The 126,709-nt window shown below is 37.7% G+C and overlaps 2 protein-coding genes and 2 non-coding genes across 4 annotated transcripts; 3 read left to right on the top strand and 1 right to left on the bottom strand.

The window, feature by feature from the left end:
* Window positions 1-16,469: 16,469 nt before the first annotated feature.
* On the bottom strand, window positions 16,470-33,667 carry COMMD6 (COMM domain containing 6). Its single transcript, XM_053564155.1, has 4 exons — window positions 33,611-33,667; window positions 33,510-33,521; window positions 19,533-19,685; window positions 16,470-16,733 (listed from the first exon to the last, which is right to left on the bottom strand). The coding sequence occupies exons 1-4, from the start codon at window positions 33,650-33,652 to the stop codon at window positions 16,683-16,685; spliced, it is 258 nt and encodes an 85-aa protein (XP_053420130.1). The 5' UTR covers window positions 33,653-33,667; the 3' UTR covers window positions 16,470-16,682.
* A 15,487-nt stretch (window positions 33,668-49,154) lies between these two features.
* UCHL3 (ubiquitin C-terminal hydrolase L3) lies at window positions 49,155-115,286 on the top strand. Its single transcript, XM_053564154.1, has 9 exons — window positions 49,155-49,309; window positions 49,425-49,546; window positions 59,555-59,683; window positions 66,148-66,304; window positions 66,780-66,865; window positions 68,939-68,986; window positions 104,244-104,319; window positions 114,384-114,442; window positions 115,077-115,286. Exons 3-9 carry the CDS (start codon window positions 59,609-59,611, stop codon window positions 115,158-115,160), a joined length of 585 nt encoding a protein of 194 aa, XP_053420129.1. The 5' UTR covers window positions 49,155-49,309; window positions 49,425-49,546; window positions 59,555-59,608; the 3' UTR covers window positions 115,161-115,286.
* Window positions 81,594-81,696, top strand: LOC128567059 (U6 spliceosomal RNA). The gene has a single exon (XR_008374733.1). It is a non-coding gene; the product is annotated as a U6 spliceosomal RNA (small nuclear RNA).
* A 9,702-nt stretch (window positions 115,287-124,988) lies between the features above and the next one.
* LOC128567121 (U4atac minor spliceosomal RNA) lies at window positions 124,989-125,114 on the top strand. Its single transcript, XR_008374781.1, has one exon. It is a non-coding gene; the product is annotated as a U4atac minor spliceosomal RNA (small nuclear RNA).
* The last annotated feature ends 1,595 nt before the right edge of the window (window positions 125,115-126,709 follow it).

Here is a 126,709-nt window from a genome sequence, read left to right as displayed (position 1 = left end):
AACTGCAACAAAAAAATAGCCGGGCGTTGTGGCGGGCGCCTGTAGTCCCAGCTGCTCGGGAGGCTGAGGCAGGAGAATCGCGTAAGCCCAAGAGTTAGAGGTTGCTGTGAGCCGTGTGACGCCAGGGCACTCTACCCGAGGGCGGTACAGTGAGACTCTGTCTCTACAAAAAAAAAAAAAAAAAAGAATAGCAAATAACTAATACTCTCTTCATGTTTATTGAATTTCTTCTTGAAAGATTCAATGTTCTAATCTTCTGCCTATTTTAAAAACTGTGGTCAAATGATAGAATCTCCTTTTATATAGTAGCCTTTTTTTCAGCCTATGCTTTACATATTTTCCCCACTATGTCATTATGGTTCTTGGACATAAAAAAGAGAAAACACAGATTTTTTTTCCCAAACATGAAATAGAGAAATTAACCAACATTGTCTTTTGACATTAAGATGTCTTGACATCTTAATTAAATAAATAAACATATTTATTTAATTTGTCCGGTACCTCAAACATAGGTGCTACTTCCAAATGCAATGACAACTCCTATAAGTAGCCTATGTTTGAGGTACCGGACAAATTAAATAAATACGTTTATTTATATACGTATCCTGATAGATACCTGGATGGCAAGAATTCTAAACATGCCATTTCTTTTTAGGTGAGTATACCAATAACTGGGCAAAGATAATGACATTGCAGAGAATGAATGGAACATGGAGCAACTGATTGCTAATCAGACGCACAATGCTGGGCACACAGAGGGAGATTAATAAATGTCTGGTTAGTGAATTAATTGAAAGTTCTCTTGAATGTCAAAGAACAAAATCAGTTGGTTTCAGATGTTAAAAATTTCTGTAGAGGAAGCAGACTTTTCTTCTACCAGAGGCTGGAATAATTTCACCAATACCCATTTTCTTACTGCATAATTCAGAAGTGTTTGGTTGACATTTGAGGCTTCAGATGGTCTGAAAACTCTGTATTCATAAAACCTATCTGAGGGTGGTGCCTGTGGCTCAGAGAGTAAGGCGCCAGCCCCATATACCGAGGGTGGTGGGTTCAAACCCAGCCCCGGCTGAACTGCAACCAAAAAATAGCCGGGCGTTGTGGCAGGTGCCTGTAATCACAGCTGCTCGGGAGGCTGAGGCAGGAGAATCGCGGAAGCCCAAGAGCTGGAGGTTGCTGTGAGTCCTGTGTACATCATGGCACTCTACTGAAGGCGGTAAAGTGAGACTCTGTCTCTACAAAAAAAAAAAAAAAAACCTATTTGAGGGCGCTGCCTGTTGCTCAAAGAAGTAGGGTGCCGGCCCCATATACCGGAGGTGGAGGGTTCAAACCCAGCCCTGGCCAAAAACTGCAAAAAAAAAAGAAAGAAAAAGAAAAACTTATTTGAGGGCCAAAAGGAAACATAAAATGAACATTTACTTAATGCATGTCTCCAGGCTAGATAACGCTATATCTGCCAAGCATGTGAGATAAACTACAAGTTGTAAAATACTATACATTTGAATGAGAATATTAGTGTGCCAAGATTAAACACTTCCCAGCTATATACTCCTTTATCATTAAGAGAAACCTCAAGTAATATTTATTGAATACCTACTAACATCCAAGCATTGGAAATACTCTTGCCGTCCTTATATAGTTTGTCCAGTAAGGGATGCAAACAAGTAAAAAGCAACTACTACATTACACAGTTTATAAAATTGGGATGGTGCTGTAACATACTCTAACGGGGTGTCCAACCTATGGGCCACAAGCTGCATGCTAATTTTGTGAAGACTTTTTGCTTCTCTGTAGCATTGAATATCACACATAAAAAAATGTTTTTAACAAAGAGCTTTCCTTAGTGTTTGTGTATTTAATGTGTGGACCAAAACAACTCTTATTCTTCCAATGTGTAAAAGAAGGAAACAAACAAACAAAAGGTTGGACACCCCTGGCATTGATTCTAAGCCCATGTAGCAGAAGAAAAGGTTATTGTTAGTTGAGGACATAAAAAGAGTAAGAAAACTATTGCAAGAGACAAGAAAAACAGTGAAGAAACTGTTATGGAAGCTGAAAAAATAGTGAACAATGTCATGTACTGGTAAAAGTATCACCTGCAGGAACTTGAAAAACAATCTGTATAGTAACTTGATGGACTTTTAGATTTGAGCAAAGAGAATTTCAAGAAGATTTGGAGTGTCAGCTGTGTCTAATAAGGCACTTCAAGGAAAAAAAAAAAAAAAACCCTCCGAAAAAACCTGGCCAATTTACAAGTAGAATTTAAGGAATCGTGGAGGCTCTAGAATTTGCCAGACTGGAAACTATCACTTTTTTCTACCTTCTCAAGCAAATAAATAATCTCAAATTAACAAATGGCCTAAGGATAAACATCAAATCAAAGGGATGTCTATAAGATACTTTTTAGCAGGTTGTAGGGATTTAACTTGGTACTAAACAAAATGATTTCTTACAAGATTAGAGGTATAGTCCCATGGAAACCTAATCCCAAGCTAGCAGTAAGTAAGCCCAAGAAAGGGAAGCTTGTCGTGAACCTAATTGTGTGTTTGATTTCTGAAGCATGAAATGAACTCTAATCTGATATATAGAAAGCCTCAACGTTCTTAAGGGAACTGTATCAGCAAAGGTACTGTCATCTAGGTCTAACAGTGACAATGATGATTTAGATTGTAAAGAAGTTGCTAGGCCCCTAAATTTGCACAGACAGGAAGCAGATCAAGAAAGTTGTTCAAAGAACATACAAGGAGATAAATTGGAATTGGGAATTCTAAATATCTGTGGAATACCAGAGGAGAGAAATCAGGAGAGTTCAACATATAGTTATGAAACTTAGAAGACTATTCTGGGATAGAGTCATAAACTTGAGAGCCATTAGCACCTAATGAAAGTACATAATTAAAAATCCAAACTTTCAGCCTAGGTTGAAATATAGGTGAAGTCTTGGGCCCCCACATCATGCTGAGAACCCTTAAGAGAAGCAGAAAATTATTGGCAGGAGTGCCTTGGAGAAGGCAAATCACCATGCTAAGTTTTACAAAACTGTCATATCAGGTTCCTAAAAAAAAAAAAGAAGAAAAAATCATAGGTGGGTTCAAGTTGAAATTTTAAAGACAGAACTATTGTCAAAGATGTGGGTAGAACTGATGAAACAAACAGGGAAAATGGTACTGAGCACTGAGAAGCTTGTACCAGTGAGAAATCATTATTTCCACAGGACTAAATGTTGAGAGTAGGACACAGTGTTTCTAGAATCCAGTAGGAAACACTGCCCAGCATAACTCGTCCTGGAAAGGGACACAACTAATGTCAGAGATACAGCACTGGGCAGAGGAGAAATGGCCTGACCTCGTTCTATTCTCCATCTCCTGCTGGTGTAGCTTCCTTTGGACAAATGAAGAGAACACAGGTGGCAGTTCACAGAGGATGACATCCCAAGGCATAAGGCAAGGGAAAGAAGGGCAGAGAAAATATCTAGGTGAGCAAATGGACAATAACTAATATAGGTTTTAAAGAGAAGGTTTAATATTTAATAAAAGAAGGCTAATATTTGTGGCCAGGCATGGTGACTCACATCGATCGATCTCTAAAAAACAATTTTTTAAAGTTAGCTAGCAGTGGTGCTATGGGCTTGTAGTCCTAGGTACTTGGGAGGCTGAGGCAGGAAGATTGCTTGAACCCAGGAGTTTGAAGCTTCAGTAAGCTATAATCATACCACTATAATATAGCCTGGGTGACAGAGAAAGACCCTGTCTCCAAAAAAAAAATAGTATTTTTAAATCAGATACTATAAATGCATATAGAATATTTGGCACTAGCTGGGTGTGAAAAAGGCTATGTTCAATATTTATATATCCCAGTTCTCTGTCTTGTTAATTTAAATGTGAAACTTTGGACAGTCTGCTGAGAAGTGAAAACACTTGTCTGGTGATATTCCACACATAACTGCCAGAGGATTACCATCATCACCATCACCATCATCACTACTACCATCACCATCACCACCATCACCACCACCATCATCACCATCACCACTACCATCACCATATCATCACCATCACCACCACCATCACCACCATCACCATCACCACTATCACCATTACCATCACCACCATCACCATCACCACCATCATCACCATCACCACCACCACCATCATCACCATCATCACCACCACTATCACCATCACCATCATCACCACCACTATCACCATCACCATAATCATCATCACTACCATCATCACCATCACCACCACCATCACCATCATCACCACCACCATCATCACCATCACCACCACCATCACCACCATCATCACCACCACCATGACCCTCATCATCAGCACCAACACCATCACCATCACCACCACCATCACCACCACCATCACCATCACCACCACAACCATCATCACCATCACCACCACCACCATGACCTTCATCATCAGCACCAACACCACCATCATCACCATCACCACCACCACCACCACCAATATCATCAGCCACCACCACCATCATCATCACCATCGTCACCACCACCATAACCATCATCACCACCAACAACATCATCAGCCACCACCACCATCATCATCACCATCACCACCATCATCACCATCACCACCACCATCATCACCATTACCACCATGAGCAGCGCCACCTCCTTTGGAATGTAACCTTTACTCAAGGCAGAAATAGTGTGAAGTTTGTTTATCATGTTTTTTATGACAGTGTATCTATGCACTATATCAGTGTTACACGAAATTGTTTCTGTTAGAATCTTTGCTGTGGGAATTACCTCTACATATCTAAGTTGTATACCTAACATGGTGATGACTAAGACGCTAACTATAAACTTAATAACTTTGTTCTGTCACTATACCATTTATTTAATAAATACTTGTTTTATTTTTTTAGACCTCAACTACTCCTCAAATCATCATTAGTAATCTTTTTTTTTTTTTTTGAGACAGAGTCTCACTTTGTCGCTCTTGGTAGAGTGCTGTGGTATCACAGCTCACAGCAACCTCCAACTCAAGCCATTCTCTTGCTTTGGCCTCCCGAGTAGCTGGGACTACATGCACCTACTACAACGCCCAGCTATTTTTAGTGACAAGGTCTCACGCTGGCTCAGGCTGGTCTCAAACCTGTGAGCTCACGCAATCCACCCACCTCGGCTTCCAAGAGTGCTGGGATTACAGGCATGAGCTACCATGCTGGGCCCATTTGTAATATTAATCATCAAGAAGATTGGTTTCCAAGGCTGGGGCTGGTGGCTCACGCCTGTAATCCTAGCATTCTGGGAGGCCAACGCTGGTGGATTGGTTTAAATCAGGAGTTCATTACCAGCCTAAGCAAGTACAAGACTCTATCTCTAAAAAAAATAGCCAGGAATTATGACAGGCGCCTGTAATCCCAGCTACTAGGGAGGCTGAGGCAAGTAGATTGCTTGAGCCCAAGAATTTGAGGTTGCTGTGAGCTGTCACACCACAGCATTCTACTAAGGGCAGTGACAAAGTGACTCTCTCTCTCTCAAAAAAAAAAGATTGGTTTCCAATTTAACTTTTTAATTTTTAACTATTATAGGTACATAATATTTGTGTATATTTACAGAGTTTATGTGATGCTTTCATGCAAATGAGTGTATCTATCACTTCAAGCATTTATCATTTCCCACTATTCTTCTTGTAGACCTATTTAAACAAGACAACATACAATTCCAACAACTTTATTTGTTTGTTTATTTAAAACAGGGTTTTGCTCTGTTACCTGCAGTACAACCTCAAGCTCCTGGGATCAAGCAATTCTCCTGCCTCAAGGTCTGGGACTATAGATATGCATCACCACATCTGTCTAATTTTTATAATTTTTGTGGGGAAGGGGTCTTGCTCTTGCTCAGGCTGGTCTCAAACTGATGGCTTCAAGAAATCCTCCGTCCTAGAGCTCCCAGAGTGCTAGTATTACTGGTGCAAGCCACCATGCCCAACCTATAACAACTTTATTTTCTAACACAATGCCAAGCATGTTTCTTACGTGATCTGGATGCTAATTACTGTGTTAGGACCTGATGACATTGACCACAGAAAGTGCTAGGAGTGAGGGAAAACCTGAGGAGCATCAGTGTTGAAGTAGGATGTCCAACTTTTTTTTTTTTTTTCACTGCCTCATATTGGAAGAATAAAAGTTTTCTTGGGGGCGGTGCCTGTGGCTCAGTGAGTAGGGCACCGGCTGCATATACTGAGGGTGGCGGGTTTAAACCCAGCCCTGGCCAATCTGCAACAAAAAATAGCTGTGCATTGTGGCAGGTGCCTATAGTCCCAGCTACTCAGGAGGCTGAGGCAAGAGAATCACCTAAGCTCAAGAGCTGGAAGTTGCTGTGAGCTGTGACATCACAGCACTCTACAGAGAGCGACAAAGTGAGACTCTGTCTCTAAAAAAAAAAAAAACCCAGCTACTTGGGAGGCTGAGGCAAGAGAATCGCTTAAGCCCAGGAGTTGGAGGTTGCTGTGAGCTGTATGAGGGCATGGCACTCTACCGAGGGCCATAAAGTAAGATTCTGTCTCTACAAAAAAAAAAAAAAAAAAAGAGTTTTCTTGGGCTACACATCAAATACACAAACACTAAGGAAAACTGATTAACCAAAAAAATAAAAATATGTGCATGCTTTTTATGATACGTGACACGACAAATAAGTAAAAAAATGTCCTCACAAAATCAGCATGTGGCCCACAGGCCACACCCCAGATTTAAGAGAAAATTTAGCTTGCAAAAAAATGGGAAAGATGAAGCAGAGACAAGGAGTACTCTGGTGTCATGAAAACCAAGGGAACAAAAGAAATGGTCCATATTTAAGTGCTGCAGCCGGATCACATAAGACGAGGAGTGAACCGGTTCCATTCAATTTAGCCACAGGCGCGTTGTTTGACCCAGTGAGGACACTTAAGTGGGAACCACAGAAGCAAAAGCTGGAAGTGCTGTGGGCTGTAGAGGGAGAGAGAGGAGGAGTATGGACAGTGTTTCAGGGATGCTTTGCTTTGAAGAGAGCAAAGGTAGGCTGGTAGCTGAAGAAGGGAGCAGGGTAGGAGACATTTTTTTCAGCTTGGTTTAGTTCATTTTTAAGTGGAAGAGACATTATGTATGGCTAAATCCTAGGGGACCAGTGGGGGGAAAAATTAAATCTACCCAAGAGAGAGGAGTTAATCACTCAATGGAGCATGGTCCGCATTACAAAGGAGACGCTCAGCAAGTATTTCCAGCAGTCCCCAGGTTACAAACATAGGCTATGTAGGTTCCTTCTTAGGTTGAATTTATATGTAAATTGGAACAGTTACATTTACCTATTATAATAGGTAAACAGTTACATTTACCTATTACCTACCTGTAATAGCCTCTGTTTACAAGTGCAAGTCGTATGTCAGTCGGGTGTTTGTAACTCTGGGACTTACTGTAATAGCCTCTGTTCCTAAGTGTGACTTGTACATAAGTCAGATGTTTGTAACTCAGGGACTGCCTGCATTGAACAAATGAGTGGATTCCCTGAGAATGCAGGAAAGTATTTAATTCAGAATCCAGGCAGGTGAAGGAATGATCGGTAGACAAGAGGGAGGATATCTCTTCTATCAAAAAGGCAAAAAGAAAATAAAGGTGATTTGGTCAACATGGTGTCAAAAACTTGAGAAATTTCTATCAGATGACTTCTATTTTCTCTGTGAAGTGAGAGATGAGGTCAATCTGAGGGAAATAAGTGAGGGATGGCAGGTTGGGAGAGCTGAGAAGAATAATAAATGTTTCTGAAATAATTTCTTGCATTCTGAAAGGAGGCTTCAGAGGAAAGCTCCTTGCAGCAGCTGGCAGCCTCTGCAGTGTGTGACAGCAGGTACAAGGTTGCCTGGCGGATTCTCCCGCTGCTGGACCTCAGCTCTGAGTCAGATGACTCATCATTTCCTGGCACCTTTTCCTGTCCCTATAGGTGACAAACTTCAATATTTGTTCTTCTCCTTTGTTTTGTTTGCATTGTTCCACCAGAGAGGATGCATGCTGATGGCCTTCTGGGAGTTCATGACCTTGGACAGTAGTGCCCTTCACCTAGGCAATGTTTCACTGTGCTACCTTGAACATTTCTTATAGCTCATGATACTTCTAAGACCTGCCTCCTCATGCACTGACCTTATCAAGGCAGTCACCTACTTTCCATAGAGCAAACTGTATGTAAGTTATAAATAGTGGCGTGGGTATGGACTGCAAGTTTGCGTACCCTCCCAAATTCATATGTCAAAGCCCCTAGTCCCCAATGTGACGGCATTTGGAAGTGGGACTTTAGGTGGTAGGTTAGTCCATTTTTGGTTGCTATAAATGAAATACCTAACACAGTAATTTATAAAGAAAAGAGTTTTATGGGGGTCTCGGTTATGCAGCCTGTATAAGAAGCACTGCGCCAGCATCTGCTTCTGGTGATGGCTTCAGGGAGGTGAAGGTGAAGGGGCAGCAGGAATGTCATCCAGGAGAGAAGCAGCAAGAGAGGAAGGAGGTCATGCCAAGTGCCTTTAAGTAACCAGTGAGAACTCACTCATTGTCATGGAAAAAGCACCGAGCAAGTCACGAGGGATCCCCCCTGTGACATAAACACCTTCCACCAGGCCCCACCTCTAACACTGGGGAACAAATTTCAACATGAGATTTGGAGGGGAAAAACACCCAAACCGTATCAGAAGGGAACTAGGGCAGGGTGATGGAGACTTGACCAAACCATATCAGAAGGGAACTAGGGCAGGGTGATGGAGACTTGACCAAACCATATCAGAAGGGAACTAGGGCAGGGTGATGGAGACTTGGGGTGGGATTAGTGCCCTTTTAAGAGACACCACAGAGCTTGCATCCTCTCTCTCGGCCGCGTGATGATCCGGGAAGAAGGCAGGTGTTTACAAGCAGGGAAACGCACCCTCACTTTACTTCCCAGCTCCCAGAACTGTGAAAAATAAATATTTGTTGTTGAAGGGGACCCAGCTTATGGTATTTTTGTTATCACAGCCCAAGCTGACAAAGACGTGGGATTAGTTTACTTCACTGCCTACTCAGTCCCTCCCCGTAGAGCTCGGTCAGCTTTGGGGAGACAAGCAGGGGCTGCCCTTCACTCCCTGTTCTACCCGGCCCGAGGACTTAGGTTCCTCCACTTTCCCCAGCGGCTGACAATGCAAAGGAGTATCTATCTGAGTAAATAGCTGGCACTATTGAGACTGATTATGGAGATCATGAAATAAAGGTTTCCAAGACCCTAAAAAAGCCAGCTGGATTTCATAGTGTAGGAGTGAGGCCAGAAGCGTGGTGAATCTTGTTTGGCGTGAACGCCAACCGACAGTTTTTGGAGTGCGCCTTTGGGAGGCGGAGCTTATTCTACTGCTGTACAGCTATAATATAAGAGCAGCGGATACGTGAAAAACAAAATTTTTTGTCACCGCCACTTTAATGACGCTGTTCCGTTTTACCAATAGAATACCTCTCTTCTATTGCCTGTTCTAAACATTTAACTTAGAAAACTTTAAACAATTGGAACGTGCCTCTAATTCTAGAAGTAACACAATTCTCGGTTAGTTATACAGCACGAGGAGAAAGGGATCTGAATATGGTTCTTTGACTCCAGGTATCTAGTTGGGAGAGTTTTAGGTACCTTTCCGTATCTGCTTTTTTTTAAAATGTATGGGTGGTGCCTGTGGCTCAGCGGGTAGGGCGCCGGTCCCATATGCCGGAGGTGGCGGGTTCAAACCCAGCCACGGCCAAAAAAAAAAAAAAATTTAATTTGCATGTGGCAAGTGTTCATTGTAATAGCGTTAGCTTGATTATTACCTATATATGGTCCTAGAAGTTTTCCTCATACATTGTGTTTTACTTATTAAAACGTTTTTATGGGAAAAACTGAGAAAATTCAGGATGTAATTTTCAAAAAATTTAAGGAAGCCTAAACAAGAAGGAATACAAGAGCAAATAAAAACAACAAATATCTCAACAGAAATAGATTAAAAGGAGGTAAATGCTAAAAATAAAAAAGAAATGAAGAAAGAAGTGAAAATGATTTGAAAAAAAGTCAGAAATAAAAGATCATCAAAGCAAAACTTTTATTTTCTTTTGTGTATGTACAGGTTTGCCAACTCATTCTAGAAAAAGTGCTACATATCTTATTGTTGACCATTATTACGGTTGCCTTCTAAGTACTCCCCTTGGAGAGATGTGCACCAATGTCGTGTCTAGTCCATCTTTCAAAGAAATTTTGGAACTCTTTTCTAGAATGGCCATCAGAGCTGTTGTCCTACAAGGTTGGACGGTTCAGTTCACGAACTTGCCACCATGTACTTACATGGACAGCAGTGTACAAGCAACTGGGTAAGGTTCCATAAGCTTGGAATAGCGGCATCTCACAGCTGTGTTTGTGTCAACATATGGCAGTGTCTTGTTAAGTGGCATCATTATTGTTGTTGAATGTTTTGTGTGTTGTAGAATTCAAACCCCATCAAAAGGAGTACTTACTGCTCAGCTCTGGCCCACTGTCAGCACTGGAGAATTTCAGCCCAGTCTTTCTGTTCCAATTTTTTGATGGGCTCTCCAATAATTAAAACATTGTGGAGACTTAGTAAAATATTTCTTCTAAATCAATGTGTGACCACTTAAGCTGAGGTCAAAGAAAATCACTTATTTATTTATTTATGCATTATTCAGTGACATTGTATGAAGACACTGGAAAAAGATGACCACTTCACTTTATTATTTTACAGCTTAATTTGTGTTTCACATATAGTCAAAGCCATAATTCCTGCCTTCAAATTAACACCATGAATTGAGAGGGCTTTTTTCCTCATGTGTAGATCATTATGTTCATTGTCACACATACCTCTGTCTTATCTTTTACTCAAATTAGTATTTCCAAATGGTTTGGGTGTAAGACTACTTTTAGAAATGTATTAGAGTCAAACAAGCATCTTTTACTTGCTAGTATAATTATGTGGAAAGCTGCTTACCAATTTGTGTATCACTAATCAAAATATAAAAAGCACATCATCTGGACCAAAATATACTTTAATTATGGTAATGTGTATGATTTAGCACAGCTGCATGATGAAAACTGCTCCATGATATATCTTCATTTCCCACATGGGACTATGAACAAATATATTTGTAAACTAAAAATGTTAATATCTTTTGACTTTTGAAATGACATGGTAAATTACCAGTTTTTTTTTTTAATTATGGAAATTTCTACACAAATAAAAAAGACAAAAATAGCAGGTGCCCGTGCTCAATGGTCAGGGCGCCGGACACTTACTCCGGGGCTGGTGGGTTCGAACCTGGCCCAGGCCTGCTAAACAACAACAAAAAATCGCCGGGCGTTGTGGTGGGCACCTGTAGTCCCAGCTACTAGGGAGGCTGAGGCAAGAGAATTGCTTGAGCCCAAGAGTTTGAGGTTGCTGTGAGCTATCATGCTAAGGCACTCTACAGAGGGTGATAAAGTAAGACTCTGTCTCAGTAAAAAATAAATAAATAAAATAAGACAAGAATATAAGTTCATTACCCAACTCTAACAATTAACAAACGGCTGATCTTTTACCTCTATCTACAACCACTTTCGCCTCTCCCAAATTGTATTTTTAAGCAAATCTCCTTCATCATAACTTTTCAGCTGCAATTATTCTAGTATTTTTTTAAAAACATAATACAATTGTCACAGCTAAAAATAACAATTTAGTATAATAAACATCCAGCTAGTATTCATGTTTCTCTGTCACATAATTTCTTTATAGTATGCTTGAATCAGAATTAAAATAAAGTCCAGGCATTGCAATGGGTGGGTATTTCTCTTAATTATCTTTTATTGATTCCTCTTCTACATATTTTCTTGCCTTTTTTAAAATTTTAGAAACTGGATTGTTGCGGTGTTTCTTACAGTCTGGATTTTAGCATTTGCCTCCCTGTGATGTCACTAAACAGGCTTCTCTATCCTTACACTTCCTGTAAATTGCTCAGCACTAGTTCACTAAAATGTTTTGCTATGATGGACATGTTTCATACACTGTCCGACACAGTAGCTGCTGTCTACCTGTGGTGATGAACACGTAGTAATTGGAAATGATACTTTTACAGCTGAGGAACTGAATTTTTAATTTTATTTAATTGCAAGTCTTTTTTTACATTTAAGTAGCCACATAGTGGCTACAGTATTAGACAGCAAAGATCTGGAATCTTGATCAGATTCAGGGTAGAGTTTTTTGGACTTTTTTTGTATTTGTTTTTTGCTTTGCTTGTTTTTGTTTTTTTGACAAGATCACTCCATATGCAATGCTGTGTACTTTTCAGGAGGAAAATACTCTTTCTCTGAACTTTGAAGATCATTTCCTTGATCCATTAATTCATTAGGACTTACAAAATTTTATTATCATTACAGAAAATTTAAAGATACTTAAAAGTACACAGAATCATATGCTGAACTGTTTTCAACAAGCAGCTTTTGAACAACTGCCTAGGTTACACCACTTTCTTTCCCTCCTGTATTATATAAATCAAATTCCATATATCATATACTTTATCCATAAATATTTCAATATCTCTGAATACTGAAGTTAAAGATACTTTTTAGCACAATCATCATTCTCACATCCGAAAAAAGTTAACAATAGTTTCTTTTTCTTTGAGACAAGAGTCTCACTATGTAGCCCTGGGTAGAGTGCCGTGGTGTCACAGCTCACAGCAACCTCAAACTCTTGGGCTTGAGCGATTCTCTTGCCTTAGCCTCCCAAGTAGTTGGGACTACAGGCACCCGCCTCAACACCTGGCTATTTTTTGGTTGCAGTTGTCATAGTTGTTTAGCCGGCCGGGGCTGGGCTCAAACCAACCTGCCTCAGTGTATGTGGTGCCCTACTCACTGAGCTACGGTGCCGAGCTAACAATAGTTTCTTAATATCATCCAATATACAGTCAGTGTTATTACTGTGAACTTCACATTTAAATATAATTTGTTTCAATTCATTGAAGTTGTTATCCTTACTGGTACTCAAATTGTCCCATCTTTGCACAATTGGATCTCTTATCTGATAATTGGTCTAACACAAATGTTCATCTTTATAATCCTCCCTACACAAACACACACACACACATGCACACTGTAAGTCCACCATTTCTCAAGAGTCCTGGTTTCTTTTCATTACATAGTATCAGGGGATATATCATATCCACATGACTTGAGACTGGTAATGTTAACCTTGTTCATTTGGTTAAAGCACTGTTTGCCAGGTCTCTACAATTTATTGTTTTTTCCCTTTGTATATTTAATTCTTCAGAATCTAGTCGCTAAGTCCAGCTCACACTCAGAGGTGAGAGATGGAGAAAAAACTCCACCACCAAGAGGGGAAAAAGTATCTGCATGTGTTATCTGGACATCTTCTGTAAGGAAGGTTTATCCCTCTCCCCAGATGATTCGTTCATTTATTCATTTATTTATATCATTTAGGACATTTGTTTTATACCAGGGTTGTAACCCAATGCCATGTTTTTTGTTTTTTTTTTTTTGTTCAAATTGTTTCAGGTTTGGCATTGGGAGCTCTTTCAGGGTGACCCCTGTGCCTTTTCGCATGTTATCACTCTTTCTCTTCTTCTTAGCACTTCCTTGCTTTCTGGCATTATAAGATGTTCTAGGTTCATCTTAAATTTTGCCTATCATAGTACTAGAATCAATCATTTCTCCAAAGAGCTTGTAATAGGACTTTAGCATATCAAGTTACGTGTGAAGGGCAATGGTTTTGCTAACGAAACGTCAGATCCATGTGATGAATCCTAATAGCATTTTAGTGTTTTATAGCCCAATAATCCTATGCTGACCAATTGGCACACTTTCTCATCCTAAAAAGTTTGTTATTCTGGTCACATTAGGAAATTGGAAGTCTCAAAAGAGATTTTATTTCTCATCTGTCTGAAATATCTGATCTATAGAAATTAATAGCAGCTGTATCTCTCCTTCAAGGTATCTTAGTGTCATCTCTTTACCACAATATAAAATCTGCATAGTATAGAATGACTACTGATTTTGGCCATCTATTCAGGATGAATTAACTGAGATTTATTGTGGCAAATGGTAAAGTGATTTCTAGTAATGAGTCGATGTTCTCAGTAATTGCCGAAGATTGAACCATACTTGTGGACCTATAAATTTTCCCTTGACAGCAGAATAACACCATAAAAATCACCTCTGGATTAAGATTGTTTCAATGTAAGATGGCATTTCAACCTGAACATACTGTTAGGCTGACAAGCTTTTTATATGTAAAAGGTTAGGTTTGGAGCAAACAAAAAACTAGCCTTCATAACATTCACCCCAGAAAAGCAATCTGAGGCATTTAACTATTGCGCTATCTCATTCATTCTTAATGACTGCTGCCAAAGTCACTGATTTTATAGATATTCTTTTCACTCTGCAGATGCTTCTAAATTTTTAAGTTCCAGATTTCCTTTTAAGAAACTGGATCACTTTGTCAAAATAAATATTACAATTTTCCAGGGGATGCATAATTAGCCAGTTTCCTCGTTAAATCTGTAATTGTTAGCTTCAGCAGGGTCTTTAGTGCTGCTATCCATCTTTCTGCACATACCTGTTAATTACCTTTCCCATTCTCCTAAGCAGCAATTCAAAACCTTTTTATCACTCTCTACAAGCTCCCAATCCCACCTTGCTTCTTCTCTTATACTCAGAATGTTGTTCGTGTTCTGTTAATTATGGACAAGAGACCACCAAGCCTCACTTTCTGTGTCAGACACTCTTCTAAGTTGTAAGCAACACAAACTCTGGTCTATTTAAATGGAAAAGGAATTAATAGTTATCAGATAGCTTATAAGTTCGGAAGTTGGAGGGTCTTCTTGTGTTGCCCAAGCTGGTCTTGAATTCCTGGTCTCAGGCTGTCCTCCTGCCTCAGTCTGTAAGAATGTTAGAATTACAGACATGAGCCACTGCTCCCAGCCATTTTATATTTTTAAATTGAAGGAAGAGTGACTTGTTTTGAAAACAGTCTTTAAAAAAAAAAAAAAACAAGGCCCCAGGATGTTGGAGGTTTTGGTTTCAATCCCTTTTTAAAAATGTGATTATTGTGCCTTTTTTCTACATAAAGCTGATGCTTATATTAACCTGTTTAGGTTATAAAATATATGAGAATACTTGGATTTTGCTTGATGTGCTCAGTGGCAATTTATTTCCTCAGGAAAACTAAGAGCTTCTTCATACATTTTCCAATTTGAGAATGAGTTGTTTTCCAAAAGTTTACATTTAAGTCAAGTGTTTGAAACTTGAAACACATTTTTCCCACAGACATGTTATAAATAGTGGTTAATCCCAGGCCAGGCCAGTGAAGCTGATTAAGCTCCTAACAAGCAAAAATAGACATTTGTCCTGAAAATATTACTAGTATAAAACTGGGTATTATGAAAAAACTTTGCTTTTTAAAGTCAGAAAATAAATATGAACATGCAATTTATTTCAAATCTATCACTCAGTGTTTGAGCCACAGGCTACTTTGGGGCTCTTCTCCTACAACCTTAACCCTACAAATGCTACACTGTCAGTGTGGAGGAGAGAGTGGGAGGGATTAAACTGGGGTGGTGGGAGATAAAGAGACCTTATAACAGTTTTGAGAAGGCAAGTATGCAATTTAAACCCAGATGGAGGGGTTTCTGCTCTTACTTCTAGGAAAATAAAGCTAGTACTCCAGAGGATAGATGAAGGGATAGAGAATTAGACTCTGGCTTCTCATCCTTGGGAGAGTCATCAATGCCCTAGTGTCCGGAAGGTGGGGAACAGAAATGCCTGTGGGCAGCTGGAATGCACAAATGGTCAGTCAGCTAACCCAAAAGGCTACTGGGAACCTGAGTGCACATCTGGCAGCAGATCTGGGCTCCTTACCTATTATATTTGCTTATTCCTCGATGGATGCTGCACAGAGCTACTGCTTTATAAAATATTGTAACAACAGGTATATGAATTTAAATTCAACAGAGATTATGTAAGAGAAGAACTTGGGCTAACAGGTTAACTCAAAGTATAGAACTCAGAATAAAACTTACTTTTCCAACTCTGTGCAACTATTAATAACAGAAAAACTGAATGGCAGGCTAATACTAATGGAACAACAGTCAGTCTTAACCTTGATTCCAAATGTTTGAGAAAAGCAATATCATTTGTCAGCCTTTATAAGTGAATACCAACAGCCTTTATAAATGAATGTTATAAAACTGAATTTGTAAAGCTATCCCAATCAAATACTACTTTTCTGATTTATATATTTTATATATAGGACTCCGTGTAAGATTTGTTTACACAATGGGGTCCACCTATCAGCAAGTTTTAAAACTATTATTACAATACATAAACTTGAGTTACCTTCAACATGAATCACTCAACTGCTTAGTTACTTTTCACTGAGATATAACTCACATACCACAAACCATACCCTTGAAAGTGCTCTATTCAGTCGTGTTTAATACATTCAAAAAGTTGTGCACTGATCACTGCTATCCAATTCCAGTTTGTCTGGTTTTTTACTTAAAAAAAAAAAAAATGGAAAAACAGAAATGTAATTTTCGTTGAATAAAAATCACTTGATCCTCATGAAGTTTTGTTGCAGAAAGTGAAGTCCATGAGTTTAGAATGATGACATCAATTTAAACATCAGTTTTCACACAGTTTCAATAACTGCAGCAATTTCCTTGAATTGTCTGCAAAAGTTCTGGAAAGGAGAAAAATAATATTAATTTTGCTTTTAGAAGATACTTAAGTAGTTTTAATTATATCCAACCACCAGAGGCTATACAACATACTAAGTTTGCATTTTAATGTTACTTCTTCAACTTTTGAAGGCTGCTATAAGAAATAAACAGGTACAGTTGCAGAGTTGGATAATCAGCTCATGACTAAACTTTTTAAAAAGCCCATGGGAAATTTCTTTCAGAAACACACGGAAAAGGTATTTACTAAATACCCAGCACTGCCCCTGGACACTGAAGATGCACACCAAAAAGACAGGTTGGTTGTAGGCTTCAAAACGCTTTAAATCTAGGGCAAGACTGATTTAGAGTGGTAGGGGCTGCTAGGGGCTGTCTTGTTTAAGATTATGAGTTCAATTACAGTAAAAGAGACTCAACATTGACAAAGGCTTGTATCGTGGAAGTTTATTTCTCTATCATTGAAAAATTAAGCTGGTATGGTGGTTCTCTTGAAGTCATCTTTTTTTTTTTTTTTCTCTATTTTTTTTTTTGGCCGGGGCTAAGTTTGAACCTGCCCCCTCTGGCATATGGGACCAGCGCCCTACTCCTTGAGCCACAGGCGCCACCCAGTCATCTTCCTTTTTTAAACCTTGGGTAATACATTGATCAAACAAACTCCATTTTCCTTTCTTCTCCTATACTTGCCAGAAAGCTAAGAGATTAATTTGAAACTTAATCCCAGCAATCATGATACCTCCTAATCATTTAGATTATTTCTATTTTCCTTCTTATTTGGCTGTAATTTTTTATTTTGCTACTTGATAATTTTCTTTTAATTTATATGTAAATTTGCCATGGCATGAAGCAAGGTATAACTATTTCATTAACAATTTATATTCGTGGTCAAAATTTTAGCTATCAAAAAGATCTGCTGGACACAGAGGCCCAGGCCTCTCCATACTTTAGGAGGCAAAAGTGGGAGGATCATTTAAGGCCAGGAGTTTGAGAAACTGGACAAGAGAGCAAGGTCTAGTCTCTACAAAAAGTAAAAAAAAAAAAAAAAAAAAAATAGCTGGGTGCGGTAGTGAGTGCCTATGTCCTAGTTAATTGAGAGTAGGATCACTTGAGCCCAGGAGTTCAAGGTTAGAGTGATCTACAATAGCACCACTCACTCCAGTCTGCGCAACAGAGGGTGATCTTGTCTCTTATTAAAAAGAAAGAAAGAAATAAAACTTTGGTTATAAAATGAGTCTCCCAGCTACTTAGGAGACTGAGGCAAGAGGATTACTTAAGCCCAAGAGTATGAGGTTGCTGTGAGCTATGATACCACAGCACTTTACCCATGGCGACAGAGTGAGACTCTAGCTCCAAAAAAAAAAGAAAAAAAGAAGAAGGAAACAAAAAAAAGAAAAAAGGGAACTATGTGATAGATATGTTAATTAGCTTGATTTTGGTAATTGTTACAAAGTATATATATATATATTCATCAAATCATCAAGTTGTATACTTTGAAAATACACAATTTTTATTTATCAATTATATCTCAATAGAGCTGGTGGGGGGAGCTGTGTCATTTGTAATTTTTTCCTAAGGAAAAACAATTTCTAGAGGTGGAATCTGAGTGCATGAACATTACACAGAGAAATAAGAATTAGTCCAGCACGTAAATTACAAAAGGGATTAGAACCTATATTCTCTTTGGAAATTGATTTGGCCTTTATATTCAGTTGAAGGTTACTCCCATACCATGATATACTACATTTATTTCCTTTTCATCAAGTCTCAATTCTTTCCAAGACATTAATCAACAATAATGGTTTTTTGTTGTTGTTGTTTGTTTGTTTGCAGTTTTTGGCTGGAGCTGAGTTTGAACCCACCACCTCCGGCATCTAGGGCCAGTGTAATCAACAATAATGTTAAATTTGTGACCATTATTTTTGTTTTAAAGCAGTGATATCTGCTTTAAAAAAAGAAATCAAAGGGGAAGAAATTCCTTAAAATGTACCTTATAAAAGAAATTAAAAATATCATTAATATGAGAGGCTTTTCTTAAAAAGGAAGCCTTTCCTTTTAGTATGTATTTTTAGTTAGTGTTACAAAGAATTTACTCTTGTTTCCATTTCATTCACTAGGATTGCTTTTCTTTGACTTTGAGTGTTAATGCTATGAAGATTCTCACCTATTCATTCACCAAAGAGAGCAAAACAAACAAAACCAAAACTGTACAGGACAGTTACATGAAGGACAAAACATCTCCTGGTACTTCTAAAAGAAAATCTGACATATTGCTTGCCCCTTTGTTTTCTTCCTTGGTTAGAATATTTGATAATAGGAACAACATAACTCTGAATACACTACTGAGCTACTTAAAACTCTAGCTGAGAGAACGCATTAACAAGTCCAGTTGCTCTGATGTTCGTGCTCTGAACATTATTAGTCAGAAAATTCAGGGTCAGTACTACTCAACAATATGTTTACCTTAAAATTCATTAATATTAAGCCTAAAAAAATAAGAATAAACAGTTAAGTGGAATGTAAACAACCTGCCAGAGAAGATGGAAATTTTCTAAATATCCTCACAAAAGAATAATGTCAAAGCCATCAAATGGCATGGTAAACAAATTCTGCATCTCACATAGAAAATAATTTATTACATTTCCAAAGAAGACAAACTCTTTTTGTGTGTATGACCAATAAATGTAAAGCATGTCAATTTACAAATAAGAGCAATTAAAAATTTCCCTTAAGCAAGATTTTATATATCCATTTTAAGCAGCAATTATGGAAGGATGAGCTAAAATTGAATGAGTTAATTAACAAACCTGAAACTGTGGGATTGTCATTTCAAAGGACTTGTTCTTTACTTGGCCTGAATTGTCTGCCACTTTTAACATCACTGCAACGTAAGGATACTTAAGAGATCTACAAGTGTCCGAGCTCACAGCCATACCCAGCTTCCACTGAAGATCTATAAGCTTTAACAAAAGAGCACAAACAACACATTAGTAGTAATATTGCTTTGGATGCAGATATTTATTCATCTTCATTTTAATATTGCTAAAGGCATAATAATCAAATGAAATGGCATTATGGGATATAAACAGAGTTAAAAAACAACACCATTGGCTCAGCGCCCATAGCTCAGTGTTTAGGGCACCAGCCACATACACGGAGGCAGGCAGGTTTTAACCCCACCTGCACCTGCTAAACAACGACAACTGCAACAAAAAAATAGCCAGGCATTGTGGTGGGCGCCTGTAGTCCCAGCTACTTGGGAGGCTGAGGCAAGAGAATTGCTTAAGACCAAGAGTTTGAGATTGCTGTGAGCTGTGATACCATAATACCCTATTGAGGGCGACATAGTGAGACTCTGTCTCCAAAGGAAAAAAAAAAGAAAGAAAGAAAACACCATCATAGTTACAAAAGGAAAAAAAAACCAAAAGTGAAAAAAAAAAAAAAAAGAAAGAAAACTCTGCCCCATTGGAAGGAAGATTTGGCAGTACCGGTTTTCCCTAATAGGCTTCAATTTTGCTCCTGCACTTCAGGAATGTGCTTTAGAAGATCTCTTTTTACCTCACTTTCCTGTTCCATGTATGCCTTTTCCCTTTCCATATCCCCAAAAAGTCCTAAAATGGAAGATGGGTAAAATAATCTTCATAGATGATTGAAGCATAGATGGTAACCAAACCTTTCTTTCCTTAAGCTAAAACCCGACATTAGCATAAACAGTGATAAATTCACTGAACCCAGTAGTTCTGGGTTTCATTGCTATTCACAACAGATATGTGACCTAAGAGATGTGCTCTGCTGTTTACATGTATTAAATGCCTAAGTGAATCACTGTAACATCATAGGTTATTTCCATTTTGCAGATGACAAAACCTGACTTCAGAGAGATTAGGTAATATGCAAGCACAAAGTCACATGTTTTGGGAATAAAAACTGAAACCAAAGTCTATTTGACTTCAAAGATTATAAAGTATATTGATTACTGGCTGCCTTAATACTTTTTATGTAATTTCTGTCAGTGACTGTTCAGTGATGCCATGTCATAAAACAGTATTGGGTAAATGCTGTTCTGAAATCTGACTCTAAAACATAACACTGTGGGTGGAGGAATCTCATCTGTCTTGCTTCCAGAATTGAGCTTGGTACAGAGCAGACATGGAAAAAATACTTGCTCACTATACCTAATGCTACCAAATTAATGCTGACTTGGCAAGAGCTTTGCTCGTTAATACATTTCTTTTTATAAAAAATGGGATTGATATGGGGACCAAAGTTTCCTCCTGTCTCAGACTGGCTTTGGACAAATCTGCTACAACATTAAAGACAAGCTGGTCCTGATAAAAGGTTAACATCTTTCATAAGGAAAAGATTATATAAATAATCTTTTATATAATAAAAGATATAATATATCTTTATATTATATTATAATATTAACATATATTATATTATTATATTAATATTAATTAATTATTATATTAATATATAATCTTTTATAAGTTACTCATCGTAACTAAAAGTTCTTCATACAAAAACAGAGAAAGGCTAGTACACATCAAGAACTACAAATGGCTCATGAACATGAAAAAGTGCTTACCTTCATTAGGGAAGGGGGAGATACAAATTAAAACCACCATGAGATACTATTACACATCTATTAAAATGGAAAAATTTAAGTCTGACAATTCCCAACACTGACAAAGAAGGGTGTGAGGTAAGGAAGAAAGTGTTACATGCTGTTGACAGAAATCTAAATTGAGGCACTCTTTTGGAAAACTAGATTTCCCACATAAAAATAGTTATGTGTCCAGCAATTCTAGTAGGGATATAACCTAGAAAAACCTGTGCGTATGTACATATTGAAGAATATTCCCAGTAGCTTTATTTGTAATAGCCATAAACTGGAACACAATAATCCAAGTATCAGGTTATAAATGCCTAAACCAAGGTGGTGGGAAATAGGATTAAACAGATCCTATGATGGATTCATCACTATGTCTTGATGATTATCTATGTAGTTATGGGACTATGTAGTATATATATATACACACACACATAAATATACAGGATTAAAATGTTATAGCCATCTATACATATATATACACACACATATGTGTGTATACATTGAATATGTATTATATATAATACATATATATAGACATACATACATATATAGATGGCTATAAAAAATTAATCCTGTATAACTGGGAGAATGCTGATCCATGTATCAATCAGGACTTCATATATTTTAAATTCAAAGGTATCATTAAGAGGTGATGTTAGAGATAACGCAATAGGAATATTCAATAAGTGGCTAATAATCCAAGAACAGAATTTAGAGGAGATAATTTTTATTTCAGTTCAATAATGATATCCAAAAATTGAACCAGGAACTTCTTAATCTTACTGAGCCCATACAATTCCCTGATAGAAGTTCCATTTTTACCATTCACAGTAAAAGGTCTGAGCAAAAACACTGCCTATTTGATTCTCAAGCTCTGAAATAAAACTGGTTTATCTAGAACACTTCAAGGAGAAAAGCAATAAAAGAGCACACAGTTGGAATCCACTGACCATTAAAACAGTGAAACTGTTAGGTGAGGAAATAAGGGTAAGTGCCATCATGGTACTTATTGTGCAAAATCGGTATTATCGAATAAAGCCAGTATTGGGTATATGAGATGAGAATTTCCAAACTTCTAAACTCATCATTGAAATGTGAATTAAAAGCAAATCTTCTACTAAATGTGTTTTAGTCTTAAAGAGAAATTAAGTTTCCAGAAGACTGTAAAAAGAAAGGAGTACAAAAGAACAAAATTAGAACAGACAGCACACTTACCACCATGGAGAATATTAACAATGAAACAGTGTACATGGTAGCCCCAACGTTCTTATAAGGAAAATGATTAAATATTAAAAATATGCAAAGAAATAAATCTAGTAGCAAAAATGAAATATAAAAATATCCAGGATTGCTTGAGCTCAGGAGTTGGTGATCAGCCTGAGCAATAGCAAGAGGATTGCTTGAGTCCAGGGGCTGCTGTGGGCTATAATGCCATGGCACTTTAGTCAGAGACTCGGTCTCAAAAACAACAAAACTAAACAAAAAAAAACAGTGTGAGAAATGCAGGGTAATGTGAATGATCAGGAAGGCCATTTAGATAAAGCCTAGGAAAAATCTCTTTGAGGAGGTAGTTTTTGAGTAGAAACCCCAATAAAGTGAAGGAAAAAGCGACTGGATATCTGCAGAAAAGAGCACTTTGGACAGAGATAGTAGTATGCCTGGCGTGTTCAGAGAACATGTGGCTGCAGGAGCATGATAGGAAGAGTGCTAAGACATGAGGAATCCGGTTTTGAAAAGCCCCGTAGGCCAAGGTAAATATTTAAGACTTTTCCCTAGTGTGAGAGGAATCCCTCAGATTGTGAAAAGCTCACCTAGGCTGTTGGGTGAGGTGTTAAGTTTAACAGAGAACACCGGGAGACCCATTTGGGAGGCTACTTACGGCCCATTAAGGAAAGAGTATGGTGGGTTGGGCCCAGGGCCCATGGGGAGATAAATTAAGGATATATTTTTTAAAGTAGAGAAAACAGTATGCTCGCAATTGTACACAAAATGTCGGGAAAATGAGTTGTTCTAAGTTCCAACATTAACTCTAAGGTTAGGGGCCTCAGCACCTAGATAAATGGCAGGACCATTTACTGAGATGAGGAACATTGGGAAAATAGGTATGTATGTGTGATTGTTGTGGGGGATGGGTGGGAATCAAGCCTGTGGTTTTAAACATTTTAAGTTTGAAATACCTGACTCCTAAGACAAGATGGCAAATAAGCAATTGGATAATAAGCCAAGTCTCTCAGGGGAGACATTGGGGCGGGATATATACATTTTGGATCATGAGCATATAGATGGTATTTAGAGCCATTAAAGTGGATGAAAACACTTAGGAAGTGACAAGGAAAAAGAGCTCTGAGGAATGTACCCCGGAATTCTCTAACAGATCCTATGAAGATGATCTAGCAGAGCAGCCTCCAGGAAGAATCAGGGAGGTGGGAGGAAAACCATGAGCAACTCCTAGAGAAGTGAAGAAAGGGTTTGGAGGAGAAAGTAATCAAGTGTGAGAGGTCAAATGTGATGAGGAATGAAAACTGCCCACTAGACGTGGTAACACAGGGATTAATGGCGACCTTAACGAGTGGGTGTAAAACCTTGGCAGAATGGGCTTGAGAGAATCTGGGAGGTGGAGAAGTAGAAACTGTCAGTACAGATGTCTCTGTAAAGTTCTGCTATAAAGAAAAACAGATATAGCAGAGTAACTGAAGGTAGATGAGAACAAAAAAAAAATATTTTTTTTTCCCAAATGTCTAGCACATATTTGGTAGTGATTTAGCATACAGAGAAATGTAAATTATGGAGGAGAAAAGTAGCAATTATAGTTTTTCTGTTGGTGAGAATGGGATTTTACAAGTAGAAGGGTTGGCCTTACGTGGACCTGCCAACGATGCATCATAAACACAGAAGGTAAGGCACAGTGTGAAGGCAGGCACAACGTTGCCTGGGAATGGGAACCCTATGTGGTAATGGGAAGATGAGCAACTTCTCTTCTGGTTGATTTTACTTTCGCAGTTATATAAGCAGGGTCATTAGCAGAAGGCAAGGAAGGAATATTCAAGATTTGATAAGAGAAGGAAAAAAAGGTGAAGAGAAGTGAGGCTAACTGTATTTATCCCATGGAGTTATGACATTATGTTAGTGCAAGGACCCCTTAGAAAAAGTTTAGTACTCAAATATTACTATTGACTAAAATGAAAAAATGTAAACTATAACTATATTTAGAGAACTGTTAATGGCCATCACCTACTAACATCAATAACCGTAAGAGAGCAGAGCTGAGTTTGAGCAGATCAACTTTGACAAAAAATTTTTGAAAAAAAGCCTTATTTCCAAAATTATGACTGGCTCTTCCTTATAAATATAACACAACTTAGTTAATTCCTCAACACAATGTCAGCCTCCAAATTTCTCAAAGACTTTACTCTCATTAACATTTCCCCAACCCCTTCTTCTTTTTTTTTCTGAGACAGAGCCTCAAGTTGTAGCCCTGTGTGGAGTACAATGGCATCATAGCTCACAGCAACCTCCAATTCCTGGGCTCAAGTGAGTCTCCTGCCTCAGCCTCCCAAGTAGCTGGGACTACAGGCGCCTGCCACAACGCCCGGCTATTTTTTGGTTGCAGCCATCGTTGTTTGGCGGGCCTGGGCTGGATTCTAACCCACCAGCACAGGTGTATGTGGCTGGTGCCTTAGCTGCTTGAGCCACAGGCCCCGAGCCTCCCTGACCCCTTCTTATACATGTATTAACACTTAGTGCCAAAAAAAAAAAAAAAAAAGCAAGTACACTTACCTTCCATTAAAGTTTTAATTTTTAATTTCAGGACCTATTTTTACTACTGAAATTCTGTGTTCTTTTCAAGGACAGATAACGTAGCACATGTAAGGTGCCTGGGGTGGTGACCAGCACATAGTAAATAATCAACAAATTGTGGCCGCGATATTAGCAGTATTGTTATTAGTAACAGTATTAGTAAAAACACTGCTTTTAATTACAGGCTTGCCATTTTTCTGAACTCTTCCTGGAGGCGTGGTCCCAATTAACCTTGCAAATTCACCTATTAGTGAGAAATAAATGTTTAAAGAAAGAGAGCCCTAAATCTTAGGGTATGTCTGGTACATTCAAAAAGCCTATACAAATGCTCTTCAACATATGATAGGGTTACATCTCAGTAAACACATTGACTGTAAGGTGAAAATGCCATTAAGTTGAAAACGCAATATACCTACCCTACCACAAACATGCTTAACTTGCATTAGCCTACAGTCAGACAAAATCATCTGGCAACACAGTACACTGAGGAGTATTGTTCACCCTCATGACTGCATGACTGACCTGGAGTTGTGGCCTGTTGCTGCCGCCGCCAACATCATTACTACTTTCCACTGAACGCGTATTGCTTTTGTACCATTGTAAGGTTGAAAATCATTAAGTTGAACCATCATAAATCAGGGACTATGTATGTATAACAAACATAAATGACTTTAAGCTCAGTTTTAGATTTTCTCCCTCTAGAATATTCTTAAGTACACATTTTGTACACCAGTATACTATTTTAAAAATGTATCATGAATTATGAATATAAATGTTCAAGTAATAAGTTCTGGGAGTGGAGGTCCTAGAGTTTTTAACTCTGAGGCTTATTCACATGAAGCCTCCAGCAATTTTTCTTTTTCTTTCTTTTTTTGAGACACTCACACTCTGTCACCCTGGATAGAGGGCTGTGGCATCATCATAACCCACGGCAACTTTAAACTCTTTGGGTTCAAGAGATCTTCTTGCTTCAGCCTCCTGAGTAGCTGGGACTAAAGATGCCTGCCACTATGACTGGCTAGTTTTGGTTTTTTGTTTTTCTATTTAGTAGACATGAGGGTCTCAAACTCCTGAGTTCAAGCAATCCACCTGCCTTGGCCTCCCAGAGTGCTTAAGATAACAGGCCTGAGCCAACATGCCTGGCCTCAGCAATTTGTCAATTATAGTTTAGGCATACTATTTGTGGGTTTTCTGCTCTGCTAGGTTATGATTCTCTGTAATTGCCAAGTCTGTCTCACCAATTTTTGGGACAGTAGTTTGCCCTGTGACCTTAACACTCTAATAGATCCAAGAAGAATTTTTGGTTTTTCGGTTTGTTCAGTTTTTACTCGTTAGGACAGAGCTGATTTCTAAGATCCTTACATGTTGGACTACAATCTAGATGTCTACCACTTTTTTATAAATTTTCTTCATAAAGACTTTCAACACTGGGGTAAAAAAAAAAAAAAAAAAAAAGATGGCGGCCAAGTAACAGCTTCCCTGCAACTGGTGAGTCTGGGCAGATAAGACTCCAGGCATCTCTGGATGATGGGATCTGCCTATAATCATCCCTCTGATGGTACAGGGAGTCAGCAAAGGACTTCTGGACCCCAAGAGGAGGACAAAAACAGTGGAAAACTGGCAAGTGGTTGCGTGTGTTCGATCAACCTAATCCCGCCGGCAGCTGTTGAGTACGAACAGCAGTGAGACTGCAAACCAGAAAGGCCTTACCTGTGAACTGTTTCGGTGTTTTTTGGACCTAGCACTCAGTTGAACTGCCTTGGGGAGAGCTTGAGCAGGAGTGCAGAGAACTTTGGGCATTGTCTAGGGCCCCGGACTGTGCCACTGAGCTGAACGGAGCTAATAGTGTTCGGCTGTGGGCCATGGGGAGCCATTGTGAGAGAACTGCCCGGGCAAGCTCCGCCCTCAGGGTCGCAGAGCAAGGATTGGGCGGGAGCTAGTAACCTGGTGACTGAGCAGCCTAAAGGCGGGGACTGAGCTGCCTTACAGCCTTAACCCTCAGGGGCAGAGTGAGACCGGTTTTGGCACACTGGAGCCTTGGGCTATTGCCCTTGGTAGAGTGCCGTAGCGTCACAGCTCATAGCAACCTCAAACTCCTGGGCTTGGCGCTGCCCGGACTTCCATAAGAGCTGCGCCGTGACCCCCGACCCACGACCCGCGCCCAATGGGCCTCCGCATGCCCTGACCAGGAACTGCGGGAGCCCCGCAACCATGCACCCTCCCTCCTGTAGCCTCCCTGCCTGCTTGTCTGGACAGGGACTATGGTAGACACATGTCCTCTGGAGCCGTCCCTGCCTCTGCACAGAGCCCTTCTCCTGGCCAGAGACTGCTGCAGCCCTGGGCTCTCTGTGCCAAAGTCACTGGGTGCCAGGCACTCCCAGAACCGTGCGCACCACCTCCCACCCTGTTGCTGGATCTGGGTGTGTCACACTCCGGAGCTGTTTCCACAATCAGAACTCCCCGGCTGGGGCAGCCCCAGAAGAACTACATAGGGTCACTCCCTACAAAGATCCAGCAAGAATAGAGCGATCCCGCTGGGGTCTAATCTTGGAGAGACACTGCCCCAACTCTGAGATGGCCAGAGGCAATGGTGAAAAACAATCATGAGGTGTAATCAACAGAAAAACTCTGGCAATATGAATAATCAGAGTAGATCAAGTCCCCCAAGGATGAATGGGGCAGACACAGCACAAGATCCCATGCACAAACAAATAGCTGAGATGTCAGAAATCGAGTTCAGAATCTGGATAACAAATGAGATCGAATTAGAATTCAAAGCAGTAACCCAAAAGATATCTCAAGAATTCAATGAATTCAAAGACCAAATGACCAAAGATTTTGACACATTGAGACAAGAAGTTGCAGCCCTCAAAGATTTGAGAAACACAGTAGAATCTCTCAGTAACAGAATGGAGCAAGCAGAAGAAAGGATTTCTTACATTGAAGACAAAGCTTTCCAACGCTCCCCAACTCTCAAAGAGAAAGAGAAATGGAGGGCAAAAACAGATCACTCTCTCAGAGAGCTCTGGGATAATTCGAAGAAAACAAATATTTGTCTTATAGGGATCCTCAAAAGCGACAAAGTGGCTTTATAAGGCACAGAGTCTCTTCTCCATGAGATTATGAAGGAGAACTTCCCAGACACGCCAAGAGATTCTGAAATTCAGATAGGAGACAGTTTCAGAACTCCAGCACAACTCAACCCAAATAAGACATCCCCCAGACACATCATAATCAATGTCTCTAAAGTTAATATGAAAGAGAAAATTCTGAAAGCTGCCAGACGAAAGAAAACCATCACCTACAAGGGGAAGAATATTAGAATAACTGCAGATCTCTGCTGAAACCTTTCAAGATAGAACAGGATGGTCATCGACTTTTAATCTCCTAAAACAAAATAACTTTCAACCCCGATCCTGTACCCAGCTAAACTGAGTTTCATTTATGACAGAGAAATTAAATACTTCAATGACATTCACATGTTGAAGAAATTTGCCATAACTAAACCAGCTCTCCAGGATATTCTCAGACCTATCCTCCATAAAGACCAGAGTAATCCTCCAGCACAAAAGTAAACCCATCCAGAAAATTTTGATCAAATTCCAACTTCCACAGTCACAAAAGGATTAAAAATGTCCACTGGACTCTCTAAAGGCTTATCAATATTCTCAATTAATGTGAATGGTTTAAATTGTCCTCTAAAGAGGCACAGGTTGGCTGACTGGATACAAAAAACTCAAGCCAGATATCTGCTGACTACAAGAATCGCATCTTACATTAAAAGACAAATATAAACTCAAGGTGAAGGGATGGTCATCTGTATTCCAGGCAAATGGAAAGCAGAAAGAAGCAGGCATTGCAAACCTATTCACAGACGCAATAGGCTTTAAACCAACCAAAATAAGGAAGGATAAAAATGGACACTTTATATTTATTAAAGGTAATACTCAATGTGATGAGATTTCAATTATTAATATTTATGCACCCAACCAGAACACACCTCAATTTATAAGAGAAACTCTAACAGACATAAGCAACTTGATTTCCTCCAGTTCCATGGTAGTTAGAGATTTTAACACCCCTTTAGCAGTGCTGGATAGATCCTCCAAAAAGAAGCTAAGCAAAGAAATTTTAGATTTAAACTTAACCATTCAACATCTGGACTTAACAGACATCTACAGAACATTTCATTCCAACAAAACTGCATACACATTATTCTCATCAGCCCACAGAACATACTCCAAAATCAACCACATCCTAGGCCACAAATCCAACCTCGGCAAAAATAGAAATTATCCCTTGCATCTTCTCAGACAATCCTGGAATAAAAGTTGAACTCAATAACAATATCTGCATACCCATACATAAACATGGAAGTTAAATAACCCTATGCTGAAGGATAGATGGGTTATAGACAAGATTAAGAGGAAATTGCCAAATTTTTGGAATAAAACAACAATGAAGACACAAATTATCAGAACCTCTTGGATACTATAAAGGCAGTCCTAAGATGGAAATTTATAGCACTGCAAGCCTTCCTTCAGAAAATGGAAAGAGAGGAAGTTAATAACTTAATGGGACATCTCAAGCAACTGGAGAAGGAAGAACACTTCAACCCCAAACCCAGCAGAAGAAAAGAAATAACCAAAATCAGAGCAGAATTAAATGAAATTGAAAACAAAAGAATTACACAACAGATCAATAAATCCAAAAGTTGGTTTTTTGAAAAGAGCAATAAAATAGATAAACCTGAAAATGTTCACAAATGGAAAAACATACCATGCTCATGGCTGGGAAGAATCAACATTGTTAAAATGTCCATACTACCAAAAGCAATATATAATTTTAATGCAATTCCTATTAAAACTCCATTGTCATATTTTAAAGATCTTGAAAAAATAATACTTCGTTTTATATGGAATCAGAAAAAACCTCGAATAGCCAAAACATTACTCAGAAATAAAAACACAGCAGGAGGAATCACGCTATCTGACCTGAGACAGTACTATAAATCGATAGTGATCAAAACAGCATGGTATTGCCACAAAAACAGAGAAGTAGATGTCTGGAACAGAACAGAAAACAAAGAGATGGATCCAGCTACTTACTGTTATTTGAGCTTTGACAAGCCAATTAAAAACATTCAGTGAGGAAAGGATTCCCTATTTAACAAATGGTGCTGGGTGAACTGGCTGGCAACCTGTAGAAGATTGAAACTGGACCCACACCTTTCACCATTAACTAAGATAGACTCTCACTGGATAAAAGATTTAAACTTAAGACATGAAACTACAAAAATACTTGAAGAAAGTACAGGGAAAACTCTTGAAGGAATCGGCCTGGGTGCATATTTTATGAGGACTCCCCAGGCAATTGAAGCAGTATCAAAAATATACTACTGGGACCTGATCAAACTAAAAAGGTTCTGCACAGCCAAGAACATAGTAAGTAAAGCAAGCAGACAGCCCTCAGAATGGGAGAAAATATTTGCAGGTTATACCTCCAATAAAGGTCTAATAACCAGAATCCACACAGAACTCAAACGTATTTGCAAGAAAAGAACACATGACCCCATCTCAGGGTGGGCAAGGGACTTGAAGAGAAACTTCTCAAAAGAAGACAGATGCACGATCCACAAACACATGAAAAAAAGCTCATCATCCTTAATCATCAGAGAAATGCAAATCAAAACTACTTGGAGATATCACCTAACCCCAGTAAGAGTAGCCCACATAACAAAATCCCAAAACCAGAGATGTTGGCGTGGATGTGAAGAAAAGGGCACACTTCTACACTGCTGGTTGGAATGCACACTAATACGTTCCTTCTGGAAGGATGTTTGGACAATACTTAGAGACCTAAAAATAGACCTGCCATTCGATCCTATAATTCCTTTACTAGGTTTATACCCAGAAGACCAAAAATCACAATATGACAAAGACATCTGTACCAGAATGTTTATTGCAGCCCAATTCATAATTGCTAAGTCATGGAAGAATCCCAAGTGCCCATCGACCCACGAATGGACTAGCAAATTGTGGTACATGTATACCATGGAATATTATGCAGCCTTAAAGAAGGATGGAGACTTTACCTCTTTCATGTTTATGTGGATGGAGCTGGAACATATTCTTCTTAGCAAAGTATCTCAGGAATGGAAGAAAAAGTATCCAATGTCCTCAGCCCTACTATGAAGCCAAATTATAGCTTTCACATGAAGGCTATAACCCAACTACAGCACAAGACTATGAGGAAAGGGCCAAGGAAAGAGTAGGGAGGGGGGAGGTTAGGGTGGAGTGAGGGTAATGAGTGGGGCCACACCTACGGTGCATCTTAGAATGAGTACAGGCAGAACTTACTAAATACAGAATACAAATGTCTACATACAATAACTAAGAAAATGCCATGAAGGCTACGTTGAACAGTTTGATGAGAATATTTCAGATTGTATATGAAACCAGCACATTGTACCCCTTGATTGCACTCATGTACACAGCTATGATTTAACAATAAAAAAAATAATAAAAATAAAAAATCTATAGAAAAAAAGACTTTAAACATCTTTTGTTAAATTTATTACAAAGTGTATTTTTTAATGTTATAAATGACATTTCCCCTTACAATTGTATTTCCAACTCTATGCATCTTAACTATAGAAAAAGAACTGAATCGCTGGACCAAACTCTCATATTAACTCTTGGCTTTTCCTATGATTGTTAGGTAAACAATCCTATGACTTATAAATGATTGCATGGAGGGAATGTGTAACAAGCTGAATAATGTTCCCACAAATACATCCAAGCCCTAATTCTCAAAACCTACGACTATGTTGCTGTGGTCCTCAACCTCCAGGAACTGCAGTTTCAGTCCCTGGCCTGTTAGGCACTGGGCAACATCACTGCCTGAGCTCCACTTCATGTTCCAGTCTATTCCCCTGCCCTCTGGAAAAATTTTTTTCCTTGAAACTGACCCCTAATGCCATAAAGGTTCAGTCTGCTGCCAGTTAGGAATCAGGTGGAACAGCAGGAGGTTGCAGGGGTTGGCCAGCAAGCAAAGCTTCCTATCTATAGCCACTCATCTTTGAAACCAGTGTCTGGTGCCAAAAGAGTTGCGGACCGCTGATGAGTTACCTTCAGAATTTTGTAGGTGTGAACAAAATTAATGATTTTGAAATAGGGAGATTTGCCTGGATTATCCAGGTGGGGCAAATGTAATCACAGGGTCCTTGTAAGAGGGAGATAGGAGTGTCAGAGTCAGAGACAACAATGTGAAAATATAGGCAGAGGTTGAAATGTGCTTTGAACGTGGAAGTAGAAGCCACAGCAATACAGGCAGTCTCCGGGAGCAGGAAAAGATTTGCTATTACAGCCTCCAGAAGGAATACAGCCCTGCCCACACCCTGATTTTAGCCCCATAAGACCAATTTTGGACTTCTGACCTCCAAAACAGTAAAAGATAAATTTGTGTTGTTTTAAGCTTTAAAAAAAAAAGTTCAATTTTAAAACTCATATTATTCAGTTTCTGGCTGTCTTACTAAAACACATGATTTTATGTAGGTGAATGGATAAAATGATTTATGAGATAGTGAATCAAACAGCACTGATTCATGTAACTCTGAGGGAAGTCAGGCAGAGGGTTGATTACCATCTGAGTTCTCTTACATCCCAGGAATCCTCAAAAGCAACAGCAGAATCATTTGCACGGAAATGACAAGTCAATGACTGCATCTCTCAGCCCTTGTATGCTCATTCTTTCTTTCCTCGGTTCTATCTTATATTTTGTAGGGCTTTCTCACCTAAAACATTCTAGTTTTAGTACTCTTCTTCTGAGAAATGTGTTGTAAGTTATTTGTCTAAAAATAACTTGTTAACAAATAGCTTATTAACTAAAACAGCACAGAACACTGGAAACAAAGAGGACTAAGACAAACTTTAAAAAGTCAAATTCTTATTTCTAGAAGATACTCTAAAAAGTTATACTCCAGCTTCAAAATAACTTTTTTGAAGACTAAGAAAATGTGGTACTACCTTTGTAAACATTGATTTCTTTTACATCCGTCATACTCTAAAATATTGTGTTCCCAGCTTCGAATAAATGTTGGCTAATCAAAAAAGAACAATACTTGGTCTCTTTGGGCTGGGGTGAGGAAGCATTAATTACAAAGGCAGTGGCTACCAGCTCAAGTGCAAAAAGGAAGGAGCATGCACAGAGGATGGCTGAAGATCAGGGGCTCATGGACACAGGCCTTAGGACGGGGGGTTGGGCGGGGGTGAGCCGGCGAAGGCTGCGGGAGGCGGGCCCCGTGCGTTCGCCCATTCTTTGCCCCCCCCGGAGGCCGGCTGAGAACAGGGCGGGGCGGCCGCTCACTCACCTGGTTGGTCACCTGAAACCGAAACAGAAAACACCATTTAGGGAAAGACTTTTCTTGCCCCTGAGCACCACTACACGCTCTTCTAACAAGCTGGGACCTACCTGAGACTTAGCATCCAGCAGTGGCTCGCCAGACCCCTCCATGGCAAATGTCCAGAGCGGGCGCCACGGACTCCGGCGGCCACGCCCCCTGGCCAACACTTCCGCTTCCGCTTCCAGCGCCCGGCGGCCTGGCGCACTCGGCGGACGTTCGGGGAGAGGCAGAAACGAGCGTCTCGCGTAACCCACCTTTTGACTCAGTTAAGCATCAGTTTGAAGCAGTTTCTGAGCAACGTGAAAGGCAGTGTAGGAGAAAGGCAGAAGACTTGGGAGATACTTTGTGAAGGGACGTACTATTTAAATTTCTAAATTTCGGAGGCCTCCTCCTGCGTGTACAGCAGTAGACTTGCGCTCTTCCATTCTGGAGCCCACAGCCTCGCGAGCGCAAGCTTGGTTCTGCGCGAGTGGCTGACGCTAAATAAATTTGAAAGCCCCTTAGCTCCCCGTGGAAGTTTGTCCTGCGAGGGAGATTTCTGTGGCAACAGAGTTATAGGATGAGATTCCGTCACTTGGTTTTACTTCACTGGCCTAGCTGTGAGCGGGAAGATTGCGTTTCTGGATTCCCGCTGTCACTGTCCTACACCAGCACCTCAGCCTAACTGCAGCAATACCTTCCCATCTGGTTTTCCCACCTCGCTTCTGTTCACGTTACAACCATTCTACACAATATCTAGGGTGATTTTTTTGCAGCTCACTTTTGATTTTGAAAAACTAGAAAAATTTTTTAGAAACATTGTAAAAGTTAAATTATTTGACATCCGTATACCCTTCATCTAGATTCACCGTTTATATATTTGTATTACATATTTATATATATTAAATGTATATATTTGCTTTATTTGTGTTTACATACATACTACTGATACTTCATCCCCAAATACTGAATATGTATCTTCTAAGAACAAGGCATTCTCTTAAATAACCCAGTACAACTTCATACTCAGGAAATTTGACTTTGGCAAGATACTATTACCTAACTAGTAGGCTAAATTAAAATTTCCCCAATTTCAAAAGTATTTTTAAAATTATTCTTTACCCTGTCTGCAACCAGAATCTAATCAAGGATCTTAGTGGTCATAATTCTTTAGTCTCCTCTAACCTGGAACTGCACTGGTGAAGTGTTGGCAGAGCTGTGTTCCTCACTGAAAGTTCTAGGGAGAGAATCTGCTTTCAGGTTCATTCAGGTTGTTGTCAGAATTAAGTTCTGTGTAGTCTTCGTTTTCTTTCTGGCTCTGGGGGAGTCTCATCTTCTAAAGGCCATCAGCTCTTCTTGGCTGTAGCTCCCTCCCCTCCATCTTCAAAGCCATCAATGACAGGTTAAGTCCTCACACTTTGAATTATTCTAAACCCTCCTGCTCATCTCTCTTTTGTCTTCTTGTGCCATATCTCTCTGACTCTAGCCTGGGAAAGTTCTCTGTTTATAAGGACTCAAATGATCATTAGATCAAGGCATATGCAAATAATCCAGGATAACCTTCCTGTCTTCAGGTACATAGTTTTAATCACATTTGCAAAGTCCCTTCAGAGGGGTACCTAAATGAGTGTTTCCTTGAATAATCAGCGGATGAAAATCTTTGGAGAGAGTCAACTTTAGAATTACATTAGTTAATATATGTTAAGCACTTAAAATTATCTCTGACACATAGAACTCAGAATCTAGGCAAAGAAAAAAAATTCCAAAAAAGAAAAATCCTCTGACTCAAGGTTATTAGACCTGGTTAAATGTACTAATTAGCTTGGGAACATAGTCCCTGAATGAATCAGATAATTTATTTCCCGTGGATGTCTGAGAAAAGATAGAACTGCTGTGCATAGTTGGTCAGGGCGTCAGTTCAATTTGTCAGGTAATCTTTTTCTTTAGCTCCTTTTTTTTTTAGACAGAATCTCACTTTGTTTCCCTCAGTAGAGTGCTGTGTTATCATAGCTCACAGCAACCTCAAACTTCTGGGCTTAAGTGATTCTCTTGCCTCAGCCTCCCAAGTAGCTGGGACTACAGGCTCCTGCCACAACATCCAGCTATTTTTAGAGACGAAGTCTCATTCTGGCTCAGGCTGGTCTTGAACCTGTGAACTCAGGCAATCCACCCACCTCGGCATCCTGAGTGCTGGGATTACAGGCATGAGCCACTGCACCAGGCCTGTCTTTAGCTCTTGGTACCAGCAGATTTATGCCTGATGGAGGCTGGGAGTAAATACACACACACACACACACACACACACACACACCCCTAACCTTGTAAAAATGCTTTAAAAGGTAAACCGAACATATATTTTTAAAAGTTTATTTTTGTTATTTAGTTGTATTTTTCATGCATTCCTTTAAAAACTTCCTATTATTCAACATGAGTGCCCCTTTCCAAAAATCTACCAATCTAATTTGGGAAAAGTAGAATGTTAGGGGTGGTTAGGGAAATCTCTACCAATTGTTACGTGTGTTACTGTGCTCCTGATGCTCCAGCAGCACATATTTTTAAGACCTCCATCTTACAGGAGATGAGAACATCCACAAGGTTCACACTTAGAAAATCTACATTTTTATGAACAGAACCAGGAAAAATGATTTTATATATATATATAGCCAACCAAGGTGGCTCATGCCTGTAATCTGAGCAATCTGGGAGGCCAAAGTGGGTGCATTGCTTGAGCTCAGGAGTTGAAGACCAGCTTGAGCAAGAGCGAGACCCCATTTCTACTAACAATAGAAAAACTGAGGGTGGCGCCTGTGGCTCAAGGAGTAGGGCGCCGGTCCCATATGTCAGAGGTGGCGGGTTCAAACCTAGCCCAGGCCAAAAACTACAAAAAAAAAAAAAGAAAGAAAAAAGAAAAACTGAGAGAACAGGATTGCTTAAGTCCAAGAGTTTGAGGTCGCTGTGAGCTATGACACCATGACACTCTATCTGGGCAAGGCAGTGAGACTCTGCCTCAAAAACAAAAACATATGGATAAACTTTTGGTTGATTTATATTTATTTTTATATTATGACATATAAGTAGAACATAGAACAGACTTCTGGCTAGGCAAAGTGGCTCATGCCTGTAATCCTAGCACTCTGGGAGGCTGAGGCTGGTGGATTGCTTGAGCTCAGGAGAGTTCAAAAACAGCCTGAGCAAGAGTGAGACTGTCTCTAAAAAATGTCCGGGCATTGTGGCAGGCTCCTGTAATCTCAGCTACTCAAGAGGCTAAGGCAAGAGAATCACTTGAGCCCAAGAGTTTGGGGTTGCTGTGAGCTGTGATGCCACAGCACTCTACCAAGGGCAACAAAGTGAGACTGTATCTCCAAAAACAAAGAAAAGAAAAGAAAATACTTCTGGAGCCCTTACAATAAACCTAGTACTGTCATATGCATAGGAAGACGACCATGGAACTATGGCATGAACTCTAATCTCATGATGGTTATTAAAGTGTAATGGAGAACACAAACTTGACATACATGAAGCAAGTAAAACTTTGATTTGAGCATTTATTTTTGGGCTTGTTTTTTGTGTGAAGTGATATGCAGTCATCCCTTGATATACTCCAGGATCTCCATGTGTACCCAAATCAGCATATAACCCAAGTCCTGTGGTCAGTCCTGTCAATCAAAGTATAGGAGAAGTTCGCCCTCTTTATACATAGGTTTTGCATCCTGGGATACTGTGTCTCAGATGTGCATTTGGTTGAAAAAATTCCCACCTGTTGGACAGTGCCTGTGGCTCAGTGGGTAAGGTGCTGGCCCCATATACCGAGGGTGGTGGGTTCAAACCCAGCCCTGGCCAAACTGCAACAAAAAAATAGCTGGGCATTGTAGCGGGCACCTGTAGTCCCAGCTACTCAGGAGGCTGAGGCAACAGAATCGCCTAAGCCCAAGGATTTGAAGGTAACGAGCTGTAACGGCACGGCACTCTACCGAGGGTCAATAAGTGAGACTCTGTCTCAAAAAAAAAAAAAAAAAAAAGAAAGAAAGAAAAAGAAAAATTTCCACCTGTTTAGCCCAAACCTGAGTTATTCAAGGGACGACTGTAATCCCAATACAAGCTAGCCTAAGAAAACAAACACAAATTATTGTCTTATGGGGGCAGCCTCTAAAATGTAGGGGTGTAGCCAGATGCAGAAATTGTGAGATATGAACAGCAAAACTGCCCAATCACTTGTGGTATAGTTAGGTCCAGCTGGGATGCAGATATTCCCTAGTTCTTAACTCTGGTGTGGAAGAAATGAGCACTGGGGCCAAGATGACAATGATGGCTGTGTGATTATACCACAAAATAATAACATATATATATATTTATTGTGGAGCAAAAGTGAAGTACAGCAAGATCATATCTCAAAGAGGGACACAGGTCTCCCTCTGGGCCTGGACTGCCCCCCACCCCAGGATTACCTGTCATTTCCCACCTTTGAGGTGATTGACAGTAATAGTTATATAACCAATTCCTTATTGCACAGGCCTCTTCCCCAAATCTTCTCAAAGAATCCATGGGGAGCCAAATCTGCAATGTTAACTGTGTGGTAATGAGCTCCAAGTCAGTTTGCGGTCACCAGGGACTCCTCACTATGTGTTCTGACCAGGGAACAGTCCCTAACCACAATTCAGTCCCTGCTCTCTGCCCTTAGCTGCTTCCCTGCCACCTGTTTACCTTTCCTCAGACCTAACAGTAGGGCCCCATGCTTGTGTGTTGTCTCCTTTCTCTTCAGCTTCTCCATGTGTTGTTGGAGAGGGATATGTGTGTATGGACATATCACCACTAGCATCTCCAGGGTCATTGCCTTATACTTCATGATCCAAGGGGAAAGAGGAAAGTCCTCTTCTATTTCAATTCTTAGAGAAAAGTGAGTTGACCTGCTTGGGTCATATTCCCACTCCTTGGACCAATACTGAGTCTAGGGTGAAACATTATTATTTTTGTCTCATTATTACTGGACAAAGAGGGTCCAACTGCCTGTCCCTGTCAGCCAAAATGCAGAGACAGGGATAGGTCCACCGAACTTTGTCAGAAGGCCAGCAATTCTGGAGAAGAGTCTCTCCAAGACTGTTCTTCATTTTGTTGTTCTTATATTTCCAAAATCACAGGGTTTTTTTGTTTTGTTTTGTTTGTTTGTTTGTTTTTGCAGTTTTTGGCCAGGGCTGTGTTTGAACCCACCACCTCCGGTACATGGGGCTGGCACCCTACCCCTTTGAGCCACAGGCACTGCCCCCAAATCACAGTTTTATACATGAAAGTTCAAAGTAAAATGGTGTTAACCCTTATCTTAAACAACAATAATCAGCATAACTCATGATGTATAATAAATAGTAATTGACATAATCCATGCCCCCAAACAACATTCCAATTCAAAAGTTAATCTCCTAAATCAATTTCCATAAACTACTCAAGATATACACTTCTAGGTTAAAGCTGCATTTACAAAACAGCAAGAATGGGGGACATGAGGTGAAGGTCACATAGGGGCTAAACTGACAAGACCAGGTGTGTTGTCTCAGCCATAGCCTGAATGACTCCATCTTACTCTCACTACATGTGCTTTCACCATGTACCCTGTTGTGTCCATAGTAGGTAGAATTGTGTGATTGCTAGGGTCACTAGCAGCAAAAGAGGTGAAAAGATGTATCTTATAGGAGATAGAGGTGAGAATAATGCAACAAAACTTGGAGGAAAAGGTGTTAGGGAAACAGAAGTAATAAATGTCCATTGACCATATATACTCCATTATACTGTATTGGCCTATCCTATATAAATCAACGGATGATGTAGGCAGAATAATGGCTCTCCAAAGATGTCCACTTCCCATAGACATTCTGAGAATCTATGAATGTGCCATGTTACTTGTCAAAGTAACAGAGAGAGATACCCTAAAAGAAAGTGGTATTTATATAAGCATAGGGCATTGCAATGGGAATACTTGCCATAGTAAACTGTGTGTGTATTCAGGGAGGTACTGCAAGAAAAAGGTTTTTAAAGAAAAAAATAGGAGGATTACATAATTGTTTTTCGATAATTATCCTTGCCTGCAAGGTTGATGCCAGTCTGAATTTGGAAAGGCAGTTTCTGGGCAGATGTTCTTGGAGAAGTTTTTTGGTGTGTGTCAGGTTGTGATGGCCTTTATGCACACGTGGTTTTGGCAACGTCTTTTGTGATAGCTTTTGTTATCAGGCATTTATGCATAAAAGTTTCTCTTCGTGGCCTTTTCTTCTTGTCAAGGGTTATTTTGTTTTTGTTTCTTAACACAAGTGACTCTGTTTTGACTCTGACAACTTTCACAGTTCCATGACAAGGAGGAATTAAGTTTGCTTATTGATTGACCTTTAAAAAAGATTTTGTTTGTATCACTCAGGGTGAGTTTAATGTAATTACAAAGGTCCTTAAATGTGGAAGATGGAGGCAGAGGAGTGAAGATTCAGAGTATGTGTATATCAGAATGATAAATAACATGTGGGGAAGAGTCAACAAGCCTTGCAGGGTTTGAAGAGAGAAAAGAACCAAGGGTTGAAGAAGTGGGGCTTTCTCTTGAAGCTGGATGAGGAAAGGAAATGAACTCTCCATAGATCTCTTGGATAGGTCCCAGCTAGAGCACAGCCCTGTCCATACTTGGATTTTAGCCCAGTGAAACCCATTTCAGACTTCTGACCTTCAAACTGTCAGATAATGAGTTTATGTCATTTTAAGCCACTCAATTTATAGTAATTTGTGATAGCTGCAGTAGTTAACTAATATAGTGGAGGATAGCAGTGAAGTGCTGGGGTTTCTAGACTCACACAGGCCTGAAACTAAATCCCTCTTCCACCACTCAGCTGTGTGACTTCAGTAAAGTTAGCCTTTCTGAACATTAGCTTTCCTATCTGAAAAAAATAGGCCAATCTATATTTGTCTCACAAGGGTTTTTTTCTTTTGTTTCTTTGGAGATGTATTCTTGCTCTGTCACCTGAGCTAGAGTGCAATTGTATCATTATAGCTCACTGCAACCTTGAACTCCAAGTGATCCTCTTGCCTCAGTGTCCGAAGTTGCTAGGAGTACAGGCATGCATCATACCACCTGGCTAATTTTTCTAATTTTTTTTGCAGTTTTATGGTTTTATTTAAAAACAAAATGTGCACATAGGCTGACTATTCATTTTCTTCACTACACAGACTGGTATTGGGATTGGTGACTCTGATGGCCAGTTGGGCTGCTCTTTCCACAATGGTTTTGTGGTTCTTGGAGGAAATGCTGGGAGCAATCTCCCCACAGTTATATTTTTTTGTTCATCAGCAGCACTTCCAGCTCCTTGATGTTGTGGACAAGGAACTTCTGGAAACCACTTGGCAGCATATGCTTTGTTTTTTTGTTTCTCCCATAACCAATGTCGGGCATCAAGCTCTCCAAACCCCAAATCTTCTCTGAACCCTGTTGTCAATACCTCTGGGTTTCTGCCAGTTATGCTTACTTTTGACATATCAATCTGACTGGTGTCTAGCAAACTTCTTGGTCCTCTTTTTGACAATATTCAGCTTCACAAGGGTTCTGCTGGCTGCCACCTCTGTAGGTAGCACTGAGGAAGAGAGAGTTATTTTTCTATTTTTTATAGAGACACAGTCTCACTCTTGCTCAGGCTGGTCTGGAACACCTGACCTCAAGCTATCCTCCTACCTCAGTCTCCCAAAGTGCTAGGATTACAGGAGTGGGCCACCGCAGTAGGCCATGAGATTTTATTCAAGGATAAATGTATGTAAAGCATGTAGCTGAACATAGTTAAGTATTGAATAAATAATGCCATTGTCATCATCATGATCTTCAGTCTTCCAAAGAAGCCTATCAGTTATCTAGATTATGCGTTATTTCCATTTTAAAGTAAGAAAATTGAAGTATAGGAATGTTAAGCAATATCACCTAGCTAATAGGTAAAACTTCAAACCATCTGGTTTTTATGTACAATCTGTGATCTAATTTCAGAGCTAAATTTCTGCTGAAATGCTTCTTGGCTACTATCTGCTAATTAAATGTTCTATTTGCACTCCAGACTGTTCACAAAGATGAGTGTGTGTGTGTGTGTGTGTGTGTGTGTGTTTTCTGGTGGTGGGGTGGTGATAATCAATGGACAGCAATAAGCAAAAATGCAGAACTGGGAATACAAATGACTGATGATCCTAGAATCACTGAGGTTTTAAAGCTTAAAGTAGGGCTTCAAATTCTTAGCCTTTGGGCCTACCCACATATTAAATAAATAAATAAAAAAGCTGTGTAAGAAACTCAGAATGAGAATGTATTTAGAAAGGTTTTATACTTTCCAGCTGTTTCAGGCCCCACATTGCCTTTCATTTCACTTGGCCGATTCACACATTTACCTGAAATCTACAAGACATCGTTTTTTAAACTTTGGCTTAAAGGGACCTTCCAGAGTCTCTTCTTTAAAAAATGAAACTTTATGGGAGGCTGAGGCAAGAGAATCGCGTAAGCCCAAGAGTTAGAGGTTGCTGTGAGCCGTGTGACGCCACAGCACTCTACCGAGGGTGGTACAGTGAGACTCTGTCTCTACAAAAAAAAAAAAAAAAAAAAAAAAATGAAACTTTAGTAGGTTAAGTGCCTGGCTTGTAGAAACACAGCTAGATTATGGTAGTCAAGATTTCATATCAAAGGGGGAGAATTATTTCATGCCAAGGACAGATGAGGACAAATTAAGGCTTTGGTATGCTTAGCACTTTTGCAGCCTATATTTAGGGATATTAGTTTAATAATGCAAAACTGGCTCAGGCAGATTACAGGGTGTGTAACACATGCAGCAGGAAGACAGTTGGGACACATTCCTATTAAGATAAATAATATAAGATAGTGAGCAGTCAGGGTAGTGTGTCATGAATGGTTAACAGGTGTACAGAAGGATTGTTCCCTACAGCCCTAGGGGGAGCTTACTGGGACCTGAACCTGAACGATTCCTTGAGCTGGTTATAACTGTGATGACAAACTTCAGTCGTGGTGTTGTACAAATACTGGATTTCATTAATTCCTATACAAGATTATTTTTTCACATTTAAAATCTGGAATTATAATGCTCATTGCATCAGATGGCTTCTTATAGTGATGGTAAGCCAGGAAGCAGTTGTGACTCAGTTGTTTTTGCACATGCATGCCTGAACTCTTCCACACTTCCTTTAAGTTATAGGTATTGTTGGCTCTATACCTACTATATTTAATTGCCATTTAAAATGTCTTCTAAAGATAACACTGTGATCTGGCATAACAAAAAGTTTCTGAGTGTCGGCATGAAAACAGAACAGTGCAGTATGTAAACTCGTATGGGTGAGACAAATATAGATTATTGGAAGAATGACCACAATTCCATTTTTTTCTTGCAAAGTGACTAAATAAGTAGCAATTTCTAAAAATGGTGGATAGCTTTGAGTAGGTAAAGTTCAAAGGATGTTTATCTCAATTTAAGGTTGGCAAAATCACCAAATTCCCTCAGAATGTAAGAAAGAAATTTATAAGAATGTGAGAACAGTTTTTGAGTCAAAGGTATTTTGTTGGTAAGCAATCAACATTAATTTGTCAAAAACTTCCTCTGTCTTTGCTGAAAAACTGAAATTATATGTTTAGTCAAGTAGGAAATTATAGTAAGCCACTATTTTGGACAACTATCAAAATTATACTCTCAAAGTCAAAGATATTAAAGGCACACAGATTTATGTAAATTAATGGCATGTCACTTTGATCCGAGGTATAAGCATGCCACTATCTTTAATTTAAAACTGTCAAATAATACATTTTTAATAAAATCTTAAGAGGATATTAAGCATAATCACAAGAATGGGATGTATGATGTTCGAATTGATTGTCTATAAAGTTGCCATGAGCACTGAATTAGCATAAGCCTAGCTATTGTTCCCAGGGGAAGTACAGATTAGGTTCCTGTGAGCCTGTACTCAGTAGGTTTTCATTAGCTGATCAATACATAACCTTGTTTTCTGTGCATTTCTGTTTAAAGACACCTTATTTAATATACACAGGCAATCCCCTGGGTGTAGATGACCCAAATTAAGGAAATCTGAATTTAGGCATGGGCTCTCAAGACTTCTCATAAGGATAATTTGTTATTAAATAAATCGTTTGAGAACTAGTTTCTTCTGTGCATGTAACCAATCCGCATGGTATAAGTGGTTCGCTGGAGCCGTTACCGTTATGCTAGTAGCTGGTCTCATAGGTAGGTTGAGAAGCAGCTGACAGAAACACAAGAATGTGAAGAATCAGAAGATCCAGAGCCAAGAACGTTTACAACAAAAGAATCAGCTGAAGGCTCTGTTTTATCGAAGCAGAATTTGTGAAGCTTAAGGAGAAAGACCCTAACATTCAGTAGTTTACAAAGATTTGCTGTGCAGCCAGTGAGAAGATCAGCTACTACAAGACCATTTATGATGCAGAAAATAAAAATGCTGTGCAAACAACCTTTTGTTTGCACCTCTTTGAAGAAGCTGACTTCAATAGTAGGCTTCTCTCATCCACCAACAGAATCAAATCCTGATTCTCCAGCACCCACCCCATCTTCTCCAGTACTGTCTCCATCCTCATCTTTCAATTAGTTAGTCCATCTTCTTGCATTAAAAATGTCCCTTCCAGAAAGCAATGTTTTGGGGTTTTTTTTTGTTTGTTTGTTTTTTGAGACAGAGCCTCAAGCTGTCGCCCTGGGTAGCGTGCTGTGGCATCACCGCTCACAGCAACCTCCCACTCCTGGGCTCAAGTGATTCTCCTGCCTCCGCCTCCCAAGTAGCTGGGACTACAGGCGCCTGCTACAATGCCTGGCTATTTTTTTGTTGCAGCCGTCATTGTTATTTGGCGGGCCTGGGCTAGATTTGAACCTGCCAGCTCAGGTGTATGTGGCCGGTGCCTTAGCCACTTGAGCCACAGGCGCCGAGCCCAGAAAGCAATGTTGATGCAACATTAGGTGAGTGTTAACTTTTAATATTCTTTTTTGAAATGTATCCTATCTTAACTTTCTGTATGAGTTTGTTTTTCTGTTTCTATTTGTTTGACTTAAAAGAGCACAATCATTTCTGTAACTTAATATTAAAGCACAGGGGTATTATTATTATTATAGTATTGCACTGTATTATAATTATCCCATTTGAGCCATTATAGTGTTATTACTATTATTATTGTTAACATATGTGCACTGTTCATCAGAGATCCTCATTACATACAAATCTGACCTAAAGGCAGTCTCAGGAATGTATCTTGTGTGTAAACCAGATATGGCCTGTATTGTTGATTCATTAACATTGAACTGTACCCAACAGAAGACTCTTAAGCCTGGCTCGGCGCCTGTGGTTCAAGCGGCTAAGGTGCTGGCCATATACACCTGAACTGGTGGGTTAGAATCCAGCCTGGGCCGCCGAACAACAATGACCACTGCAACCAAAAAATAGCCAGGCTTTGTGGCGGGCGCCTGTAGTCCCAGATACTTGGGAGGCAGAGGCAGGAGACTCGCTTGAGCCCAAGAGTTGGAGGTTGCTATGAGCTGTGACACCAGAGCACTCTACCCAGGGCTTGAAGTTCTGTTTCAAAAGAAAACTCTAAGCCTAAACAAAGCTTATCTAATGTACATATTTTCTCTGTAAGGCACTCTTCTGTGGCGTAGGAACACTATGCTTGGGGGCCATTTTAAACAGTGACACTGTCATTGGATGGCTCTGACAAAGCAAATGGAAAACTTTAACAATTTTTCCCCTTTCCTTTTCTTTCTTTTTTTAACAACTTTTCTTCAGTATCTTTATCTAGAGGCACAGATGCTCAAGGACACCAGATGGTTTGAATGCTACCACTAGCCATGTGAAGGTACAAGTCCAGACCTGTATGAAGCTGGTGCAGACCTCAGCAGGCAATCTCCAGTTACCTTTAACTCATTAGCATATCATTGTAATACTAAAAGTCACTCCCGCAATGAGAATTGTCAGCATTTTCTATACATGCACTATATGAAAGAAGTACGTGAACTTATGAACTATGTCTGTGCATCTGCAACTCCACACTGTATGTGCTTATATGCTTCCTCTGCCCCATATCTGACTCTGAAACTCCCACATCAGCCTTTGTTCAGGGTTCTCCATTCTTTGGCTACTGAATTTAAAAACCCTGTTAGATTAGGCAGTTAGACGTGAGCAGGGTGGGTGGCAGATGTGGTCAGGCTGTTTTAAACTGGCTTGGGTCAGGCTGACCTGGGATGTTGTGGGAATAGGGATAATTGCTAATCATGACCTCACAGGTGCAAGACCTTGCAGGTGGGCTATTCTGAGGCGCTGGTTGTTTGGGGGACTGATTAATGTCCCTGAGACTTTCTGATGTGCATAGATAGTACGAGTTGTTATGGGAACGTGTTATGGTAATGGTGTTGATCAAGACCCCGGGAATTTCAAAGAAGTAGTTGACACCCCTCAAAAGTTGTGAATAAACTCCAAGCACAGCTCACTCCATGATGCCCTCAGTCTCCAGGAGGCAGCCTGGCTTATTATCCAAGCCGTTAAAATAAACTTTTCCTTTCTTGTTAAACCTTTACTTGTTCTTGTTCTCTTTGATTATTTTGGCAACTACCTTGAGCCATCACCACACTGCCCTAACAAAACTGAATGCCTCATCAACTGGATGTTCTTTCTTTGTGGTCGAAATACAGTAGGGAAAGAATGCTGTTTTTTAATGACAAAATCACCAACACCAATCACAAAAGCTCAAAAATGGGAAGAACTAGCACTAAATAGACCACTGAACACTTGGAAACACTATAAGAGCTGAAAGAAAAAGAACTTGATCTTAGCTGGGAACTCAAATTCTTTGCCACTCTGTGCATGCTTATGAATGACCATGCAAGTGCTATGAATATTGATTTGGGAATTACAGACAAATTTTAACAAGTAGGCAAACTAAAAAATGCAGAACCTGTGAATAATGAGGACCGACAGAACTCTGTCTCTTGGCAAAAATAACTTCAAAGTCATATGGCAAAGGATATGGATAAAGAGAAGATTAAAAAATGGAGAGGCCAGATCTAGGACCCCTTCTTAGACTTATTGAATCAAAATCTACATTTCAAATTTCCCAGATGTTTGCATGAACATTCAAGTCTGAGAAATACTACCCTCAAACCATGGTAGATAAATCCACGCCAGAGGGTGGAAATTAAACAGTACAAAGATTAGAGGTCTGCTACATTTGTAAAGTTTTTTTTCTTTTGCAGTTTTTGGCTGGGGCTGGGTTTGAACCTGCCACCTCCGGCATATGGGGCCAGCACCCTACTCCTTTGAGCCACAGGTACTGCCCCATTTGTGAAGTTTTTATGGATCCAGAGGTGTAGAATGTGCTAGGACAATCTCTTAAAGCCAAAGGCAAGTTATTGTACCTTGCAATCCCTATCAACAGGAAAGAATTAGAGCACTTGGTGGGCTTCTTTGGCTTTTGAAGGCTGTCTATACCACACTCAGGAATACAGCTTCAGCACATTTTATTGGGTGGCATAGAAGCCTTCTGGTCTGAATGGATCCCTGAGCAAGAGAGTGTTCTACAGCAAGTCCATGCTGGGATTCAAATTATCTTGCTGTTTGGCCCTACACCTCAGCAGATCTATGCTAGAGTCTCGGGTGGATGAGGAACCACCAGACCATTAGGTACTGTGTGGAGTCTTAAGTGAGCCCTAACGGGAGAGTCACAATGCAGAACCTCAGGGTTCTGGAGCAAGGTCATTCAATTGACAGCAAGCAATTTTTAAAGTAGCCCCTGGCATGCCACTGGTATTTACAAAGACTGAGATCCTGGTGATGTGATTCTACTGATAATGCAACTAAGCCCCTTATAAGCTGGACATTGTCAGTTTTACCAAGTCAAATTGTTGTGGGGCAGTGGGATAGTAGCAATCCATCAGATAGATAAGAAAACAGAATTATGCGATTGGAAATGCCTTTGCGGTCAAAGAACAGTGGTGAGAAGTTAGGAGAGTTAGAAGTTCTCAGAGAAAGACACTGAGAACCCCACCACTCCCTAAGAGCTCTCTCCTTGAATTTCCTCTATTAGGTATAGACTAGGTTAAATTTCTGGAGTTATCATTGATAACTCCTGCTAACCAAAAGGATAGTCCCTTCCAACAGTATCTCTTTAATCTGTACCTTCCTCTCTTTCTCCATGGCTATTGCTTTATTTTTTATGTTTACTTTTATTTTTTGAGATAGGGTCTTGCCCAGTCTCCCAAGCTGGAGTGTAGTGGGGTGGCCATAGCTCACTGCAACATTAAAGTCCTGGGCTCAAACAATATCCTCCTGCACCAGCCTGTAGTTGGGTCTACAGGCATGCCACAACTGGCTAATTTTTTGTTTTGTTTCTTGCAGAGAGGGGTTCTAACTATTTTCCGGGCTGGTCTTGAACTTCTGGGCTCAAGCAATCCTCTCTGTCTTGACCTCCCAAAGGGCTAGGATTACAAGTGTTAGCCACTGCCTCCAGTCTGCTGTCTTATTTTTTTCCAGAATCTATCTCTTTCTTGCAAATTTCTACATTGACAAATGGTGTTTTTGTATGTCTGATCATCTCATTTATTCTTCAGATATTTATTGAGAATTTACTACATATTAGGCACTGTGTTGGGCTCTGGATACACAATGTGAAGAAGGAAAAAGACACTGCTGCTGGCCTCCTGGAATTTACAGGAAGAGATATGAAACATCTTGCTTAAAATCCTTCATGGCTCCCTATTGTTTTTAGGATGAAGCCCAGGTGTCTTGACCAGGTTGCCTGTGTTTACCTCTCCAGCCTCATCTCTAACCAATGCTCTTTACCCTAACAAGCTCTGCAGCCACAATGCATTTCCCCCTTTTCAGAACATCCTCTTTAGCCCTCCCTGGCTAAAGCCTAAAGTCTTTTAAGAGATCAGCCCAGGAACCCACTTTCTCAGGCAGCCTGCTGGACACTCTCTTCCCCCTTTAGGGGCACTTCTCTGTAATTTCAGCACACCTAATGTTATCACGACCACATACGCATCATGCTTTATCGTGATTTTCCTTTCTCTCGTCCATTGCCACTACTCTCAAATGGGTTCAGGTTTTGTGTCTCCAATACCTAGTACAGTGAATGATTCACAGCAGGTGCCCGACATGTTTTGTCTGATAGAACTGAATAGATATATGGAAATGCCTCTCACTCTGCAACATCAGACAAGACCATCGCATCACTTCTGTACCCGAGCAAAGGAGCAACAGGGCGGAGACTCCAAGGAGTCTTACAGCTTTGCTGCCTTCTGGGTACCGGCCTGGTGTCTTCGACTCAGATTAGGATCCTGCGGTGCGCCCCCTGGCGCCTTCAACAGACACTGCACGAAGGGGAGGGCGCCGGCGAGCACGCGGTCCAAAAGTAGCTCTTGGCGCATGCGTAGGACGCGAGAGCTTGGCTCGGCTAGGGAGAGTCCAAGCATGAGGGATGAGAGTTGTAGAAGTCAGATTCTGCTTTGCTCTGGAAGTAGGAAAGTGGCTTCTGTTTTTCTTCTGTGACTTAAGCTAAAGTATATAACTTTACTTATGGATCTTCCTGTAGGCATTAAGGTGGGTGAAGGTTGCCAAAATCGTCCTTGTCTTTAGGCACCCCTCCTACGGGGAGTGCGTTGGACTATCCCAGATCAAGGCGCGCGGGGGCGGAAGCGGCGGCGGTGGCTGTCAGAGCTGGACAGGGTCGGGGCAGAGCGGCCATGGAGGGTCAACGCTGGCTGCCCTTGGAGGCCAATCCCGAGGTGAGCGCGACTCGGGTCCGGCCCTGGGGCGGCGGGCAGGGGCGGTGGGAGCCGGGCTGCTGCAACTAATCCACAGCAGTTTGTCTCTAAGCCGTGTTCTCTGTTTTGTTTTCAGGTCACCAACCAGGTGAGTCAGGTGTACGTCGTTTAGGACCCCTGGAATCCCTTCTGCCCTGCTCAGTGTACTTCTCTGACGGCCTCCATCTCGCGTTCCCGAGGATTCTACGATTTCATTCCGTGAGGGCCCCTCTTGTTCTCGTTTAGGCGGGTCCGCCCCCTTTGCGGCCACCTCCCTGCCACCTGGCTCCTGGTGAAGCTCTCGGCTGCCTTAGCCACTCTTCTGGTCTCATTCCCCGTCAGCACTTCCCATGGGGTGTGAGGTAACGTCTCTAGGTGTGAGGTTTGAAGCACTTTTACTCTGTACTCCTCTTCCCTCTTCGTTTTGCCTCTTGCTAGAGACGATTCCATAATTTTCCTACCCCTATACCTTCTGGATGACTAATTTGCCTACACTTCCTGACTCCAAGCTTTGTAAACTCGCCCACCCAGTCATTGTAATTTCATCCACCTCCTGCACGATGAAATCATCTTCCAATCATCTTCTCTTGCCACATCAAGTTGCTTCTCTTCCCTGCCACGCCCCCTTTCTTCCCCTGAATCTTCTTTCTCATCATCGAGGAATAAAGATTCATTGTGTACTCCAAAAATTGATTTTTGGTTTTCAAGGCTTGTAGCTAATTGTTTGGAGAGAGGGACACCTTTGTTTTTACTTTATTATTTTTTTAAGACAGAGTCACTCTTTTTTTTTTTTTTTTTTTTTTATTTATTTATTTATTTTTTTTTTGGCCGGGGCTGGGTTTGAACCCGCCATCTCCGGCATATGGGACCGGCGCCCTACCCGCTGAGCCACAGGCGCCGCCCAGACAGAGTCACTCTTGTGCCCTAGACCAGAATACCATGGAGTCAGCCCAGCTCACAAAAACCTCAAAATTCTGCGTTCAAGCAATCCTCTTGTCTCACCTTGTCCGATAGCTGGGAGTATAGCAGTCTGCCCCAACCCAGGCTATTTTTTTCTACTATTAGAACAGGGTGTCTGTTCTTGCTCAGGCAGATCTCCAACTCTGAGTTTAAGGGATCCTCCCACCTCGGCCTCCCAGAGTGCTAGTATTACAGGCTTGAGTCATGACACCTGGCTGGCTGGGACATCCTTGTCTTATTTTCTGTCTTTGGGAAACATATCTTTCATCATTAAGTTTGTGAGCTACAGGTTTTTCAAAGATGCCTTTTATCAGTCTGAGGATGATTCCTTTGTTCTTTAGTTTTTGTTGGGAATCAATGTTGAATTCTCTCAAATGATTTTTCTGCATCTCTTGAGATGATCATTTAAGAAAGAAATATCAATTCTACATAAACAGAAAAGAGGAGAAGACTCTTCCCAACTCATTTTATGGACAGCATTACCCTGACACCAAAACCAAAAAAGCCGTAATGAGAAAAACTGCAGACTTGTGTCCTTTATAAACATGAATATAAAAATCAATAAAACATTAGCAAATAGACTGCTGCAATAAATATATAAAAGGATAATATGTCATGACCAAGAGCAGTTTATTCTGACATTGCAGAGCTGGTTCACTATTCAAAAATCAATCATCATAATTAGCCATTATTAATAAAGTAAAAATCAAAACATTTTAGGTGACATTGTTAATTGTTTTAATGACCTATAAGTTTGTATAACTGGAAAGTCCAACTGCTAGTAGAGTTTGTTCTTAGGTAGTCTTGATAAAGTATGAATCACATTCACTCACTAGGATTAATAATATTTAGGGGGCCTTTTATAATATGCTGAATAGGAACTAGTTCTTTGATGATGAAAATATTCATGTTTTTTGGCTTTTCAATCCAGTAGGAAGACAGATAGTAAACAAATCTTTAACAATTGTAAGTGCAATGAAAAAAATTAGTAGTGTTATGATGGAGACCATAAGGACAAATTTAATAGGTTGGATAGTGACAAGAGACCTTTCTGAGGTGACATAAACAGAAAATATGTATTTTAGTAAAAGAGTGTACATTATGTATGGCGTGCCTTGGCATGGTTTAGTTTGTTTTGAATTTATTAAGGAAATAATGTGCTTTTAGTGGGAGAAGGGACAAATACCTGAGAAGTGGTTTTAACCAAAATTTTTTTGGTGGTTTCTTTATTGTTTATGTGTTAGAGGCAGAATCAAGATTAGAAAATGAATAGAAATTTAATTAGCTGACTTAGAATGTGGAGAATTAGTAAACACCAACACTAATGTCTATACCGTCTCTTATTTCCTCAAGCAAATGGAGTCATAGGATCTTGATCTCACTGTATTATTATCTGGTAATTGCATGTGTTATTGTTGTACTTTTAGTTTTAGCAAATACTACTTTATGGCCTAATGATGCCTGGTATTTTTATTAGACTATTCATCACAGGTCTACTCTATCAAGATTAGTATCAATTGTTAGACATTAGCTAGAAAGTAGGTGTCTCAGTAAATGTAGTAAGCAATGATTTATGTTGTTGGTTTGTATGCTCTCAACTCCTTTTAAGGATATTTGGTTATGTTGTGGGTAGGAATTACTTAGAATAAAATAAGTTAAGGGATAGAAAAAATTATTAAAAAATTTTAAGATCTGCTTTATTTACATATGCATTTAAAGAGGTAAAGGCAGTTTATAGCTGATGGAAAGTTACAGATTATTGAGCATGTTATGATTTAACATTTTTTGAACATTTAACCTCGTAAATGTTAAATTATAACATTTAAGCATTCTATATTGTATATCAAATCATCACATTGTACCCCATAAATGTATACAGTTATGATTTAATAAAAAAATTAAATATATAGAATGTGATATGGGCAATTATTATCATTTACGACTATACTAGATTTTCACTGTGATTAGCTTTTATGGTTTGAATATAGCACAGCCACATTATATGTATTTTAAATATTGTGTTTTAGAACTGATGATTATTTTACGTGGAATCCCACTAGGATTATTCCTAATTGTGATTTCATTAAGGAGATAAAATATTTTTCTAGCATAACATCCAAAGGTAAATAAATTTACTGTAGCATAATTGTTCTATTTAGCCTAGATGCTTAGAGTTAGAAAAAAATTTAGAAGTTATTTGCTGGATTATTGCCATAAATATACAAGAATTCTCTAATCATTGGTTCCCATTTTAGGGAAAAAAAAAAAAGCAACTTATTAATCTGTCTTCCTTGAGCTACTGCCTATTTCCCTGTTCTGTTTCCCTCCTTCGTAAACTTTGCACAAAGAATTGTCCAGAGCCACTGCCATGATCACTACTGCCCCACCTCCCTTCTCAAGTCTGTATCACACCTGTCTAGCTTGCTTCTATTCTCACTATTTCATAAAAACTACTTGTGTCACGTTTATTAATCACCACTTTGCCAGACCCCATGCTCACTTTTCTGTCGCCATATTTCTAGTCACTTAGCAGCATTTGGTAGACTATTCCTTTCTGTCCTTCTTGAAACATTATCTTCTCCTGGTTTTTGTTTTTTTAGGATTTTCTTGGTTTTTTTAGGATTTTCTTCCTATTTTCCTAACTGCTTCCTGAAGTCTTCTTTGCTTGGTCAGGTCTAAGAAGTCCTCCGGACTTCATCCTAGACCTAATCTTTTCTGTCTGTATTCTCTCACTAGCGATGTTTTCTGTTGTGTAGCTTTGGTGCTATTGCTTGTCACATAGTTCATCCTACTTTCCTCTAAGCTCTGACTTCTTTACCAAATTGGAAATCTATATACTTTGATATCTCCGTCTGGATGTTTTATAGATCCTTCATACTTAATATGGCCAAAAATAAAATATGGATCTTCATTCTCCCATCTTTTCTCTAAACCCATTTCTTTCTCGTCTGTCCAATGGTCAGGTTGTTATCAGTGATTTTTCTCCCTGATTGTGCTATTTTGAAGAGCCCATAGTGCATTGGTTTGATTTCTGTGGTTGGAACCCCTACTTTGCTGTTGACTAGCTCTGAGACCACAGGCAATTATCTTACTCTTTATACCTTAGTTCCTCAATTTCTTACAATCTCTCCCAATTTTGTAAGATTGTTGTAAGAATTAAATAATTACATGTAAAATTGCATGTAATGAAGAATCAAGCATGCTTTCCATGAATGTTAGCTATTTTTAATATTCTTTTTCTCATTGCACAGATCCAATTGATCTGCAAATCTTACAGACTAGTTTTTCAAAATCCATCCCAATTCTGGGCATTTTCTCCATTTTAATAACCACAAGTCAATCTGTCACCATCCTTAGCTTGCACAGCTGCAGTAGCTTCCTAACTAGTTTTGCTGATTTTTCTTTTGCTTCCCTAAAGTCTTATTTCCATATACATCCAAGGAGGTCTTATAAAAATGCAAACTCAATCTTGCGACTCCCTTCTTACGGTACTCTGATGGTCTTGCACTGCCTGTCCTTAGAGTACACTTCAAGGTTCTTGTGAGTGGATGAGGAGGTATTGCCGTCTCTGTTCCACTCACGCCCTGCTTCAGTCCAAGTAAGTCTGTTCCTGCTTCAGGGTCTTTGTACTTGTCTGTCCTTTGCTGGAATCATCAAATCTGGGTTATTTCATGGCTGCTTCTTTCCTTATTTTTTTTTGAGACAGAGTCTCATTATGTTGCCCTTGTTATAGTGCTGTGGCATCACAGCTCACAGCACCCTCAAACTCTTGGGCTTAAGAGATTCTCTTGCCTCAGCCTCCCAAGTAGCTGGGACTACAGGCAGCTGCCACAATGCTCAGCTAGTTTTTCTATTTTTAGTAGAGATGAGGTCTGCAGGCACCCACCACAACGCTCAGCTATTTTTCGTTGCTGTTGTCATTCTTGTTTAGCTGGCCCAGGCTGGGTTCGAACCAGCCAGCTTCAGTGCATGTGGCCAGCACTGTAACCACTGTGCTACAGGCGCTGAGCCGTGGGTGCTTCTTACCACTTGTGGCTCAACATCAGGTCACCTCCTCAGTGAGTCTTTCCTTGGGAGGAAAAATCACCCTTCCCAAATCTGTACTTTTGTTTTGTTTTATTTTCTTTATAATACTTCTCATTTTGTGAAATTATCTTACTACTTTACATGTTTGCTTGTTTATCATGTGCATTTTACCACGAGAATGTAAATTCTATGAGAGCAGGAACATGTCTGAAGTACTAAGAATGGTACTTGGCCCATTGGGAGCGCTCAACACATTTGTAGTTATGGATTGGAAGAATGAATAGATATTTTTGGAGGGGGAGACAGAGTCTAATTCTGTCGTCCCACGTTAGTGTGCCATGGAATCACCCTAGCTCACACCAAACTCCTGGGTTCAAGAGATCCTCCTCTCTCAGCCTCCCAAGTGGCAGGGACTGCAGGCACCAACTCCATGGCTGACTAATTTTTCTTTTTTTATTAGAGATGAGGTCTCACTCTTGCTCAGGGTGGTCTTGAACTGTTGAACTCAAGGGAGTTCATCTCATCCTCCTGGAGTGCTAGGATTACAGGTGTAAACCACCACACTACCCCAAGAATGAATAGATTTTAAAAAGCTGCGCTCCTATTTCAGAAAATCTTTCTCAAAATTATCTTTAATTTCGCTTAATTATTTTAACTCTTTTGCCTAATTATTTTCATGAGCATTATTCTATCTCACAAGGTGGTTTGTTTTCATTATGATTGCGAAGAAAAATATATAGGGATGGCGCCTGTGGCTCAAGGAGTAGGGCACCGGTCCCATATGCCGGAGGTGGCGGGTTCAAACCCAGCCCTGGCCAAAAACCACAAAAAAAAAAAAAAAAAAAAAAAAAAAAAAAAAAATATATATATATATATATATATATATATAAATAGAAGAATTGTATTTTTTTATTGAAATGAAATCTGCTTTTCTGTAACTTCCTCCAGTTGTCCATCAGTCTTCCCATGACACCATACAGAGGAAACCTAATTGCTGTTCTTAGAAACTTAAAACAAGATATCTTTCTTTTTTTAAAGTTAGAGAATATTGGGCGTACACGTGTTTTATTTACATACTTTGTTTTTATACATGTTGAGTCAAAGTTATATACATATGTGACATGTGTCCTTCACCCAAACAAGCAATGGTTTGTTTCTCCATTCTTGTTATGAGAAACAAGATTTTTTGAGACAAGATCTCACTATGTTTCCAGGCTGGCATTGAATTCTTGGGTTCAAGTGATCTGCCTCAGTCTCCCAAGTAGCTGGGACAATATAGGCATATGCCACCGAGACTAGCTCCTAATCGTTTCTTTATGAGATTACTAAAAGTATCTGGGGACAAGGACCATTATAATTTAAGTCTTTGAATATGCCTGGAAACTTTACTTGTGATGTGTTCTAATATCATTCCTGGTCACCTTCCTTCAGTCTCTTTTTAGTTAGACATTGACCTTAATAAAATATGATATATTCCATGATGAATAATGTATGTTGATTAGAATGGGCTGTTACATTATCTTTCTTTTAAAGCCAACTAACCATTGTAACATTTTTGTTGACAATTCTGTATTGAGCTTGCTGTAAAATAAAACTCAGGCCCTACATAAAACATTTTCAATGTTTCCCGCTTCTGTACCTAACAGTTTTATTTTTTATTCAATCTCTATTAAAATTCTTTTTTTTGCAGTTTTTGGCCGGGGCTGGGTTTGAACCTGCCACCTCCAGCATATGGGGCGGGTGCCCTACCACTTGAGCCACAGGTGCCGCCCTATTAAAATTCATTTTTGCTAGTTTCTGAGCTGCCTTCTCATTTTGAATAGCGAACCAGCTCTGCAATGTCAGAGTAAACTGTTCATTTAACTATTAGCTATTCTTCTAGTTCTCTATCTAGCAGTTAGTACTGGTATGCTCCTATGGATAATAATATCAATCACTTACTAGATTAGTAATTTATATCATCATACAAATCATTAGGAATAAGGCAGAATCTATGGCTTCCCTGAGCAGGCTATTAAAAGACCAGAGGAAATGCATGTAGGATAAATTTGAAAGGAAAGTGAATTTTATTCTTCTATTTTGAAAAATTCGTAGAATCATAGTTTTTTGTAGTTTGGTTGTCACCTAAAGAATGAGGAGGAATTAATTATAAGTTAGGGGCAGGGACTAACAGGTTTTTAGATAGAGCAGTCTGGTTTGAGCCAAATGTATCTTTTCTACCTCTTTAACTTGACATAAATGAAAACAAACATTGTAAGTAGGCTTAACCAAAGTATGTAAGCATGCAGATGACTAGGCTGAAGGCAGTCTCCAGGTTACAAACATTTGACAAGTATGAGACATGTACTTATGAACAGAGGCAATTACAGGTAAAAGGTAAATGCACCTGTTCCAACTTACATGTAAATTCAACTTAAGAACAAACCTGCAGACCTCATCTCTACTAACAATAGAAAAACTGAGCATTGTGGTAGCTGCCTATAGTCCCAGCTACTTGGGAGGCTGAGGCAAGAGGATCGCTTGAGCCCAAGAGTTTGAGGTTGCTGTGAGCTATGTCACCATGGCACTCTACCAAGGACGATAGGATGAAACTCTGTCAAAAAAGAAACAAAAAAGAACAAAGCTACAAAACCTATATCATTTGTAACCCAGGGAGTACCTGTCTGTTAAAGTTACAATCCATAGTTAGTTCAACAAATATAACTTGGGTGTCTGTGGTTCAGCCAAGTACAGTGTTAGGTGATGGGATTTAAAAAGTTGAATAAGACAGTCTTTTTCCTTGACTTTGCGGTCAGTTTTTATCCTTTTTGATTTTCTGGCTAGAACTGCATATTGAAAAGGGCATGGACTAGGAAGATTGGAGGAAGTGGAGAAGGGAGAGGGAAGTAGTGTGGAGTGCTTCAGTGAACTTTATTGAAGTCTGGAATCATGAATCAAAATCTGGTGAAGAATGGATATAATGTAGAGAAGTCCATTGATCTCCACACTCCAGACTATTGTAGGGAATGTGACTCCCTCTACTACTAGCTCTCTCCCGTCAAGAAAAGTTTTTTAAATCAGTATATTTCTTGTTAAACATGTCTATGTTTGTTTAATGACAAAATTATTTTTGACCAATGACAATATCTTTAAGATTCTCTTTTACAAGCAGAGAAATAGTTGCCCTTTAAACAGGAAGGTCTAGTCCTGGAGAACTCACATACAAATGAGATAAAAACATTGTCTACATTACATTGCATGGCTTCCATTGGTTTTGCAAGACTCATTTGGTGATCTAAGTACATGGGGTCATTTTTCAGGGAGAGACACTTAGGGCACCCTATTTCTGTTTTTAATTTTAAAATTTCAGATAATGTTAAACCAGTAGATGCTATAATGTATTCTTGTGGTAAGATGTAATAATGCATTTTTAATAGGATTTTTGTTTCCTCTGTTCCTTTTTTCTGTCATCTAAAACTTATTTTCTGATGGCATACAAAATTTTTTTTCAGTTTTTTTCTACAGCTATTATACATAATACAAATTTATTGTGAAATCAACATTATCATTATATTTTTCCTGATGTGATAGATTAATATCTGACATTTCAGTTTTCTATGAAACTTTAAGAGGTGTTAAAATAACTCATCTGTGTGTGTGTGTGCACGTGTGTGCGCGTGCGCGTGCTTTGAGAGAAGTCTTGCTCTGTTGTCCCCAGGTAAGAGTGCTGTGGCATCATCATAGCCCAGTGCAACCTCAGCTCCTGAGCTAAACTATTCTTCTTGCCTTGGCCTCCCAAGTAGCTGGGACTGCAGGTGTGTGCCACCTCACATGGCTAATTTTTCTATTTTTAGTAGAGATGGAGTCTCACTTTTGTTCTGGCTGGTCTAAAACTCCTGAGCTCAAGCAGGGCCTCCCAGATTGCTAGGATTACAGGTCTGAGCCACCCCACCTGTTCTATAAACTAATCTTTCCTTACATTTGTTTTGCCAGATAGAAGAGAGGCAGTGAACTTGAGTCTGTTTCACTGTGTACTAGGTGTAGTGATGCCAGTAGTTTACTTCTTAATATCAAGCATTTTCACATGAGTCGCTTAGATTTTTTGGCTTATATACTCTTTGCTTATTTTTCTAATTCTTAGCCATCAATCTGTCTTTAAACCTCAGACATAATTTTTGGTGAATAGGATAAACTATATTGATCTGCTAAAATAATTTTTTTTTTTTTTTGTAGAGACAGAGTTTCACTTTATGGCCCTCAGTAGAGTGCCATGGCATCACACAGCTCACAGCAACCTCCAACTCCTCGGCTTAAGCAATTCTCTTGCCTCAGCCTCCTGAGTAGCTGGGACTACAGGCGCCCGCCACAACACCCGGCTATTTTTTTTTGTTGTTGTTGCAGTTCGGCCCGGGCTGGGTTTGAACCCGCCACCCTCAGTATATGGGGCCGGCGCCTTACCGACTGAGCCACAGGTGCCGTCCATAATTTTTTATTTACTAAAACTGGAATGCCTCTCCTTAAAAATCAAGTGCTGGAGGTGGGGTGAGATGGCTCATGCCTGTAATTCTAGCACTCTTGGAGGCTAAGACGGGTGGATTGTCTGAGCTTAGGAGTTCGAAGTCAGCCTGAACAAGAGCGAGACCCTGTCTCTGTTAACAACAGAAAAACTAGCTGGGCGTTGTAGCGGGTGCCTGTGGTCCCAGCTATTTGCAGCTGGGAGGCCAAGGCAAAAGGATTGCATGAGCCTAAGAGTTTGAGGCTGATGTGAGCTATGATGCCATGACACTTTACCCAGGGCAACAGAGTGAGACTGTGTCTCAGAACAAAAAATGAAGTGCTGGAAATGAGTTAAGATATCAACCATTTGGTGAAATTGATTTATCAATTCCAAAGTAATGGATTTTGAAAAAAGTGGTTTTGTTTCACGTCATGAATTTTAAATGTTTGTTACATGCTGTAAATAAATGGCTATCTCTTTCTACTCTATTCATGGAAAACCTGCTTTACTGCATTCTTCCCTCTCAGCTTTAGAAATGTATATATACTTGACAAATAAAAACTGCATGTATCTGTGGTGTGCAATGTGATGTTTTGATATATGTTGTTCTACTGTATTCTTAATGAACATTTGTATTTTATGTCCTTGATACGTATTAGTTATATAGCTCAAAGTAATTATTTCCCTCTTAGTACTAGGTATATTTGTTTTTTGTTAACAAACTAACATTCTACTGTTTTTTTTTTTTTTTTTTCTTTTACCAGTTTCTCAAACAATTAGGTTTACATCCTAACTGGCAGTTTGTTGATGTCTATGGAATGGATCCTGAACTCCTGAGCATGGTACCAAGGCCAGTGTGTGCAGTGCTGCTTCTCTTCCCTATTACAGAAAAGGCAAGTGCTTAGTAAGATACCAAGTTTCTTATATATACAATTAAAAAGTATTTTTTACAAACTTCTTACAAGATTTTTAGTAAATCAAATCTTTAAGAACAAATGATCCCCTTCTTGCAAAAAATCAGTTAATCTGGGCAGTAAGGAAATCTTAAAAATGTCTTATTAAGGAGATGATATTTAGATTTTGATTTATAGATTAATGGTAAAGCTGTAGGTTAGTCTATTGCTAACCTCAGATACAGTTTAGTTGGCAGATATGGGATGTGTTGGGGAGTACAAATAACTTATTTTTAAAACTTTGTATTTAAACGTAAATCTCCATATTTTAAACCTTTTTCTAGAATGACATACTAAAAACGATGTGTATATGTATATATATGTATGTAAGTGTATACACTGTATGTATGTATACGTGTGTGTATGTGTAAATACATGCAGAGTAGCCATAATGTTTGTGTGCAGATTGCACACACACGCATACATACGGTGTATATACCTACATACATACATAACATCTCATTAATTTTAAATTGCACACAAACTTTTCATGGCCACCTTGTATAATGGACCAGAACTTAGAACTTTTAAGTACATTTTTAAATAGCTTTTTTTTTTATTTTTTTTTTTTGTTTTCTTTGAGACAAAGTCTTACTTTTTTGTCCTCGGAAGAGTGTCGTGGTATCAAAGCTCACAGCAACCTCAGACTCCAGCTCAAGCCTTCCTTTTGCTCAGCCTCCCAAGTAGCTGGGACTACAGGTGTCTGCCACAACACCTGGCTATTTTTTTTTTTTTTTAAGAGTCCGGGTTTCACTTTTGCTCAGGCTGATCTCGAACTCCTAAGCTCAGGCTATCCACCCACCTTGGCCTCCCAAAGTGCTAGGATTATAGGCCTGAGCCACCACGCTCGGCTTAAATTAGCATCTGAGTTTATATCCTTCTGCATTTTATCTATTTTACTTTATTTATTTTTTAGGGATAGCATCTCACTCTGTTGCCCAGGCTGCAGTGGCATAACCAAAGCTCACTGTAGCCTCAAACTCCTGGGCTTGACTGATCCTCCCGCTTCAGCCTCCCAGGTAGCTAAGATTACAGGCATCACCATGTCCAGATAGTTTAAAATTTTTTTTATTTTTTGTAGATATAAGGTCTCACTATGTTGCTCAGGCTGGTCTTGAGCTCCTGGTGTCAGAGAGCAGTCCTCCTTGCCTTCTCAAAGTACTGATTTTTATTTTTAAACCTAGAACAATAGGATGAATTCAGTAGTTATAAAAAATGGAGAAGTCAGTGTTTGGGAAGACATGGGAGAAATGTGGTATTTATGATTTGGTGTATACACGCCCAGGTCATCCTATTCTTCAGGAGTGAATGGAGCCAAAGGTCACAAAAGTTAAGAATTAGGCTTTGCTTAATCCTAGAAATTCCTGGTTCATTTTCTTTATGCCATAACTAGTTAGCCTCAGTTTAAGATAAATAACATTGAAAATATTCCCTCTTCTACATAAGGATTCTACAAAAGCTTTTTAATATTACAAAAGAAATTATATTTCTTCATATTTGCTATTTGTAATATGTAGTATTCATAGAAATTTAGAGTTAGGAATTTCTTAGTGATTATCCAGTAGTGGACTAAACCGCTACTTTTAGTAGTATGATTGTGATTATTCTGAATTTGTAGCAGATTAAGACCAAAATTTAAGTTTACTCTTAGTCCAGTGTTATTTTCACCTTCTTTGAGTACTAAAATAAGCCAATAGATAACTATCTTAGGACCCTAATTATAAAGAGCAGCAAAGAACTGATAAAAATAATTGTTGCTTAAAGCTTAGGCTTCTTAGCTGATGTGATACAAGTATGAGTTTACTGTCTGAATTATAAATTTCCCAAACCACTGATTTTTATTACCTATCTTTTTTTGGGTATAGAATAAATTAGATTTGCTATTTTTTGTTTAGTGAGTAATCATAGTACTAAAAAAGCATATTGTCCTTATTCATTGGACTTCTTCATTTAGTAGATTATCAGAACTGAAAAAACTTAGGTCTATTGCTAGGAAAAACACAATTCTAGAGATGTAGAGAATTTATTTGAATATATATTTGTATAGGTATTTATACTTATTTATAAAGCAGAGAATATATGTAGCACGTAGTACTTTCTGATGCCGCTTAAAAAACTTAGTAGATCCGACTTTAGCTCACTCAGTCTTCTAAGTTTTAATTTAGAAGTTGAATATGTAGTTGTTCCTGAATGACTTAAGTATACTAATAGCAAATAAACTGTTGTGAATACCTCATTACCCTTTAGATAATTTAACGTCAATTAGTAGTGGGTTTTTTTTATTGTTTGGGATTCATTGAGGGTACAAAGATTTATGTTACACTGATTACGTTCATTAGTAGTGTTTTTTAAAAGGTAAATTTTACTGTGCATATTTAAGATTTACAACACGATGTTACTGGATTTATGTATGTGGTAAAATGGTCACAGTGGTGAAGCAGATTGACATCTGTCATCTCACATCATTACTTTTTTGGGATGAGAGCAGCTAAAATCCACTTACTTAGCAAAAATCCCTAATACAAATAATTTTATTAATTTTAGTCTTCATCTTATACATTAGATCTCTAGAGGAATTACATAACTGCTGTTTTGTATCTTGACCTATATACATCTCATTTTCTCTTCCCCTAGCTCTGTGGTAACCGTTCGTTTCATATTCTCTCTCTGTTTTTGAGCTCTTTTATCCCCCAGTTCCACATACTACATATAAATGATATCTTACAATATTTTCTTCCTGTATCTGATTTATTTCACTTAGCATAATGTTTTTCAGGTCCATGCATATTGTAGCAAATGGCAGGTCTCCTTTTTTGAGGCTAAGTAATAATCAGGTGTGTGTTTGTGTATTTCACATTGTCTTTATCCGTTCAGCCATCCATGGGCATTTAGGTTGTTTCCATATCTTGGCTATTGTGAATTTTTCAGCAGTGAACATAGGAGTGCCGATATCTTTAAAAGGTGGTGATTTCAGGCCAGGCAAGGTGGCTTAGACCTGTAATCTCAGCACTCTGGGAGGCCAAGGCAGGTGGATTGTTTGAGCTCAGGAGTTGGAGACCACCCTGAGCAAGAGCAAGATCCCATCTCTAAAAATAGGAGGGGGGGGGTGCTGTGGTGGGCGCCTACAGTTCCATCTACTTGGGAGGCCAAAGCAAGAGGATCACTAGAGTTCAGGAGTTTCAAGTTACTGTGAGCTATGATGCCACAGCACTCTACCCAGTGGGATGAAGTGAGACTCTGTCTAAAAAAAAAAAAAAAGGTGGTGATGCATGTATCCAGAAAAGGAATTACTGGGTCATATGATAGTTATATTTTTTTCCTTTTTTTTTTTTTTGAGATAGTCTCACTCTGTTGCCCTAGATAGAGTACCATGGTGTCATAGCTCACAGCAACCTCAAACTCTTGGGCTCAAGTGATCCTTTTACCGCAGCCTCCCGAGGAGCTGCGACTGCAGGGGCCTGCCACAACACCCAGCTAGTTTTTCTATTTTAGTAGAGACTAGAGACAAGGTCTCGCTCTTGCTCAGGTCTCAAATTCCTGAGCTTAAGCAATCTACCTGCCTTGGCCTCCCAGAATGCTAGGATTACTGGCATAAGCCACCAGGCGGGCCCTATTTTTAATTTCTTTAGGGAAGTCCAATTCTTTTCTATAGTGACCGTACTGATCTACATTCCCAACAGTAGTGTGTGAAGGTTCTGTTTTTCCACACCCTCACTAACATTTGTTATTGCTTGTCTTTTTTGTAATAGCCATTAATGATGGTGTTTTGAATATGTCTTTTATAATAGTGCATGCCAGCCAGTGAATCATAGGTAATTAGGTGATAAATTTATTTCTTTCTGATATTTATGTCACTTGACCTTGTGTTTTTTTTCTTTGGGCTATAATTACTTTTCCTTTTTTTCCTATTCTTGCTTTGGATCATTTTAAGGTTTTTTTCTAAACATTAAATCTTGAAAAATTATCAAATCTTATTTTAGATTGTCAACATGAACATTACCAACAAACTAAACTAAAACTGTATAAACTTTTTAGCATAAGACTTTAATACAGGAATATCTCCAGTTTTTATCATACAAATTTATATGAATAAATAATGTTGAGGTTATTCTGAAAATGTTATTTAAAATTTAATTTGAAACCACATTTTTAAAATTCATATTTTGAAAATAGATATATTTGTTGTTTGAAGGAGTTTCTTTCCTTTTTGAGACAGAATCTTGCTCTGTCTCAAAAAGGTGGAGTACGGGGCATCATCATAGCTCACTGCAACCTCAAAGTCGGGGCTCAAGGCATTCTCTTGCTTTAGCCTCGCCCTAGTAACCTGGGACTGTAGGAGGGTACCATTATGCCCATTTTTCTTCTATTTTTAATGGAAATGGAGGGGTCTCGATTCCTCTCAGGCTGGTCTCAAACTCCTGAGCTCAGGCATTCTTCCCCCCTTGTCCTTCCAGAGTGCTAGCATTATAGGCATATGGGCCACCATTCCCAGCCTTGAAGCTGTTTCCTTTTTTTTTTTTTTTTTTTGAGACAGAGCCTCAAGCTATCGCCTTGGGTAGAGTGCCATGGCATCATAGCTCACAGCAACCTCTAGCTGCTGGGCTTAAGCGATTCTCTTGCCCCAGCCTCCCAAGTAGCTGGGACTACAGGTGCCTGCCACAACGCCCAGCTATTTTTTGGTTGTAGTTGTCATTGTTTGGCAGGCCTCGGCTGGATTCGAACCTGCCAGCTCTGGTGTATTTGGCTGGCACCTTTGTTGCTTCAGCTACAGGCGCCACCCAAAGCAGTTTCTTAATTCTGGGTTTTCTAAAGACATTATTTGTTTCCTTTATTGCAAGGATCAGCACCCCCCAAATTTTCCTATAAAGGCCCACTTAGTAAATACTGTATTTTCAGCTTTGCAGGCCTTTAAAGTCTCTATTGCAGCTATTTTCAAGTTTGCCTTAAAAAAAGCCATAGACAATGATATGTAAATGAAATTTTATGAAAATAGGCAGTGGGTCAGATTTGACCTGTGCTCTGTAATAAGCTCATTCAACTCTATTAGAAACTGAAAATTATAGGCCAACAATAAAACAATAAAACCATCTTTCTGTTTTCCTAACTACCTATTTTTTAACTTCTTTGTTATTTTTAAGCTTACTCTGCAGTTGTGAAGCTTAGTACAGAAACATTAAGTTATTTGCAGAAGTCACACAGCTGATAATGGCTGAGCAGGGTGTAGGCCCAGGCGGTCTGTTGTAGAGCCCACATCTCTGACATTTATTGTGATACCCTATTGCTTTTATAACAGTTAGTATAGGTAATGGTTAATGTTAATTATGACTAGTGTATGATTACATACTGTGAATTTTATTAATATAGTTATTATTTTTAAAAAGGAAAAAATTTTTTACTAATGATGAACAATATAGAAATATTAACAGTAGATGGTGAAAATCTTCCAGTAGTCTCTTGGCTCAAAGATAACTTCTGTGAAGTTTTTGCATGCCCTTTCAGACTTTTCAATGTATAAAGTAAATATTTTAAAAACATAAATGGGAATCATATTAATATATACTGACCTAATATCACTCTATAGTTTTGGACAGAGTTCTAAGCCAGAATATATAAATCTACTTTATTTTTTTTAAAATGCTTTATAATACTCTATTATACTATGAAGGATGTGCTGTAATAATCAAATCTTCATTGATGAATATTTAGGATTTCTCCAGTTTTAAAACTATATGTATTTTATTGAACATTTTAAAGATTGTGTCATAAACCAAACTTTTACAAAGGAAATTGCTTGTTGGGGGGTGTGAACATTCAAAATGTTAATACGTTGGTTTATGTTCTCTAACATGATTGTACAAAAGTATACTTTAAAAATTTTTTTTCTTGAGACAGAGTCTCACTTTGTTGCCCTGGATAAAGTGCTATGGTGTCATGATAGCTCGCAGCAACCTCAAATACTTGGGCTCAAGCAGTCCTGTTACCTCAACCTCCTGAGTGGCTGGGACTACAGATGCCTACCACTATGCTCCACTAGTTTTTTCTATTTTTAGTAGAAATGTAGTCTTGCTCTTGCTCAGGCTGGTCTCAAACTCCTGAGCTCAGATGATCCTCTTCTCTTGGCCTCTGAGAGTGCTAGAATTAGCACTACACCCAGCCTAAAAGAATACTTTTAATAAGAGCATAGGAGAATGCCTTTTCGCTTGTACCCTTACCACCTCTGAGTAATGAAAAATGACTACTCATTTTTCAATCTTTTGTCAGTCTGGTAGGTGATAAATTCTTTTATTTTAAGCCTTTTAAGAAATATATAAGTTTCATCATTTGCAGTTTTTCTTTTACAAAACATCTCAATCCTTTTAAATGTGTTACTTTCTACACATGTTGACTACTTTTTTTTTTAATAGTATGAAGTATTCAGAACAGAAGAAGAGGAAAAAATAAAATCTCAGGGACAGGATGTTACATCGTCAGTATATTTTATGAAGCAAACGATCAGCAATGCCTGTGGAACAATTGGACTGATTCATGCTATTGCAAATAACAAAGACAAGATGCACTTTGGTAAATTGTTGTTACTGCTTGTTTTTCCCCCTTAAGATGTAAGTTCATTTTATTGAGCAGTAGGTGGTGCTCTAGTTCTTTTCTTTTAAACTATAAAATAAAGCATCTTCTACTTCTTTCTTCTGTAATAGGCATGTATATACTGTTAGAAGAAATATTACTCCTTCCTATTCTTTTGTGTTGTTTATAAATAGAGGTTCAACAAACAGATACTTAATTAAGGCTTATCATATATCCCAAGATGATTCTTCTTTTTTTTGGCTAAGGCTGGGTTTGAACCCACCACCTCTGGCATATGGGGCCAGCGCCCTACTCCTTTGAGCTACAGGTGCTGCCCTATCCCAAGATTCTTGTATTTCTAGCTTACCAGAGAAGGGCTTTTACCTGGAAAATGATAGTAAACTGACGAGTATTTTCATATATTGGGTTCTAATATATCAAGCCTTTTCAGTTTTATTTTCTTTGATATTCCCAGAATCTGGATCAACCTTGAAAAAATTTCTGGAGGAGTCTGTGTCAATGAGCCCCGAAGAACGAGCCAGATACCTGGAGAACTATGACGTCAGTACCTTCTTTCTGTCTTGATCTTATATGTGAGCAAAGTTTTGTGGGATTGTAGATTCTCTTTGGAGATTTGTCTTAAAACCGTAGTTTTGAGCAATTATGGATTTTGTTGTATCAGTTAAGAAAGGCCTTTTGTACTTTTTAGGTAACTTTATCTGAAATATCCATGAATGTTGGTAAATTGCCACTTTTTCAAGTCTAGAGTTGAATGAGCGGATAAAGGAGTTAGATTTACAAATTTTAAAGTATCTTATATCATATGATTGACTATTCCTTATTCTTTTCCTGTAATAAATTTATGCCTCGCAGTACCCTATGTGTCTTTTACTGGGAATTTGGAACAAGGCTGAAGACAAAAGGAAAAAACAAAGGCTTTAAGGTAGACGTTAGGCCATACTCTCGCTATTTTATCATGTAATAATTAGGCCATATAATCTAGTTTTAAACGATTTTACCATTTCATAGAATTGTTTTAAAATGGTTTTTAAAATTTATTACTTTGAAATCAATTTTTATTTTGAAGCCTTTTTACTTTTTAATAACATTATTAAGTAAATTATAAGTTCTTTCAAGTTAGAAGCTGTATAGTATACAGATTTTTTGGCTAGAACAATGCCTTGTATAGAGTTGGTGCCTGATAAGTTAATTAACTTGATCCTGTTGTTTAGCATTCCAATACACTTTAACTTGTTTTTTCTTAAAAAAACCTGGAGTCCTCATAAAACATCTTTAATATACATAAAAATAAAACAGCAAGAAAGTCATTAATCTACCAATAAGAGGTAGCTAACCATTAATATTTTTTTTTATTTTTTGTAGAGACAGAGTCTCACTTTATGGCCCTCAGTAGAGTGCCGTGGCCTCACACAGCTCACAGCAACCTCCAACTCCTGGGCTTAAGTGATTCTCTTGCCTCAGCCTCCCGAGTATCTGGGACTACAGGCGCCCGCCACAACGCCCGGCTATTTTTTTTTTTTTGGTTGCAGTTTGGCCGGGGCCGGGTTTGAATCCACCACCCTCGGTATATGGGGCCAGCGCCCTACCGACTGAGCCACAGGCGCCGCCCCATTAATATTTTTTATAGGGAGTATATATGTATATACAGAATTTTTCAAACAAAAATATTATCCCACTGTAACATTGTTTTATAACTAGCTTTTTTCACTTATCACAAACGTATTATGTACCAGTAAGTATGTTTGATATTATTTAATGGCTATATAGCTTTCCATTTTATAGTATTAAATTTAATCAATAAATTTTTGTTAGAAATTTAATAGTTTTCTCTCTTCATCACAATTTAAAAAAAATACCAGCATGTACATTATTGTACCTTAGTCTTTGCAAGTATCCTTAATTTTATGTAATTATGTACAAATATCTAAATATCTAATATCTAAACTCCTAGAAGAGAAATTACTGGATCAGCCAGTTTGCATGTTTTTAAGGCTTGGGTACTTATTGCCATTTTTCCATTCATAAATGTTGTACTTTCACCTATAATTTACTATTGTGCCCATTTCTCAGCATCTTTGCAAATAGTGGGTATTATAAGAGGGTTCTTCTTTTTTTCTTTTTTTTTTTGTTTTTTGTTTTTTAGTTCAGGAAACTAAATTCTCTAACTTGTGATAAATACCTGCTTTTTGCCCACATTTCTAAATTGCTGACTGAAACTGCATGTTTAAGGAGCATGGAACCTGGACAAAGAGATGAGATAAACTTTTTCAGTCTCTCTCTATGAGATGCTTAATTTATTCTGGTCTCAACTGAATAAAATGTTAAATCTTAGTTCTAATAATTAAATAAGTTAAATGACTCCTACTTATATCCATAAATTATAAATAATTAGGTATTAAATATCATAAGTCTTCAGAGGTTGCGTTAGACAGTAGCAATTTGATTACCCAGGTGGTCTCACCTATCTAATACGAAACTGTTCCTAAATTCCTTCCAATTTGTTTTTTTCTTTATAAGACTTTACATTTTTAAAATTTAGCTTTGTTGTTGTTTTCATTTCAAAAGTTGGATATAGTCATTTTTTCCTATCAACACCTTATATTCTTATTACAGGCTATTCGAGTTACTCATGAAACCAGTGCCCATGAAGGCCAGACTGAGGTATTTCACATTTTCTTAGAAAAATTTCTTGCTATATGTAAATTTAACCATAGTGTAAGATAATGTAGTTTTATAAAATTAAATTGGCCTTTTTTTCCTTTCAGAGAATTTTCTTAAGCAAAAGCAGTCCTAAAGTAGCTCAAGAACATGTTTTGACAAGTTGGTAGTGTGCGACTGTCGTCTCAGTTCATCTAATCATCGAGACAGATCGCAGAGTGTGTGCTGTTTGCTTTGGCTAACAGGTGGCCTGCGCCTTCCCTATCAGATTCCTTTGACTTCTAAGTATTTTGAGAAAAATACCTGAACTATTGTACAGTTAGATAGCCTGTATGATCTCTAAGAATCTTTATCATGCCTGGCTTCTAGCAAACACCACAGCGTTCTCTTTGGTCGGTAAATCTGCTCTGGGGTAATGTAGTGATCTTTACCCTCTCACTCTGTTAACCAGGTTAGCTGAGTTACCTCTCCTCTCCTTGTCTTGCCTCTTTTTTCATTTATTGGTTTCTCTCATTCTCTCCTTCCATTTTTTCTTTCCTTTCTTTTTTTTTTAATCCTTCCTTCCAGCCCTTACTCTACTACTCTTAGAGAAACTTTATCATGACGGTATTTTAGTCAAAACGAAACACATTTGATGTGTTTGTAGAACATGTAAGTGTTAATACCAGGGAATGACAGATTTTCTTCTTTCTTATTCCATGTGTGAGTTGAAACCACAGGTTTTTTTTGAGATAGTCTCATTTTGTCACCCTCGGTAGAGTGCTGTGGTGTCATAGCTTATAGTAACCTCCAACTCTTAGACTCAAGCGATTCTCTTGCCTCAGCCTCCCAAGTAGCTAAAACTACAGACGCCCACCACAGTGCCCGTCTATTTTTTTTAGAGATGGGGTCTTGCTCTTGCTTAGGCTGGTCTTGAACCCGTGAACTCAGGCAATCCACCCGCCTTGGCCTGCCAAAGTGCTGGGATTTCAGGAGCCACCTGAGCCACTGCACCTGGCCTGAAACCACAGGTTTTTGTGTGTGAGATGACATTGCCTTTATACAGGAAAAATACCTGATTTTAAAATATTTATTTTAAATATTCATGGTATCTTCAATAAAACATTTTAAGTAGAAATCAGCTTGATATTATGAAATAACTATAAATATTCTTAGAGTGAACTAAGTGTGAATGTTTATACTGAAACCATTTAGGAATTGAAACGATTCTCCCTATAATTAGACCTTATTGTTTCTCTGAGGTGCTGCTTTAAAAGGTGTGGAGTATTGTTCTTGACTTAAATTTATGCATACACACATCTCTAAGTGGTGTATCTAAATGTCTTTAACACCAGATTAGAAATTAATGAAATGCTCTGTTTTGTGTATTGCTTTCTATGATCTTGAGCATTTTTTTTTTCTTTTTGAGACAGTCTCACATTGTCATCCTTGATAGAGTGCGTGGCATCATAGCTCACAGCAACTTCAAACTCTTGGGCTCAAGAGATCCTCTTGCTTCTGCTTCCCGAGTAGCTTGGACTGCAGGCACCCAGCACAATGCCCAGCTAATTTTTAGAGATGGGGTCTCGCTCTTAGACAGGCTTGTCTCAAACTTCGGAGCTCATGTGATCCACCTGCCTCAGCCTCCCAGAGTGCTGGGATTATAGGCGTGAGCCACTGCATGTGGTCTTGAGCATATTCTTAATCCTCACTATGCTTTATTTTTTTGTTTGCACATTTATAGGATTAAAATTAATGAGGAGGGTAGGATAAGATTCTAAGATCTAGAAACAGTTACTTACAATAAACAATTAAGTGCTTCAATACACTTAATATTTACTTCAAAAAACACGTTTGTAATATCTTCTTTGCCCCCTTTTAGGAACTTATTCTAAATTATGTCTTTAACTGAAATTTCTTTTTAGGTGATATTCACGCCTCTTTTTCCAGACTTAAATTTGCTTTTTCTTTCCAGCCTTAAATGCCTGTTGGACATTGACTGAATGACCTATCATACAAGAATTTTAGAATGCATTTGTCTTTGCTTGAGCTTTTTATCTGTGTCTTAAACTACTTCTTACCTTTATTTTTTCTGTTTCTTATAATAGTTCTACTATACATTTTCCCCACTATAACTAATCTAATACAAATTTGTTTAACTTCTTATTTGGGACATCAGATTCTTATTCAGATTCTTCATCTTTATTCTAATTCTCATTCATTTTTACACAATTCTGCTGGATTACCTTTCCTGAAATGTACTTGAATCAGTTGGCTACTCAGATTTTTCTAGGGTTTCCTACATACAGCAGTGATTCTTAAGGTGAAATGGAGGTAGAAGTTAGGATTTTATAGATGCCTTTTTCAAACTAGGGTACAAGTTTGGACCGTTATGTTTGTGAACTTATCCTAGAAAAAGTGCCACATACCTCGCTGCTGAGTATTACTAGGGTCACCTTCAAAGGACTCTCCTTTGGAAGCTAGGTACTGATGCCAGTGCCTAGTCTATCCTTCAGACCAATTTTGGAACTTTTTCTAGAATGGTTATCAGACCATTCCTGTTGTATAAGGTCAAACAATTAAGTTCACAAACTCATCCTAGAAAAAGTACTTTGAAGAGTGGACTAGGTGTGGCTTAGGGCATAGCTTCCAAATTGGAGTACTTCAGAGGTGAGTCTAATGATAATCAGCACTGAGGTGTGTAGCACTTTTTCTATCAATAGGATGAGTTCCTGAATTTGATTGTCAGACTTTGTATGACAACAGCTCTGATGGCCATTCCAGAAAAAGAGTTCCAAAATTGCTGTGAAGGGTGGAATAGATGCTGGCAATCAAAGCTTAGCTTCCTGAGGGGAGTACTTGGTTCAAAGTTGACTATAGTGATACTCAGCAATGAGATGTGTAGCACTTTTTTCTAGAACGAGTTTGAGAACTTAATTGTCCACTTTCCCATACTTCCATAAGAATTAACCTTTCCTGCTCTTTTCTCATTTCTCACAGTTAAAATCAGTTAAAATGTTAGAGAAAGCCATATTTTTGGTGTATATTCTAGCCCAGAAAGTTATTAGTGTGAACCAAAAATGTTTGAGAATCATTCCTCAAGCCTATGCAATCAGTTTCAGAATCTTTAGCTTAAAGGCATTCAAGGTTTCCCTAATCCTTGTCTTTCTAACTTTTGAAGTGTTTCTCTTTAAATATTTTTCTCTGGACATTCCTTATTTTATTTTTGTTCTTCTTTAATTCTTGCAGCACCTTCTTTCTGAAAATATTTTTTCCTTTAATCTCTACTTCTACTTGTCCTTCAAGACTCAGCTTAAATATGACCTTCAACATGAAGCAGTCCATGTTATCCTGCCCAGATCTATTTTATCCTTTCTCTTTGCATTTTAGCTATTTTTGAAGATATTTTTCATTTATTTAAGATGTATATATTTTCACATTTTTAGAAATTCCGAAATTAGAATGCATCTTACAATTGGTGTCTTAGTAGTTTACTTGGTGTTATTCCCTTCTTAGTAATTTCATAAAATCATGCTTCTTATAACCGATGATTCCTTAGTTTGAAGAAATACGTTGTCGTATCTCCCTTACTATGGCTCTTAGGCCTAGACTTGGTATCTGATTCTTCCCTGTGCTTCATTTATTCAACACCATTCTTTGCACAATACAACTTATTGATTTGCTGGAATTAGCTCAGGTCTATCCTTGGTAGTGTAAGAACAACAAAAGAGGCCAAATCTTAGTTTTCATCAGACCCCTGAGTAAATAAAAACATATCCATTGTTCCTGAATAGGACATTGTTAACATTTTGGAAGGGGTTTAATTCTTTGTTGTATGGGACTATTTTGTGCATTATGGGCTAGAATATAGTGTCCTCTAGTCCCCATGTTAGTGATTCCCAGTCACTGAGAGAACAAAAACCAATGCCATATGTTTCTAAATTCACTTGTCAACCAGCTTAAAACCCCTGCACCAGGGACTGTTTTTCTGATCATCTAATTTGAGATTCATCTACCCTCCATGGGCTTTAAGTTTTTGACATATTACTATCTGCATTGCTCTCCATATTCCAGCCTACTGATTTTTTTGTCAGTTTCTAGAAAATAACCTTAGTCTTTCCTGCCCATGTTAGTCTGCTTGGTCTATCACAACAAACTAGGTGGCTTAAATAAAAGAAATTTAAGAGACTGAGTGGCTTAAACAACAGAAATTTATGTTCTCAAAGTTCTGGAAGCTAGAAGTTCAAGATGAAGGTGCCACCAAGGTGAGTTTCTAGTGACAGGTCTCTTCCTGGCTTGTGGACAATTGCCTCTCTCTGTGTCCTCACATGGCCTTTTCTCTATGTGTGTACATGAAGAGAGAATTCTATCAATCTGTATTTCTTCCTACTCTTACAAGGACACATTTCTAGCAGATTAGGGCCCTAATTTACCACCTAATTTAACAGTCACACTGCAGGTTAAGACATATGAATCTTGGGGGGATACAATTTATAACACCACTTCTGTGCTTTATGATGGCCCTCCACCATACTGGTGTACCCTTCCTTTTTTGGCACCTGCTTATCTTTCAGGTCTCACCCTAAAAGTCATTCTTCAGAGAAGCTTTCTTTTTTTTTTTTGTAGAGACAGAGTCTTACTTTATGGCCCTCGGTAGAGTGCCGTGGCCTCACACAGCTCACAGCAACCTCCAACTCCTGGGCTTAAGCGATTCTCTTGCCTCAGCCTCCCGAGTAGCTGGGACTACAGGCGCCCGCCACAACGCCCGGCTATTTTTTGGTTGCAGTTTGGCCGGGGCTGGGTTTGAACCCGCCACCCTCGGCATATGGGGCCGGCGCCTTACTGACTGAGCCACAGGCGCCGCCCCAGAGAAGCTTTCTTAACTCACTGTTAAGTAAATCCTCCTGTCTTATTTTCTATCATAAAATCCTGTTTATTTTCTCCTTGTTACTTTTACATAATTTATAATAAAGTTTTTTCTTCCTTTTGTTTATGTGGTTATTCTGCTCAATTACTAGAATATAAACCCAATGGGGGTATAGTCTTTGTCCTGTTTACTTTGAATCCTCAGGACAATGCTGGACACATACAGGCATTTATAAGATTACATAGTATAAAGGTAAGATGACAGGATGTAGGTTTGCATGGTGATTCCACTGCTTATGAGATTAGGCAAGATACTTTTCCTCCATGTAAAATGGAGATAACAGCATCTACCTTATGGGATTGCTGTGAAGATGAATGTGATAATCATATAAATTGCTTTAAATAATGCCTGGCATTTCATGGTTTTCAATAAATATTAGGTAGTAATTGCATATTATTAGGCATTCAGAAGAGTGAATCTGAATGAATGGCAAAAGAAAAAGCTGAAGAAATAGGGTGAAGCCCCGTTAAGGGGAGAGCTTGGATTTTATACACGGAGAGCCACCTAAGGTGGTGTGCTTAATTTTAGCATATTGAGTTTTTTTGGTTATCTGTATAGGAGTCTAATGCTCACGTGAGCTGTTTGGAGCCTTTGTATTTGGGTAGTAGTTAGAACCTTGAGAATTCAATAGACGGGGGGGGGGGGGAAGTGGTCAAACAACAATAAAGCCTTGGGGTGTGTGAGTGTTAAAGGAGTGGGTAGAGGAAGAAGAGCCAGCAGTAATACAGTGCTGTAGCAGTGTCATTCACTGCTGGCATCAATGCGACTCTCTGTCAGAGCATTTTCATGGGAATGGAGTAGGCAGGCACCTTATTAAATGCTGGGATTTGTAGACTGAAGGAGAAATCAATAAGTTGAGCCACCAAAAGACAATAGTCTTTTCAGAAGATTGGCTGTAGTGTGCTGCTGTAATTGTTTACTTATGTTTTCCCTCACCTAGCCATCTCACTATGATTTCCTGGTAGACATTGACTAATCCAGAAATTTGGACAATCACCACACTTTACTTAGGTTTATGAACTTATGCTTTTATTTTCCACTACAGATGACAAAGATGAAAGAGCAACAATGGGATATGAGGAAATGATGAGGAAGTTAAATTACTAGTGGTGGAGTGGAAAGAATTATTTTTTTCTTTTGATTTTTCCACTTGCCACAACCACATTTTGTAGTCTATTCTAGTTAGAATAAAATAGTGCCACTGGATTTGCATCTCTTTGATAATGCTACAGAAATTTGGTATTGTGTAATACAAGTCATTTAATTCCTATAGCCACTCTGAGTTATTACCATTATCTCTTTTAACAGATGGAGGCACAGAAAGGTTTTAGCTCCTTGCTCTGAGGCCACATACCTGCTAAGTGGTAGAGCCAGAATTTGAGCCCAGGCAGTTTGGCTACAGAGTCCAGTTCTGATTCCTCTGTCTTCGCCCCCTACCCCCAAACACTCATTTGCAATAAAAGTTTGGCATGCTGATTTTGAAGCAGATCTATTAAGACCAGGACTTTGTATTAGTCTGAAGTGATGATTTATATCTTAGTTTAGGCTAGGAAACTGATTGGGAAATAGTAAAGGGATAGCTTTTATGCTGCTCCTGAGTGGTTTCATGATTTGATTCAGAAGTACTATTTAGAAAAATTAATAATAAAATAAGAGAGGTAAGCTTTCCGTCAGCTAGTTGTAGATCACATGTATGTTATGATAATGTATGGTCCAACACTGAATGTAGTTGAATGTTTTGGTGGGAAAATAATCGCTGATCTTGAAATTAATCTAGTTTGTGTTGAGTATGTACAGTCAGCCCTATATATCCATAGATTCTACATTCATGGATTTAATCAGCTGTGGGTCAGAATTACTTGAGAAAAAAAGGTGGTTTTTCCTTGTCATTATTTCCTAAACAATACAGGATAACAACCATTTAAATAGCATCTTCATTATATTAGGTATTATGAGTAATCTAGATATGATTTAAAATATAGAGCAGGATGTATGTGTGGGAGGATGTATGTACTTAAGTTATTTGTAAATACTATATTGTTTTATACAAAGAACTTGAGTGTGTGTGTATTTTGGTATCTAGATAGGGTCCTTAAACTTATCCCCAACAGATACCAAGAGATGACTATACCCATTCCAACTAAATTCTTTCAGAATTACTGTAGAACAGGTTGGTAGGAAGTTCTAAGTTAATATGATCTGGGATTCCACTAAAGTATCTAGCAGATTAAAAGAGCTCCTTCATTTAAGGCTTTTCTGTTCAGAGAAGATTCTAATAATGTAAGTGTTTTTTTATATTGTGAACAAATATCAGTGATGCAATAATGGAAAGAGTCTGTAAGTCAAATGTGAAAGCATGAAAGAAAAATCCAAAGGGTATTTGCCTTCAGATGCTGCTTTTATTTCTTTGATACTTAACTAATAAGTAATTTTCAAAGTTTATGATTTATCCATATTAATCTAGAAGCCATCCCAGATATGAGCAGAGTTCTCATGATGATATATTGTTTAATTTTTACAAAAAGAATAAGTTTATTTTACTGCCCATAACCCTGTATGTTAATTAATAGTAATAATGAAAAATAACAGAAATAACAAAGCATTATTGTTTTTATTTACATTTTTAAACAAACATATATGCCAGTATGGAAAAGTAGCATAAAACACTTTTAGCATTTATGTATATTTACTATCTTTTTTAGCGCACTTAAAAACCTGTTGGGATTAAGCAATTTTGTGGGACTTTTTTCTTTTTTTTTTTTTTTTTTTTTTTTTTTTTTTTTTCTTCCATTCTTTTTTTTTATTAATATTAAATCATAGCTGTGTACATTAATGCAATCAGGGGGCACCGTACGTGGGTTTTATAGATAGTTTGACACGTTTTCATCACACTGGTTAATATAGCCTTCCTGGCATTTTCTTAGTTATTGTGTTAAGGCAATTATATTCTACATTTAATAAGTTTCACATGTACCATTCTAAGATGCACCGCAGGTGTAATCCCACCTATAACCCTCCCTCTGTCCATCCTCTCCCCTCCCACCCCTCCCTCTCCCCATTCCCCATATTCTTAGGTTATAACTCGGTTATAGCTTTCATATGAAACCCATAAATTAGTTTCATAGTGGGGCTGAGTACATTGGATACTTTTTCTTCCATTCCTTTTTTTTTTTTTCTTTGTTGGTTTTCTTTTTTTTTTTTTTTTTTTTTAATTTTTTTATTAAATCATAAGTGTATACAATGATATGATTATGGGGCATCATACACTCACTTCATAAACCATTTGACACATTTTTATCCCAGTGGTTAACATAGCCTTTCCGGCGTTATCTCAGTTACTGTGCCAAAACATTTATATTCTACATTTACCAAGTTTCGCAAATACCCCTGTAATATGCACCACAGGTGTGATCCCACCGATTCCCCTCCCTCCACACACCCCCCCCTTTCCCACTTCCCCCTATTGTTAAGTTGTAGTTGGGTTATAGCTTTCATGTGAGAGTCCCAAATTAGTTTCATAGTAGGGCTGTGTACATTGGATATTTTTTCTTCCATTCTTGGGATACTTTACTAAGAAGAATATGTTCCAGCTCCATCCATGTAAACATGAAAGAGGTAAAGTCTCCATCTTTCTTTAAGGCTGCATAGTATTCCATGGTATACATATACCACAATTTATTAATCCATTCGTGGATCGATGGGCACTTCGGCTTTTTCCATGACTTAGCAATTATGAATTGGGCTGCAATAAACATTCTGGTACAAATATCTTTGTTATGTTGTGATTTTTGGTCTTCTGGGTATATGCCCAGCAGAGGAATTACAGGATTGAATGGCAGATCTATTTTTAGATCTCTGAGTGTTCTCCATATATCCCTCCAAAAGGAATGTATTAATTTGCATTCCCACCAGCAGTGCAGAAGTGTTCCCTTTTCTCCGCATCCACGCCAACATCTCTGGTCTTGAGATTTTGTGATATAGGCTAGTCTCATTGGAGTTAGATGATATCTCAAAGTAGTTTTGATTTGCATTTCTCTGATGATTAAAGATGATGAGCATTTTTTCATATGTCTGAAGGCCGTGCGCCTGTCTTCTTCAGAGAAGTTTCTCTTCAAATCCCTTGCCCAGCCTGCGATGGGATCCCTTGTTTTTTTCTTGCTGATGCGTTTGAGTTCTCTGTGGATTCTGGTTATTAAACCTTTGTCAGAGTTATACCCTGCAAATATTTTCTCCCATTCTGAGGGCTGTCTGCTTGCTCTGCTTACTGTGTTCTTAGCTGTGCAGAAGCTTTTTAGTTTGATCAAGTCCCAGTAGTGTATTTTTGAAGCTGCTTCAATTGCCCGGGGGGTTCTCCTCATGAAATACTCACCCAGACCAATTTCTTCAAGGGTTTTCCCTGCATTCTCCTCTAGTATTTTTATAGTTTCATGTCTTAAGTTTAAATCTTTAATCCAATGAGAGTCTATCTTAGTTAATGGTGAAAGGTGTGGGTCTAATTTCAGTCTTCTGCAGGTTGCCAGCCAGTTCACCCAGCACCATTTGTTAAATAGGGAATCTTTTCCCCACTGAATGTTTTTAATTGGCTTGTCAAAAATCAAATAGCGGTAAGTAGCTGGATTCATCTCTTGGTTCTCTATTCTATTCCAGATATCTACTTCTCTGTTTTTGTGCCAATACCATGCTGTTTTGATCTGGGACTTTTTTCTTAACATATTCTCTTCAGTGTTTTTTTGTTTCATCAAAATCTTTTCATAAATAATTCATTATGACTATACTATCATATGTGTGAACCATAACTTACTTTCTATTTCCTTAACTTTTAATGTTGAGATTATTGTCTGTTTTTCAAGTTACAAATATAACTTTATTGAATATCCTTGTTTATCCAAGTATTTGTTCAGGTCTTTTTCTCTAAGATGGTTTCTTGTAAATGGAATTATGAGTCAAAGGGATGAACATTTTTATTGTTCTTGTTCTATACTAGAACAATTTGATACATCACCTTTCATTTGATGAATCACATAACCCATTTGAACATCTACTATATTAGACATTGTGCTAGGAATTTTATGTATAAAGATGAGTAATACATAGTTTGTGTCTTCAAACATCTTTTACTTCAGTGGTGACATCAACTTCAAAAATAGCCCTTACCGGGATTGAGTTCTGTTTCCAAATTTTTGCTCATTTATTGAGGGTAATATGTTTGATTGCTACTTATACTTCAAAGCTCTTTCTGTAGTAACAGTTTATGAAGTGAGATGAAGTGATTATAAATCGTGAAATATAATTATTGATTTACAGTGAAATATGTAATCTATTTTGGTTGCAGTTGTTGACCTATAAAGGAAGGCTTATGTGATCACTGGGTCAGCAGTGGATTACTTCTGATTTCAAATATGTGATCATGAGTATGTACATTGTGGATGTGTGTCTGTGTTTTAAATTTAAGAAAATCCTGTTAGAATCTTGTTGGCTTTTTTGACTGAGCCTGTACAGATAGTCAAGGAGGTAAATAGTTTAAAGTTTCATCTTTGATAGATGCATAAGTATAGTTACATGGCTTCATTTTACTCTGATGTATGGTTTTTGGTTATATATATTGTGCTGGGATTAAAAGGAACTAACGGAAATCATTCCCATAAGCCAAAAATGATTTATATACATGTAAATTTAGGTGCTTGCTTATTTCTCTTCTTTTGGATTTTTTTCCCCCTTCTTTTCTTCACTTCAATAGAAACTGAAGCTATTAGGAAGAAACTTAGTTTTTGTATAATAAAAAATTTAAGTTCCCGACTATCTTGGAAGAGTAAGATGGAAACAGTCAAGACAAGGAACTCTGATGAAAAGTATCATGCAGTTTAAGCTGTATAGTCCAATTTTGTCAAGAAGTCTAAAACTGTATTTTTTATTTTTCTTTTTTTTCCCTTTGTCTTCCATACCCCACTGTCTTTATTCCAACATGACTGAAAATAAACCTTTTTTGGGACCACTTTGTTTTATTCCATTCTTAAAACTGAGGAATTCTCTGGGACTCCCTAGCTCCTTACATATTTTTGTCTCTTCTGTCTATCATGTCCTGAAACAGGCCTTAACCTTCCCCTTCCTGTCTCTCCCTATGTTCTTCTTTTCTTTCCCTTCTTTCTCTGCCCCCCTTCCCTTTCCCTCTCTTTCCTCTGTCACCTTTCTTCTTTTTTATTTTTAGGGCTTTAGAAATAGAGATATTAAACTATTACTCATTTTAGAGGACAAATTTTTGACCAAACTCATCAGTTTACCCTTCCATATCTGACTAGGTGTAACTTCTCTGTCTAAAAATACCTTTAGCAATAAAAACAGAGTTAAGGTTGTATTTGGGGATGGTGAGGTTTTCTGTTAGTTTTGTTTTAAGTCACAACTTTACAGAACAGATGGTAATGTTAGTATTTAAGAATTCTTTTTATTGCAATGAATAAAAACTTTATTTGTATTTACTCTCAAATTGTAAAGAAAAGAATTTCTGGAAATTAGTTTGAAGAGCTTAGCTGTGGTAAGCTTGAGTTTAATGTAACATGTTTAGATACAGGTCATTGTAGATCTTGTTAGATGGGAAAACTAAGAAGTCACTATCATGTTCAAGGTTATAGAGCTAGTGAGTAGTCTTGTGCTCTTAAGGCAAAAAAAATGTAAATCATTATATTAGTAGAGATTTCTAACATAGAGAATTCCACCTAATTGTTAAACCAGTAGGGAAAAAAGTCTCTTAAGAATATCTTGAAGTTTCTGTGGGCATCTTGATTTATTAGGTGAGCAAAATGAAGAAACTTGCCATTATCCAGATTTTCCATGGACAACAAGGTCGTAGTATTTTGTGTATTTTGATATCTAGCCCATATTTAACTTTGACTTCTTTGCCAACTGAACATGGATACTGTGTAGGAAAGTTTGCATCTTTTGCATGAATTTGGTTTTACTTTCTTATTTTAAATTTGAACTTCAGATTTACTATAATCCAATGTATTATACTGAACTTTACTCAAAACCTACAAAATCCATTTAGAATGAATTTATAATTTTGATTTTAAACACTTAAAAGTTTTATATGTTTGCATGTTTTCATGCATGTGCATACTCATGTTTTTACACGTCCATGCACATATCTTTATAATCTTTTTTTTTTCATAGCATTTGACAGCCCTAAAGAATTTCCTCGTTTTTTTATCCTTTCATGTGTCATTTTTTGGGCTTAATGGTATTTCTGAAGTCTTAAAGGACATGTCACAGTCATGAAATAATTATTAAATCTATATAACCAAACATATATTTTATCAACAGGTTGCTAAAAGGAATCATGATTTATAATAGTCATGTAATAAGAAACTAAAATTCTTTTAAAAATAAAAGTTGTATTTTATCTCCATTTCTACTTTGGTAGTATACATAGTTCTCTGTATGCCAGTAGTAAACAATCTGGAAAATAAACCAAGAAAGTAATCCCATTTATAGTAGCTACAAATAAAATAAAATACCTACGAATAAATTTAATCAAAAGTGAAACGATCTCTCTAATGAAAACTATAAAACATTGATGAAAGAAATTGAAGAGGGCATAAAAAAATGGAAAGATTTTCTGTGCTCATGGATTGGAAGAATTAATATTTGGTATACTTCCTATCAAAATAACAATGACATTCCTCTCAGAAATTAAAAAAAAAATCCTACTACTTGCTTCAGCAGCACATAGACTAAAGTCGGAATAATACAGAGAAGATTAGTATGGCCCTTGTGCAAGGATGACATGCAGATTCATGAAATGTTCCATATTTTTTTGTGGGAAAATAAATTTTCCTAAGTTTCATTACAAACTTTACAGTTTCTTATTGTCACATTTATGAAATAGGTAAAAGTAAATGAAGTAAAAAAAAAAAATCCTAAAATTTATATGGAACCTCAAAAGACTTGAGCAAAAAGAAAAAAACTGAAAGAATCACATTATCTGACTTCAAATTTTACTGTATAAGCTGCGGTGACCCAGACAGCATAGTTCTGGCATAAAGACAGACACATAGACCAATGCAGCAGACTAGAGTCTAGAAATAAATCTGTACATATGTAGTAAGTTTATCTTTCACAGAGATACCAAGAACGTACCATGGGGAAAGGACAGTCTCTTCAATAAATGGTGCTGAGAAAACTGGATATTTATGTGCAGAAGAATGATGTACAAACATAAATCAAAATGGATGAAAGACTTAAATCTAAGACGTGTGGCTATGAAACTCCTAAAAGAAAACATTGGTGAGATGCTTCAGGACATCAGTAATAGCAATGAATAATACCCCAACAACAGAAGCTAAAATGCTTCTGCATAGCGAAGGAAGCAAACAACAAAGAAGAGACAACACACAGAATGGGAGAAAATATTTCCAAACTACCCATCTGACGAGGGATTAATGAGCAAGTAGAATATGTGAGGAGAATAATAACTTATTAGAAAAAGATCAAATAATCCAATCAAAAATGGGCAAAGCATCAGAATAGACATTTCTCAAAAGAAAACATACAAATGGCCAACAGGGATATGAAAAAATTCTCAACATCATTAGTCATCAGAGAAAAGGGAATCAAAACTACAACGAGATACCATCTCACCCCAGTTAAAAAAGCTTTCATCAAAGTGAAACCGGCAATAACAAATGTTGGCCAAGAAGTGAAGAAAGCAGAACCCTTGTACACTGTTGGGTGGGAATGTAAATTAGTGCAACAACTGTGGAGAACAGTATGGAGGTTCTTCAAACATCTAAAAAGCAAATTACCAAATGACCCAACAGTTCCACTGCTTGGTATATATCCAAAGGAAAGGAGATTAATACACCCAAAAAATATCTGCACCCCCATATTTATTGCAGTACTATTCACAATAGCCAAGATTTAGAATCAACCTAAGTGTTCATCAATGGATGAATGGATAAATTGTGGTACATACACACAACAGAATATTAAATAGCCACAAAAAAAATGAAGTCTTGTCTTTTACAACAATGTGTGTGGAACTGGAAGACATAAGTGAAATAATCTAAGCATAGAAAGACAGATTTCATATAGTCTCATCTCACTCTTAACGTGGGAGCTGAATATTACACTTGATCTTAGCCACAAGGCTGAGAAGTGGTATGGGAGCTAAATATTAAAATTAGTTGATCTCATGGAGACAGAAAGTAGAATAAGGCTGGGAAAGGTAGTGATTGTGGGGATAAAAGGGGGATGGTTAATTGGTACAAAAAATAAGCAATATTTGATAGCACAACAAAGTGACTATAATCAAGAGTAAGTTAGGGTATACTTTCAAATAATTGAAAGACTGCAATTGGGATGTTCCTAACACAAAGAAATGATAAATGCCTGAGGCTGTAGATAGCCCAAACACCCTGATTTGATTAATTCACCTTGTACGCCTATATCAAAACATCACATGTGCCCATTAAAGGTATGCAAGTGGTAGGTACACATAATAACTTTAAAAAATACATTATAAAATTTTTGTAAATTTTATTTTTGTCCTAAAAGCAAGGTAATAATTTAATTAATAATATATTATTAATTAATGTATTAATAATACATTATACATAATGTATAATTAATACATTATTAATTATAATAATTAATAATTTAATGTAATAATTTAATGTAAATAAAAAATCAACTACAAGTGACCATTCAGAGTTGTACTGAACACTTTGCTCTTTATTGCCCTTACATCTAAGTCAGTTTTACAATAGTCAGTTTTTTTTCTTCTATTAAACATGAAATCTTACCTATAAGCCAACTATAGTTTCTTGGTAATTATGTTAGTTGCAGTCGGTAAAACAGTAATTATCTTAAGTATCTCCCAACTAATGATCCCTACATGTTCAGAAAATTACATTGTTATAGAGGTATTTTTCTTTGATGTCAGTTTAAATGAGAAAATGCTTTGGGTGTAAACCTAAATCTTCATGCTTTATTTTAGCATTTTAGAATAATGTAGATTTAAGCACTTATGATAACCTATCAAACACTTGATTTCTTTTTTTTTTTTGAGGCAAGAGTCTCATTTTGTCACCCAAAGTAAAGTGCCATAGTGTCAGAGCTCACAGCAATCTCAAACTCTTGGGCTCAAGCAATTCTCTTGCCTCAGTCTCCTGAGTACCTGGGACTGCAACACCTGGCTGTTTTTAGAGATGGGGTCTCGCTGTGACTTAGGCTGGTTTTGAACTTGTGAGCTTAAGCAATCCTTGTCTCAGCCTGCCAGAGTGCTAGGATTATAGGCGTGAGCCACTGCTCCTGGGCTATAAACACTTGATCTCTTAATAGGGAAGGGTAGTATAACCACCCAAGGGACTGTAACAAAGTGGTTAACACTGGAGGTGGTCAATATAAGTAACTTGGTCTGCGATACTGATAGTGTACATTTAGTACATATCCAGTCTGTGAAAATTAGGTCAACTTAAGGAGATGGTCAATGTAAGGATGTGGTCAACTGTGGAGGTTCTACTGTATTTTTAGGCAGACCTTCTGCTTCCTTTTAAAAAAAAGTCTAGATCATTTCTTTTTAGTCTTTACAACACTTGTGATACTTAAGTTTTTATTAAACATTTTAAAAAGTAATTTATTTTTTCATATAAAAAGTACATAAATATTAACTGTGAAGGAAAAGTAATTTTTTTTTATTCTTTTTTTTTTTTTTTATTGTTGGGGATTCATTGAGGGTACAATAAGCCAGGTTACACTGATTGCATTTGTTAGGTAAAGTCCCTCTTGCAATCATGTCTTGCCCCCATAAAGTGTGACACACACCAAGGCCCCACCCCCTCCCTCTGTCCCTCTTTCTGCTTTTCCTCCCCCCCATAACCTTAATTGTCATTAATTGTCCTTATATCAAAATTGAGTACATAGGGTTCATGCTTCTCCATTCTTGTGATGCTTTACTAAGAATAATGTCTTCCACTTCCATCCAGGTTAATACAAAAGATGTAAAGTCTCCATTCTTTTTAATAGCTGAATAGTATTCCATGGTATACATATACCACAGCTTGTTAATCCATTCCTGGGTTGGTGGCATTTAGGCTGTTTCCACATTTTGGCGATTGTAAATTGAGCTGCAATAAACAGTCTAGTACAAGTGTCCTTATGATAAAAGGATTTTTTTCCTTCTGGGTAGATGCCCAGTAATGGGATTGCAGGATCAAATGGGAGGTCTAGCTTGAGTGCTTTGAGGTTTCTCCATACTTCCTTCCAGAAAGGTTGTACTAGTTTGCAGTCCCACCAGCAGTGTAAAAGTGTTCCCTTCTCTCCACATCCACGCCAGCATCTGCAGTTTTGAGATTTTGTGATGTGGGCCATTCTCACTGGGGTTAGATGATATCTCAGGGTTGTTTTGATTTGCATTTCTCTAATATAAAGAGATGATGAACATTTTTTCATGTGTTTGTTAGCCATTCGTCTGTCATCTTTAGAGAAGGTTCTATTCATGTCTCTTGCCCATTGATATACGGGATTGTTGGCTTTTTTCATGTGGATTAATTTGAGTTCTCTATAGAGCCTAGTTATCAAGCTTTTGTCTGATTGAAAATATGCAAATATCCTTTCCCATTGTGTAGGTTGTCTCTTTGCTTTGGTTATTGTCTCCTTAGCTGTACAGAAGCTTTTCAGTTTAATGAAATCCCGTTTGTTTATTTTTGTCGTTGCAATTGCCATGGCAGTCTTCTTCATGAAGTCTTTCCCCAGGCCCATATCTTCCAGTGTTTTTCCTATGCTTTCTTGGAGGATTTTTATTGTTTCATGCCTTAAATTTAAGTCCTTTATCCATCTTGAATCAATTTTTGTGAGTGGGGAAAGGTGTGGGTCCAGTTTCAGTCTTTTACATGTAGACATCCAGTTCTCCCAACACCATTTATTGAATAGGGAGTCTTTCTCCCAAGGTATGTTCTTGTTTGGTTTATCGAAGATTAGGTGGTTGTAAGATGTTAGTTTCATTTCTTGGTTTTCAATTCGATTCCAAGTGTCTATGTCTCTGTTTTTGTGCCAGTACCATGCTGTCTTGAGCACTATGGCTTTGTAGTACAGACTAAAATCTGGTATGCTGATGCCCCCAGCTTTATTTTTATTACTAAGAACTGCCTTAGCTATATGGGGTTTTTTCCAGTTCCATACAAAACGCAGAATCATTTTCTCCAAATCTTGAAAGTACGATGTTGGTATTTTGATAGGAATGGCATTGAATAGGTAGATTGCTTTGGGAAGTATAGACATTTTAACAATGTTGATTCTTCCCATCCATGAGCATGGTATGTTCTTCCATTTGTTAATATCCTCTGCTATTTCCTTCCTGAGGATTTCATAATTTTCTTTATAGAGGTCCTTCACCTCCTTTGTTAGATATATTCCTAGATATTTCATTTTCTTTGAAACTGTGGTGAAGGGAGTTGTGTCCTTAATTAGCTTCTTATCTTGACTGTTATTGGTGTACATTGATTTTATATCCTGAAACATTACTGTATTTTTTGATGACTTCTAGGAGTCTTGTGGTTGAGTCTTTGGGGTTCTCTAAGTATAAGATCATGACGTCAGCAAAGAGGGAGAGTTTGACCTCCTCTGCTCCCATTTGGATTCGCTTTATTTCCTTGTCTTGCCTAATTGTATTGGCTAGAACTTCCAGCACTATGTTGAGTAGTAAAGGTGACAGAGGACAACCTTGTCTGGTTCCAGTTCTAAGAGGAAAAGCTTTCAGTTTTACTCCATTCAGTAAAATATTAGCTGTGGGTTTGTCATAGATAGCTTCAGTCAGTTTTAGAAATGTGCCACCTATGCCTATACTCTTCAGTGTTCTAATTAGAAAAGGATGCAGGATTTTATCAAATGCTTTTTCTGCATCCATTGAGAGGATCATGTGATCTTTACTTTTGCCTCTGTTAATATGGTGGATAACGTTTATAGACTTGCGTATGTTAAACCAGCCTTGCATCCCTGGGATGAAGCCTACTTGATCATGATGAGTAACTTTTTTGATGATAAGCTGTAATCTATTGGCTAGGATTTTGTTGAGAATTTTTGCATCGATATTCATGTGTGAGATTGGTCTGAAATTCTCCTTTTTATTTGTGTCTTTTCCTGGTTTTGGTATCAGGTTGATGTTTGCTTCATAGAATGTGTTAGGGAGGATTCTTTCTTCCTCAATTTTTTGGAATAATTTCTGCAGTACAGGAATAAGCTCTTCCTTGAAGGTTTGATAGAATTCTGGTGTGAAGCCATCTGGACCAGGGCATTTTTTGGTTGGAAGATTTTTTTATTGTTTCTTTGATCTCAGTGCTTGAAATTGGTCTGTTCAGGAGCTCTATTTCTTCCTGGCTCAGTCTAGGAAGAGGGTGTGATTCCAAATATTGATCCATTTCCTTCACATTGTCAGATTTCTGGGCATAGAGTTTCTGGTAGTATTCAGAGATGATCTGTTGTATCTCTGTGGGAATCAGTTATTTCCCCTTTATCATTTCTTTTTTTTTTTTTTTTTTTGCAGAGGCAGAGTCTCACTGTACCACCCTCGGTACAGTGCCGTGGCGTCACGCGGCTCACAGCAACCTCTAACTCTTGGGCTTATGCGATTCTCTTGCCTCAGCCTCCCGAGCAGCTGGGACTACAGGCGCCTGCCACAACGCTCGGCTATTTTTTTGTTGCAGTTTGGCCGGGGCTGGGTTTGAACCCACCACCCTCGGCATATGTGGCCGGCGCCTTACTCCCTGAGCCACAGGCACCGCCCTCCCCTTTATCATTTCTGATTGAGGTTACTAGAGATTTTACTTTTCTATTTCTCGTTAGTCTGGCCAATGGTTTATCTATTTTATTTTATTTTTTCAAAAAACCAACTCCTTGTTTCATTAATTTTCTGAATGATTCTTTTGTTTTCAATTTTATTGATCTCTGATTTGATTTTGGATATTTCTTTTCTTCTACTGAGTTTAGGCTTAGATTGTTCTTCTTTTTCCAATTCCATAAGATGGCTAGTGATATTATTGATGCGCTCTCTTTCTGTTTTTCGAATGTAGGCATCTAAAGCGATGAATTTTCCTCTCAAAACTGCTTTTGCAGTACCCCACAGGTTTTGGTAGCTTGTGTCTTCATTGTTGTTATGCTCAAGGAAGTTAATGATTTCCTGTTTTATTTCTTCCTCACCCATCTATTATTCAACAGAAGATTGTTTAATTTCCATGACTTTGCGTGGGGTTGAGCGTTTTTGTTAGAGTTGAGTTCCACCTTTAGTGCCTTATGGTCTGAGAAGATACAAGGTAAAATTTCAATTCTTTTGATTCTGTTGATATTTGTTTTGTGTCCCAGGATATGATCAATTTTGGAGAATGTTCCATGGGGTGATGAGAAGAATGTATATTCTTTATCTTTGGGGTGGAGTGTTCTATATGCGTCTATCAAGCACAGTTGTTCTAGGGTCTCATTTAAATGTCTTATATCTTTGTTTAATTTCTGTTTAGAGGATCTGTCCAGCTCTGTAAGAGGAGTGTTAAAGTCCCCTGTCATTATGGTATTATCAGATATCATATTGCTCAGACTGAGTAAGGTCTGTTTCAAGAATCTGGGAGCATTTAAATTGGGTGCATAAATATTTAGAATTGAAACATCTTCTTGTTGTATTTTTCCCTTGACCAATATAAAGTGACCATCTTTGTCTTTTTTGACTTTAGTTGCTTTAAATCCACATGAATCTGAAAATAAGATTGCAACTCCTCTTTTCTTCTGAATTCCATTTGCCTGAAAAATTGTCTTCCAACCCTTTACTCAGAGCTTTAATTTGTCTTTTGAATCCAGGTGTTTTTCTTGCAGACAGCAAATGGATGGCTTGTGTTTTTTAATCCAGTCAGCCAATCTATGTCTCTTCAGTGGAGAATTCAAGCCATTAACATTTATTGAGATAATTGATAAGTGTGGTAGTATTCTATTCATCTTATTTTGTGAGAGTCCATTGCTTAGTTTTATCTTTTGCATCAGTGTGGAGGTTAGGTTCTGTCCTTTAATTTCTGAGTTCTTACTTTGCTGCTGATCCATTGTGGTGGTCAGTGTGCAGAACAGGTTGAAGTATTTCTTGTAGAGCTGGTTTTGTTGTGGCGAATTTCCTCAATGTTTGTATATCCGTAAATGATTTGATTTCTCCGTCAATTTTTAAGCTTAGCTTAGCAGGGTACAGAATTCTGGTCTGGAAATTGTTTTGTTTAAGTAGATTAAAGGTAGATGACCATTTTCTTCTTGCTTGGAAAGTTTCATTAGAGAAATCTGCGGTCACTCTGATGGATTTGCCCCTGTAGTTTTGGAGAAGCTCGGTTAGAGTTGAGGCGACCTGGGGTCCAATATCCCTCTGAAAGCAGTGTGTCATAATCTTTGGTGATATTTGGGAAATTTTCTTTTGTAATATTCTCTAGTATGGCTTCCATTCCTCTGGGGCATTCTTCTTCCCCTTCTGGAATTCCTATAACTCGTATGTTGGAACGCTTCATAAAGTCCCATAATTCTGACAGTGAACATTCTGCTTTCTCTCTCTTCTTTTCTGCCTCTTTTACTATCTGAGTTATCTCAAGAACTTTGTCCTCTACCTGTGAAATTCTTTCTTCTGCATGGTCTAACCTGTTGCTGATACTTTCCATTGCATCTTTAAGTTCCCTAATTGACTGTTTCAGTTCCTTCAGCTCTGCTATATCCTTTTTATATTCTTCATATCGTTCATCTCTTATTTGGTTCTGTTTTTGGATTTCCTTTTGGTTATTTTCCACTTTATTAGCAGTTTCCTTCATTGTTTCCATCATTTCTTTCATTGTTTTCATCATGTGTATTCTAAATTCCCTTTCCGTCATTCCTAACATTTCTTTATAGGTGGAATCCTCTGCAGTAGCTACGTCATGGTCCCTTGGCGGGGTTGTTCTGGAGTGGTTCTTCGTGTTGCCTGGAGTTTTCTGCTGATTCTTCCTCATGAGTGATTACTTTTATCTGTTTCCTTACCCTAATTTTCCTTTCACTTCCTCTTGCTCTTTAAGTTCTCGTGCCTGTGGACTAAGGGTTAGATGAGTCCTTTTGGTACAGGACCAGAAGGGTGAGAAGGTTGAAGAGCAAGAAAGGGATGAAAGAAAGGAGGACTGAGTGAAAAGAAAAAAAAAAATAGAGAAAGGAGAGGGGGTGGGTAAAAGGAATATTGACAAAAAGAAGAGAGGCACAGAAAGAGGGAGACAGAGCAATATAGGTGTACAGTAGGTACTTTGACACAACCTTAAAAAAACCACCTTCTGGGGGTGCCCAGTTGGGTGGGTCCCTTGAGGTCAGCAGCTCTTTGCTAACCTGATCAGACACAGTACCCCACCTCCACCAAGTAGAGAGGAAAGACAAAAATGTTATAAATCAAACGAAAACAAGCAAACAGAAATCTTTATGGGATAAAATTGGGTGAAAAACCAAATAATTGCAGTAGAAACACTAGCAAAAATGAAGTTGTAGTTATTAAAAAAGGCAGCAATGGGAAATTATAATTAAACTAGAAATATTGAGAAAGAAAAAAGATCTGTATGGAAAAGGTTGAAATTAAAAAACAAAACAACATCAACAACATCAAAATAAACCATAAAACAACCAAACCAAAAAAACAAAAACAAAAAAACAGAAAAAACAAAACACAACCAAAAACAAAGCAGTATGTATATGTTGTTGAATATTGTCTGGGCAACATGTGGTCTTCTGGGGTATGCGATGTTAATCACAGTTCTGATACAACTGGAGGCTGCTGATTTCTCAATCTCCAGCAGGTAGACACCCTAAATCTCTCTTCAGCCCACTTATAAGGCACATTGAACTTGTAAACTTGCTGAGCAGAAGCTTTCCCAGGGAAGTGCTTGTCGCTGGAATCACTGTTGAAGTGGCTATCCACTTACGCAGTGTGCCAAAGCCGGTCTCACTCTGCCTCTGAGGGTTAGGGCTGCAAGGCGGCTCAGACCCCACCCTTAGGCTACTCAGTTGCTGGGTTACCAGCTCCCACCTGATTCTAGCTCTGCGACCCTGAGGCGGAGCTTGCTGGGGCAGGTCGCTCACAATGGCTCCCTGTGGCCCACAGCCAAACACTATTAACTCCGTCTGGCTCAGCGGCTCAGACTGGGGCCCTAGACAACGGCCAGAGTTCTCCGCATTCCCGCTCAGGCTCTCCCCAAGGCAGTTCAACTGAGTGCCAAGTCCAAAGACACCAAAACAGTTCACAGATAAGGCCTTTCCGGTTTGCAGTCTCACTGCTACTGAACTTACAGTTGCGGGCGGGTTTAGACCTATTGAACACACGCGACCACTTGCCGTTTTTCCACTATTTTAGTCCTCCTCTTGGGGTCCAGAAGTCTCTCGCTGACTCCCTGTATCCTCACAGGGGTGATGATAGGCAGATCCCACCAGCCAGAGATGCCTGGAGTCATATCTCCCCAGACTCACTGTGCCTAGATCCAAGGAAGCTGTTACTCCGCCGCCATCTTGCTCTCCTCCTTTTTAAATTTCTTGAACTAGTTAATAAGTTTGTAACCTACAAGACAGATTTCAGTTCTGTTCAGGGAATGCACACAGAAATAAGAATAGATATATCTCTGTGAATCAGTTAAATTACTTGACATTTGATGAACGGGTGACTTTGTATAATGGAAAACACTGAAACTGGAGCCAAGAGTCATGAATCTGCCTCTGGCTTTCCCAGTCACTGGTTATGTGGTTGTGGGCAAATCAACTAAGTCCTTATGCTTCTGAATATTTAAGAAATAAACGGGGCAGCGCCTCTGGCTCAAGGAGTAGGGCGCCGGCCCCGTATACTGGGAGTGGTGGGTTCAAACCCGTCCCGGCCAAAACTGCAAAAAATAAAAAATAAGAAAAGAGAAACCACACAGTCATGCTTATGGGCTCTGTCCACATAGCTCATTCTGTGTGTGTGTTGGTATAAAACTGAGAGGATTTAAGAGAGAATGCATAAAAAAATAATAATTTTTTTAATTACTTCATGAACAATCACTTATTAAATTTCTTAGTGTTCTTTCTAAAGTGTGAAATATTTAATCTGCTTTTTAAAAATGTTGGGGTTTCTGAAAAGCCTATTCTAGGTTTCTCAGAATTATAAATGAAGAAGTTTATATTGCATGTAAAGTGGTGACTGTGAAGTGAAATTGTATCACTGTAATACCCACACAGTCAGCAGTGGGTGAGGAGACCAGGTTCACTGTTAACGTTCTGGCAGACATTGATGTTATTAATAGTTGTAATGAATAGATAACTTAGTGATTTTGGATTCTCACTAGAACCAAAAAACTGAGGAAGTGAATTATTTATTCAGATTTTCTAAAAAGTGAGCTCACTATTAAGACTCTGAAAGACTCAAAAATAAAATGTAGATATTTATTCTTTTCCAGTTAGTATGGTAGACAATGTAAAAAGTCAGCTTATAGCTCAAAATTTATTTCACCATTTAAATTTTCATATTTGAAGGCAGGGCTAGCTTAAATTAGGTTACTTAAGCAATTGCACTGACAGCTAAAATTATAAAGATTTAAAAGTTGGTATATGTCTTTTTAATCTTTGTAAGTCTAGGAGGAAACCCTAGGAATTTAAAGATCATTAACAGAATGCCTTGTTTCAATGTTTTTCCATCTGTTTGAATGATATTACTTGAAAGTCTTGTTCTGAATAATGAACATTCTTTGAAATTGAAAATACAGTGAGAACCTCCATAGTTGACCGTCTCCCTACATTGACATCCTCCTTAAGTTTACCTAAGTTTCACAGACTAGACAGGTGCCTCGTGGATATGTCAGTACAGTAGGCCTAGTTCCAGACCACCTCTGTGTGTTGACCAGTTTGTTACAGTCTTTTGGGTGATCAACTTATACAGAGGTTCTAGTGTATGTATGACATAGAGTGCTATGTCTATATTATGAATTATCTTCAGAAACTGTTCAAGTGGATGGGGACTGTGTGAATTGTGTGGGTTTAGTGTGAAGAAGACACACACACACACACTCACATGAAACTTAATGTATGGAACTCATTTGACAAGCTATAATTTTGAACCCTTCATTCTGTCTTATTTCTTTCTCTGCTATGTAACTTTATATTGGAAAACATGATTAAAAAGAAGGATATAATCATCTATAGATAATCTGATAATGTTTAAGCAAAAAGTATGCTTCATCTTTAAAATAGGAGTGATCATAATTTGTACCTTATAGGATTATTGTGAGGAGCTATAGTTTACATGGGTGTTGAGCCATTTTTTCTCTGCTGTATGTTGGAGGATTGAATTGTCTTAGGCAACCCAATACACAAACCCAAGGAAGCTAATTAGAAAAAAAAAAGATCTATGCATACTCTTTGTGATAGCCAACCCCACAGATAAGCAAAAAAATGTCCTCACAAAATCAGCATGCAGCCCATGGGCTGCAGGTTGGACACTCCTAGTTTAGAACACCTTGTACACAGTAGTAACCACTTGATGTTAGGTAAGGTACCTTTACTATAGACTGATGAGCATAGTTTATAATTGATGAAAAACTATAAACAATCTTAGGGTACAGTTATTTATTAATAGTACATCTATTTAAGGAGAAATAAGTTGCCATGAAAATTGATGTAGAGATATACTTATTGAGATGGATAGAGGCGTAATATTTATGGGTAATGAAAAAAGCACTATGAAGAGTCTGATCCCTTTTTGTAAAAAGCAAAATACATAAAAGTTTTAACAAACTGCTAAAGGCCAAGTGTAGACTAACCCGAGACTACAAAATTTCTGTTAGCAGCCCTGAAGGAAGAAGAGAGCTCATGTTCAATCTCCACAGAATTCATGGGATGCTTATGAGATGGATTAGGGACAACATGGGAGAGAATCCTTAAGTGCAGGCCGAGAGCAGGTATCCCTGTGGGAAAGGTACCAAGCCTGGATTCTTCTCCCCTATAGAACAAAGACTAAAGATCCTTGGATAGAAAACCCTCCCTAGGGGAAAGGCATAGATAAAAATCACCCCTTTGGGAGAGGGGCAGGAAACTCCTATGAGATCTCCTCCCACTAGAGAAAGCCTTGTCCTGGATATCCAGGGTCAAAGGACCTATCAGTGAGAGGGGCTGAACAGAATAACAAAAATGCCTCCCTACCATTAGACTATCAAGCACCAATACACAAAAGTCAGAAGTGTGGGCATAAGTAATATCATGAAGAGAGACTTTCTCTGAGGCGTGGGCTCTAAACAAAAGCCTAGAACTGAGCTGGAAAAGAGCATTGAAAAAGAAGACATTCAACAAAACCAGCTTCCATCCTAAACACAAGGTAATGCCAATGATGTGCTGAGGGTGACTACATTGACTTACCCCCACATGCTAAATTCTTAACCAGAAGAAGAGACATGCCCATTCTCAGGCATATATATCATTTATCTCAGGCTTTTTCTGCCTATACAAGTAGAGAAAAAGTAACCAAAAATTGAGATAATAAGAAAATGAGAAATACACAAACTGAGGACTGAGATACAAAGTATCAATAGCACCAGATTCAGGTACAATGCAGATGTCAGTTTATCAGACCAGGCTCAAGTGAAAAGGTGGAAAACATGCACTAACAGATGGAGCATATCAGCAGAATTGGAAGCTGTAAGAAAGAATCAAATAGAAATGCTAGTAATAAAAAATTTGGTACCAGAGTTAACAAATGCCATTAGTAGATTCACCAGTAGATGCCACGAAGTTGAGAAAAGAATCAGTGAACCTGAGGATAATTCACTAGAAATTACCCAAACTTACCCACAGAAAGAAAAATAATGAAGGAAAAAAACCCCAAAACAACATCCAACTGGTGTGGGGGTAATTTCAAATGCTCTAATACTTAAAAGTGCAATCCCAGAAAGAAAAAAATAGAAGTGGTAGGAATAGGATCAGGGTAGATAGAAATGAAAAATATATTTTTGAGTTAATAGGCAACTGTTTTCCAGAAATAATTAAACCATAGATAGCTTCAGGAATCTCAGAGGCACTAGGTAGAATAAATATCCCTACCCTCCAAAAAGCACAAACACACAACAGATAATCAAGAGAAGTAAAATTTAAGCTACTAAAAAACAAAGTTAAATAGGAAATGGTCAAGGCAGCCAGAGGGAAAAAGACACAGGAGATATATAGGAACAAAGTTAAGAGTTACAGTCAACAGACTTCTTATCCAAAATTATGTAAGCCTGAAGACAACGGAGTGGTAGTTTTCAAGTGTTAAGAGGTCAATAGAACAAAATATTTTTCAAAAATGAAGAAAAAAATTAAAACTTTGAGGCAAACAAAAACTGAGAGAATTCATTACCAACTTACCTCCTTTACAAGAAACCTAAAGGAATTTCTCCATGTTGAAGCAGTCCAATGCCAGACAGGAACTTGGATATACACAAAGAATTAGGAGTGCTGGAAATGGAACAAATGAAGGTAAATATAAAATGAATTTTATTATTTTGTGTTTCTCTAAAAGATCATTGACTGTCTAATAAAACAGCAACCATGTGCTTTAAATTTATAGCATATATAAAAGTAAAATTTATGATAGTGCAAAAAGAAATTGTGATAATAGTGCTTTGAGGTTCTTATACAACATATGAAATACTATAATGTTATTTGAAAGTGCATTGTGATTAAAGATATTATAAATCCTAAGGCAGTTACTGAAAAACTTAGAAAGTATAAACAAAAAGTCCATGGTACAGATAGAATCATAAAAGTATCCCAAGAAACGAGGAACAAATGAGCAGATGGAAAAAAATAGAACTGGCAGTATAGTAAATTTTAGTACAATCAGGTCAAAAATTACACGAAATTAATGAAATGTAAGTGGTCTAATTGTAAACACAAATTGGAAGAAAGATTATCAGTTTGCTAAAAATGTGAGTTAGAAAGGAAGAAATAAAATTGTTTCTCTTAGCAGAGAGCTTTACTTTTTACACAGAAAATATTTTATTACAAAAATGGGGAAAGGATAGTATTTAAAATGAAATAAAAGACAAAAGACTGTTGGAAATGTTCCAAGTTAAAGGATCCTAAGGAAACATGACAATTAAATAGCTGCTGTAGTTAGATCCTGGGGAGAAATGTGATAAAGTTGATGACTAGATCACCTAAACAAAATAAGATGAGAGTTTAAAGAAAAGCATTTTATCAGTATACAATTTTGAGGGTGATTGATAATTGCACCGATGGTAATGTAACAGGCTTCCTTAGTCATAGGAAATACTGAAGTATTTAGAGATAGTAGGGCCACGAAGTATGTAACTTACTCTCAAATGAAAAACAATCATGTAGAGAGAGGAAGAGAATGTAAGTAGAGATGGTAAAGCAAGCGTAGGTAGATTATCATAGACAAATTTGGATATTCTCTGTACTATTTTTGTTTTTGTAACTCCTCGTAAATTTGAAAATATTCACCCCTCCCCCCAAAAAAAGTTTTCAGAAAGAGTCTTCAAAAATGGCAGAAGAAGAGGGCCATTACACTTGAAATTAGAAAACACGTTTCTCAGATGTGCTTGATAGTAAGCAGCCTGAGGGATGAGGTGTGAAGTATGTTTTCCTCCATGGCAAAGAGCAGGTTTGCTTACTGCTTGCTGTAAAACAATGCTTTCCCCAAGTTCAGTGTTTCTCCCTTGTAATGCAGCCTGCTGTGCGTGCGGCCATCTATCCTGGTCCTGTCTGTTGTACTCATATGAATTGGTACAAACGTACTGATAATCGTGCTCCTTACTGTGCTATGAGTAATGAAATTCTTTTTCTCTGTCCTAGGAGTCTCATGTCTTTTGCTAACACCATGAAAAAGTAGCTGGCTGACTGTTAAACTGAAAGAGTAAAAGCAAATCCCACACCTCATGCTCTAGTCTTCTGAACATGTCCTCTTTGTTTCTATTTCCATTTTTCTCACATTGAATTCTTTGACAGAAATGCCTTTCCATTTCACCTGTTACCCCTCATACATTCACTATACAACTACCTTAGTAATTTTTGCCTCCCCAGATTCTTAGAACAAATTTTTTTTCTGCTCTTCATTAGAGCTCTCTCCTTTCTTCCTTTACTCCATTTCTTTCTCTTTCATTTCTTCTGTGTTCTCTTATTCTCTCCTTCCCTCTCTTTCTCTTATTTGAATGTAATCAGACTGAATGCAACAAACTTATTACACTGTGACAGCAGGCTCTATTATATATGCCGTTGCGCCCACATAGAGCCAAGCATAGGATTCATTTATGCATTTCTGATTGATTTCTTATTATGAGCACTTTGAAAGCCCCATCAAAATTCTAACTTTATTTTAGGTTTGTGTATTGTTTACATTGATTGAATGTACTAGGTAGGATTATAGAATTTTCAAGAGTTGAAAAGAATTTTAGTGATCATTCAGAGTAAAACTCCTCATATTCTTAAAGAATATAGGTCATTGTTAGTGAAATCTATTATAACTAAGCAAGTAATTGCATCACTGTTCTTTTTATTTTTTCTCACCATGGTTCTAGTAATTATAGTTTTATCATATTCTTTTTTTTTTGTTATACTCTTTTAAATTAAATTTTTTATTTTATGTACTGGTGTTATTAATTGAAGATCATGATTATAAAGTCATTTGGATTACCAGTAAGTTAGTTACTTTACCCATATGTATTTTATGGAACACTCTGGGCCAGGTTCAGCATTTGTGGCACAGTAGTGTTCAAAAAGATGGTCCGGAATATCTAACCTTATGAGAGTTATTCCTCTGCTTGTTAGGGTCTGACCTAATAAGTTAGCATTAACACCTTTGTTTTGGCTACTTAAGCTGTGTAGCACAGTGAGTAAGATCATTGGGCTCTAGAAGCTCATTACTTGAGTTTGAGTCCCAGTTTGCCACTTGCTGGCAGCGTGATCTTGGTTGTGTTACTTAAACCAATCCATTCGTGCTCTGATTCCTCATTTGTAAAACAGTAGTAGTTGTGTCTATCTTATGGGTTACTGTGAGATTAAAAGAATTGATGTATGTAAAGTGCTGAAATAGTACCTGGCATAAAATAAGTAATACATACTTTAATGTTATTGTTTACTAAAAGATGACTAATAGGCCATGATATTTTTTATTAACTTCTTAGCCTAATTAGAAAGATTGTTTATTTAGGTCATTAGCTTCAGAGGAGCTAATTTCACTCTTCTGTGTGTATTTTTAAGTTCTTTTTCCTAATTGAAGCTTTTCCCTAATGTAAGGAATTCTTTTTTACCAAGGCCAATCACCCTATGGTTTTCTTCTGCTCGTTCTTCTTTGTGTGTTTTGTACATATTCCATGGTTTGTGTGTGCATGTTACTTTTTAAAAATAATTTGATGTAACTATTCCACTTCAGTGGCTTTTAAGTAAATATTCAGCTCTATGAGTCTGTGCTATGCAAATGAGGATATGTAAGTATTTCAGATGTGTACTTAGGGAATCTATGGCATATAACCTGATACTTGGTTATATATTTCCATTTTACCTACTTTTAACCAATATTCTTCCATGATCCTGTGCTAAATTATGATTATTAAAAGTACTAGACCATATGAATACAAGTATGACCATACGTTGCTTTTAAGAATAAATGATCACTCAGTAACGTGGTCTAAGTAAAATATTCTCTTTTTTAATTATGTAGTCCTCCTCGCCATCCTCATCACAGCCTCATTCTAGCCACTGCAGAACGAAGGCCTCATCATTGTGTCACCATGCATCCCTGCCCTGGGTCAAACGTAACCATGTAGGCCCTGCAAAAGCTACCAGTCCATCTCTCCGTCTTCGTCGCTGGCGACCCTTCTTACGCCTACCATCTTTGGGTCTCCATTCTGTTGTAAGTGTAGTCAATCTTCCATCTCTTCTTCCAGTGATGAGGGCAGTCCTTTTTTTTTTTTCTCCCCCCTAAACATCTTCAGTCTTCAGAGTGCTTTCTCTTGGTTCACTCAACCATTAGCTTTTTCTCCCCCAGTAAGATTGCAACATACCTCTATGTTTCGCAGTCTAGCTTGACTTTCACCAGCGCCTTGGTGAACATCCATCTTAACACTCCATCTCCTGCCAACATGAGGGCGCCTGCCTTTGATGAGTACGGATCAACATTATTCATGATAATGTTTAAGTTCCTGTTGTTACAGTGAATTTGTTTTCGCTTACCCTTCAGCTTTCTGATTTCATTTAGTTGACTTAGGTCAACAAATATTATGTACCTTCTGAGTTCCTTGCCATCTATTACTTTATTTTTCTCTCTTTTTTTTTTTTTTTCATGTTTCTGAGCATGACTTTAGTCTCTTGGCGTGCTCTGGGATCACTTTACTTATTCTAGCCTCAATCTAAATCCTTCATGGTGTAGGGTGTTTCATCTAAGCTATTTCATTCCCTGAGGTGGCTCAGGTACTTGGTTTTATCTTGATCTGATCTTCCCTCCCTATTCAGTTTCTAAAAATCTTTTCCAAGTAGGTGGTGAAGATTTTCTCCTGGTGTATTGATGTAGGACTCCCACAAATGTTATGATTTCTCTTTTGTAGGGTAATATTATCTACAAACTATTAATGTACATTTGTTCTTATAATCTTGCTAATTATCTTAAATGTTGAGGTTGATAGAATTCTAATAATTCTCATAACTGAAATTGCAAAATTAAGCAACCAGAGCTCTTGTCTTTCTAAAGTTTTGAACTATTAAGGGCAATATTTAGCAGAACTTACCTAAAGGTGCAGTATTTAAGAGCTTTGGTGTATACAATACCTGGACAAGAAACTTTTCTTTATATAATTAATCATGACTTTTGAAGCCAGGGGAGTGTGATTACATATACAATTATTGTTTAAAAACAATTAAAGTCAGTTTTCCTTCCCCTTATTTCTCCTTCTAGAGCTGTACTTAAACTATGAAGTAGAGTCTTTCCTTAAACATTTGGTTCTACAAATTATCAGTGTGGTCACAAGTAGCCTTCTAATTGTGCTGAATATTAACAAAGGTGTCTTTCTCTCTATATTTTGTTGTTTTTATTGGATCACAACATTCATTTGTCATTTTCTTCATTCATTTGATATGAATTGCTTCCCTGCTGTGTCACACAGTTTGGCACAATGAGAGATGCAAGGTGAATTGGATGACCAGAGTAAAATCCTTAAGCTTATAAATTCTGACTCGGGCACAATTGATTCAATTCTAAATATGAATAATTTTACTTATACTAAAAAATATTCTAAATATACATGAGCATGTCATAAAATTTGGCATTTCAGGTTTCATATGTTTTTATAAAATGTTGCTCTCTGTTTCATGTTAATTCTATTGCTTCGTACCTTTAAGTATTTCATAGCGTAGTGGTGAAGAATATGGATTCTAGAACTGGATGGCTGAGGTTGGAATCCAGACTCCACCACTACCTAGCTATGAATTAATGAATTTCATTTAAGCATGGTACTTAAGATCTCTGTGTCTCAGCTTTCTTGAGAATAAGGTGAATATAATCATATTACCTACTTCATATTACCTACTCTACTGGGTTTATAAATACTTTGACTATCCCTTATCTGAAATGCTTGAGACCAGAAGTGTTTTGGATTTTGGATTTTTACAGATCTGGGAATATTTGCATTATACTTACTGGTTGAGTATCCCAACCCCCAAACTCTGAAATCTGAAATGCTCCAGTGACTTTTCCTTTAAGCATTATGTTAGTGCTCAAGAAGTTTTGGATTTGGGAGCATTTCAGATTTAGATTTTTAGATTTGGGATGCTGAACCTGTATGATGTTTAATTGTTTAGTGCATGTAAAACACTTAGAACGGTGTCTGGTATATATATATATTAAGTGCCATATAGTTACACATTAAATTTAATGTGTATTTTTATAGTGTGAAACTTATATTTAGTATTAATTTCTCGCTAATTGATTTGTTATATTTTAATTCTTTCAGATAACTAAGAAGTGTTATATTCTAAATTAGGGAATTAAAAAGTATGCATATATTTAAATGTAGGCAAAAATATTCAATCTTTAGCCTCTGTTTTCCGCCTTTTATATAGTTATTTGTTCGTTTTCTTGAAACAAAAGACTTGCTGGAATTTGCTTTTTATTTATTCTTCTTTTAGTGGGAATAATTTTTAAGTAATTGGATAATTACAGATTTTAGATTCTCAGACTAATGAAAGTTGAATAAAGCTCATACCAGGCACTGAGGTTTTGTGGAAGGCTGAAAAAATTTTGAGCTTTACTTATCTTTTATAATAGTTTGATAATAGTTTACTTAACATCTTCAGTTTTGTATTTTTTTCTTTTTTTTTTCGCAGTTTTTGGCCAGGGCTGGGTTTGAACCTGCCACCTCCGGCATATGGGGCCGGCGCCCTACTCCTTTGAGCCACAGGCGCCGCCCCAGAGTTTTGTATTTTTAGTATGCATTTTTAGGTAAAAGCTGTGATGATGCATGATTTCAGGTCACTAGATTTGGTAATTGGTAGCATTGTGATAATGTAGTATTATTATCGTAACACTTTATAAGATTTATATAGCACTTAACAAAGTACTTGCATATATCTCATTTAAACCTCAAAATGAATTAAAACTCAAGGCTTACATGTTCAGTTCTGTGACTCCAGTTATATGTCTACAGGGTTGTATTTACTAGCAAAATGAGAAAAAAATAGAAGCCATAAGATACAAACTTCTTAAGAAGAAACGGTATTAAAATCATTACTAACTCAAAAGATTTAAAATACTTGGTATCCTATTTTAAAATTGTCTTACAATGGTAAAACAATACCCTTTCCTAGTTGAATAAAAACTTCTTTATAGCATATTTTTGTTATAGAACTGAATTTGCAAGTTAGAATTGTCTAGGGTTAGCCTTGAAAAATTGGATTCTCCTGGTCATTGATAAAATTGGATTGAGTTATCACTTATATTTTTTGATTTTCTGAGCAGGAAAATAAGAGAACTCATTATCACTTAAGAACTCATATCTTTAAGTATTTGAAGTAATATGTTCAAGAGGGATTAGACTTTACAAGATAGGGAAAATACTAGGAGATTTGTTAATATATCTGCCTTAGTATGGGGGATAACCAACAGAATTGTCTAACAATGGAATGGACGGACTCAAAACCTTGTGGAGATTCCCTGCCTTTGGAGGGGCTACCACTAGATGGGACTGTGGTAGAAAGGGGGTCTAGTATTAGAGCAATCGTAAAACTAAATAACCTTGACTTGTACCAATTGTAGGATTCTGTCTGTAGTTCTAGATTGAATTCAGAAGAGCTAGTTGGTCAGAACAATTTATATTGAATTTCTTCTGTTCATAATTTGAGGGAAATAGTATCTGAAGAATTAGATTAGATGAGTTACTTTATCTGTAAACTTTTTAAAAAAATTCTATAAATCCGAGATAGTAATGCTTACTTTGTACCTTTCAATATCTGTATCAGGAAACTTCATATTACAACTACTTGAAAATACATAATTACTTGAAGGTGAAAAGAGTATAATTTTTTTTTTTTTTTTTTTTTTTTGTAGAGACAGAGTCTCACTTTATGGCCCTCGGTAGAGTGCCGTGGCCTCACACAGCTCACAGCAACCTCCAACTCATGGGCCCAAGTGATTGTCTTGCCCCAGCCTCCCAAGCAGCTGGGACCACAGGCGCCCGCCACAATGCCCGGCTAGAAAAGAGTATAATTTTTTCAGTTAAAATGCTATCTGTGGGTGGCGCCTGTGGCTCCAGGAGTTTTTAAGGCGCCGGTCCCATATGCTGGAGGTGGTGGGTTCAAACTCAGCCCCGGCCAAAAAAAAAAAAAAATGCTATCTGTGTTATTGAAAGGATATTAAGTAATCTGTAATATAATTTGATATATGCCTCTTGAAAATTTTTGCCTCTAAAATTTGCATTCTACATGTATTTAAATGGTGATTATGTTTTATTTCAAGCCATTTAGATTTGATTTATGGCTAACATATGTTAGTGTGATATACAGTTTCTGCATATCCTATAGAATGATAATTAATGCAATGGCCTTGCATAAATTATTTGATTGAGAAGTGTAGATATTGCTTATGCAGATTGAACTTGGTAAACTAAGAGAGCCTAGATCTAGTTTTAATTTCAAATTATTAAGAGTCAAAACAAGAGAAAAATTATAGGCTACATGGGTGGCACCTGTGGCTCAAAGGAATAGGGCACCGGCCCCATATATCGGAGGTGGTGGGTTCAAACCTAGCCCTGGCCAAAAAAAAAAAAAAAATTATTGGCTACAATTCATTGTACTTTAAATTTGTTCTTACTCTGCTTCTCCACTTTCAATTTTCTAGGATATATTCCTATATCTATTATTTTTTAAGCTTTCAAAATCTAGAATAAGTAAAGGTGCTTATTTTACTCTAAGGCTGTTTACCTTGAATTGTTCAAAACACAAGATTAAGTTCAGGTTTTTTTTTTTTTTTTTTTTTTGTAGAGACAGAGTTTCACTTTATTGCCCTGGGTAGAGTGCCATGGCGTCACACAGGTCACAGCAACCTCCAACTCCTGGGCTTAAGTGATTCTCCTGCCTCAGCCTCCTGAGTAGCTGGGACTACAGGCGCCCACCGCAACACCCGCTATATTTTTGTTGCAGTTTGGCTGGGGCTGGGTTTGAACCCCCCACCCTTGGTATATAGGGCCGGCGTCCTGCTTGCTGAGCCACAGGCGCCGCCCTAAGTTCAGGTTATTAAAGGAAAAACTTTCTTGAAGTCTTAAAATTTAACTTGAAAGTTTAAAAAAAAAACTCTGTTTATACATTTTAAAGCTGTTGCAACTTATTTCAAAATTTTAAAACTATACAAATTGTGTGGGCGGCACCTGTGGTTCAAAGGAGTAGGGTGCTGGCCCCATAGGCCGGAGGGGGTGGGTTTAAACCCAGCCCTGGCCAAAAACTGCAAAAAAAAAAAAAAAAAACATACAAATTGTGCATTAATTCCATTCAGTAAGTATGCATTGTATATATATATACACACACACACACATATAAAACATATATATATTGTATCAGGCATTGTGCCAAACACTGGGGCTTCCAAAGTGAGCAAGACTTTTGGTCTTTAATAAGTTGAAATTAAGAAAGATGTGCTTTTAGTCAGTGTTTTCCTTGTTGGTGGATGTGCAAATTGTCACAAACATAGACATGGTCACTCTTTGTCCACCATATCAAAGATAAAGCCTTAAATTAGATTAGATAAATGTTCTCTTATGTCATTTGATGTTATTTGTGTTTATATTTACTTGATTGATTTCTTTGACTACTAATGCATATAATATGTACTTTTCCCTCCTATTCTAGGCACCAAGTATAGATGAAAAAGTAGATCTTCACTTTATTGCATTAGTTCATGTAGATGGGCATCTCTATGAATTAGGTAAGAACTATTTTAATTTATCTTGGGGTGAGAAATGGTAAATGGAAAAGTCTTTTCTTCTGATAAATCACAGTGCTATTACTATTCATTGTGTTTACTTAAATAATTGATTGCCCTATACAACTGAGTTAACATAATGACAGTTTTTCTTAAAAAAAAAAAAAAATCTTTTTTTTTTTTTTGAGACAGAGTCTCAAGCTGTTTTCCTGGTGTCACATCTTATAGCAACCTCAAACTCTTGGGCGTAAGTGATTCTCTTGCCTCAGCCTCCCAAGTAGCTGGGACTATGGGTGCCCACCACTACGCCCAGCTATGTTTTTTGTTGCAGTTGTCATTGTTGGTTAGCTGGCCTAGGCCCGGTTTGAACCCACCAATTTGGTGTATGTGGCTGGTGCTGTAACCACTGTGCTACCGGCGCTGAGACCCTTTCAAAATTTCTTTTTTTTTTTTTTTTAGACACAGAGTCTCACTTTATGGCCCTTGGTAGAGTGCCGTGGCATCACACAGCTCACAGCAACCTCCAGCTCCTGGGCTTAAGCGATTCTCTTGCCTCAGCCTCCCGAGTAACTGGGACTATAGGTGCCCGCCATAGCACCTGGCTATTTTTTTGTTGCAGTTTGGCCGAGGCTGGGTTTGAACCCGCCACCCTCGGCATATGGGGCCGGCGCCCTACTCACTGAGCCACAGGCGCCGCCCAACCCTTTTAAAATTTCTTAATGGAAAAAAATTTTTTTTAATGTTCAGGCAATTTATAGTTCAAGAATGTTTGCATAGCACCTATGCATTTTGGCAAAGCAGGAAAGTAAAATTATTATAGGAAACTTCTGAAAATTATTCTGGCTATCTTTACTAACTTATTGAGTTAGTTATCAATATCTGGATGAACTGCCTTTAGTTTTTAAACAACAATGACAACTACAACCAAAAAGAAAGAGAGAAAGAAATGGGATTCCACTATTGCCTAGGCTGCTCTTCAAATTCATGGCCTCTAGTGACCCTCCTTGGCCTTCCAAAAGTGCTAGGATTGCAGGCATGAGCCACCCCACCCAGCCTATACCTGCACTTCAAAAATAATTTTATCTATAGGTGGATTATTTCAGGGCATGTTGAAGGAGAAGATCTGAATAATTTTAACTGATTTTTTTAGACAGAAGAAACTTGTTATAATTTTTCATAATTGGCATCCATTACTAATTATAAGTCCTTTTATCTTTTTCTCTGAGAATATTTCTGGTTTTAAAAGGTAAAATAAGCAAAGAAGAAAAGGGAAGTTCTTTTTAGTAATTCCACATACCATGATTTTGGGTCTCTTATTGCTTATTTATTGTCTGTATTTGAGCTTGATACATTCATTTTCCTTAAATTATTTAAAGGCAGAAGGGTTCTTAAAGAACTCAGGTTGTAACTGTAAATGTGATCCATAAAGCTTTGGTTGCTTTTCTGTTTGGAATATAGCAATAGAATTATGTATTTTTTAAAAAAAGAAATGGCTCTGGACAGGCACAGTGGCTCACTCATGTAATCCCAACACTCTGGGAGTCCAAGGCGGGTGGATTGTTTGAGCTCACAGGTTCGAAACCAGCCTGAGCAAGAGCCAGACCCCATCTCTAAAAATAGCTGGGTGTTACGGTGCACACCTATAGTCTCAGTGACTCGGGAGGCTGAAGCAAGAAGATCACTTGAGCCCAAGAGTTTGAGGTTGCTCTGAGCTGTGATGCCATGGTACTCTATTGAGGGTGACAAAGTGAGACTGTGTCTCAAAAAAAAAAAAAAAAGTAATGGCTCTGTTAGGGAGTCCAAGGAAAAGAAAGAACGTAGTATTTATAGAAGTGTACAACCCTGATGATGGTCTATGATAGTAGAGTGATTTGAGTAGGAATCAAACTTAAAAGAATCCAGTGTTATGGGATTATATAACAGACTTGCAGAACAGTTTGGAAGGTATACTTTCCTAATTCAGTTTATAGAATCTGCAGAAATATAACAGTGATTGGGGATTTCAAATGGCCGACATTTCTAGAAGCAGAGTTTCTACTCTGAATTGTGAATAATAAAGGATAACTGGTGGAAGAGGAAGTAAAGAAAATGCTGAGACTCACCGGGCACATTCTGTTGACTTCAAGGGAAGTAGATTTGGAAAAGACGAGAAAAAAGTTAAATATGATCTACAACCTACAACTATAAAAGTGATGATGACTTTAAGAATGAGAGACTTATAACATCCAAAAGATATTTACACAAAAGAAAAACTTCTGACAATCCTAATGGGAAGGAAAGAGTTGTTTTCAAAACTCAGTTTGGCTGGTGAGCTGTCTGAACTCACAAGCTAAAAGGCCCCTTAGAAGGGAGGGGATTTATCAAGGGTAAGCTCCATATGAAGAATGATGCTCTTCTGGAATATGCCAAGACAAACAAAAGGATTTTAAAATTGGTTTGAAGTATAAGAATTTCAGAAAAGAAAGGTCTTATATAGTTTAGGTACTCTTTGTGAAGATGATTAATATGACTGATAAGGATTTAGATGCCTATTGTGATTGGATTCTTTTCCTTGAGGCCTCATGTTGTTCCTGGTTTTTATAGACAGGAAGAATGAGTTTTAAAATAGTTGTATTGACTCCTTAGGGATAAATTAGAACATTGGGGCTTCGGAGTGAATTTAGAATTGACTGAACAATCAGATTGAAAAATTGATAATTCATGAATTGTTTTCCTGAAGTAACAGGAATACTTTAAAACATTTAAAAAATTATTTTGAGGCCAGTTTAAATTTTCATAGAAGTTACAGAAATAGTATAGAGAGCTCCCATATGCCCTTCCCCAGATTACCTAAATTTAGCTAATATTTCTGAACTGTTTGAAAGTAGTGCCCCATTATCCTTTAATACTTCTTTGTGTGTCTCCTCAAAACAAGTGGACTCTTTCCTACACAGTTACAATGTGACTATCAATGAGGAAGTTAACGTTGACATAGTACTACCGTCTGTTCTACAGACCTCATTACTATTCACTAATATTTTTGTGATTATTACAGTAATGCCCTCTAGGTTCAGGGACCAATCTGGGCTCCATGTGTGTTGAGTTTAATTGTTGTGTTTTATCTGGAACAGTACCTCAGTCTTTACTTGTCTTTCATATCTTTGACATTTATTTTTAAGAGTACAGAGCAGTTGTTTTGAGATTTGATGCCTGATATTTCTTCATGACTTACACATCTTGGGCAGGAGTACCACAGAGTGATGCTGTGTTCTCAGTGCATCATAGCAGGAGGCACATGATGTTACTTTGTCTGATTGCTGGTGATGTTGCTCCACATCTGTGCGGTTTCTCCACTGTAAAGTTCTTTTCAGTGGAAAATGGTATTTAGAACCAAGAACTGGGTGCTAAATGTACTCATTGCTATTAAGGCATCCTTGCTTCTAGGCCCTCTCAGAGGTCAGAGCTAGGAAATATTTTTGTCTATTTATTTATTTATATATATATATCTCAGACAGACACACATGTGAATATGGATATATGTATGTATACACACATAGGATTATATCTATTTCTCTGTCTTTATATACTAAAAGCATTCATCAACACTTCTAATCTAACACCATAGATTTATTCTAGCATCCTTCTGTATATTTGTGACTCCCTTTTCTGAAAGTAAGAAATAAGGCTCCCATTATCCATCCTGTGTTTTCTGGTTTACCCATTCTCCCTGTGTATAAACAAATTCTTGGCTACACTGACTGAAGCTCAGTCCTCTACACATTGCTCCCCAGCCCCACCTGGCACACGAGTCTTGGTCTGGCCCACAGAAAGCAATAGTATGTTCTAAAGTGTATAGCTACCTTCTTTCTAGTATTTCACAAAGTCCAGCTGCTCACTTTTTCCTCAGCTCACTGAGATTATGGTTCTCTGTTTGGGTTTCCTTCCCTTTTCTGCACTGGGGTCTAGTAAATGTTTTCCATGAGAAAGCTGGCATTATTGTATGCCTCACCCATAGTTTTGGGCAACCCGTTCCCCAGTGTCTAAAGCCAGATGTCTGATGCATTTTGTCTAGGGTTTTTGTTGTTTCCAGTGGGAGGCCTAGTCTAGTACCAGTTATTAAATCATGGCTGGAGATGGAAGTTGCTTTAGTATTAACTTCCCCAAATGAAAGATGAGGATATAGCTCTCTTTTGCTGTCATCTTTCCTTACTCCTCCCTCTCAATCATAAAATACATATTTTTCCCTTTCTGTATTATCCCAATGTATTAATATTTATCTTATTCTGACCACAAAAATATTATTCTCAGCTGTAGTAATACTAATGCACTTTTCCTTTTAACTTTTTTATTTCTCCAGAGTTAATAATTGTTTTGGTTTGCTTTTTTGGTTTGTTTAATATGTTTTATACTTAACATTATGACTTAGGCTATTATTCTATTGGTCTAAATCTCCTTTTGATACTTTAGGACATTGGATATTCTTTCATCTTCCTGGAGATCTCACTCCATGCCTCCCTGTTTGCTCCAGGCTGGGCAGGTTGTGCTCTGGGCCTTGTACACATTTGTCATTGTGGGCTATCTCGTTATTATCTGTCATGATGAGGATTCCCTTTGGCTCACTCCTCTGTGGATGCTCTTGTTCTTCTGTACCATGTCCCCTCCATTCTTCGTTTACTCATTTTTTAGTACTTTCTCTGGTAGTTTCCTGAAAGGGAAGGTGGTAGGGAGGTAAATATTTTTAAACCTTAAGGTATGAACCTGCATAGCTTGGGAGATGCTAAAGTTCTCGATTGGAGAAGAATTTTCTTTCAAAATATTGATGGCATTGTTGTGTTGTATTTTAGCTTACTTGAGTTGCTGTTGAATCTTAAGTTATTATGATTCCTAGTCCTTTATATCTGACCTATTCCTTCCCCAAAACCCTGCAAACTTTTAGGATCTTGTCTTTATCCAAACCGATCTGACATTTTATGATGATAGGACTTTGCTGGGGTCTGTTTTTGTCAATAATTTTGGGTTTCGTTGGGTCCTTTTAATCTAGAAACTCATGTTTCAGTATGGGAAATTTTCTTTCTTTGGCTTTCTCTTCTGTTGTCCTTTAATCTCACTTTTTGGAACTCCTGTGTTGGAATCAATCCTCCCTCCCTGCCTCCCTTCCTTTTTTTGAGACAGTCTCACTATGTCACCCTCAGTAGAGTGCTCTGGTGTCACAGCTCACAGCAATCTCAAACTCTTGGGGTTAAGCAATTCTCTTGCCTCAGCCTCCCAAATACCTGGGACTACAGGCGCCTGCCACAATGCCTGGCTTTTTTGTTGTTGTTGTAGCTGGCCCCGGCTGGGTTTGAACCCACCAGCCTCACTGTATGTGGCTGGAGCCCTGCTCACTGAGCTATGGGCACTGTTCTTTTCTTTCTTATTTTTCATTACTCTGTTTCTTGTTCTGGTCTCTGGGATTTTTCCTTAACTATATATTCAAACCCATTTCAAATTTCTAAATTCTGTTATCATTTTTGATTTTTAAAAGTTCTTCTGTCTCTGATTTTTATGTCATTTGAAAATATAGCATTCTTCCCTTCTTTTATATATGTAGCATTTTCTCATTTTATAGATAGTAATATTAAAAGCGTGGCTTCATTTTATTGCACTTTATAGATACTTTTTTACAAATTGAAGGCTTTGAGCAAGCCTATTGGCACCATTTTTTCATCATTATGTGCTGGCTTTTTGTCCTTGTGTCACATTTTTTTTATGTGATTTCATTTTTGTTAAATCTGTTATGTGATCCGTGATCAGTGATCTTTAATGTTACTACTGTAATTATTTGGGGGTGCCACAACTTGCACCAACTAGGTAACATGGCAGGCTTACTCAGCAAATGTTGTGTGTATTCTGACTGTTCCACCAACCAGCCATTCCCCCATCTCTGTCCCTCTCCTCAGGTCTCCCTACTTCCTGAGACACAGAAATAAGGAAATTATACCAGCTAATAACCCTACAATGGCCTCTATGCATTCAAGTGAAAGTAAGAGTTACATGTCTCTCACTTTAAATCAAAAACTAGAAATGATTAAGCTTAGTAAGGAAAGGATGTTGAAAGCCAAGACAGGCTGAAAGCAAGGCCTGAGGCACAAAATAGTAAGGCAGGTTGTAAATGCAAAGGAAAGTTCTTGAAGGAAATTAAAAATGCTACTCTAGTGAACACACAAATGATAAGAAGGCAAAACAGACATGGAGAAAGTTTGATGGACTACAAAGAAAATCAAACCAGCCACATTCTCTTAAGTCAAAGCCTAGTCCATAGCAAGGCTCTTTTCAATTTTATGAAGCCTAAGAAAGGTGAGAAAGCTGCAGAAAAAAATTGGACCCTGGCAGAGGTTGGTACATGAGGTTTAAGAAAAGAAGCTATTTCTGTAACATGAAAGTGAAGGTGAAGCAGCAAGTGCTAATGGAGAAGCTGCCACAAGTTATCCAGAAGATAGCTGATGAAGGTGGTTACACTAATTAAGAGATTTGCAATGTAGAGAAAATAGCCTTCTATTGGAAGGAGATGCCATCTAGGACTTTCACACCTAGAGAGAGGAGAAAACTCGATGCCCGGCTTCAGAGCTTCAAAGGACAGACGATTATTCTCTTGTTAGGGATCAATGTAGTGGTGACTTTCAGTTGAAGGTAGTGCTCAATTGCCATTCTGAAAATCCAAGGACCTGTGGTCTATAAATGTTATAAGGAAACCTGGATAATAGCACATCAGTTTACAACATGTTTTACTGAATAATTTAAGCTCACTGCTGAGACCTACTGTTCAGAAACAAAGATCCCTTTGAAAATATTACTGATTATTGACAATATATCTAGTCACTCAGGAGCTCTGGTAAAGGTGTACAGTACAAGGAGGCTAATGTTTTCATGCCTGCTAACACAGCATCCATTCTGTAGCCCATGAGTCAAGGAATAATTTCAACTCTCAAGTCTTATTATTTAAGAAATACATTTCATAAGGCTGATGCATCTAGGCATGGTAAATTGAAAACCTTCTGGTTCACCATTTTAAATGCCATTGAGAACAGTTGTGATTCATGGGAGGATGTCAAAATATCAGCAGTAACAGGAGTTTGGAAGACATTAATTCCAACATTCATGGAAGACTCTAAAGGGTTCAAGACTTCAGTAAAGGAAATAACTTAAGACTGTAGTGGAAATAGCAAGAGAACTATAATTAGAAGTGGAGCCTGAAGATGTGACTGAATTGCTGTAATCTCATGATGAAACTGTAATGGATGAGGAATTGCTTCTTATGGATGAGGAAAAAAAGCGGTTCGTTGAGATGGAATCTGCTTTTGGTGAAGATGCTGAGAATATTGTTGAAAGGACAACAGAAGATTTAGAATATTCCATAATCTTAGTTGATAAAGCAGTGGTAGAGTCTGAGAGGATTGGTTCCAATATTGGAAGAAGTCTGCTGCTCCTTATATGCTATCAAATAACATCACATGCTGCAGAGAAATCTTTTGTGAAAGGAAAAGTTGATTGAGGGACCAAATTCTTAGTTGACTTATTTTAAGCCCAACCTTCCGCAACCATCATCCTGATCAGTCAGTAGCCATCTATGTCTAGGCAACACTCTCCACCAGCAGAAAGATCACAACTTGCTGAAGACTCTGATGATTGTTTGCATTAAAGTATTTTAAAGTTAAGGTATCTACATAGTTTTTAGACATGATGCTATTGCACACCTAGTAGGCTATAGTATAGTATAAATATAACTTTTATATACATTGGGAAACCAAAAAAATTATGCGTCACTTAAGTGTGATATTTGCCTGATTGTTGTGGTCTGGAAGAAAAACCTGCATTATCCATGAGGTACATTTTTTTTTTTAACAAGTTTTCATTTTTGGTATCGTCTGTTTTTAAGCTCCAGCCTTCATTTCATTGGTTATCCTTGGATATTTGATGATAGTTGATACTTGGCTATCTATACCAAAAAGTATCAATATCTTCTTGTGATGTGTTGTTTGCCACAACTCTTGTCTCTTGTACAGCTCTGTTGCCTACAGCTTTCTCTGGGGTCTTGTGATCAGACTATGCAAAAGGCAAGATCTGAGTGAATTGATTAGTCACTACCAAAGAGCTGGGGCACTGTCTTTCTTCCTGTCCTGTCTATAAATAGTATAGCCCATTTGGATGAAGATTGCTGGGTCAGGTGACCCACGTCCATGGTGTAGTTTTTCCTGCCCCTTTTAGAAGGGGCCTGTGTGACAGTCTTTGAACCTCACAGATTTTTCTCCAGGACATGCATTTACTTAAATTACACCCAAAGTTGTGGGAAATGGCAGTTTTGTGGTAGTGGTAGTTAGAACAATAGCAACTTTTAGATTTTATTGTTTTAGATAACATTTTTTTGTAAAGGACCGGATAGTAAGTATTTTAGGTTATGTGGGCTACACACTGTCTCTATCATATATTCTTCTTTTTTAAAAAAATAACTTTTTAGAAACATAAAAATATTCCTAGTTTAAAGGAGGTATAAAAATAGGCTGAGGGCTAGGTCTGGCCCATGGTATGTAAACTGTGATTAGCCAACTTCAAGATTAGAATAACAGTAAAAAACATAATCTTTACTTTAAACTGCTATTATAACAAGATACTATACAATTTCATTTTGTTTATTATTTTTACATATCAAGATCTATGTTAATAATCTTAGTCTATAATAATGTTTAAAATTAAACAGAAGCTGTGTATAGAGGAAAGTCACTCATTCAAGTTTATTAGCTCACTAGTCTGAAGAATAATACCAAGAAATAAATGATAGAAATCAAGAAAAAAATATATATGTAAATTTATAATTTGGCTAAGGAAGGAAAACCTACATTGTTTATTCACTCTACTGCTTTTATGTAAAAATTTAAAAATACAAAATAGGGCAGCACACAAGAATCTTTTAAATGTGGAATAAATAGGTTATTGAGGAATGAGCATTTGCCACAAAAGCATATTTTGAAGAGATTTTTATGATTATTGCAAAATATACATTATAATTTAGAAAGATAATATAAGTTTATAGAAATATGATTAAATATTCCTGTGTAATACTTAGTTATAAGAAAGATTTCTTTTAAGGTTTTTATACATTTTAGAAATTAAGTCCCAGGCATTATAATTTAGAGATATGTTTCCTTAGCATTCTGAATGTTTATTTTAGTGTTAGTCTAAAAACAAAGATCAAAATTCTAATGATATAATCTATAGACGTTCATACCATTTTATGTGGAGACATTTCTATGTGTAAGTTTTTCATGATTACTTTAAAGATAATACTTACTAATCCAAGTCTATTACTGTTATGCATGGCTTAGAAACCATGGGATTATTGACAGGGCTGTGTCCTATGCATTGAACTTGATGTAGTGCCATTTGTAAGACATCTGGAACTACAGAATGGGATACTAAATATCAGTTAACTTTGGGCTGGCATGAGTTTATATAATTCTGGACTTTTTCATTATTTTGTAATATTAAAAAAGTACTAGTTTATTTAAGGTGATTATCAATTGGTTAATTATTTTGGTGGTCAGTAAAATAATCCTAGGCTATTTGTATTACTGCTCAGTATCACTGCATTAGTAGTGCACAGTTAGGGGTAGCATTGCATAGGCCATGACAGTATGGCTCCTTTCATTAGTATAAACATGTCAGTAGTCTTAGGATTGTCCTATTTAAAGTGAAAAGGGAAGCGTTTTACATTTCTAAGGATAAAAGCTGGATTCATAACTTTTTAAAAATTCTTATTGATTTTATATAACTCTTTTGTATATTCCTTTCAGGAAATTAAAGCCAATATTTATTTGTAGTAAATTCTGTTCATGAAAATAATTTAGGTTTTCAAATATGAAAGCAAAATTCTGATAGCTTTTAATATTAAAAAATATTCATAGATAGGACATTTAAAATGTTTGTTTTAGAATATAATATTTAAAATATCTCATAACTTTTCTTGCCCGCTGTGGGAGGATGAAAATGGAAGTTGAAAGTATATTATCCTATAAAATCAGCTAAGCATTCAACTGTTTGTCTATTTTCTACAGATGGGCGGAAACCATTTCCTATTAACCATGGTGAAACTAGTGATGAAACTTTATTAGAGGTAACAGTAAAACTTGTTGGCCAACTTTAAGTGTTACTAATGTTCTTGTCACCTCTAAAACAACTCTAAAGGTCACGTTCATACCATTTTCTCTGTATTTGGGTGTTTCTTTATCCTTGCTTTCTTTAGAAAGTTGAAAAAGAAAAATTTGAATTAATGTTAAAAATCTGCAAGAACAACAACAGCAACAAAAAAGAGGTTTCTGGAACTCTTTCTGTGAACAAGTGTCAAATTTGGAAAAGATGAGAATAATATTGAAAGACTTGGCCATTTTATCCCATATTTCATTTAATCCAAGTTACCATTAATTGCATCTTGAAACTGATTTAAGAGACTGTAAAATAAGAACAAGTTATGTAACTTAAAATCATGAAACCTGTAATTTTCAGGTTAAAAGTAGCTTAAAAGCATTTTAAGAACGCTTACCATAACTTGTACTTTTGTGCTAATCAAATTAGCACAAAACTGTTAGCACTAACTGTTCAGTATTCTAGTGTTTTTTATTTTTCATTTGGAAAAAGAAGTTTGCTATATAAAATTAGTATCAATTAGAAAAATGTTAAATGTTTATTTGTCATCTGTAAGTAAAACACATGTTTATAAACAGAAAAATTATCCTTTTTTTTCTCCATAGGATGCCATAGAAGTCTGCAAGAAGTTTATGGAACGCGACCCTGATGAATTAAGATTTAACGCGATTGCTCTTTCTGCAGCGTAGCTTGTCAATAATGGAAACACCAAATACTGTATTCTTTTCAACAGAATTTAAATTTCTGCTGCCATACACTAACTCGAATTTTGATATTTTCATTAACTTGAGTGATTAAACTTTATGTGAATTAAACTTCGACTTAACTCGTGTTTTGTATTACTTAAGACCTGAGTAAAGCTTCAGTTCTTTCCTCTCTTTCTTGGGAAAGATTTATCTTGTTTGATAACTAGCAATAGCTTTCTTATTCTCTTTTGATTTTAAGGGAAATCTTACTTTGGGACATCAGGAACAATTTCTATCTACATAGACTAAATGGATATGTTAACATATTTATTTAGAAATATGAGCTGGACACAGTTCTGGGTTCAGGAGTTAAAGCACTGAACACTGTTGATAAATTCATCAGTAATAGAGCTTGTGTTCTTGTGAGAAGTAAATAAAGAATACGTAAAGAAGATACATATGAATGACAGATGTGATGCTGTGTAGAGAATTAAAGTAAGGTTTGTGTTAGGGAGTGACTGAGATTTTGTTGTCAAGGAAGGCTTCCGTGAGGAGGTCACTTTGAAGTTGAGATCTGAATGGCAGAAAGCAGCCAGTTATAAAAGGTGGGGAAGAGCAGAGAAAATACGTCATGTGGAGTCCCTAAGGCAGGAACATCTCACTGTGTCGCAGGACCAGGAAGAAAGTTCCTGTGACCAGGGCATAGAAAGTGATGGGGAAGGTAGCAAGAAACATGAGCAGAGAAGGAGGGTGTTAGCGGTACAGGAAAAGGCATTTAGGGCGGTGGCCCCATATGCCAGAAGTGGTGGGTTCAAACCCAGCCCTGGCCAAAAACTGCAAAAAAGAAAAAAAAAAAAGGAAAAGGCATTTAGATTCATTGAAAGTGTGTTGGTGAGCCACTAAAAAGTTTTAAGCAGGACAGGGACCTGATTTGATTTGTAATTTTAAAAGATCACTCTGAAGACTCTGTGGATAATATATCGAAGTGGGGAACACGAATAGAGGCAGGGAAACTTGTGAGGAGTGCCCTGTGGTAGTTCAGTGAGAGATGGTGATGGCTAGGTGGTAGCAATTTAGATGGAGATACATGAGGGAATTTTGGCAATGCTTTGAAGAAGGAAGGGCTTTAGTCAAGTCTTAAAGAATAGATGGAAAGGTGGAAGGGCATGTATACAGGTAGGTCAAAACACGGTTGATGTGATGGCAGTGTTCTGTATCTTTTGGGAGAGTGGTGATTACTTGGTTGTATGTATTTGTCAAAACCCATTGAATTGTACAGTTAAAATCTGTACTTTACCGTGGATACACGTTTCTTAACAAATCCAGGACTGGGTTTAAATAAATATATATAGTAAGTAGTATAAAGGCCAGGTTGGTTGAGAATGAAATTCTGGAGTGATAAACGAGTACAGATGTTTGTTTATACATGATTCACTGAATTAATGTAGACTTGCGAGGCAGTAACTTGGGAGAAGTGTTTTTTTTTTTTTTTTTTTTTAGAAAGAATCATATGCAGTGACTTGCAGAATGAATACTTGTTACTCAAAGTCTAGTGTCAGTAGTATTACCTGGGAGTTTATTAGAAAAAGTGGCTGGGCACGGTGGCTCACACTTATAATCCTAGCCACTCTGGGAGGCCGAGGTGGGTGGATTGCTTGAACTCACAGGATGGAGACCAGCCTGAGCAAGAGCGAGACCCTGCCTCTAAAGATAGCCAGGCGTTGTGGTGGGTTGTCTGTAGCTCCAGCTACTTGGGAGTCAGAGGCAAGAGGATTGCTTGAGCCCAAGAGTGTGAGGTAGCTATGAGCTATGACGCCACGGTACTCTACCGAGGGCAACAAAGTGAGACTCCTGTCTCAAAGACAAAAAAAAAAAGGGAAATGGAAAAAGTTTGGACCCCACCCCCAGAACCTGCAGTTTTAAACAAGATCCCTGGGTGATTCATGTGTATCAAGTTCAGGAAGCACAAGATTGCTAAATAATAAATAGCCTATCACAAGGGAAATTACTTTGTAAGATATTTAAATTTATTATGGTGAAGAGGGCCTAGGTAAAGTGATGGCAATAGGGATGAAGAAATAGTCTGAAACAGTTCAGTAGACGTAACCGTATGCAGATGATGCTTTCGTCATGCCAGCGTTAACAACCAGTGTGTTTTATTCATGTTACATTGTTTGCATTTTGTACCCAAATCTATATTGCATATTATCTTCCTAAGCAGTCTTCTGTCTGTTGCCTTGCTGGATTTCTCCTACTTAACTAATTTCTTTTTTAAGGTTTTTTAGAGGCAGAGTCTCACTCCGTCACCCAAGCTGGAGTACAGTGGCACAATCATGGCTCACTGCAGCCTTGAGCACCTGGGCTCAAGGGATCCTCCCATGTCAGCCTCCCAAGGCACTGGGATTAAAGGTGCCACCACACCTGGCTGATTTTTCTTATTTTTTGTAGAGATGGGGTCTCATTAGTTGCCTAGGCTAGTCTTGAACTCCTGGCCTCAAGTGATCCTCCTGCCTTGGCCTACCACAGTGCTAGGATTGTAAGTATGAGCCATTGCATTTGGCCTGTAATTTCTTAATAGATCCTAAATCAATGGCACATTGCCTGGATTTTACATAGTTTCTCAAAGTTTGCTATGAGAAACACTAACTTTGCAGACATTAATGGGGCAAGAAGGATTATGAAGTCAAGTTTCTTAAAAATGGGTTAAAAAACAATTTTTAAAAAAGTTACCAGCATGTTTGGTAGTGAGGGGGGGCAATTGCAGAATGCCTCATAACTTTTTTTTAGAAAAATGATTCTATAGCCTGGTGTGGTGGTATCCACTATGGTTCCAGCCACTTGAAAGGCTAAGTGGGAGGATGGTTTGAGAGCTCTAGTTCTAGTTTGTCTTAGGCAACATGGTGAGATCTGGTCTTTAAAAAAAAAAAAAAAGGATTATTCTATGTATTATGAATAACATTTTCCAAACATTTCAAGGATCAACACTTAGGACTAGCATTCTTTGGCACACATTTTAGGGTGATAATCTCCTTGTGGAACATAGGAACGTACAGCTTGGAAAATTTTTCTTGGTTTTCTCTTCTTAGGTTTGTGTCTAGACTTTTAGTCCTTCCTCAGCTCTATTCCCTACTGTACGCTTAAGGTTTTGTACTTGTAGATGAGATTAATGGTTTACTTTGTATGAAAACTCAGAGACACTAAGGTTGATCAAGTTGTGGGTCATTTCTGTATACTGCTGTTAATGACCATGATAGATTTGGGAGACATAGAACATAGAACTAAAATGAGAACCAAAACTAAATGTTTTTGCTCAGTGGACTTTGGGAATTGACTAAACATCATCTTTTGCCAAGTATAGTGGTTTGTTTTAACGCATTGAAATAGAGGCCCTTTTGTGAATTTCGTAACATTTTACTCTAATGTCTATGTTCATTTATGACTGAAACAGAAGTTATCTATATTCTGTGGCAAATCAAGCTTTAAGATGTCTCAAATGAAACACCTCTTTAATTTCTTATGAAAATATTAAATCGGATTCAAATTTATTTTTATTCCATCTCTGATTTGTATACAGTGCTTATTAGGTAAGCTTTATCACTTCGCTGTGTATAACATACAACCTGCTTAATTGACGAAAATAATGTAGTTTAAAAGGCATTTTTAGCCACTAATGTTTGTCTACTACTGTAGCTTTTAAAAGAAGCATCTATAGGCTTATGGCTTAACTTATCAGTGCTTAACTTATCACCTCTGTAAGAATTGCAGAGGTGTATTTCCATCACTTAAAAAAAAGCTTTCCTATTTATGGAAATTTATTTCTTTTAGGTAAATCTCATTAATATGTGTGTGTATATATATATATGGATACTCATGTGCACATATGTGTATATATGTGCATTATATATATATGTACATAGATTCACACATACTCATGTTGAAAAGGCAAATAACTTTGGTCTAATTTCTGTGTTTATTAAAATTCTTGATTGAAGTTAATACTACTTTGAAAATTATGTAATCACTATTCATTATATAAGGTTTTTACAGCTAATACAAGAGGGTTTTGTGACTCCCTCAAAGTACATAAACTATTGTGATGTAGAAGGTGCAGCATCACGAAGGACATTTATTTCATGCCAGTGGTTCCAATGGATCAGACCAATCTACCATGCCTTATTTTCATGCATATTCTCACTTGTTTTGCTTTTGAATAAAAGTTATTCAAAATCTTTCTCCTGATTTTTTTTTTTTTGTATAGGATAGTGGTTCTGAACCAGTCACTTCCCCCTACTTACTGGGGTGGGGGAGTCTTCAGTGTGACATTACCTTAGTCTACCACTAGATGTTACACAGGAGGTTGTAATGACAATAAAGGCTGTATATTATGAAGACTTCTTTAGTGTCTAGGGGCAGTGGAGGATATATGACCTATACTGAAAGCTATTTTCAAAAATTTTAAATCCAAAATGGCCTATAAATATATGATGTAGCTCTTGTCATCTTACAAAGTAAATAGGAATGGAAATTGAATTATTTAAAATAAGAATTCAAGTAGTCAAGAATAATGGTGAGTGATAATGAACATTTTAATTACCTGGTTCAAAACTGTGCTCTTTTATCAACATGTAAACATAGATGGTATTAAAATAAGTTACGTTTAAGAGTGTTTCCTTAAGAGCTAAAGCATGAGAGTGTTATGGTCCTGCACCTGCATTTGTCACCTGTTTTGTGACTACAAACGAAAACCAATTGCTTGAGGTTTTATTTGTATCTTTAACTTGAAGCACATGCAAAGGTTGTAAATTAGACTGTTCTTTAAAAATGCAGGAGGACCTGTCTGATGAAAAGTTGCATTGCTTACTGAGAGGTAACCTATGATGGAAGATGAAAATAAAAATATATCCAAATTCTCCTTTAAGGCTAAGCAGAGAAAACAATTTTTCAAGGGGAGTATTTTTATTTTCCCTGAACACAAAGTATTTGAAGCCAGAAGCCACTAGCTTCTATGACGTTTTGCCATGGTGTAAACAGTTAACAGGAATGTTAACTGTGCATTTTTTCACCATTGACACCAAAACATGATATTTTATGGTCTAGGTTTAATTTAAAAGATGCATTCTTATGAAGAATTGATTTCTTTTTTAAACAAAATACAAATGCCTTAAATACTTTTCATTATAATATGATAAAGATATTTTTTCTTACAGGCACATTCCAGTACGGCTTGATAATCAGGTACATATGAAGTATTCATGATAATGGCCCAAAAATAGTGATTTTATTTAAGAACTTTAGAAAATATGGCTTTACAGGCCCTATAAACTCAAAGAATGTTTAAAGCAAATTATTCACTTTACTGTTGTGGTTTTTACCTTGCTTAAATCCATTTTTGGAAAAATAAAGTACATATTTCAGTTGCTGCAGCTATTCCAGTTAAAAGTTTTCAGTTTTGCAAGACTAGTAACCATTTCTAGCTCTTTTTTTTTTTTTTTTTGGCCCGTGCTGGGTTTGAACCCACCACCTCTGGTATGTGGGGCTGGTGCACTACTCCTTTGAGCCACAGGTGGCACCCATCATTTTTAGCTCTTTTACTGTGCATGGAATGCCTAGTGAAAGTGACTTCTTCTGCTAAATAAAACATAGGAGTGAAGTGCTTAGCCCAATTTATTAATATCTTTCATGTATTCTGTATTTGATTCCTATGTCAATATCGGGGATTTGTTGAGCAACTAACCTGGTTTTAAAATGGAATCAGTTGTTCTCAACCTGTTTGGTATCAAAGACCCCTTATAGTCTTAAAAATTATTGAGGAACCCAGAGAGTTGTTGATCTATTAAGTATTAGAGATCAAAACACATATTTGTTCATTTAAAACAGGAAAGAAAAGGAATGGTTTTCCCATTCCCATAGAGAGGGGAAAGGTATATTATCTAGAGAGGATTTCAGACTTTAATTGTCATATGATATTCCAGATCTTGTTAAAATACAAATTCTGAAATTGTGTGCATTTCTGGCAAACACCTAGATAATCTGGCTTTAGGCCCCAGGACCACACTTTAAGTAGTGATTTTTTTTTGTGTGTGTGACAGAGTCTCACTCTATTGCCCTAGGCTAGAGTACCATGGCAGCAGCCTGACTCACAGCAACCTCAAACTCCTGGGTTCAAGCACCTGCCTCAGCCTCCCTTAACCTCCCAGGTAGCTGGGATTACAGGTACGTGCCACTAAGCCTGGTTAATTTTTCTTTTTTTATTTCTATTTTTAGTAGAGACAGGGTCTCACTCTTACTCAGGCTGGTCTCAAACTCCTGAGCTCAGGTGATCCTCCCACTTTGTTCTCCCAGAGTGTTAAGATTACAGGCATTAGCCACCACACCCAGCCTGAATTAGTGATTTTCTAGAATTCAGTTGGAAAAGGGAACCTTGGTGGGAAGAATATCTCTTTCATTAAGTTTGGAGATCCCAGTAGATGGAACTTTCTAATACAGCAAAATATTTTTTCCTAATATTCAATTGGCACACTTTCCTGCTAAGTGGCTGCATTCTGATAATTGCTTCACTGTGAAACTCCTGATCTTCACAATCTAGAATTCCAGTGTTCTCACAGTGATTGATTGAGAACATGATTTTGGGGTATGGCATAAAATACTGTGTTTCCACAAAAAAGACATTAGAATCTCTTAATACTTACGTAAAAGTCATTGCTTCCTGAGTAGACCTCAGACTTTGGTGTAAGACCTTGTTTTATTCTTGGCTCCGACTCTGAGTGGTCTTGGGAAATTTTTAATTATTATTATTAATTAAGCAAAAGTACTCTCAAGTAGATTTTGTATGAGAATTATAAATGAAGCAAACAAAGGCCAGCACTCACAAATGGTAGCTGTTATTATTACCATCATCCTAAGACCAGAGTAAGCTATATTTGCAAGTGGTTTCAAAGTTTGTTTCATGAATCATCAAATTCATCTTATTTGCTAAAGAATGTAAGGAGATGGAATGAATAGATTGTATTTTGTTTCCACACACAAGGGAACTGTACATATTTTTTCCATGACTCGGAAATGGTTTAACTTAAAAAAAAAAATCTGAAAGTAGCTGAAGTTAGCAGACATGCAATTTAGCAAGGATGATTGGAATTTTGGCCTTTCCTGTAATAATACTATACCTAAGTACACTGCTCATTAGGAAAACATTTTTATCTGACTCTTCAACTCTTGGGGGCAAAGAATACTGCTTTTCTTTTTGATAGCTATGTTTACAGAATCTAAATCACCCTGAGCAATTATTTCAACATTTCAAGTTATTATTACCATCCGTGCTTGACTTATAGCTATTTGAACTTTGATGAATGTCTAAAGTGATAGAACAAGGTTGGGCGGCGCCTGTGGTTCAGCGGGTAGGGCGCCGGTCCCACATGCCAGAGGTGGCGGGTTCAAACCCAGCCCTGACCAAATTAAAAAAAAAAAAAAAAGTGATAGAACAAGGTCAAATAAGTTTAATGTATGGGTATAGCATAAACCAAATTTAACTTTTTATTACAACTGGTATGAGAAAATTAGGATACACAATTATTTATACTGTTTACAGATGGACGTCTATGATGTTCTTCCTCTGTAGAACCGAGCTGTGAGCCCTAGAAATTCGGAGGTAAATGATTAAGGCCTATTTTTGCATCTGTGTGGGTTTGCTGTATCTCAGGGAAGGAGTCTGCAGCAGAGAAAGTAATAACAGTTCTTTGAATACTTTTATACTGTTGCTTTGAAAGAGCTAAGACAGAGTATCTCTGTTTGGCTTTTCTTCAGGAACATGTTTAGAAGGGAAAGAGTTTAGGAGAGCAAGAAATAAATACTGCAACTGAGATAAAATTAAGTCAGTTTTGCAGACTATCCTTAAGCATTTCAACTTGAACTTTTATTGTTGGTAACTACAAGATTAAAAATGTTTAACTCCTATGTACCAATTTTATAATCATTGTTGATCCCCTGAACTGGTAGAATAAGCCTGGGTGGTAGAAGCTATTCAGATCAGGCATGTTGTAGTTTGGAAGATGCTCTCACACACATGATAGTAAAGTGCGTGCAGGAATGTCAGCTGACCTGCCACAGCCAGTTTAGCTTTAGGCGTCGAGTATTATTAAGTCCTGCTGGACTTTGAAGAGTTTTTTCTCATTCTTTCTCTAAATCTTGTAATTATCTATAAGTACTACCTTCATAATTGAAATGTTCCTTCTCTAGTCATGCTTTTAAATGCTTTAAAACTTATAAAATTATGGCTCAGCACCTGTAACTCAGTGAGTAGGGTGCCGGCTAAATATACTGAAGCTGGTGGGTTCAAACCCAGCCCGGGCCAGCTAAACAACAAATGACAACTGAAACCAAAAAGTAGCTGGGTGTTGTGGTGGGTGCCTGTAGTCCCAGCTACTTGAGAAGCTCAGGCAAGTGAATCGCTTAAGCCCAAGAGTTGGAGGTTGCTGTAAGCTGTGACACCACAGCACTCTACTGAGGGCAACATAGTGAGACTCTGTCTCAAAAAAAAAAAAAAATAAATAAAAAATAAAATAAAATAAAAAATTATAAACCTAGAACTTCTTTTTTTTTCCTCTTTCTCTCACTTTTTTTTTAACATTTATTTATTTTTATTTATTTAGTTTTTGAGACAGAGTCTCACTCTGTTGCCCAGAGTCCCATGGCATCACACTTCCTCAGCAACTTCAAACTCCTGGGTTTAAGCAATCCTCCTGCCTAAGCCTTCCGAATTAGCCAGGACTGTAGGTTCATACCACCACACCTGGCTAATTTTTCTATTTTTAGTAGATATGATGTCTCCCTTTGCTCAGGCTGGTTTCCAACTCCTGAGCTCAAGTGAACCTCCTGACTCAGCCTCCCAGAGTGCTGGGATTACAGGTAGAAGCCACTGTGCCCAACCACCTAGAGCTCCTTTCGAAGGACTGAACCAGCAATGGATGCTAGGGCAGGTGTCACTCTGATTTACAACCACTATCCTAATCTAACATTAGATCTATTCAATGGATCTGGCAATAAACATAGACCATACTAATGTCTAATTTTGAATAATTTGTTATACATAAGAAGAGTTTATTTTCTTTCCTTGTTTAGGCTGCATATGCCAAGATACCAATTGAAAGTAGATCTTAAAGTTAATAAGTCCTATTCTTTTGGTTTAGTATCGAATAAGCTTCTCTTTGGCTACCAGGGCTACCAAAATATCTCTCTGGCAAAGGATTTTAGCAACATGAAATATTACAGTAGAAACTATTTCATAGAAATTAAAAGATTAATTTCACATTATAGTTATTTTGAAAATGGCATGAAATTTCTACAAACCATTAGAAAACCAAAAATAATTTTAACTGTCTCTAAAGTTTAAATTTAAAATATTCTTGGTACTTTATCATGAACATAATTGTATTTGACTCTTGGGGGAATTAACATTTGTTAATCATTGCACTTTTGCTAGCCAATATGGTACTTTGGAAACAGTAAAATTGTGTCATTGCTCAGTAAATATTTGTTGATTACTTTTCATTTTTTTCCCTATCTTGGTTTTTAACTTTCTTAGTTATGACTTTTCACACAAACATAAATTTGTGTGAAAAATTCAGAAGGACTATTCCTATTAAGGTAAAAAAATTCTGTGTTTCCTAAGGCAGAATCAGAGAAGCCAAAGTATTTTTACAAAATAATTACAATATAATGCAAATTTATTTCAGGTGCCACCAAGTAAAATTTTTCTTTCAAAATGATAAAAACATTGTCTATTGAAGTTTGCTGATTTAAATTTGTTTTTAGATATGCTTAAGAAGATAAAAATGAACCATCCTTTCCTTGGGGTTGTGCTATTGTCCGATGAGCACATAGTGAGGGTGGTACTGTTAACACCCACACAGCATGCTCACATCAACGAGAGCTTTGCTTTACATTGGTGCAATTTTTGGAAAAAAGAAAAATCTCTTTTTCCCGATAAAAAATAAAATAAAAAAGAAGATAAAAATGAAAGATAAAAATTACTGAAATTCTGACCCTGATAAAATTAGGAACCAAACTTTGAAAGTTAAAGTGACAGGTAAATATCCTTCTTCCCCTGTTTGACTATTAGGAGGATAAAGCCAATTCAGAATGCTGGTAATAACCAGGTGTCTCTTGGAAATTCCTAAATCTTTGACCCTTAAAACTACACCTCCTTTAATTTTCAAATCCAGATCTTTAAATGATCATCCCGGTCTTTGTCCAGTATCTCCAAAGATGCTCATGGGTGTACATATCTCCAGCCATCTCTGGTTCGATTGTTTGCTTCTGCTGGATTCTCAGTTTCTCCTTCAGTCTCCTGTAGTTCCAGGTAGCGCTTTGGCTTGTGCTGCACATTGGCACACTTTCCAAGGTACCATGAAGTAAAGCTATGCATCCACCTTGACTGAACATGGAAATTAGAATATAGCAGTATTCACCACTCCCACAAGCCTGTATTTTGAATATAATTATTCCCAGAATCTAAGGCAAAAATCTTAGACCTTTTGCAGGTATATGCACTTTCTTAGGCTTTCTTCTAAGAGACCCTGCTCTTATGTTTTTTAGGGCCAATCTCAACCTTGTTTTAAGAATACTCTACTGACTATCTACAGGAATTGTCTTCACTCAGGACTCCTTAGACACCCTTAACCACGGGACCCACACAGAAGTCTGTATTGTAGAGCCTGAGTTGCTGTAGATGGGAATGGTGGGTGAATGTCTGCCACAGGACTATTTCAGATGGCTGTTGGCGCAAACAAATGGTGTCTGTGTGGAGGGTTTGGGGTCAGTAGGAAGTAAACATGATCTTTCTTATTCTTTCTAATTTCTTTTGATCTTCTCTGAGTGTCTTTTGGATAAAACATATGGTAACACAAGACCTCCCCTGGTTAAACTATTATTCTCAACAATTAGCGAGTTCCAAGCACATCTTAAGGGCGGGAAGTATTTCTGTAAAACCAATATATCTAGTAAAGAATTTCTCCTATCCATAATAAATAGCCTTTTACATTTATGCAACATAGTCATGCCCAGAGACTTATCTCTGCAAAAATAAAGTACATGATAGTATTTTAACAAAGAATAGACTCACATACCCCTGATGACTACCTTTAACTATGCAGAGATCCAGCAAAAGATGTGTTTTGTGTGTGTGTGTCTTGAGTCATATCAAAGTCTTAGGCAGAGCTTCCTACCCAATTAATTTTCTCAGTAAACAGAAATGGAGCAGTAGATTGATGTCTTCTCTCTGTTATTTTTTAAGTTCAGTTTCATAGATTAGAATAGCTTGTCCTGACTGGTCTATTCCAAGGATGAAAGAGGTTTATGGTAGATAGACTATTCCTAGTCCAAGAGCTTAAGGATAACAAAGGTTTACCTCCTGGACCTTCTAGTTTTCTTCATGATCCTTATGAGCATTCTAAACTGATCCCCATGTTTATAGAAACCCCATCACCTTGTTTCATAGAGAATCTTCTGACTGAGCTGGCTCCAAGGCTCCTCTGCTCCTGTGCCCATCTCCAGGTCTT

This window comes from Nycticebus coucang, chromosome 15 (assembly GCF_027406575.1).
Source record: "Nycticebus coucang isolate mNycCou1 chromosome 15, mNycCou1.pri, whole genome shotgun sequence".
In the NCBI taxonomy this organism is placed as follows: Eukaryota; Metazoa; Chordata; class Mammalia; order Primates; family Lorisidae; genus Nycticebus; species Nycticebus coucang.
This window is presented reverse-complemented; position numbering and strand designations above follow the sequence as displayed.

What these genes read in the sequence shown, in the direction of transcription:
- COMMD6 (XM_053564155.1), bottom strand. Translation starts at nt 33,652, where the DNA reads ATGGAGGGGTCTGGCGAGCCACTGCTGGATGCTAAGTCTCAG. An exon ending in TGACAATCCCACAGTTTCAG is followed by an intron (nt 16,734 to 19,532) that starts GTTTGTTAATTA and finishes TCTCCTTTCCAG; the next exon opens with AACTTTTGCAGACAATTCAA.
- UCHL3 (XM_053564154.1), top strand. Translation starts at nt 59,609, where the DNA reads ATGGATCCTGAACTCCTGAGCATGGTACCAAGGCCAGTGTGTGCAGTG. An exon ending in TCTTCCCTATTACAGAAAAG is followed by an intron (nt 59,684 to 66,147) that starts GCAAGTGCTTAG and finishes TTTTTTTAATAG; the next exon opens with TATGAAGTATTCAGAACAGA. An exon ending in CAAAGACAAGATGCACTTTG is followed by an intron (nt 66,305 to 66,779) that starts GTAAATTGTTGT and finishes TGATATTCCCAG; the next exon opens with AATCTGGATCAACCTTGAAA.